Below are 144,179 nucleotides of genomic sequence, written 5' to 3' on the forward strand. Positions count from 1 at the left end.
TTAATCTGAGCTTTAATGTGACAGTTCAGTGTGAATCAGCAGCAGAGAAACGTTTCATGGTGAGAACAGCTCAATGTTCATGTTATTACAAAGTGATGATTCCTGATGAAAATATTGTGTAATATGAGAACCAGAGAAGAAAAAGACGGACTGACTGAAGGAAAAGTGATGAAAGTTACAGCATCATGTTCCTCTGAGCTTCCTGTTGTTGTTCTCAGCCGGACGATGGATCAAACTCACTCAGCTGTTTGTTCTCGCTGCTGCAACAACAAACTCCTCATCCCCTCACTTTGTGCCTCATTTAGTCACAATACGCTTTAATGGCTTTTAATGTTTTCTGTATTTAGTATTTGAAACCTTCTATTGATTCATTTAGTGAATAGTAGAGGTTCATAATCATGTAAAGATGACTATGCTTCTGTTTTGTACATCATGCCGCTGTACAAAACTGGAGACAAACACCACGTCACAGATTACAGGCCTGTATCTCTGCTGCCTCAATTTTCCAAATCTGATAAAAACTCTTTGTTGACAGACGGAACAAATTCATCAAGAAATACGATTTACTAACTGACAGTCGATACGGATTCAGATCCAACAGATCAACATCTTCAGCAGCCACTGAACTTATTGAAGAAATCACAAGCTGCTTAGACCAAAAGAAATATGCAGCTGGGTATTTATTGATCTGAAGAAAGCATCGGATACAATCAATCATGACAGATGGATCAATAAAGTGGAGCGGTGTGGTATCAGAGGGGTTGTTCTGAACTGGCTGAGAAGCTCTCTAGATAACAGCAACAGTTTGTGAAGATGGTGAGGACGTGTGGTCATGTTGGGACATTGCTTGTGGAGTCCACCAGGGGTCAGTGTTGGGGCCACTTCTCTTCATACTCAAACATCAACATTAGCAAAGTTTGTGTTATTTGCAGATGACACAAACATGTTTTGTTCTGGAGAGGATTTGCAGCAGATTGTGAAGTTGATCACATCTGAAATGAGCAAATTAAAAAGCTGCTGTGACAGAAATCAATTATCATGACATTTAAGCACAACAGAGATCATGTTGTTTGGAAACTGTGGATCAATTAATCAAGTACAGGTGAAGATAGATGGTATTAGAGGCCGTCTCTCCTCAGTTCTTACAGCACTTTGAGATAACACACATTAACTGTAGCCAACATGATGCAAATGATTTCACTCAAGCTGTTATTGACCTTTCAAACAAGGAAAACAAAACTGTGTGACCACCCCCCTCCCGATTTAACACTTGGTTGCGCCCGTAAACGCCGGCTTCGTTTGAAAAACCGCTCAGTCCGACTGTCACTGGTGGTCATGGGCATATAAACAAATGTAGGGAGGACAAAGCAGGACCAACAGGCGGACATTCGCCTTTTTTTCAGACAGTAAGCAACTAGACGCCTAAAAAGTAGTGCTATGGTCAAAATGAGCACGCTAATTTCTGAATGAATGCAAAACAATTATCGCGTTTAAATGGCTCAGTATTAAAGCTAGAATGAAGATACAGATATCATAGAAACTAGAATATATAAGGCATCCATTGGTACCAACCATGGCATGATAGCTTGTCGGAAAATAGGCTGAATAATGCTCCAAAGTTAGGCTAAATTCATCCGTGTGTGTGTGTGTGTGTGTGTGTCTTAAACAGGCTTGGTAAGGTTAAAGCAAATAACACTAGCAGCAATAAAAGCAGAATATTCAATGCATCAAATTAAAATGATCATTAGGGTCAGTCATTGTTCCTCTGGTACAATAATGGTATGTGGTCACAATGCAGGCAGCACAGAGAGACAGAGAGAGGGACAGTCACAGGCATGATGGAGGGAGAGGACACACAGAGACCATCGATATGAAACTTCACTATCGTGATAGACTTTTCAGCCATATCACCCAGGCCTAACTCAGGCTGCTCTTGTTTATGTGTTTTGTTGCCTGATATACAATTAAAACCAAGATTTAACATTTAATTCTAATTTCATCTATGATTTCATTCACATTAAACTTTTCAGTATAAATTTGCAGACATTTATTTTGAGACAAATCAACAAAATGTAAATTCACTTTGACTTACTTAAAAGTCCATAGCACATTTTCATTGTTTCAATCACAATATTTACACCAACATGCTTTAGGTATGTAATTCTTCCTCATTGAAAGCCATCCTATTTGCTGCTGTGTCAGAGAAATCGCAGACTATTCTTTAAATGTGAATTCAAATGGTCAATGAATTCCTCAAAACTATGTTCTACATGAGCAAATCTTCATATATTAATATATGAAGATTGTGAATTGTGGGAAATGTACTTAAAAAAATAATATCCAGGGAAGGGCTCAAGTTTGGACCCTCCAATATCTATACCATGGTTATTCCCTTGCTTGTAAATGACCGTAAATAGGCATTGATTTGTGCTTTTCTGATAGTAGATTGTTTAAACACACACGCACACACACACACACACACACACACACACAGACACACACACACACACACACACACACATTACACAGTTTTCTGCATTGACGACTAAATCAAAATGACTCCATACTGTGGATGTCCCTGCGTGGTTTTCGGTAGTTTTAAACTTCCCAGATGACAGATGTTGTTTGGCATCCTCCATGTTTTATCTAGGCTAGTAACGTAACGTTAAGTTACAACTACTAAAGTCTGCCAGAAAAGTACCGGCGGGACCCCCACCTCAAAGTTCAGGCAGAACAGCCAATGTGTGTGTGTGTGTGTGTGTGTGTGTGTGTGAGAGAGAGAGAGAGCACACTGATATATCTGGTACTACACTGCCACCTTGAGGACAGGAGGTGTCACAGTATTATCAGCTTCCTGTAGTTAAAGTATCAACAGTAAAAGTACACAAGTAGAATCAGCTTTAAGCAGTAAAAGTGTCAGTAGTTAAAACACAGTAGTACAGTCAGCTTCATGCAGTGAAAGTACGTTATGCAGTAAAAGTACACATTATGCAGTATAGTGTGTGTCTGTGACTGATTCTATGTGACATCCTCAGATCGTTCAGACTGAAGCATCGCTGTCGGAGCAGTACGTACATATATTTCCTATAGAAACATCAGTGCAGTAGAACGTCCTTGTTATTAGAAATGTACTCTGTGTGCTTCTTCATTAAAAGTGTGTATTGATGAAGGTAATCAGCTGTTTGGATCTTAATGAGGAGAACGTGTAACTGATTGTGTGTGATGTGGTTCTGCATCTCAATCAGTGAAAAAATGACTTGAGTTTGGTGTGTCAGGTTGCTTCATAAGCCCAACACTCAGAGGTAAATGGACTCTGCAGAGACATTATATAGTCTCTGTGTGAGTTAAGATCATTTTCAATATCATTTACAGTCACACATCACTTTCATAAGTTACAACCTTCTCCTGCTTGGCTCATCAGCCAAGGAACCACCAGCACCTTTTCTTCAAAGAATGGTAACGTTGAAGTAGATGGCATACAGCATAGCATAGCATAGCACGGCTAAGCACAGGACTGTTTAACTCTGGTTGGTGTAATGCACATGTGTTCAATCTGCATGTTTGTTCACTGTTTGTGAATGATTATCAATCATTAATTATCATTGATAGCCAAATTTCATCCAAATTCCCTATTAATGTTGCATGAAGCACTACACATGGTGCCCCGTGCGAGGCAACGCACTGTTGGCAATCAATCATAATTGTGCAATTTTAATTTCAGCTTAATTTGGCCAGTTGTGAAATTTAAGATTCACATCTTGAATTCTTTAGCCAAAAGTCTTACTACATCTACAAAAGTGCTTACTACTAACGTACATTTAACTCCACTAGTCTACTACAGGTGTAGACGTTGGTTTGTAATTACAAATAGTTGCAGTGTGGTGAGCATTGATTTATCAATCAAATTTGTAACCCATTTGATTAACCAAAATCTTTTAGGTTATTAACTGCCACTTTGACCCATTTGCTATTGCTGCTATCGATTCAAGTTGAAAGTGCTCTGTGGAAATTGTATAATGTATAATGCAGTGACAGAAGGAGCTGTTCAGTAAATATAGAAATAAAACTGTATTTAATGAGTTTAAAGGTTCATTGATGACACTAGAAATATAGTTTTCTGTCAAACATTTTTTACAAAAAAAAATGCATATCAAAAATATTTATCAGTTTCAGGTCTCTGTTTTCTTTCTTATAATTCAGCAATTTATTTTGTCCAGTTTTTTGTTGTTGTTTACGAACATTATTACAAAAAGCAAAAAAAATGTTTTTTATGATTTATTGATATGACACCAAACTTACCCCCTTGTGTATGAACCAACATGTTTAAAAGGTCAAATGTTGTTATGTTAACCTCTGAGGTCTCTGCTGTGTTGCCAGGTTTGTGTGTTTTCAGTAAAAAGTGGACTAGTTTAAGTTCAGTAGAGACAGCAGAGTCCCTTCAGTAATGCAGTGTTGGCTCCCTCTGGTGGTCACTACAGAAAGCATCTCTAATGAAACCTCAGTTATAACGATGCTGTGTGAATCTGTGTCAGACTCAAAGTGTTTCAGTAACAAAGACAAACAGACGTTTACTGAAGAAAGTTCAGCAGAAGATTCACCAGAGTGAAAAAGCTGCTGATGATCCAGTGAAGACACTCTGAACAAACTGATTTCATCAAGCACAGATTTTATTAATGATTCACTGAACACTGCATCAGTCAGGACATGACTTCTTGTGGAATAACACAATATATTACAATCACTAAAAATATGGATCAACATGTTTCCACGTGGACTGTGTCATCTGACAGATTTTACAAGCATGAAGACACATGAAGGAACCAGAGAACCAATCAAATCAAAGTACAGTAGATCACATGACTCAAAGTTGGATTCATGTCCAAAACTGCAGAATCTTTCCTCTGTACAAAGTGATTAACATGAGAAAACAACGTCATGTTTAAATGCTTTATGTGTGTATTATATATGTAACGTATGCGTCAGTGAGACCTGTCACCATCAGAGTAACATCAGAATAAATCACAGCCTTAAAACACGTGAGAAAATCCTTAAAAACATTAAATTAAACATTAATTAATTTAATTTAATTTTAATTTTTTAATTAATTTTTTACATTAATTAAACATTTAAACATTAAATCAGGATCTGACTGAGTTCAGTTTGTGATACAGGACAGGGAGGGTGCTGTCATACCCAACATTAACCACCAGGGGGCGTCCTCAGTCCATTTACAAACAGCTGTTGGACACTAAGAACTGTTCTCAGCACTAAAACATGATGACTCAGCTGTCACTGATGGTCATCTGTACAGTGAAGTAACTATTGGTGATGAAACATCAAACTACAAGAACAAACAGTGCTTACAGACCACAGAGGGCGCTGTCTCCATGAATTACACATTTAACAAGTGATGACATGCTAATTTGCTCGTGTAGCGATTACATCGACATTATAGAAACAGACTGACAAAAATGTATGTGATGTTTAAACTTGTTATCAGCAGTGTACAGCTGGTTTTCTACACAGCTGTCTGCTCTCAGTCGTGTTGTTCACTCAATTCCACACTTTAACTGCTTTACCAACTGCTGCTGTGATTTTACCAAACCTGTATCGCAACAGTGCAGCAAGTCTTCCATCTTTATCTGCCCGACTCTTCATCTCTTTCAGTTTCTGGATCTTCTCTGTGTCTCCTTTATCCTTCATCTTCTCAATCAGGAAGTCCAAGTGGACCACAGTGGACAGAGAAATAACATTCAGGGCGATCTGCTCCAGTTTGACAACAAGCTGGAAGGACTCCTCCAGCATCTGATCTCTCTCTTTCTGAAGACCTACAATTTCCCTCTGTAGATTTTCCAAAAGGCTTGTTTTCTTGTCACAGTCTGATTTCTCCTTTTCATACTTCTCTTTCACATCTTGTTGGGTCTTTTTAACTTTTCTTGTTTTGGGCACATAGATTTTCTTTTCCTTCACGTGATCTGACGCAGGACACTTCCCGGTACATGAAGTGCAGCGGCCACCTTTCATGACCTCACAGTGCTCTGGATACCAGGCCATTGTGCATCCAGGATAGTGACAGTTCTCCTTACAGACTTTACAGCAGACAGCTCCTTCATAAAACAACAATGCCCACCACCCAGCACTGATACCTTCTTTCTCTTTGTAGACCTCATCAACTTCTACAGTGAACTTCTCATTGTTCTTCATCTCTTCTTCATGTTTCTTCAGACCATCATGAGTCTGTTGGATTTCTGTCTGTTTCAGTTCAGTCAACTCGATCCTCTCTTGCAGGTTTTGGATGCAGGCTGTCAGTCTGATACGTGAATTCAACACTGCAACAGTTGTCATCAGCTTCTGAGGGGGATTTCTTTCCAGGAAGTCAGTGAACTGGCCCATTTCGTCTGTTGTTAAGTCCCATGCATATTTTAAAGCCCTCTGAATCCTTTGTGTTTTCTGTGTGCTCTGGCAGTTATTGAACAGAAAATAAACAGGATGATCCTCCTTATCTTTGGCACATTTAATGTTTGCAGCCTCGAGAGCTTTCAGAGCGTTTTCAGGTGTCAGACCATCAGAGTGTGTGATGAGGGCGACGATGTTCTGCTCCATGTTTTTTCCAAACAGAGACACCACTGAATCAAAGATGTACATCAGACGATCACTCACACGATTTTCACTGGCTTTCACCACCAGACCCACTGCATTCAACTCATGAACTCCATCATCTGAGCGGAACAAGTCTAATAATTGTTGACTGATCAAGACATCTTTTTCAATCCCACCGGTTGCTCCGTATCCAGGAGTATCAATGATGGTCAGAGAGTAGGGCAGAGTTTTACCTTCAAATTCAAAGATCTGGTACACGATCACATCTGATGTCTGACTCTCTGATTGATCTAACTCCTTGTTCTCTTCTGACTTCTGACTCTCTGATTGGTTTCTCTCCTCGTCCTTTAACTTCTGAAACCGGTCATCACCCTCCCACTCTACCCCCATGGTGTAGTTGACCAGAGCGTTGATCAGAGTAGATTTTCCTGCTCCTGTTTCTCCCACAAGTAAGATGGTTCTGTTTGTCTTGTTCAGATCTTTTTCACCAAGAGTCATTCTTCTTAGAGATCCAATATCCTCTGTCTTTAGTCTCAACTGATCAACAGGAGGAGTTTCTGATTGGATGGGACTGGTGTTTCTGTAGAAAAATAAAGACATAAGTTCAAAAACTTCTGAATATAGAATTAAATAAAGAAAATCCCTCTACATGGTGAGGTCTTTTATTAAATCTTTTAACCCCCCACTTTCACCTTACAGTGAAGCGAAGTGAAGAAGACTATACAGTAACTGAGACATTTTGTAGCGCTGTCTGATGTTTCGTGAGATTTATTATACTCTACATAGTTGACTCAAAGTGTCCCACAATGCATCGTGAACAGTGGTGTCCAACCGATGATCACTGACTCAGCATTACAAACCATCATGTGAGTGGTGTTAAAAAGTGTTTTTCATGTGACAGATGAGCTCACTGTATAGACTCACTATATAGACTCACTGTATAGACTCACTGTATAGACTCACTGTATAGACCTGGTAGTGAGCAGGGAGCAGTGAATGAGTGATTTCAGACACAACCCCAGTGAAACAGTCTCTTCACTGCTCTATATTAATAGCTGAAGGACTCAATGAGCTGAGCTGACTAGTTTATCTCTTGTTACTAAGTCGTTGCCAGGGTTCATCCTATTGTGTTGCCAGGGAAAAATTGTATATTTTGATAGCCAAACACATACAAATATTAGTTAGTAGTGTTAGCCTGAGTGTACAGGAAGAACCCTGCCTGCCCCAGCTGAGTTTCAAATCCAGGACCTTCTTGTTTCTGAGGCTACAGTGCTAACAACTGAGCCACCATGCTGCAAACTGACTCCAAATACTGACAATGTATACACATATATGTGTATATATATACATATATGTGTATATTTAGACATATATGTGTATATATGCATGTATGTGTGTATATATACACATATGTGTAAATATATACATATATGTGTGTAAATATATACACATATATGTATATATGTGTATATATATAGACACATATATGTGTATGTATATGTGTGTATATACACATGACAGCACGTTATGTTGACGCTCTTGTTTCAGGCACATTTGCTGAATGTAAAGTGTTTTGCTGCTGATGCAGAAATGTTTCAGGTCTGACAGTCACATTGTTGTTGTGACTTTTACATAAAGTGACTCGAGTGTTGGTTCAGACATGAGAGCAACATGTTACATTTCTATCACACTAACATGAAGGAGTGCATGTGTGTCTGTTTCTCTGCAGCCATCATGTTGACATCAGTGTAGTTGTGTTCAACCTTTCTTCCACTTCTTCAACATTTACAAACTTTATTTAACTACAAGAAAACAACAGAACAGAATAATTACTGTTCAGGCTGAAAACACTGAGACCTCCATCAACATGTGCTGCTGTTAAAGTGATGCACATGTCACTGTGTTGTGCTCTGTATAGACTGCTGTGTGTATATGTGTCTACAGCTGCACTTTACTGCAGCTGTTTGAATCTAGTTTTAAAGGTTAGTTGTGTCACTCACCCTGTTGCCATGGTGACGCCTGATGTTGGTGTCTGAAGAAACAAAATCAAACCATAACTACATTTAATTCATCTGTAATGAAGAAAACTAACACAATGACACGATTCAACAAATAACAATCAGATCCACAACAGTGTTTAAAAAGCTCTTTCCTGACACCAGACTGAACCATCACCCTGCTTCATTATGTAAATGAGCTGATGACAGATGATATTTTACTTTATTTATGACAAACTGAGACTTTCTTGACTTGAAAAATATCTTTTAAAGGAACAAACAGGATCAATAAATAACGTGTCTCTCTTCATTCACTACCACACAAAGTCTTTGTGAAATCAGCTCCCATGAGGGAAACTGAAGGGCCGTGACTTCAGCTCTCTACAGTCAGTTCACCATTTTGTGTTCTGATCCAGATCAGAGTAGCTGCGACACTGAGGCTGTCGCTGGTGCTGCTGTTTTATTTGTCCTCATAGTCCTGGACTACTGTGCTGCGATTGGCTTTGACTGGCAGCACCCTCATTTACATAATGAAGCAGAAATACATAAAGAAAAGTAAAAAGGAAATCCAGAAATAAACTTCATGGAAAACAAATAAATGCATTCAAAATTAAATAAATAATAAATTAAATAGCAATTAAATGTGAAGGTATATAAACTTAAGTTAATACAAAGGTGAATAAATACAGAAGAAACTAATTAATTAATTAAAACATAAATATAATTTTGTCACATTTTGTAAATTAGTTAATTTCTGCATTTAGTTCTAATATAAATTTTGCATTTAACGACGTTTTATTTATTTATGTATTTGGGATATTAACAGTTTCATGGACAACAAACACACAAAATGTATCAATCAGGAGGTTCAGTTCAGATCCATTAAAACTAAACTGGTTTTGACTGAAGTTGGTTTCTTACCTCTGTTGTAGATTCAGGAGGTGGATCAGTAAATAAAGGTGGATGTTCCTTGCTGTTCCTTTTTGGTTCCGTTGATTCCATTTTCAGGAAGGTTTCCTCAAACTAAATGTTTGTTCTGTTTTTCTGTGCAGTCTGAGGAACAAGCTGTACAGTCTATAGTCCATCAGGGAGTTTCTGTGGAGACATTTATAATTTATTTTTGATTATTGTTGATCTGCTCTGGTCGACTGTCTTTCTCAGCCCTTCATGCGTTGTGTACATGAGGGCATGTTTTGGCAGTTTCCTCTCGGCGAGCACTTCTCATGGGACTGAAAAAGTGCCGTCTTTGCATCTGGTATCTAGTTCTGCTATAAAACTACATGTGAGAGCCGAGGTCTTCTTCATGTGTGAAGAACTTTAAATCCAAAAGAGAGAGAATCTAAATTTGTCTCCTCTTCACATAAAAACATTCACTCAACAGACTTTTTCTTCACTTTTAAAACTTTTCTGCCATCAGTGGTTATTTGTTCATATGTTAATATAAGTTATGTCGAGTGACTCTGTTTCATTTGAAGCGTTTGAGTTGTCTAAAATCCTGCACATTTACAAGTATTTAATTGTTTCTACCTAAACTTGTTTAACTTGTACTTATTAAATTGTTCCTACCTGCTGTAGGCTTCACAAAGCTGTCTGATAATCAGGAAGCAGCGAGAGCAGACAGCAGTCTTTATACCAGCATGAAGGGCGGGTGCTCTGTGGTCACGTGATTTCACAGAAACAGCCTCAGATACAAGAAACTTCCTGTGCAGAGACTGTAGTGAGTTATGTTTCTCTGTGCTGTGTGACTACATGAACGTCACCTTTTCTTTAACATGATTATATTACAACCTGTAATTCCAGCTCAAGTGATTCACGATGCAGCTCAGTGTATGAAAACCTCAATTTTCTATGTTACTGCACACGACTGCTTTTTCATCATTTAATAAAAGCAGTAGATAAATCTAATCTCCCTTTTTATTTAGAAAGTCCTTTGAAAAATCAGACTTCAACAGTTGTTAACATGAGAATGTTTGATACCAGTATCTGTGTGACCTCCTCAGTGCAAACCCCGAGAGGAAGCAAGCCAAGAAGAAAATCTGGGTGTACAGCAGCAGTGAACCAGACACCTCAGATCTGTCAGTTGGTGACTTTGTCATCGTAAATTCTGCGACCAAATGCAAAAGCTACAATTACATTGGCTTGGTTGAGGGCGATGATGTGAATGCAAGATGTCTCAGAAGAATCCGAGGGAGCAATGGCAAAGAGAGACCCACCTTTGCATTCGAGGAGAGCGATGTGGGATATTTCCCACTGCATGATGTGCTGAAGAAGCTTCCCTGAAGCTCAAAAGGTTGGAGGAACTGCAAAGGTGGAGCAACACCTCATATTTCCCTGCAACCTGAGAGGTGAAACGTCAAATAATTGTTTTCATTGTGCAGTGGTCTTGAAGCTCAAACTGTTTTCACAAGTTCACAACTGTGACACTGTTTAATAAAATTACAACTGAAACTACAGGAGGGAATCATTCTGCCAAATACCATTAATCTAAAAAAAAATTATTATTGGGATATGCGACTGGATGGTGTCATCATCATCATCATTTTGTTTTTTGCTCCTCAAAATTATGCTGGCAGTTCATCTAATTTGGATAAGCTCCCTCACTTAAGTAAAAGCTTCTTCTTTACTGTCAGTATCAGTGTTTATAATGTTAGTATGTAGAACAGGCCCGCCATGCAGCTAAACTGAAACACAGTTCATCCAGTTGGAAACAACTTACAGTTATTTTTATTTCTTTTCTTGTTTTATATGCAGTACTTTAAATATTTATCATGCTTTTCTATTCATCTGTCCTTTGCTGATATAATCACTGAGTTTCCTCTTTGGGAGCTCAGTTAAGGCTTATCTTCTGACAAACACATTAAACTCAGTCAACTCCCTTCCTTCCTTCCTGCCTTCCTTCGTTCCTTCACTTTCGGTTTTACTGATGGTTTGAAGTCACACCATTTCTTTGAAATCACATGACAACAAAATCTTCACAATCCAAAGCAGCTTTCAAATCAAATCAACTTTTATTTGTATGGCACTTTTCATACATAGAGTAGCACAAAGTGCCTCACAGAGGATAAAACAACAAAGAATAACCACACGCTCACACTCACACACCTACACAAGCTGAGCTGTCACTGAGGAGACATGGCAGGGCACCGAGATCTGAGGTGAGGAAGAAGCTACCTTTGGGGGCCGCGCACACCGAGAGAAATCATGGTCCATGACCGCAGGGGGCGCCACCACAGGGATTGCCCCAGCCCAGGCAGACAGGAGGCTCCACACCAAGGTGCAGAACCCTCTAGCCACCCAGGCCAGACCCGTCCACGGGACAGCACCCCCATCGGTAGACCAGAAACAACTCCCGGTGTGGTAGGCCCCCATTAGGGAAACACTGGGAAACCGAGGGACTAAAACAGTAAAATAAAAGATAAAAGTATAAAGCTAACGACTAAAACATTTAAATTAAACAATAAAACATTATGATAGGGTAAAAGGTAAAAATGCTAAAGCTGATGGATTTAAGAAAGTAAAAGCTAAATTAAATAATATAAAATAGAATAATAAAAAATGTAAGAATAGTGGTATGAGCATAAAACCTCTGTTTTGTCCTGGTTGAGCTGCAGGAAGTTTGCTGCCATCCATGACTTAATGTCTAAAATCCAGTTAAAAAGGGCATCAATTGGCCCTGTGTCATCAGGAGACACAGCGATGTACAGTTGCGTATCGTCAGCGTAACTATGGAAGCTGATGCCGTGCCTCCTGATGACGTCCCCAAGGGGAAGCATGTAAAGATTAAAAAGAGTTGGACCTAAAATTGACCCTTGGGGAACTCCACACTTTGTCTCGTGGATTCTCGAGGAACACGTATCCATACTTACAAAGAAACTTCGATCAGTAAGGTAGGATGTGAACCAGTTAAGAACAGTAACAGAGAGGCCGACCAGGTTCCTCAGTCTGTTTAATAAAATGTAATGGTCTACTGTATCGAAGGCGGTGGTTAGATCCAGTAGTACCAAGACTATGAGTTTATGATTATCTAAATTGCTCCTGATGTCATTTAAAATCTTTAAAAGGGCTGTCTCTGTACTGTGGTTCATCCTAAAACCAGACTGATGGCTCTCTAAAATATGTTTTGAGTTTAAGAGATCATTCACTTGATTAAAAACAAGAGAGCAGTTCACCATATATAACAGTTGTTCCTCAAAGAATCCATAGAGTGTTATAAAAAAACGGTGTGGGAATTGGATCTAAAAGGCAGGTTGTGGGCTTTACTTGGGAGAAAACTCTACCAAGTGTCCTCGCATCAACCAGGGCAAAACTTTCCACAGGTTAGTTTTTGGAAGTGGGAGATTCTTGCCTGTTTGACTGTGTTATTGTAAGTTTTGAGGTGTTCACGTAATATTTCATAATGAACTGTTAACTTTGATTTCCTCCATCTCCTTTCAGCACTCCTGCATTCCCTTTTGAGTTTTTTAATTTCCTCAGTTCTCCACGGGGGTGTAGGTCTTGTTTTAATTGTTTTAATTAAAAGTGGAGCCACTGAGTCCAGTGTTGACTTTATTTTATTATTAAAGCTGTCAGTGATAAAATCACAGGGTGCTGGTAAAATTTCGGCAGGAGTGCTCTGTAAAATCTGCATAAAATTTGCAGCCACTGCAGAAGTTAGGTAGCGTTTCCTCACTGTTCTCACAGGGGCCTCCCGCTGATTAAAACTGGTGATTGTAAAAAACACACAGAAGTGGTCAAATACAGCCAAGTCCACAACAGAGGGTGCACCAATCGACAGGCCATAAGATAAAACCAGGTCTGAGGTGCCCCCCCTGCTGTGGGTCGGCTGCATGACATGTTGCTTAAAATCAAGGCAGTGTAAAAGCTTTAAAAATTCTCTAGACAATGAATCTGAAGAGATGTCCACATGTAGATTAAAATCACCGGTTATTACAATTCTGTTAAAAGTGGTATGAATCATTGATAAAAGTTCTGAAAACTCTCCAATAAAAGAAGTGGAGTACTGGGGTGGTCGGTAGACTGTCATACAGAGGTGGGCTGCTAAAAATGAAGGCATGACACTTGAATGATGAGTAGCTGTTAAAAAAGACTTCGTTGGAGTGCATGGTGTTCTTTGTAATTGAAGCAGTACCGCCCCCTCTTTTGCACCCCCTAGTTGAAAATAAAAAGTTAAAACTTGGTGGGGAAGCCTCAGTGAGAACAACAGGTGCATCAGTGTCAAGCCATGTCTCTGTAAGGAGAATGCTGTCCAGGTTATTATCTAAAATAATGTCATTTATGATCAAAGATTTGTTTTAAAGAGAGCGCACGTTCAGCACGGCCATTTTAACGTCTGCGCTGAACGTGCGCTCATCACGTTTTTGCAGAGGAATGTTAAAAACAGTGTTTGATCTAAAAACAGTCCTGGGTCTCATTTGTCTGTGTGAAGTTATAGTTTTGATTGTGTGAATATTGTCCTGTGCCACTGGGGCTACTGAGGGGGGGCTGTGTATGGTGTAGGTAGGGGGGGTGAAGGCGAGTGTGAGCGAGGTGCAGAGGGTCTGTGTGTAGGTGTAGTGAGTCAGGAGGTGGCTGTGGTGCAGGACCGGACTGTCAGGTCAATGTTAAAACTGATAAAAGCCTCGATCCCTCCTGGTTTGGGTGCAGGCCGTGCTGTTTAAAAAGGTGGGGTCTGTTTAAAAAAGCCATAAAATTGTCCACAAACTTTTTCCCAGGCAGTACTCCTTCAGCCACATGTGCAGCTGGCGAAGGCGGCACAATAACGAGGTGGGGGAAGCGGGCCGGAGATGATTAGCTGCTTCCCCGTGTCCAGCAGGCGGTCCTGTTATCCAGTGGTAGATCCAGAGGCGGAGGAGGGGGAGATGGACGAGCCCCAGCGCCCCTGTTCACCACCGACCAGGGTTCCCTCGGCTTGAGTGGAGTTGAGCTCACCGGAGCCGGAGCCACTACTCCATTCTCCCTGATGGAGCACTGCGACTCCGCGGGGCGAAGGCAGGAGGTGGAGAGTGCCGATGTCTTGGGCTTGGCTCCCTGGCGGTGCCAGTAGGACGCGGTGAGTACTGGTGCCGGAGTTCCGGTGGTGATAGAGCCGGTCCACGGCAGAGTGGGGTTGTTCGTGGCCATCATGCTCCGGTCACCAGCGCCGGATGCCTTTAGATGGGCGATAAGCTTCGCCTGGGTTGTGGCGACGGTGGAGAAATCCATAAGGATCTTGTCCCTCTCCTTGAGGTCAGCCTGCAGGTCAGAGACGCTCTCCCTCAGTTTTGAGAGGGTGGGGAGGCAGGACTCACACACCGCCATCGTACCTGCAGCCTGTGCAGGAGACCTGTCACCCCGGAACACAGTGTCAACACACAGAGGTGAGTTACAATTTTGCTTCAGCTTTGGTGCCGAAAATGTCCAGGGGGACCTTCCCCACTCTTCGGCGGATAGCTCACTTTACTAGTGGGTTGTAGATCCCACACAGTTAAAAGGTTTTTTAAAAATTGGCGCCTAGCTAATGTGGTTCGGCGTTGTGTGGTTCGGCGTACGACTTCCTGCTTCCCGCTTGTTTCATCAACAAGACCATTTTAAGTGCTTAACCTGAGACAGGACATCATTTAAAAAACATTTAAAGGAAATGCAAGATCATATAAAAAGGGACCACAGTTTTTGCCATATGTGGCTGAAATTTGGCAAGAAGGTGAAGTGTTGTGAGGTTGTGTTGGTGTGAATGCATGTGGGTACCTGGTTTGGTTGTAGCTATTGAGAATTCACTCTTGTTTATTACTGGAAGAAGTTTCTTTAGTCTGCACTTCATTCACTAAGTTACTGTTTGAGTTGCTGTGGCATTGTGGGTATCAGGAGGCAGTTCAGAGTAGATCATCACAAACCAGGGATGTCATAAGTCTTCCTCCCAATGATTTAGTTATTTTGGGAAATCCTTCTAAATGTGTTGTAAAAATAACAGCTGAGCAGGAAGCAGTGCTGAATGCAGCCTGTGAGGAGGACCTGCAGACATTACTCAGGGCTGAAAGACCCACGACTCCTCTGCTTTTTTATGTAGCTGTTTTTATGTAGCGGGCCGAACACAGGAATACATGAAGAAACTCAATTCTTTCATAAACACTGTGATGGTTTAATGGAAAGGCTTTTTGTGCCTGTGTTTGAGTGCAGAGACACACACAGACCCAATGACCTCCGACCTTAAGGAGGAAGGAGTCAAGAAAGACCAGGAACAGACCTGAGAAGACCAACCAGGACTTTGCATCCTCATCCTGATGTCTTCATCCTATTAAGAGTCATAAATACACCACATTCATCACTAAGTGGGTTTCTCTCTCTTTCTTCTCTTCTGCTCACCCTCAGTGACGGAAATGGTCAGAACCATCTACTTGAATGTGTAAATATATATATGTTGTGTTTCAGAACATGAAATCATTTTGATATTATGAAACTCTGACTCTGATTCAACATCTGCTCATTTAGATTCCACTCTGCTGTCTGATGAGTTTTAGTAATAACTTTTAGATGTGCTTCACTGTTATATAATCCTAAACTACAGATAACAACATGTTTATTTGTTATGTTACTTGTTATTGTATTAATTCATCTCATGAGCTCTCAGTGCTTCCATTGGTTCTTATGATATGTTGCATATATTGATGACAGAACAAGTGAATGTCCAATTTGCCAACTCGTATAATTCAAATATTGATTAATCAAATCGATCAAATGATTCCCTTTTAAGTAGAGGACAGTTCTCTTTCCACACAAAGGAATTAATTAGTAATCATTAAAAAAGTGCCAAGTATCCTTTTTCTTCCAAAGCACACCCCTAGAAGAGAAAACTTTACAACACATGCCGTCTTACAACCTATTGTTGTGTACTTTGCACCTCATGTAAATACTGTTAATATCTTATTTAGTTTATTTAGTCCATTTATTGTATCTGACTTGTTTTGTGTCTGCGTACAACTACTCCACGTGTATATATATACATATATATATATATATATATATATTTACTACCTGTACATAATTGAACAACATAAATCCTCACTGTAAATAATATCATATATATATACTTAAATACATATTTATAATAGACCGGACTTCTGAACACTTTTTAACTTACTGTTCTTTGTTGTTCTTGTTCCTTCTAGTTGAATGTTGTTATGTTTGTTTATGTTCATGCTTACGTCTATGTACATCGTGTGCGAAGAAAAACCAAGTCGAATTCCTTGTTTGTGTTTCACATACTTGGCCAATAAAGCTGATTCTGATTCTGATTCTGCTGAGTTGCCAGCTGCATTTCCAGCAGGCCCAAAGAACTTCTCCTCACAGCAGCGACGCAAGGTCCTGCTAATATTCAATCTTAGTGCCAGCAGCTGCGACGCAAAGCTTACCAGCCAACCACACAATCCAAGGAACATGAAGTAAGTTAGCACCGTGCTGCTTTCCTGCAAAGGAAAGGAGCGACCAGTTTCCTCCACCTGCTGTCTTTCATCAGACCTTACACAGCAAGAACAACATAGTTCAACATTGAAATAACAACCTTCTCCTGCTTGGCTCATCAGCCAAGGATCCACCAGCACCTTTTCTTCAAAGGATGGTAATGTTGAACTGGGCCTAGATAGCACACAGCATAGCACAGCACGGCTAAGCACAAGACTTCAACTCTGGTTGATGTAATGCACGTGTTCAATCCATGTGTGTGTCTCACTGTTTGGGTGTTATTGTGATCTCTGTGATCTCAACACTCAGTCAGTGTTGTAACCATTGCTGTTGTTCAAATCCTGCGCGTTCGTTCACGTGACTACCTTTGGGCGATGTATTCACATCTGCCATTTTTTAATTCAAGGTACATGATTCAGTAAAATCACTATCATCATTATTTACCAACAAGTTCCCTAGAAAGACATTTTTCGCATTTTATCTGTGGTGCACGTCCTTAGACGTCCAAGAGGGGTCCAAACTAGATGTTCAGATACCAAACCTGTTTTGAACGTAAAGAGATGTCCAAAAGGGGTCCCAGTCAGACGTTTGAAGATTGAATCTGTGTAGACGTCCACAGACATCAAAGACAGGTCTCAATTAGAAATTCAGATACCAAACCTATTTTGAACGTCCACAGACGTCCAAATGGGGGCCTTGTCAGATGTCCATGTCATGATCCTGGTTTTGTTACTCTATTATTTCCTGTTTTATTTTGAAATTGCAACCTCACGTGTCATGCATTGCTTTTCAGTTCCTCCCACTGTGTGATTTCCCTCCTTCCAGTGTTTATCTTTCCTTTCCCTCACCTGTCTCTTCATCCCCTCATTAGTGTGTGTGTGTGTGTGTGTGAGTGTGTGTGTGTGTGTGTGTGTGTGTGTGTGTGTGTGTGTGTGTGTGTGTGTGTGTGTGTGTGTGCATATATGTATTATAGTCTTTGGGCTCACTCTTGTCTTTGTCAGACCTTTCCATGTTTCCCACGTGTGTTAATGCTTTTTTGTTGCAACTCTGAGTTTTTGGCCTTTTGCTCATTTTTGATTTTCGTGGATTCTTGTATTTATATATTTATTTATATTTATTTGGATCATTCAGCTTTTAATAGAGCTCACCTTTAGTTCCATCCTGTCTGCCTCCCATGTGTTTCTGCATTTGAGTCCTAACCTTTTCTCAAAAACCGTGACAGTCCAAATATTGAACCTGTTCTGAACGTCCATGAGACGTACAAAAGTGGGCCTGGACTGATGGACGTTAAAAAGACATGATCTGAGCGTCTCCCTGATGTCACATGTTTGCTGGGTTGCATCAGAGTAAAAACCTTTTTTACTGTCAGCATCAGTGCACAGTGTTTATAATGTTAGTATGTAGAACGGGCCCACCATGCAGCTAAACTTAAACACAGTTCATCCAGTCAGAAACAACTTAGTTATTTTTATTGCTTTTCTTGTTTGAAATGCAGTACTTTAAATTATTTATCATGCTCTTCTGTTCATCTGTCCTTTGCTGGCAGAACAACTGAACTCAGTTAAGGCTTATCTTCTTACAAACACATTAAACTCGGTCAACTCCCTTCGTTCCTTCACTTTCGGTTCTACTGATGGTTTGAAGTCACACCATTTCTTTGAAATCATGTGACAACAAAATCTTCACAATCCAAAGCAGCTTTCAACAACGAGACAATTTTAAGTGCTTAACCTGAGACAGAGCATCATTTAAAAAACATTTAAAGAAATGTAAGATCATATAAAAAGGGACCACAGTTTTTTCCATATGTGGCTGAAATTTGGCATGAAGGTGAAGTGTTGTGAGGTTGTGTTGGTGTGAATGCATGTGGGTAACTGGTTTGGTTGTAGCTATTGAGAATTCACTCTTGTTTATTACTGGAAGAAGTTTCTTTAGTCTGCACTTCATTCACTAAGTTACTGTTTGAGTTGCTGTGGCATTGTGGGTATCAGGAGGCAGTTCAGAGTAGATCATCACAAACCAGGGATGTCATAAGTCTTCCTCCCAATGATTTAGTTATTTTGGGAAATCCTTCTAAATGTGTTGTAAAAATAACAGCTGAGCAGGAAGCAGTGCTGAATGCAGCCTGTGAGGAGGACCTGCAGACATTACTCAGGGCTGAAAGACCCACGACTCCTCTGCTTTTTTATGTAGCTGTTTTTATGTAGCGGGCCGAACACAGGAATACATGAAGAAACTCAATTTTTTCATAAACACTGTGATGGTTTAATGGAAAGGCTTGTTGTGCCTGTGTTTGAGTGCAGAGACACACACAGACCCAATGACCTCCGACCTTAAGGAGGAAGGAGTCAAGAAAGACCAGGAACAGACCTGAGAAGACCAACCAGGACTTTGCATCCTCATCCTGATGTCTTCATCCTATTAAGAGTCATAAATACACCACATTCATCACTAAGTGGGTTTCTCTCTCTTTCTTCTCTTCTGCTCATCCTCAGTGACTGAAATGGTCAGAACCATCTACTTGAATGTGTAAATATGTATATGTTGTGTTTCAGAACATGAAATCATTTTGATATTATGAAACTCTGACTCTGATTAAACATCTGCTCATTTACAGGATTCCACTCTGCTGTCTGATGAGTTTTAGTAATAACTTTTAGATGTGCTTATATAATCCTAAACTACAGATAACAACATGTTACTTGTTATTTGATTAATTCATCTCATGAGCTCTCAGTGCTTCCATTGGTTCTTATGATATGTTGCATACAGTGCCAGCCAAAGCCTTTTGGGGGCCCTAAGCAGAATTTGATTTGGGGCCCCCCTCCCACCACCGCGGAGTCACCTGTGCTTGACAATTATTGACACAAATAATTCGGCACCAGAGGGATACGTCCTTTTTTGTGACGTGGCTTAACATTACCGTCTCTTCCAACTGACTCTAATAAGACGATTGAACTTGACGCAGTGTCTATGCACGCGAGGTGTCTAGTTTATGCGCATGACTCAAATGCTGGCAGACACAGCAGTTGTAGGAAGGTATATTGATCATGAAATCAGAATCATCTTGTCTTGGATTATTCATTCATTCATTCATTTATGTCACTTGTTTAATTTATTTAATATGTAAATTGCCGATTGCCACCAGGGGGCCCCAAGCAGCCGCTTAGTTCGCTTATGCCTCAGGCCGGCCCTGGTTGCATATATTAAAATATCAAGTTTTAATTAATCTAATCAATCAAATTACTCTCCTTTAAGTAGAGGCCAGTTCTCTTTCCACACAAATGAATTAATTAGTAAGTATAAACAGAGCGCCAAGGATCCTCTTTCTTCCAAAACACGGTGAAAACTTTACAACACATGTCGTTGTACCGCCTCTTGTATCTCTTCAGTTCAGTCTGAGAGTTGATGCAGAGCTGATTCTTAAATCAGTTTTGCTTTATTGGTCTTAGTGAAGTATTCTCCCTTTTTACGTTTCTGAATCACTTTTGATAACATTCATTCTGTCTGCATTAGTTTAATGGCTAAATTGATAATTCATCCATTGTACTTGTACATATGTACATATGTATATATATTAAGTGGTCTGTATTCATCATCCATCCCTTATTATTCATTCAAAAACTTATATTAAGTTGTTGTATCTGTTTCCCTTCATGAAAGAGATGGAGAACAATGTAATCAATATGTTCAGCTTTAAGATATCAGACTGATTCATTTGAGGTGATTAATTTTTCTGCTAATTAATCGATTGATTAATTACCCATTGGAGGTGGTGCCCCTTCTAATGAGTGCTTCATAATATTTCATATATGTTGTGAGAACGTTACATTTACACATAAAAATGATGCTCAAGCTGATCATCAGTCACAGATGATGCAGGAACAGACAGAGCTGCTTGAAATAAAACTTTATTAAGTTTAAAGGTTCATTGTTGACACTGGAAATATAGTTTGAATTTTCTGTCAAACATCTTTTGTATAAGATATCAGCAACATTTATCACATCAGGTCTCTGATACGTGACTGTTGGGTTAGTTTTTTATAATTCAGCAATTTATTCTGTCCAGTTATTTTGTTTACTAACATTATAATGAAAAGCATCATAACTAATTTAATCATAATTTATGATTTATTTATATGACACCAGGTGAACCTGTGGGGCCTCTGCTGTGTTGCCAGGTTTGTGTGTTTTCAGTAAAAAGTGGACTGGTTTAGTTCAGTAGAGTCTCGTCAGTCCACACAGCAGAGTCCCTTCAGTGATGCAGTGTTGGCTCCCTCTAGTGGTCGCTACAGAAAGCATCTCTAATGAAACCTCAGTTATAACGGTGCTGTGTGAATCTGTGTCAGACTCAAAGTGTTTCAGTAACAAAGACAAACAGACGTTTACTGAAGAAAGTTCAGCAGAAGATTCACCAGAGTGAAAAAGCTGCTGATGATCCAGTGAAGACACTCTGAACAAACTGATTTCATCAAGCACAGATTTTATTAATGATTCACTGAACACTGCATCAGTCAGGACATGACTTCATGTGGAATAACACAATATATTACAATCACTAAAAATATGGATCAACATGTTGTTCATCATGTTTAACTGCTTTATATGAGCATAAGTATGTCAGTGATGTGTTACTGAGACTTGTGTCAACATCCGAGTCGCATCAGAATAAATCACATAAAAACACATTAGATAAACCTTCAAAACATTCAGTTCACACAAAGAAACTAAAGACAATGTTGTGAGAAAGAAATAATCAGTTCTTATAGTACAGATGGATCAATATTCAGATTCTCAGTTCATCTTTATTATCTTATTACAAACCAGAGCCTCCATCAGCATCACAGAGATATGAGTGAGGAGAGGCCGTCTCTCCTCAGTTCTTACAGCACTTTGAGATAACACACATTAACTGCAGCCAACAACAGGATGCAAATGACTTCACTCAAGCTGTTATTGACCTTTCTCTACTTGGTCGTTACATGTTCTCGTCTAAAGACACTTTGTTCTTCTCTCATCCAAATGTCACAAAGTGTCAAACATCCACCAGCTGCACCTTGACCTCCTCCACACATACATCCTGCTATTATTAACAGTCACAACACACAGGAAGAGGTTTAACCCCTCCAGGCTGAACTCCTTTATAATGAGTTTACTTCTATTTAGTTTCACAACAACTTCAACATTATAATATCATGGTGGATATATGAGACACATCTATTCATACCAGCAAGAGCATAAACATGTGAGCAAGAGAGATTATATTGGAGAAAAACATGATTATAACAGCAATGTCCAGCACAAATAATGTATTTTTCTCCAACAGGATGTGACTTGGTGTTAAATGAGTGATATAGAGGAGGGAGCTGTTGTATTCAACATGAAACACCAGGGGGCGTCCTCACTCCATTTAATGCAGAGCTGTTAGCTGTGGTGATCACATTTCAATGTTGTGATGTAGTTATCACATCAACACTTTATAGAAACACACTGAACAACATTTTGTGATGTTTCAACATTTGTATCAACAGTGTGAAGCTGTTTTCTACACTGTCTGCTCTCTGTCATGGTCTTCACTCACCTGATTGCTCCTGTAACTGCTTTAGTAAATGATGTTAGTTTATTAAAGCCGTATCGCAGCGCTGCTCTAAATCTTGTATCCCCCTCCATTCGACGTTTCATCTCTTCCAGTTTCTGCATCTTCTCTGTGTCTCCTTTCTCCATCATCTTCTCAATCAGGAAGTCCAAGTGGACATGAGTGGACAGTGAATCTACTTTCAGGGCGATCTTCTCCAGATTGACAACATGCTGGAAGGACTCCTCCAACAACTGATCTCTCTCTTTCTGATGTTCTTTCATTTCCTTCTCAAGAATCTCCAAAAGGCTCAACTTGTTCTCATGTTCCTCCTTGTTCTTTTCGTATTTCTCTTTCACATCTTTTAGAGTCTTAGAAACTCTTCTTGTCTTGGTCACATAGATCCAGTCTTCTTTCACATGAGCTGACACAAGACACTTCCCAGTACATGAAGTGCAGCGGCCACCTTTCATGACCTCACAGCTTTGTGGATTCCGGGCCAGTGTGCATCCAGGATAGTGACAGTTTTCCTCACAGACTTCACAGCAGGTAGCTCCCATATAAAACCACCCGAAAAACCACCACCACCCAGCACTGATAGTTTCTTTCTCTTTGTAGACCTCATTAACTTCTACAGTGAACTTGTCATCTTTCTTCATCTCTCGTTCATGTTTCTTCAGAGCTTCCTGGGTCTGTTGGATTTCTGTCTGTTTTAGTTCAGTCCAGTGAATCCTCTCTTTCAGGTTTTGGATGCAGGCTTTCAGTCTGATTCGCTCTTTCAGAACTTCCACAGTTGTCTTCAGCTGTTGTGGTTTAGTTTTTTCCAGAAAGTCTGTGAACTTCTTCAGTCCTTTAGTTGTTTTTGTAGATGCATATTCAAGCTCGTCTTCTGTGTCCTCTGTCCTGTCTTCTTGCTGGCTGTTATCAAACAGGAAGTGAACAGGCTGATTATTTCCATCTTTGGCACATTTAATGTTTGCATCCTTGAGGGCTGTCAGAGCGTTTTTATATGTCAGACCACTCGAGTGTGTGATGAGGGCAACGATGTTCTTCTCCATGTTTTTTCCAAACAGAGACACCACTGAATCAAAGATGTACATCAGTCGGTCAGTCAGTCGATTCTCAGTTGCTTTCAGCACCAGACCCACTGCATTAATCTCATGAACTCCATCTGCTGAGCGGAACCAGTCTAATAATCTTTCACTGATGATGACATCATGTTCAATCCCGCTGGTTGCTCCGTATCCAGGACTATCGATGATGGTCAGAGAGTAGGGCAGAGTTTTACCTTCAAATCCAAAGATCTGGTACACGATCACATCTGATGTCTGACTCTCTGATTGGTTTCTCTTCTCGTCCTCTACAATCTGAAACCAGACCTCGTCCTCCCACTTCACTCCCATGGTGTAGTTGACCAGAGCGTTGATCAGAGTAGATTTTCCTGTTCCTGTTTCTCCCACAAGTAAGATGGTTCTGTTTGACTGGTTCAGATCTTTTTCACCAAGAGTCATTCTTCTTAGAGATCCAATCTCCTCTGTCTTTGGTTTCAGCTGGTAGACAGCAGGAGATCCTGAGCGGACAAGAAGACTCTTGGAGATGATGTCCTCGTATTTCATTGAGCCTTTTGTTTTCCTGTAGAAGAAGGAGATCATTGAAACATTTAATTTCATGTACAGACTTCAGCCTCCCCTCCTTCTACGTCTCAACATGTTATTTTATATCAATTGTGAAAAAGCTGAATCAAATGAATCAGAATAAAACTAAATAAAACTTCTATTTACTGATTGGACCAGAACAAAATGTACCAGCTGTGTATTTAAAGTGTTCTGGTGTTGTAATGGACCTCTTCTGATTTTGAGAAGGTATTAAAACCACTCTGAAGTCAAACACATGTAATTCAAAGTGATTTACAGAATGTATTAAACAATAAACAGGGTTTACATCTTTAAACACTTAAATCAAATCAAACATTAGAAACTATTTGAAAATGGCTTCAGGTGAAAGTTGGTTCAAGTTTTAAAGGCAGAACTTTGCTTTAAGTTTCCACATTTAGCTTCATTAACAATAGAAACATGTAATAAATGGTTTTCTAGCATTCTGTGATGTAGCTGTTAGCACAGACGGATCAGTGGACCCGCCCATCTACAATACATGAAGTCTACCACTGTGCATTAACATCTGATGACTTCACTCAAGCTGTTATTGACCTTTCTCTACTTGGTCGTTACAGGTTCTCGTCTAAAGACACTTTGTTCTTCTCTCATCCAAATGTCACAAAGTGTCAAACATCCACCAGCTGCACCTTGACCTCCTCCACACATACATCCTGCTGTTATTAACACTGTCACAACACACAGGAAGAGGTTTAACCCTCCAGGCTGAACTCCTTTATAATGACTTTACTTCTATTTAGTTTCACAACAACTTCAACATTATAATATCATGGTGGATATATAAGACACATCTATTCATACCAGCAAGAGCATAAACATGTGAGCAAGAGAGATTATATTGGAGAAAAACATGATTATAACAGCAATGTCCAGCACAAATAATGTATTTTTCTCCGACAGGATGTGACTTTGTGTTAAATGAGTGATATAGAGGAGGGAGCTGTTGTATTCAATATGAAACACCAGGGGGCGTCCTTACTCCATTTAATGCAGAGCTGTTAGCTGTGGTGATCACATTTCAATGTTGTGATGTAGTTATCACATCAACACTTTATAGAAACACACTCAACAACATTTTGTGATGTTTCAACATTTGTATCAACAGTGTGAAGCTGTTTTCTACACTGTCTGCTCTCTGTCATGGTCTTCGCTCACTTCTTTGTTGCTCCTTTACCAGCTGATGTTAGTTTATTAAAGCCTTACCTCAGTGCTGCTCTAAATCCTGTATCCTCCTTCACTCGACTCTTCATCTCCTTCAGTTTCTGGACCTTCTCTGTGTCTCCTTTCTCCTTCATCTTCTCAATCAGGGAGTCCAAGTGGACATGAGTGGACAGTGAATCAACTTTCAGGGCAATCTTCTCCAGATTGACAACATGCTGGAAGGACTCCTCCAACATCTGATCTCTCTCTTTCTCAAGTTTTTCCATTTTCTTCCCAAGAATTTCCAAAAGGCTCAACTTGTTCTCATGTTCCTCCTTGTTCTCTTCATACTTCTCTTTCACATCTTGCAGGGTCATTTCATCTCTTGTTGTAATGTACACACATTTCTTGTTTTCTTTCTTATGAGCTGACACACGACACTTCTTGGGACATACAGTGCAGCGACCATCTTTCATGACCTCACACTTATCAAGACTCTTACAATTGCATGGACAGTGACAGTTCTTCTCACAGACTGTACAGCGAACAACGCTGTATTTGGTAATTTCTTGTTCTTTGCAGATCACAGTAACTACTACAGTGAAATTCTCATCAGTCTTCATCTCTTGTTCATGTTCCTTCAGAGCTTCCTGGGTCTCTTGGATTTCTCTCTGTTTTAGTTCAGTCAACTCAATCCTCTCTTTCAGGTTTTGGATGCAGGTTGTCAGTCTGATTCGCTCTTTCAGATCATCAACAGTTGTCTTCATCTGTTGTGGTCTAGTTTTTGTCAGAAAGTCTGTGAACTGACTGATTCCATCTGTTGTCACATCCCATGCACTTTTTAAAGCAGCTTTAGTTTTCTTTGTTTTCTCGTCGCTCTGGCAGTTATTGAACATAAAATGAAGAAGCTCATCGTCCTCGTCTTTGGCACATTTGATGTTTGCATCTTCTAGAGCCTTCAGAGCATTTTCAGGTGTCAGACCATCTGAGTGTGTGATGAGGGCAACGATGTTCTTCTCCAAGTTTTTACCAAACAGAGACACCACTGAATCAAAGATGTACATCAGTCGGTCACTCAGTCGATTCTCAGTTGCTTTCAGCACCAGACCCACTGCATTAATCTCAATGACTCCATCTTCTGAGCGGAACCAGTCTAATAATCTTTCACTGACTGCAGCATCATGTTCAATCCCTCTGGTGTCTCCGTATCCAGGAGTCTCGATGATGGTCAGAGAGTAGGGCAGAGTTTTACCTTCAAATCCAAAGATCTGGTACACGATCACATCTGATGTCTGACTCTCTGATTGGTTTCTCTTCTCGTCCTCTACAATCTGAAACCAGACCTCGTCCTCCCACTTCACTCCCATGGCGTAGTTGACCAGAGTGTTGATCAGAGTAGATTTTCCTGTTCCTGTTTCTCCCACAAGTAAGATGGTTCTGTTTGACTGGTCCAGATCTTTTTCACCAAGAGTCATTCTTCTTAGAGATCCAATCTCCTCTGTCTTTGGTCTCAGCTCATAGACAGCAGGAGATCCTGAACGGACAAGATGACTCTTGGAGATGATGTCCTCGTATTTCATTGAGCCTTTTGTTTTCCTGTAGAAGAAGAAGATCATTGAAACATTTAATTTCATGTACAGACTTCAGCCTCCCCTCCTTCTACGTCTCAACATGTTATTTTATATTAATTGTGAAAAAGCTAAATCAAATGAATCAGAATAAAACTAAATAAAACTTCTATTTACTGATTGGACCAGAACAAAATGTACCAGCTGTGTATTTAAACAGCTGCTGTTAGCACAGACGGATCAGTGGACCCACCCATCTACAATACATATTGACAGATCTGGATCTTCATACCCTGGGCTCCCATGGATCATTGCTGTCTTCTGTTTTACCATCTCTTTATATCTGTACGTTTGTAAAATCTAAATCTTCATACATTCTGGTATTTTTAGCTAATTATCTTGTGTGTCCTCCTCCAGGTCACCACGGTGGAGAGGAGGTCGTGTGACTCGGGCTCCACCTGGCGATGCCTCCACCTGCTCAGTCGTCCTCTCGGATCCACACTCTTTACATAGATTTTATATAATTTACTTGAATCTGAATTCTGTCAATGAAATCTGTGAATGTGATTGTGTTGTTCTGTTCTGTACATGTCACATCTATTGCACCCTGGGAGAGAGATCCTCCTCTGTGGCTCCTCCTGAGGTTTCTTCCATCTGTTTTCCTGTTAAAAGGGTTTTTCCTCACCTGAATCGAGGGTCTAAGGACAAAGGATGTTGATCACTGTACAGACTGTAAAGTCCACTGAGGTGATGTGATTGTGACTTTGGGCTGTATAAATAAAACTGATTTGATTTGATGACAGACAGACTAAAGCGTTCAAAATGTGCATCTACCGAGGTCCAGCTGTGGTTCCAGTCAGTCTGAGTTGTTTTTACTGGATCTTTTAACTGGATAAAGGATTAGACACTGGACTTGGATCTTAGCCGGACTATAACTGTGGAGACTGCACCTTGCTTGGCTTACTCTTGTTTAGTAAGGTCTGTTTTTAGCCAGTTGCTAACAGGCCCTTTAGACACTTTGATCGAGGCTGTTTGTCATTTCTGCCAGCCGGCTTACTTACAGTCACAGAAGCACATTAGATGGTTGAAACAGGATCTAAGAAGCACGGACAACTTAATTATGGGCTTTTTGTCTGTAGCCACTGCTCAATCCATCCTCTCCATATTAAACACTGTGCTTGGTGAAGCCATTCTTCCCAGATCAGCTACGACTGGAGGTCAACAACCTTTTCAACTGATGCCATGGCCCTGAATGATGACATCCAGTCCTTGGGGCCGGATGGGGGAGGCATCTCCTGAGAAACGTGCATTTTTCAGAGATTCTGCTTTTGGTTCAGATTATTTGGCCTGTTTATTTTACTTTTAATCTCAATTATGACTTTTTATTGTTTTAATTGTGTGAAGCTGGGATTGGCTCCAGATTGGTCGAACAGTTGAATTGATTTTTTTGTATTTGGAAACCTGAGCCTCTAATTCCTGCTTCCTTTTCTCTCTGAGCTTTTCAGCTCCTCCTTTACTTTCTGACATTTTCATCTGATCTCACTGTTGCTGATGCACGTCTCTAGGTTGTTAGAGCAACAGGGGGCAAGCATGGCCATTGGTCAAACAAATTTCCCAGCAAGCCTTTCTTTGTAACTTTTGGGAAGAAAACAATAACACTAGCCTAAGCCTATATATCATTTTTGTTTCTTTGTAATAAAACTGTTTTCGTACATTCCCATAGCTGCTAGCTTGACAATAATGCCAGAGATTGATTCAAATGGGACATTTTAACCCGGCTAGTTGATGATAATGATCAGTAGAAAGGGGGAAAGTCAGGCTGGTGGGAGTGAAAGTGTCCGACTGGCCCAACAATGCAGATAGCCAGCACACTGTATTGTGTATTTGCATTACTGAATACTTTATCTGCAACATAATTGGCGTCACAACAAGATTATGAGTTTAAAGATAAAAGAGCAAAAGTTGCTCTTTCTATGAGTAAAAAAAAAAAAAAGAAAAGAGTAAGGTTACTCTTTGTATGAGTTTAAAGACATACGAGTCTATGAGAAGCCCTAACCCGGGGGTAAAGAGTAGGTCTTGAGATAAGACCAGACTGCAATCCAAAAATGTGACTTTGAATTTGAGTGTCAGAAGTGGAGCCAGAGCATTAAAAAGTAGCCTGTAATAACCCCAAACCAACAAATAAGAACACTATAATTAGCAATAATAAACTATAAATTAGAAAAGCGATAAATACATATAATTAGTTCAAATTATCACTTTAAATTCCAATTAAAGGCTGACGTCACAGTGTTCCTTCTGGTGATATGATCAACGAATTATTAATGTGTTACATATTGCCATGCCAAGTACTATAATATGATTGCATTGTGACTGTTTTATAATGTTTTGTGCTGTTTAAGTCATTGTCGATAAAACTGCTGCCATTTTGCTAAAAAGTTCAAGTTTTTGTTGATGATGTTGCTAGTGCTGTGGTAAAGAGTTGAGCTTGTGATGATAATATCGCTGTCACTTTGTCAAAAAAAGTAATTTGGTCTGCATAGTGTATTGTTGGAGGATATCACTAATTCCATCTAAATTGCTGTGTTGAGAGGAGACGGGGTCGAGCTGCTGGTCAGAAGATAACTGAGACTCAAAGAGCTGCTCAGAGAAGGACGCGACGTGTCTTGTTACACAGAACTTCCTGCCTGCACATAGAAGCACAGAGTCAGGCAGACTTCTTTCTCATCCTCCCATCTAATTTTTTATCATTATATTTATCACTGTTTTGCAACTATAAGCATTTGTATATATTATCAGTTGTGTAGCTAAAAAGGATTGCTGTGGTGATTTTGATTAACATTGCCTCTACTTTAGTATTGTATTGAGAGAATTTGCATACTGTATGAGCGACTGTCAGTGTTGCTGGGATGCTAAGTTCAAAACTGGGATATAAAGAAGTGAATTATATCTCAACATAATTACAAATATTGGCACTCGGCCCAGGGTGTCCGATCTCCCCTCACTCTTGTCCAGTGGACTACCAGGGCTACGAAAATCTCTGTCAGCATAACTGACATGTTATTTATTCCTGACTGTATGTTCAGTGGCTGTCTGATATTGATGGGCTGTGCTTGTGTTTTTCTCACGGTTGGTTTGATTAGAAGAAGAGTTCCTCCATCGTCGACCACAGCAGTGGCCTACCATGCCTGCAGCTGACCCACAACCTGAGGAATTGAGCTCAAGAAGTCTTCCTTTATTGGGAACAACTCCTTCGACCACAGCTCACTGATGTTACCAAGTTCTTGTACCCTTATATAAGCTACAGAGCAGTCCCTACATGGGGTGGCCGACCCTGGCACCCAAACTTCCTGTGAAAGTGCCATTACATCAGTGCAGAGAAGCTCCTTTTGATGCAGATGTAGCCAAGTCAAATTTTCTTATTATGTTTTGTTATTTTATTTTCCCTAAAATCTTTCTTTTGTGTTGTGAACTTCCCCAAAATGATTTTTTCCTCCTGTAAAAGAAGAAAAAGAAAGGTTCCTACGGTGATTTTCAATCGTATGCCCTTTGTTCCCCTGGGGTGTTGTTTTGGCGTTGCACCACCTAGCGTCATAGAGCTGTGTGTGCTTGGAGCTGGTGAGTAACTTTATGAGGCGCTCTCTCCATTGTCTTATTTATTATATCTTTTTCCCATTCAAAACCACAATATGTTGATATCTGCTGTAATGTAACATGCTAATGAAACTTTTGGTCAAGCCTCCATTGATTAACAACTTGTAAATTGAATCTCAAACTGAGTTATTCATGCAGAGTTAGTTAACTTAGCCTTTTTTCCTCTGTTTCTCTCTTTTTCATGCTAATGTCATGAGGTTGTGCTCTGCATGCTATGGCTGTGTAATAACTATATTATTTAATATGTTATGTGATGTTTTATTGTGGTTATGTGAATTTGAATTTACATTTTTCCTTGTAGAGTGGTGGAGAGTTGCAGTGTGGCTCGGTGTGTGTGACGCCTGTTTTTTTCTTTATTCTGAAGGTATGCTAGTTGTCTAATTCAGTTCATTTTTTGATATTTTTGCACTATAAAAAATGAGCTAATGTGGGTGAATTCATTTAATTCTTTTAGACTGTGGAAGACGTGTGGGAAAGATTTAATGCATTTCCATTGCACTTTGAATCCTGGTTTTACGAATGTTGGGTTTTGTTTTACATGGTGCACTGTATCTCCACATTCATTTTAATACAGTATGAGCTATGCTGTATATTTTGTGTAATATACAAAGTGATAGAGCTGTGTGTGCTCGGAGCCGAGTGGTGGGGAGTTGCAGTGTGGCTCGGTGTGTGTGACGCCTGTTTTTTATTCTTTATTCTGAAGATTAAACTCCCATAGATGCTCAACCCCAGTGTGTGGCTCACTTCCTAACTACATAACACAACGCAGAAAAACAGCTGCTACACATGTGTGTCTGTTTCTCTGCAGTCATCATGTTGACATCAGTGTAGTTGTGTTCAACCTTTCTTCCACTTCTTCAACATTTACAAACTTTATTTAACTACAAGAAAACACCAGAACAGAATAATTACTTTTCAGGCTGAAAACACTGAGACCTCCATCAACATGTGCTGCTGTTAAAGTGATGCACATGTCACTGTGTTGTGCTCTGTATAGACTGCTGTGTGTATATGTGTCTATAGCTGCACTTTACTGCAGCTGTTTGAATCTAGTTTTAAAGGTTAGTTGTGTTACTCACCCTGTTGCCATGGTGACGTCTGGTAGAGAGACCACACGGTGAGGGTGAACGATGGAAACAGGTTTCGGTGTCTGAAGAAACAAAATCAAACCATAACTACATTTAATTCATCTGTAATGAAGAAAACTAACACAATGACACGATTCAACAAAATAACAATCAGATCCACAACAGTGTTTAAAAAGCTCTTTCCTGACACCAGACTGAACCATCACCCTGCTTCATTATGTAAATGAGCTGATAACAGATGATATTTTACTTTATTTATGACAAACTGAGACTTTCTTGACTTGAAAATATCTTTTAAATGAACAAACAGGATCAATAAATAACGTGTCTCTCTTCATTCACTACCACACAAAGTCTTTGTGAAATCAGCTGCCATGAGGGAAACTGAAGGGCCGTGACTTCAGCTCTCTACAGTCAGTTCACCATTTTGTGTTCTGATCCAGATCAGAGTAGCTGCGACACTGAGGCTGTCGCTGGTGCTGCTGTTTTATTTGTCCTCATAGTCCTGGACTACTGTGCTGTGATTGGCTTTGACTGGCAGCACCCTCATTTACATAATGAAGCAGAAATGCATAAAGAAAAGTAAAAAGGAAATCCAGAAATCAAGTTCATGGAAAACAAATAAATGCATTTAAAATTAAATAAATAATAAATAAAATAGAAATTAAATGTGAAAGTATAAAAAACAGGGAATTCTTAGTGCTGTATCGTGACAGAACCTTCATCACCATATAAACAGAGAAGTTAATACAAAGGTGAATAAATACAGAAGCAAATTAAAACTTAAGGATCAATTTCTGTCACATTTTGTAAATTAGTTAATGCCTGCATTTAGTCTTAATATTAATTTAGCATTTTAATGATGTTTTTATTTATTTATTGAGGCATCTATTTATGTATTTGGGATATTAACAGTTTTATGGACAACAAACACACAAAATGTATCAATCAGGAGGTTCAGTTCAGATCCATTAAAACTTAATTGGTTTTGACTGAAGTTGGTCCACCCGTGTGTCGTGTACATGAGGGCATGTTTTGGCGGTTTCCTCTCGGCGAGCACTTCTCATGGGACTGAAAAGGCGCCGTCTTTGCATCCGGTATCTAGTTCTGCTATAAAACTACATGTGAGAGCCAAGGTCTTCTTCATGTTTGTCTCCTCTTCACATAAAAACATTCACTCAACAGACTTTTTCTTCACTTTTAAAACTTTTCTGCCATCAGTGGTTATTTGTTCATATGTTAATATAAGTTATGTCGAGTGACTCTGTTTCATTTGAAGCGTTTGAGTTGTCTAAAATCCTGCACATTTACAAGTATTTAATTGTTTCTACCTAAACTTGTTTAACCTTATTAAATTGTTCTTACCTGCTGTAGGCTTCACAAAGCTGTCTGATGGAAAAGGAAGCTGAGGAAGCAGCGAGAGCAGACAGCAGTCTTTATACCAGCATGAAGGGCGGGTGCTCTGTGGTCACGTGATTTCACAGAAACAGCCTCAGATACAAGAAACTTCCTGTGCAGAGACTGTAGTGAGTTATGTTTCTCTGTGCTGTGTGACTACATGAACGTCACCTTTTCTTTAACATGATTATATTACAACCTGTAAATCCAGCTCAAGTGATTCACGATGCAGCTCAGTGGATGAAATCCTCAATTTTCTATGTTACTGCACCCGACTGCTTTTTCATCATTTAATAAAAGCAGTAGATAAATCTAATCTCCCTTTTTATTTAGAAAGTCCTTTTAAAAAGACTTCAACAGTTGTTAACATGAGAATGTTTGATACCAGTATCTGTGTGACCTCCTCAGTGCGTAAACGTTACAGGAACAAACAGACATGGTTTCCACACAGCTGCTCTGGGACAGGGCACTTCCTCAATGTGGCAAACACCACAGACATGCCTCTGCTGCACACACCTCTCAGAGCTGCACGGCAAAGTTGCAATTTCTGATTTATGTCACTAATTAATCCCATAGAGGACATTAGTCAGCAGCCACTGCTTCTCAGTGGACATCAGAAGCAGAAGATGGACGCATAATACGTGTTGGAAACTGATTAGAGACAGAAAACATGTTGTTAGGTTTTTAAAGGTTGCTGAGAGTTGAGGTCTTTCTGCATCTTTGTGGTTTTCAGGCCAGGTTACAAGTCAGTTCAGTGTCACGGGTCCTGATGAGGTCCTATTGTGTTGCAGTGAGTCTCATGTCTGTAAGTCAGAAACATGTTATATATGAGTGGATCCAAGTGGACTTTCTATCAGCTCTGACCATCCATCCATTTTCTACATCTGTCAACATGAAGGAGGGGAAAGCCCACCCAAACCCAACATAACATCCTGAGAATCCTGTCAGAGCTCCTAACTGAGCCTAAAAACTTCTAAAAGTCTGAGCTGAGGAGTGATTTAGGAAACTTCTTAGAGCAACTCTGAGCAGGAAGAGACAGAAACCTTAGTGAGGAGGTGTGGTCGACCTGCTGATAGGTGTGACACATTCTTTTAAAAGCTTTTGTCCAATCAGGTAAAAGAAATGAAAATGCACTCTTAGTGATAATGGGCAGAGAACTGACAGTGAAACTGGACCAATCACAGAATTTGGTCTTTATTAAAACATGTTGAGATCATGAATATTATTTTATGTAACAAACATCTCTGTTGAATAAAGTGTAATCCATCGGCCTACTTTTTTTATTCACATGCTCATAGTTGCTATTTTCAGATTCAGCATTCAGATATTTACTTGTAAACGCAGGTTTTGCCACTTGGTTTTTGCTGTCTTGTCATCTGGAGCGATGTGTTAATTAGCAGTTTATGTAGATGTTTACAGGCACATTGGTTTAAATTAACAGTGTAGAAAAATACAGAGTTACAGAGAAACAGATCAGGAGTGAAACTGTAGATGAGCGGGGTTATTTCTAATTTTGTGAATGTAACATTGAGAGATTGTTGGTAATGAATACTCATCTCTGTGACTGACAGTCGGTCAGTGTGAACGATTCATACAGATACAAACAACTCACCCAACAACCAGGAAGAAGTCTTTTATGGTTTATGTTGTTTTTCCTCAGGATTATGAGGTGGTGTTGTTTATAGAAACATGATAATAACCTGAACATTGGTCACTTTTTAGGTTCACACTTTACATTCACATGGTGCGTTTATAAATGTGTTACACTAAACTTTCCAGCATCATAAAGTAGTTTGACTGTATTTCCAGCTGAAGCAGCATTAACATTAAAATGTATCAAAATGTACTTTACAGGTTAACACATGACAAAACTCACTGCCACAAGAAACTACCCTCAAACTAAGTAAAACACAAAACCCCAGTTCAGTAGTTTTCCAGTCTTTGTGATTTCTGTCATATTTCCATCAAATATAAAGTCAGCAGCTTCTGTGCTTTGTAGTGACCCTTATTAAAAATATCCTGTGATTTACACAGACACACAAATGTTGAAACACTGCGGTCCCTCGTTAGAAATGTGCTGGTCTGGGCAGCAACAGAGCAGCTGACATAATGCTAGACTAGCATTAGTAGTGCTATTGGTCCGTTGTACAAAAACTCTCAAGCGTTTCCAAAGTATAATTGAAAGGAGTCTCAACATTACGTGAGATGGAGGCCAAAGTCGCACATGTTTTCTGACTGAGGAAGCTCAAAAAAAGGGAAGTTCTTGTTTCACAGTTTGTGGGTTGGCAGGGACTCAAAATACCCAAATGTACGTACACAAGCACTAAAAAAATAATAAGTGTATTCCAATACAGTTGTTGGGACGTCCACATGGTTCTGACATCGGATCGGCCCGTGTGCAGCTCAATGCTTCAATGCGGCTTCCTTGCATTGACAAAGCCTTATAAACAAAGGAAAGTGCACCGACCCTAATGTCCAGTAGGTGGCGCCTGCGTCAGTTTCCGCTACAGCCGGAGTAGATAAATACAGCGGCAGATCATTTTCAACAGTCCCAGAGTTTCATGTTGCTGGAAGCATCGGCTTTCGCCTACGCAATTATTACTCTAAGGGAGCATACAGATATTTTTCCCGCCTAGGCCGCAGTCTTTCATCTCGCCGGACGAGCCAAAACTGTGCCGTGTTCACCAAACACGCTCCGGATCCTGAAAAGATGCTGTGCAACCAGCCTCTCTTTACAGTCCGTGCATGAAGTATAAATGAATCTCCATTGTTTACGTTGTATAATGAAACATCCCATTTGTGGGTATTTCCTATTTCATTGTCGTAACGCAGCTTGTTTCTTTATCCGACTTGTACAATGAACATTGAAAAAGGAAGTCGAGTGGTGGAAACAGCCTTCAAAGTAAAAGTTGGGCGTTTTGAAGCGTGTTGGCCGCAGCTGTCAGTTTAAGGAGAGCGAAATAAAATAAATACAACCTAACAACAAATAGCCTAAATAATTTAGCTAATTCATAACTGTTATACAGTGATATTCCCGCCACTTTCCCACAACTGAGAGAGATAATCACCGGGATTTTCAAAGTAAACACACCGTGTTGAGAGGAGACTGAGCCGCTGGACTGCAGTCATCATGAAGTACCGGTAAGTCAAACTTGTTTTTTGTTCACCTTATCCACCAAACGTCTCCAACCAAACACTGTTTAAATCTGTTGACCTGCCAGGAACGTAGTTAGCTGTTAACTTCCGAACATAGCCAATGCTAACAATGCTATTTTGTTTGCAGGTAAAGTTGCTAACTGTTGTAGCTAAACAGCTGTTGTAACGTTATGCTAACATTACTTGTTTGTTATTATCAGCTGTTTTGCACGTCATTTTAATATTTGTCCATCTAAGTCTGTGTGAAATGCCTACAATTATGCTAGAAGTGAGTTAACTGGACCCTGCTCAGTCATATAAGTAAGGCTGAGGGGTGTTTTGATATTAATTTTGATGTATTAAACTGTAGTGTGGTCTGTGTTCAAAAATGTTACCAGCAGTGTTTGTGCATGCAGACAGACTGCAAAGTAAAGAAATATTCTAAATAATATAATTCATGTCATGTATCCCTATAATTAGTGAGTAAAAACTAAAGCTACAATTAATACACTGTTCATCTGTGGATGTACAGTTGACACCATTAAAATAAAGAGGAAAGATGAACCTCGGCCATATATTTTCTTTATGCAGTCTTTTAGTTTATTTAATCATTTTTTATAATTTATTTATATGGCACCAAACAAAAGTTCAGCAGAGTCTGGTCAGTCCACACAGCAGAGTCCCTTCAGTAATGCAGTGTTGGCTCCCTCAGGTGGTCACTACAGAAAGCATCTCTAATGAAACCTCAGTTATAACGGTGCTGTGTGAATCTGTGTCAGACTCAAAGTGTTTCAGTAACAAAGACAAACAGACGTTTACTGAAGAAAGTTCAGCAGAAGATTCACCAGAGTCAAAAATCTGCTGATGATCCAGTGAAGACACTCTGAACAAACTGATTTCATCAAGCACAGATTTTATTAATGATTCACTGAACACTGCATCAGTCAGGACATGACTTCATGTGGAATAACACAATATATCACAATCACTAAAAATATGGATCAACATGTTTCCACGTGGACTGTGTCATCTGACAGATTTTACAAGCATGAAGACACATGAAGGAGCCAGAGAACCAATCAGATCAAACTACAGTAGATCACATGACTCAAAGTTGGATTCATGTCCAAAACTGCAGAATCTTTCCTCTGTACAAAGTGATTAACATGAGAAAACAACGTCATGTTTAAATGCTTTATGTGTGTATTATATATGTAACGTATGCGTCAGTGAGACCTGTCAACATCAGAGTAACATCAGAATAAATCACAGCCTTAAAACACGTGAGAAAATCCTTAAAAACATTAAATTAAACATTAATTAATTTAATTTAATTTTAATTCTTTTATTAATTTTTTACATTAATTAAACATTTAAACATTAAATCAGGATCTGACTGAGTTCAGTTTGTGATACAGGACAGGGAGGGTGCTGTCATACCCAACATTAACCACCAGGGGGCGTCCTCAGTCCATTTACAAACAGCTGTTGGACACTAAGAACTGTTCTCAGCACTAAAACATGATGACTCAGCTGTCACTGATGGTCATCTGTACAGTGAAGTAACTATTGGTGATGAAACATCAAACTACAAGAACAAACAGTGCTTACAGACCACAGAGGGCGCTGTCTCCATGAATTACACATTTAACAAGTGATGACATGCTAATTTGCTCATGTAGCGATTACATCGACATTATAGAAACAGACTGACAAAAATGTATGTGATGTTTAAACTTGTTATCAGCAGTGTACAGCTGGTTTTCTACACAGCTGTACACTGCTCTCAGTCGTGTTGTTCACTCAATTCCACACTTTAACTGCTTTACCAACTGCTGCTGTGATTTTACCAAACTTGTATCGCAACACTGCAGCAAGTCTTCCATCTTTATCTGCCCGACTCTTCATCTCTTTCAGTTTCTGGACCTTGTCTTTGTCTCCTTTCTCCATCATCTTCTCAATCAGGAAGTCCAAGTGGACCACAGTGGACAGCGAAATAACATTCAGGGCGATCTCCTCCAGTTTGACAACAAGCTGGAAGGACTCCTCCAGCATCTGATCTTTTTCTTTCTGAAGACCTACAATTTCCCACTGTAGATCTTCCAAAAGGCTTGTTTTCTTGTCACAGTCTGATTTCTCCTTTTCATACTTCTCTTTCACATCTTGTTGGGTCTTTTTAACTTTTCTTGTTTTGGGCACATAGATTTTCTTTTCCTTCACGTGATCTGACGCAGGACACTTCCTGGTACATGAAGTGCAGCGGCCACCTTTCATGACCTCACAGTGCTCTGGATACCAGGCCAGTGTGCACGGATAGTGACAGTTCTCCTCACAGACTGTACAGCAGACAGCTCCTCCATAATTTAACCACAACGCCCACCACCTCCCAGCACTGATACCTTCTTTCTCTTTGTAGACCTCATCAACTTCTACAGTGAACTTCTCATTGTTCTTCATCTCCTCTTCATGTTTCTTCAGACCATCATGAGTCTGTTGGATTTCTCTCTGTTTCAGTTCAGTCAACTTGATCCTCTCTTGCAGGTTTTGGATGCAGGCCGTCAGTCTGATACGTGAATTCAACACTGCAACAGTTGTCATCAGCTTCTGAGGGGGATTTCTTTCCAGGAAGTCAGTGAACTGGCCCATTTCCTCTGTTGTTAAGTCCCATGCATATTTTAAAGCCCTCTGAATCCTTTGTGTTTTCTGTGTGCTCTGGCAGTTATTGAACAGAAAATAAACAGGATGACCGTCCTCATCTTTGGCACATTTAATGTTTGCAGCCTCGAGAGCTTTCAGAGCGTTTTCAGGTGTCAGACCATCTGAGTGTGTGATGAGGGCGACGATGCTCTGCTCCATGTTTTTTCCAAACAGAGACACCACTGAATCAAAGATGTACATCAGACGATCACTCACACGATTTTCACTGGCTTTCACCACCAGACCCACTGCATTCAACTCATGAACTCCATCATCTGAGCGGAACAAGTCTAATAATTGTTGACTGATGAATTCATCTTTTTCAATCCCACCGGTTGCTCCGTATCCAGGAGTATCGATGATGGTCAGAGAGTAGGGCAGAGTTTTACCTTCAAATTCAAAGATCTGGTACACGATCACATCTGATGTCTGACTCTCTGATTGATCTAACTCCTTGTTCTCTTCTGACTTCTGACTCTCTGATTGTCTTCTCTCCTCGTCCTTTAACTTCTGAAACCGGTCATCACCCTCCCACTCTACCCCCATGGCGTAGTTGACCAGAGCGTTGATCAGAGTAGATTTTCCTGCTCCTGTTTCTCCCACAAGTAAGATGGTTCTGTTTGTCTTGTTCAGATCTTTTTCACCAAGAGTCATTCTTCTTAGAGATCCAATATCCTCTGTCTTTAGTCTCAACTGATCAACAGGAGGAGTTTCTGATTGGATGGGACTGGTGTTTCTGTAGAAAAATAAAGACATAAGTTCAAAAACTTCTGAATATAGAATTAAATAAAGAAAATCCCTCTACATGGTGAGGTCTTTTATTAAATCTTTTAACCCCCCACTTTCACCTTACAGTGAAGCGAAGTGAAGAAGACTATACAGTAACTGAGACATTTTGTAGTGCTGTCTGATGTTTCGTGAGATTTATTATACTCTACATAGTTGACTCAAAGTGTCCCACAATGCATCGTGAACAGTGGTGTCCAACCGATGATCGCTGACTCAGCATTACAAACCATCATGTGAGTGGTGTTAAAAAGTGTTTTTCATGTGACAGATGAGCTCACTGTATAGACTCACTGTATAGACCTGGTAGTGAGCAGGGAGCAGTGAATGAGTGATTTCAGACACAACCCCAGTGAAACAGTCTCTTCACTGCTCTATATTAATAGCTGAAGGACTCAATGAGCTGAGCTGACTAGTTTATCTCTTGGTACTAAGTCGTTGCCAGGGTTCATTCTATTGTGTTGCCAGGGAAAAATTGTATATTTTGATAGCCAAACACATACAAATATTAGTTAGTAGTGTTAGCCTGAGTGTACAGGAAGAACCCTGCCTGCCCCAGCTGAGTTTCAAATCCAGGACCTTCTTGTTTCTGAGGCTACAGTGCTAACAACTGAACCGCCATGCTGCAAACTGACTCCAAATACTGACAACCATCAACATGATATGTATACACATATATGTGTATATATGTGTATATATATACATATATGTGTATATTTAGACATATATGTGTATATATGCATGTATGTGTGTATATATACACATATGTGTAAATATATACATATATGTGTCTATATATATACACATATATGTGTATATGTGTATATATATAGACACATATATGTGTATGTATATGTGTGTATATACACATGATGGCACGTTATGTTGACGCTCTTGTTTCAGGCACATTTGCTGAATGTAAAGTGTTTTGCTGCTGATGCAGAAATGTTTCAGGTCTGACAGTCACATTGTTGTTGTGACTTTTACATAAAGTGACTCGAGTGTTGGTTCAGACATGAGAGCAACATGTTACATTTCTATCACACTAACATGAAGGAGTGCATGTGTGTCTGTTTCTCTGCAGCCATCATGTTGACATCAGTGTAGTTGTGTTCAACCTTTCTTCCACTTCTTCAACATTTACAAACTTTATTTAACTAAAAGAAAACAACAGAACAGAATAATTACTGTTCAGGCTGAAAACACTGAGACCTCCATCAACATGTGCTGCTGTTAAAGTGATGCACATGTCACTGTGTTGTGCTCTGTATAGACTGCTGTGTGTATATGTGTCTGCAGCTGCACTTTACTGCAGCTGTTTGAATCTAGTTTTAAAGGTTAGTTGTGTCACTCACCCTGTTGCCATGGTGACGTCTGGTGTTGGTGTCTGAAGAAACAAAATCAAACCATAACTACATTTAATTCATCTGTAATGAAGAAAACTAACACAATGACACGATTCAACAAAATAACAATCAAATCCACAACAGTGTTTAAAAAGCTCTTTCCTGACACCAGACTGAACCATCACCCTGCTTCATTATGTAAATGAGCTGATGACAGATGATATTTTACTTTATTTATGACAAACTGAGACTTTCTTGACTTGAAAAATATCTTTTAAATAAACAAACAGGATCAATAAATAATGTGTCTCTCTTCATTCACTACCACACAAAGTCTTTGTGAAATCCGCTCCCATGAGGGAAACTGAAGGGCCGTGACTTCAGCTCTCTACAGTCAGTTCACCATTTTGTGTTCTGATCCAGATCAGAGTAGCTGCGACACTGAGGCTGTCGCTGGTGCTGCTGTTTTATTTGTCCTCATAGTCCTGGACTACTGTGCTGTGATTGGCTTTGACTGGCAGCCCCCTCATTTACATAATGAAGCAGAAATACATAAAGAAAAGTAAAAAGGAAATCCAGAAATAAAGTTCATGGAAAACAAATAAATGCATTTAAAATTGAATACATTAATAAATAAAATAGAAATTAAATGTGAAAGTATAAAAACAGGGAATTCTTAGTGCTGTATCGTGACAGAACCTTCATCACCATATAAACAGAGAAGTTAATACAAAGGTGAATAAATACAGAAGCAAATTAAAACATAAATATAATTTTTTGTCATATTTTGTCAATGAATTAATGCCTGTATTCAGTTTTATATTAATTATTATTTATCTATTTATTTATTTTGGATTTTAGCAGTTTCATGTACAACAATCACACAGAATGTGTCAATCAGGAGGTTCAGTTCAGATCCATTAAAACTAAATTGTTTTTTTTTTACTAAAGTTGGTTTCTCACCTCTGTTGTAGATTCAGGAGGTGGATCAGTAAATGAAGGTTCCTTCAGACTCAATGTTTCTCTCTGTTCTCCTCTGCAGAGTCAGCTGGTGCACAGCAGGAGATTCTGATTGGACCAGAACACTTTCTGTGATGATGTCCCCTTATCTCAGTGAGACGTTAGTGTTCCTGTAGAAGAAGATCATTTAAACATTTAATTTCATTTTAGTCCTCTCTCCTACTTTCTGTTTAAACAAAGCTATTTCAAATGAATTAAAATTAAACTAAATACATGTCTTTGTACTGATCAAGTGTTTTGGTCCAAACTCTTGCAGCTGCATATTAAAAGTGGACGAGTGATGTAATGGAGTTCTAAAAGTATTGGAGCGCCCCGAACTGAACCGCAGCTGCTCAGAACAGGGCCGAGCCTACAGTTCTTACTTCTAAGTATATCATGGTGGTGGAGGAGAACCCAAGCAAATAAATGAATGAGATATATCTGTGACATGTTGGGTATTTATTTATTTTACCAAGCGTTATAATTCATGACCTGGTTTGTTGGTCGGTCAGTGGGTCAGTAGTTCAGGCAGGTATAGGTCGCTGGTTTGTATGAGTAAGTACAATCTAATGTTCATACATGGATGTTCAGAACAGGTTTAATATTTGGATGTCCTGGTAGAACCCTTTTGGACTTTCAAAGCAGGTTTGGTATCTGAACATCTGACTGGGCCATTTCCTGGGCCACGTCACGGATGCACTCAAAACAAGTTTAGACCTTGGCGGAGTTATGCGCTCTTTTAAATGCCATTCTAGTATTATCTTCATCTTACTCCGTCCTATTTTTTCTTTCTCCAATATCTTCTCTGACATGTAAATGGTTACATAGATTTGACTACAAGGAAACAATTCATAGAGATAATTATGTGAAGAAACGTTTTGGACGAAAACACTGAAACCTCCAACATGTGTTACTGTAAACATGTCAGTTTGTTATAGTGTGTATAACCTACTATGTAAATGTGTGTCTGTGTCTGTGTCTGTGTGTGTGTGTGTGTGTGTGTGTGTGTGTGTGTGTGTGTGCAATTTTAAACTTGCAATTTAAATATATGAAGGTGATTAAATGATGAGTGATGGATGCTCACAATAATAGCAGAAATATTCATATTTGATCGTTCTTGTTAATATCTTTATATATATAATTTATATGAGATTAACCACATGTGTTTCTGCTGTAGAGGCAGAAATGCAGCAGTCAGCAGATCATGATTTTCTTATTGGCCGCAACTTAAATTTGTCAATAGAAACAATATTGCAGTGGGAACACGTCAACAATCGTTACAAAGGCCGTGAATGTCAGGAGTGTAACACCTGAAGTATTCTAGATCTGTGAAGAACTTTAAATTAGAGCTTTAAAAAGGGGAAATTATCATTTTTCTCTTCTTGTGATAAAACATCACTCAATAGACTTTTTCTTGATTTCTGAAACTCTTCTGCCATCAGTTGTTGTTTGTGCATCTATAAATATAAGTTATGATGTCAAGTGAATCTTTGCTCCATTTTAAGAGTTGAATATTCTAAAATCCTGCAAATATTAAAGTATTTCATCCTTCAAAGTGTTCTTACCTGCTGATGACACGACGCTGTTCGATCCTGAAGAGGCAAATAGAGCAAACAGCAGTTCTGCAGCAGGGAGGGGGAACGATCTGTGGTCACATGATTTCACAGAAACGCTGTGACCTCAAACCAGCTATAAAACAAGTGGTGAAGGGAGAGGTGAGAGTGAACTTTGATATGATAAGACACATCTTTATTGATCTCTGAGGGGTCATTCAGACACTGCAGCAGCAAACAGTTTCAAACAGAGTCCGTTAGCTTAGTTAATATTTCCACACAGGTAAACTTCACAGTGCAGACTGATGGCCTTGTTTCTCACATGTCACCTCTCACAAATATCACTCACAAGTTGTCTTCCTCTAAATATATAAATCATAGAATGAATGTAATTATCATCCTCCACTGGCTGTGATTAAGTGCTCCACAAAGCTCCTGATGAAATCCTAAAAAACTAAATATCTCAGGTAATCTCAGTGTATTCACACACCGTCACACACACAGGCCACCAATACTTCTACTGATAATATGAGTTATCATGTTATAATTAATACACAGACTGACCTGCAGCACCAACAAGAGTCTCAGATGTGGTTTTATAAATACCAGATTACTTTGTACCAAAGTCTGACTGATAAATGATACGATCCTGCTGCATAGTGTGGATATGATTGTTACTGTACAACATGGATTAAACCAAATGTTTCGGACTTTACCAACTCACATGTTGCCACCGATGTGCTGCATTGATCTATTTTTAATTTAATAACTTCCAGACTTGATATTAAATCAACTTAGTTCAGGCTCTGATATTAAATCCATCTCCTTCAACTGTGAGATGGTTTGTCCAGAACAGACTCAGGTTCCTCCACCTCCATCTGAGTTTGTCTCAGACGTTGTTACTGATTCCAGTGAGATTTTAATTATTGGTGGTATAAATATTCACCTGAATACACTGACATGTATTCAAACCCAAACTCTCCTCAACACTGTTCTGACAGCTTGTGAACTCAGTATTTGTGGCTGTAGACTCTGCAGATGTTATCATGTGGGTGTGTTTCTTCAGAGCTGATGGATTGGACTGCACCTGATGTTAACTTTATACTTGTTATACAACTGCAGGTCAGATTGGTTTTATAGGAGTGTGAAAAGGGACTATAAGGAAGTTACAGCAGTATTTGCCCAGTGACCTTCATGATATCATGAAGTGATTATCTGAGTTCTTACGTCTGTTTTTGATGTTGCAACATTATTGTTACAATTTACAGTTTAACAAGGTGAGGGCCCAAATGCAGACACACATGGGAGGCAGGAAATAGGGGAACAAAAAGCAAGCTTCATTTAACAAAAGCTGAATATACAAAAACCCAAGGAATCCAAGAAAACCAAAAACGAGTCACAATGAACAAAAGACAAAGTAACAGCCCAAAGGGCAGATGCAAAGTGCAAATAAAACCAAAGTACAAATTAAAGAAAACTCAAGGAACCAAAATCAGAACATACCAACGGGGATTCACAGGAGGAGACACTGGAGCAGAATACAGGGTGGCATCATGGGGGAACATGGGACGAACTGACAACGACATTAGGAAGAACAAAGATTATATACACAGACACACTAACCAGGGGATCAGGTACAGGTGGAGTGAGGTGAGAAAAGGACAGGTGAGGGAAGGAATGGAAAAACACTGGAAGGAGGAAAAAACACACAGGGAGGAACTAGACGCGACACATGAGGGCAACATTTTCAACATAAAACAGGAAACAAGAGAACAGCAAACTGGGATCACAGCAATTATTAAATGATACTCACCAGCTGTGATGATTTCAGCTAAAAGGACCAAAGACTGGAAGTTGAAAAACAAAGCAGAATGCTGACGTCCAAAGACAAAGACAGGCCACAGAAGACAGAAATCAAGAGCAGAAGACTAAACTAAGTAGAAACCAGGACGACACAAGAAACAGAAGCAGCGATGCAGCTGAGACACAAAGAACAAAACAGGGGAAACGCTGGCCTCAATATACAAAGACTGATAAAGTATTGAATATTGATTTATATAATATATATAATATAATATGAATATTAGTCTTAATTTTTCAATTATTATTATATAAACACCTCTTAATATGATGCAGTCCAGTTCCACACCACTGTAAACTACAGCCTCAGTAATAAACACAGGGTCTCATGGTTTGTTCAGACCGAACACACAGTGAATATTCACCTTGTGTTACCTGCTCGGTTCCTCCTCTGCAGCAAGAAGAAGAGCAGAGGAGCAGAATTTAACGTTTGATGACTTTTACATAGTTTGACTGTTTTGACTAAAATGTCTTACTTTGTCAGTCCGACAGTAAAAACCTTTGGTGACGACATGATCCTGTCATGTGATCTGCTGCTTCAGTGCATGTTAACAATACGTATTACTGTGAACACAACAAAGAATTACACATGAGCATTTAACATCCCAACATGTAAATCATGAACTCTGACACTGACACCTCAGTAATGTATTGGACACATGTTTGCACCTTGAGCAGACAGATGTAGGTTTTGACTTCGTCCTGTTTATCAACCAATCACAGCGTTTAAAACTAGCAGCTGATTTCCTGAATCACTGTTAAACTCGGACTCCTTGCTACAGAGTTTTAGACTAAGTTAGGAGCTCTGAGAGGATTCAGAGTGTTAGTGAGCACAGCCCAGGGCCCTGATGACTGGCAGGTTACAGGTTCACCTGAATAACCCCTCTGACCTTTATGGAAAACCTTTCTTCCTCCTCAGCAGAGAGGACAGAGATCACTCTTTTATCAGGTATTTATATGGTGCCACAGTTCAATAACATGTATCTGATAACATTTTTATATAGAGCAGCTGTGGACCTCTCTGTCAGCAGAGACGAGGACGCTCTGTGGTCACATGATTTCACAGAAACAGCCTCAGATACAGAAAGGTGCCACTCCACAGACTGTAGTTACTGAGAATGATGTGTGCTGCTCTTCAGTGCTGTATCATGAGTGAATGAACATGCATCTAAAGTGATGAGGATTCAAAATAACACATTTGTCTTCATGTAAAAACATAATTTCCTGTCAGAAGCTTCCACTGTCAGCATCAGTGCTCAGTCACAGTGTCTGTTCACATCCGCCCACATACAGTTTAATATTCATGTTTGATTTTCTTATATCTCATTAATAACAACACTGACTAACGTTACCATGGAGACCTAATGTACCTGTTGGGCCACAGACTCAAGGGAAGGACAATAGTCACAATGGACAGATGGGCCACCATGTTTTACTATATACATCTTTGACTGTTACAGTAACAGTTGACAATGACAACAGAAGTTAACTGGAGACCATCTTTTGATGGGATCACATCACCACAAGGCTGCTACCCAGGAGACCACAGCTCGAGTCGCCTTCCCACGTTGTTAGTGTGAAACCAGACCCACACTTTCAGGGAGACCTTTACACATTTCTAGTGGCGACCAAAAGTGGCAATTTTCTTAAGTCTGAAGTCTTCTCCATCCATAACCGTGGCGACCAAAACAGGTATTTTAATCCAGAATGTAGCAGCATGGATGTGTCATCCAGGTTTGTGTTTGTTTGTCACCACTGGGGGGCAGTACTACAGTAGGCAGTATAAAAGTGGTCGGCCTTCGCCGCCTCCTTCTTTTGCGCTCTCGTCACTGTGCGTCACTTCCGGGCCGAAGGTCATCTGGTCCGACAGGTATGGCTGCACGCTGCTTCACCCCGCTGGTCGCTCGTTTCTCATTGTGTGCTGACGGCGTTTGTATTGTCTTGTAGGGCGACTGCTTGTGTGCTGCTCCGGGTTTCCCGTATGAGCTGTGGCATAGTTTTTGCTTGGTAAGTGTTCTCTCCTCTGGCAAGGTAGTAGATGCTGTCTGATGGCAGGTGGACGCTGACGGCGGCCGGAGTTCTCCTCCCTCCCTCCTCGAGTGCGTGTGTGTGTGTTCCCAGTTTGGTCGTAAACAGGTATGTGTGTGTTCCCAGTTTGGTCGTAAACAGGTATGTGTGTTAGCTTAGCAAGCAACCGCAGCATTTCGTAGTATGTAGCAACACTAACAGCATTTTCTCGTAAACAGGACTAACTGCAATCAGCTTATTGGGGTTGCTGCTGCTTTGTCTGCCGATGTTTGTCTCCACGCTGCTTCGCCTCGCTGCTGCTCTGCGCTACTGCTGCGTGCTTCATCTGCTTTGCTCTGCGACCTGTAGTGTCCGCTGCCGCCGGTTTCTCCTGGCGTGGACTGTCTGAGCGTGCACTGTTTGAGTGGCTCTATCAGCCTGTGTGTTTTAATCGGGGCTTAGCCCCCCTGATGAGTGAGTGAATGTGTGTGTGAAAGTGTGGTGAGCATTTGAGTAATTTTGTAATTGTTCAACATTTATAATTTTGTATTTTCAATCTATTGTTCAATTGTGTTATTTGTTTGTTGATTTGTTTATTTCTCTTTTCAGTTGCTGGAGACCGGTGGTGGCGTGCTGGTGTCCTGGTGGTGGTGTCCCCCCTTGTCTCGTCTGCTGTGCCCTGGGAGCGGGTTTCCTTCATTGTGTGTGCGTGTGCCACATGTTGGGTGATTTTGTTTGATTCTTTTATTTTGGTGGAACCCCCCGTGCACTCGTCATTGCTCACTCACTCGGCTCCAGCCCCTTTTTGTTTTTCTTTACTTTATTTAATTTTGTGTGAATGCTAAAACAAACTTGTTCTTAAACCAAAAGAGAGAATTATTCAATAAAAATTGTATTTTTCTATACCGGTAAAACCACGTCTCATGCCTGTTTGAGTGAACTTACCTGTGTGCCTTGCACTTAAAATCAATTCCCTGGGTGAAATTCCCAGGGTGGCGTTTTCTTTTTTTCCTTTATCTTATTTTTGGTTAGATTATTTAGTTTAACTTTTTTAAATCGTCCTCGTTGCCACAAACTCATGATGTTTTTCTAACCCTCACCAAGTGGTTTTTGTGCCTAAACCTAACCAGAGTCTGAACACAGCGACATGACGAGAGAGAAATAGAAAATTCAACCTAAACAAACGTAAAGCTGCACAAAAAAGAAACTTTCAGTTTGAACTTGTCAGTGTTTTTGCAGAAACATACTGAGCTGAAAGTTATTGTGGTGGTTGGGTTGTTCATCCCTGATCTCATCTTGTCAGAGAGAGAAATCTGGTGCCGTCAGGCCGAACAAGAGCTGGTTTGTCTTTCTTCCTCATCATCAGTGAGGTTGGTGTTGGAGAATATTCTTGGTTTGGGTGGAGGCAGTGACCAGATGGTGAGTTTAAAGCCGACGTTAACCATCACTTACATTTAATCAGTGAGTCAAAAAGAGGTGAGGCAGAGGAGAGTGAAGGGAGGAGAAATGAGAAGACTGATCTATGAGCTGCTTGTCAACATGCAGACATCGAGGCTGTGATCTTTTCTTTGGAGTAACATTGCATAAGCTTATCAAAATGATGCCACAGTGAATGTGTGCTGTAATCAGAGCTAAAGGCGATCTGACCAAGACTTCAGATATGAGAGTGTGTGACTGTTGCTTTGCCCGGTGTTTGATGCCTGCAGGAACAAAACAACTTGTTTAACTTGAGAACTTTGGTTTATTCACCATATAGCTGAGGAAACAATGTTACACACACGGCTGCTTCTGAGGAAACTCGGTGCAGATACGAGTTATCCGACAACACACCTACGTAAGCTTTCACTTCTGGTGAGTACGGTGTCTCATACAGGTCGTCACAGTGGCTGATCTACAGCTGGGCAGTGTGTTGTTGAGATGCTACATGTTGCTATCGGATCCCAACTTCCATTAACTGACTGGTTTCCTGTCTGGTGTCACTCCGCCCACAAGAAAACCTGATAGCGGGCCAGCTTCGGGCCCCGTGCCCCACTTTGGGCAGCCCTGCTCTGAATGAAGCTCTGCAGGATTCCTCTTCAGTGCGTCTATGATGAGGGACCGAGCTTTGTTTCTGCACATGTGGCCCATAATTCAGCAGGAAACCATGGACCAGATCTATTTCTCACTTCTCGCTCACATTCTTACTTCACTTATATTTCAGTGCAGGACATGTGAAGGAGTTTACAGTGTGGTATTAGTACTTTTACTGCAGTAAAACATCTGAATACTTCCTAAACTTTGCACTTGACTCAGTTTTGACTGAATCGCGTATTTTAAGTTATAATTTTGAAGCTTTTTTCAAATCTAATCAGCTCGTTTCTTTGCTAACATCTACTGTCTGCAGATGAAGTGTGCACATACACCGCCTGAGCACCACTGTGTGGACATCAGCACCGTGTTTTCCGAGGAGCACTGTAACGCACCACGGATCTCCGCCGCTCCTGATCGCAGTGAACGTCACACATTTATTTCATCGTTACAAAGTGACGTGTTTGTCACATCTCACACACTGTGAACACAAACACGTGTTGAACAGGACGAACATCACTTTTACATCTGCTTTGTGTTTGAATGACGATTTCCTGCTGATGTTTTCACTTCTTCTCTGCTTCCGGAAGCAGAAACACTCGCTGCTGCTGCTGCTGCTGTAAAATAATGTGTCGCCCTCTGGTGGTGCAAAGAAACATGACAACAGGAAACAACAAGGCAGGTCTCATTAAAACAGTTCATTTCTTTAATAAGCTGCTTTTTTAACAACACATCAGCTCATTTCAACAGAAAGAGACAAACATGATGAGTTCCTGAAATGAAGAAGACAAATAGATTAAAACAGTTTATCAAAATTAAATCAGTCAATTAAACTGAATTTATACTTTTCATACAAATCAAAATGAAATTCAAAGTGTTTTACAGCTGATCAATAAAATGGATTCAGACACTAATGCTCACCAAGACAGTTATAAAATATGGATAGTTAACATGATAAAAGATAAAGAAGAAAAGTGAATATGAGCAATAAAAATAATCATGAAATTATAAAACACTTAAAACGTTGTTAAGATTGTTAATAAAATAAAATATAAAGAGTAAACGTGGCTAAAACAGAATAAATCATTATATAAATAGATAAATATAAAATAAGTATAAAAACTAAAACTATAGAAATTATAAGACACTGCATCCAGCTCCTCTCAGAATAAAAGATAAAATACAAAACAAAGATCAAATAAAAGCGAAATAATTGATTGTTAAAAATAAGTTTAAGCTGTTTCATTGTTTCCTAATAAAATGTCTTTTTCCTACAATTGTTAAATCTTTTGCCAGAAAAATCACGTTTACAAAATAAAGATTCAAAATAATTTTACTATAAAGAAAATATACATCAAATAAAAAGTGTTTCAAGCGTCATAATTTAATCTGAGCTTTAATGTGACAGTTCAGTGTGAATCAGCAGCAGAGAAACGTTTCATGGTGAGAACAGCTCAATGTTCATGTTATTACAAAGTGATGATTCCTGATGAAAATATTGTGTAATATGAGAACCAGAGAAGAAAAAGACGGACTGACTGAAGGAAAAGTGATGAAAGTTACAGCATCATGTTCCTCTGAGCTTCCTGTTGTTGTTCTCAGCCGGACGATGGATCAAACTCACTCAGCTGTTTGTTCTCGCTGCTGCAACAACAAACTCCTCATCCCCTCACTTTGTGCCTCATTTAGTCACAATACTCGCTTTAATGGCTTTTAATGTTCTCTGTATTTAGTATTTGAAACCTTCTATTGATTCATTTAGTGAATAGTAGAGGTTCATAATCATGTAAAGATGACTATGCTTCTGTTTTGTACATCATGCTGCTGTACAAAACTGGAGACAAACACCACGTCACAGATTACAGGCCTGTTTCTCTGCTGCCTCAATTTTCCAAATCTGATAAAAACTCTTTGTTGACAGACGGAACAAATTCATCAAGAAATACGATTTACTAACTGACAGTCGATACGGATTCAGATCCAACAGATCAACATCTTCAGCAGCCACTGAACTTATTGAAGAAATCACAAGCTGCTTAGACCAAAAGAAATATGCAGCTGGGTATTTGTTGATCTGAAGAAAGCATCGGATACAATCAATCATGACAGATGGATCAATAAAGTGGAGCGGTGTGGTATCAGAGGGGTTGTTCTGAACTGGCTGAGAAGCTCTCTAGATAACAGCAACAGTTTGTGAAGATGGTGAGGACGTGTGGTCATGTTGGGACATTGCTTGTGGAGTCCACCAGGGGTCAGTGTTGGGGCCACTTCTCTTCATACTCAAACATCAACATTAGCAAAGTTTGTGTTATTTGCAGATGACACAAACATGTTTTGTTCTGGAGAGGATTTACAGCAGATTGTGAAGTTGATCACATCTGAAATGAGCAAATTAAAAAGCTGCTGTGACAGAAATCAATTATCATGACATTTAAGCACAACAGAGATCATGTTGTTTGGAAACTGTGGATCAATTAATCAAGTACAGGTGAAGATAGATGGTATTAGAGGCCGTCTCTCCTCAGTTCTTACAGCAGTTTGAGATAACACACATTAACTGTAGCCAACATGATGCAAATGATTTCACTCAAGCTGTTATTGACCTTTCAAACAAGGAAAACAAAACTGTGTGACCACCCCCCTCCCGATTGTACACTTGGTTGCGCCCGTAAACGCCAGCTTCGTTTGAAAAACCGCTCAGTCCGACTGTCACTGGTGGTCATGGGCATATAAACAAATGGAGGGAGGACAAAGCAGGACCAACAGGCGGACATTCGCCTTTTTTTCAGACAGTAAGCAACTAGACGCCTAAAAAGTAGTGCTATGGTCAAAATGAGCGCGCTAATTTCTGAATGAATGCGAAACAATTATCGCGTTTAAATGGCTCAGTATTAAAGCTAGAATGAAGATACAGATATCATAGAAACTAGAATATATAAGGCATCCATTGGTACCAACCATGGCATGATAGCTTGTCGGAAAATGGGCTGAATAAAGCTCCAAAGTTAGGCTAAATTCATCCGCGTGTGTGTGTGTGTGTGTGTGTCTTAAACAGGCTTGGTAAGGTTAAAGCAAATAACACTAGCAGCAATAAAAGCAGAATATTCAATGCATCAAATTAAAATGATCATTAGGGTAAGTCATTGTTCCTCTGGTACAATAATGGTATGTGGTCACAATGCAGGCAGCACAGAGAGACAGAGAGAGGGACAGTCACAGGCATGATGGAGGGAGAGGACACACAGAGACCATCGATATGAAACTTCACTATCGTGATAGACTTTTCAGCCATATCACCCAGGCCTAACTCAGGCTGCTCTTGTTTATGTGTTTTGTTGCCTGATATACAATTAAAACCAAGATTTAACATTTAATTCTAATTTCATCTATGATTTCATTCACATTAAACTTTTCAGTATAAATTTGCAGACATTTATTTTGAGACAAATCAACAAAATGTAAATTCACTTTGACTTACTTAAAAGTCCATAGCACATTTTTATTGTTTCAATCACAATATTTACACCAACATGCTTTAGGTATGTAATTTTTCCTCATTGAAAGCCATCCTATTTGCTGCTGTGTCAGAGAAATCGCAGACTATTCTTTAAATGTGAATTCAAATGGTCAATGAATTCCTCAAAACTATGTTCTACATGAGCAAATTTTCATATATTAATATATGAAGATTGTGAATTGTGGGAAATGTACTTAAAAAAATAATATCCAGGGAAGGGCTCAAGTTTGGACCCTCCAATATCTATACCATGGTTATTCCCTTGCTTGTAAATGACCGTAAATAGGCATTGATTTGTGCTTTTCTGATAGTAGATTGTTTAAACACACACGCACACACACACACACACACACACACACACACACAGACACACACACACACACACACACACACATTACGCAGTTTTCTGCATTGACGACTAAATCAAAATGCCTCCATACTGTGGATGTCCCTGCGTGGTTTTCGGTAGTTTTAAACTTCCCAGATGACAGATGTTGTTTGGCATCCTCCATGTTTTATCTAGGCTAGTAACGTAACGTTAAGTTACAACTACTAAAGTCTGCCAGAAAAGTACCGGCGGGACCCCCACCTCAAAGTTCAGGCAGAACAGCCAATGTGTGTGTGTGTGTGTGTCTGTGTGTGTGTGAGTGAGTGAAGAGAGAGACACACACACACAGAAAGACAGCACACTGATATATCTGGTACTACACTGCCACCTTGAGGACAGGAGGTGTCACAGTATTATCAGCTTCCTGTAGTTAAAGTATCAACAGTAAAAGTACACAAGTAGAATCAGTAGAAAAGTGTCAGTAGTTAAAACACAGTAGTTATGCAGTAAAAGTACACATTATGCAGTATAGTGTGTGTCTGTGACTGATTCTATGTGACATCCTCAGATCGTTCAGACTGAAGCGTCGCTGTCGGAGCAGTACGTACGTATATTTCCTATAGAAACATCAGTGCAGTAGAACGTCCTTGTTATTAGAAATGTACTCTGTGTGCTTCTTCATTAAAAGTGTGTATTGATAATCAGCTGTTTGGATCTTAATGAGGAGAACGTGTATCTGATTGTGTGTGATGTGGTTCTGCATCTCAATCAGTGAAAAAATGACTTGAGTTTGGTGTGTCAGGTTGCTTCATAAGCCCAACACTCAGAAGTAAATGGACTCTGCAGAGACATTATATAGTCTCTGTGTGAGTTAAGATCATTTTCAATATAATTTACAGTCACACATCACTTTCATAAGTTACAACCTTCTCCTGCTTGGCTCATCAGCCAAGGAACCGCCAGCACCTTTTCTTCAAAGAATGGTAACGTTGAAGTAGATGGCATACATCATAGCATAGCACGGCTAAGCACAGGACTGTTTAACTCTGGTTGGTGTAATGCACATGTTCAATCTGCTTGTTTGTTCACTGTTTGCGAATGATTATCAATCATTAATTATCATTGATAGCCAAATTTCATCCAAATTCCCAATTAATGTTGCATGAAGCACTACACATGGTGCCCCGTGCGAGGCAATGTACTGTTGGCAATCATTCATAATTGTGCAATTTTAATTTCAGCTTAATTTGGCCAGTTGTGAAATTTAAGATTCACATCTTGAACTCTTTAGCCAAAAGTCTTACTACATCTACAAAAGTGCTTACTACTAACGTACATTTAACTCCACTAGTCTACTACAGGTGTGGACGTTGGTTTGTAATTACAAATAGTTGCAGTGTGGTGAGCATTGATTTATCAATCAAATGTGTAACCCATTTGATTAACCAAAATCTTTTAGGTTATTAACTGCCACTTTGACCCATTTGCTATTGCTGCTATCGATTCAAGTTGAAAGTGCTCTGTGGAAATTGTATAATGTATAATGCAGTGACAGAAGGAGCTGTTCAGTAAATATAGAAATAAAACTGTATTTAATGAGTTTAAAGGTTCATTGCTGACACTGGAAATATAGTTTTCTGTCAAACATATTTTACAAAAAAATACATATCAAAAATATTTATCAGTATCAGGTCTCTGTTTTCTTTCTTATAATTCAGCAATTTATACTGTCCAGGTTTTTTTTGTTGTTTACAAACATTATTACAAAAAGCAAAAAAAACGTTTTTTATGATTTATTGATGTGACACCAAACTTACCCCCTTGTGTATGAACCAACATGTTTAAAAGGTCAAATGTTGTTATGTTAACCACTGTTAACCTGTCTCTGCTGTGTTGCCAGGTTTGTGTGTTTTTCAGTAAAAAGTGGACTAGTTTAGTTCAGTAGAGTCTGGTCAGTCCACACAGCAGAGTCCCTTCAGTAATGCAGTGTTGGCTCCCTCTAGTGGTCACTACAGAAAGCATCTCTAATGAAACCTCAGTTATAACGGTGCTGTGTGAATCTGTGTCAGACTCAAAGTGTTTCAGTAACAAAGACAAACAGACGTTTACTGAAGAAAGTTCAGCAGAAGATTCACCAGAGTCAAAAAGCTGCTGATGATCCAGTGAAGACACTCTGAACAAACTGATTTCATCGAGCACAGATTTTATTAATGATTCACTGAACACTGCGTCAGTCAGGACATGACTTCATGTGGAATAACACAATATATTACAATCACTAAAAATATGGATCAACATGTTTCCGCGTGGACTGTGTCATCTGACAGATTTTACAAGCATGAAGACACATGAAGGAACCAGAGAACCAATCAAATCAAAGTACAGTAGATCACATGACTCTTCAAAAACACTCAGGACTCAGAGTCCTCTGTACAGTGATGAACATGACAAACATCATGTTTAACTGCTTTATATGAGCATAAATATGTCAGTGATGTGTTACTGAGACTTGTGTCAACATCAGAGTCACATCAGAATAAATCACATAAAAACACATTAGATAAACCTTCAAAACATTCAGTTCACACAAAGAAACTAAAGACAATGTTGTGAGAAAGAAATAATCAGTTCTTATAGTACAGATAGATCAATATTCAGATTCTCAGTTCATCTTTATTATCTTATTACAAACCAGAGCCTCCATCAGCATCACAGAGATATGAGTGAGGAGAGGCCGTCTCTCCTCAGTTCTTACAACACTTTGAGATAACACACATTAACTGCAACCAACAACAGGTTGCAAATGACTTCACTCAAGCTGTTATTGACCTTTCTCTACTTGGTCGTTACATGTTCTCGTCTAAAGACACTTTGTTCTTCTCTCATCCAAATGTCACAAAGTGTCAAACATCCACCAGCTGCACCTTGACCTCCTCCACACATACATCCTGCTGTTATTAACACTGTCACAACACACAGGAAGAGGTTTAACCCCTCCAGGCTGAACTCCTTTATAATGACTTTACTTCTATTTAGTTTCACAACAACTTCAACATTATAATATCATGGTGGATATATAAGACACATCTATTCATACCAGCAAGAGCATAAACATGTGAGCAAGAGCCTGATTATATTGGAGAAAAACATGATTATAACAGTAATGTCCAGCACAAATAATGTATTTTTCTCCAACAGGGTGTGACTTTGTGTTAAATGAGTGATATAGAGGAGGGAGCTGTTGTATTCAATATGAAACACCAGGGGGCGTCCTCACTCCATTTAATGCAGAGCTGTTAGCTGTGGTGATCACATTTCAATGTTGTGATGTAGTTATCACATCAACACTTTATAGAAACACACTGAACAACATTTTGTGATGTTTCAACATTTGTATCAACAGTGTGAAGCTGTTTTCTACACTGTCTGCTCTCTGTCATGGTCTTCACTCACTTCTTTGTTGCTGTAACTGCTGATGTTAGTTTATTAAAGCTGTACTGCAGCGCTGCTCTAAATCCTGTATCCTCCTCCACTCGACGTTTCATCTCTTCCAGTTTCTGGATCTTCTCTGTGTCTCCTTTCTCCTCCATCTTCTCAATCAGGAAGTCCAAGTGGACCAGAGTGGACAGTGAATCAACATTCAGGGCGATCTGCTCCAGATTGACAACATGCTGGAAGGACTCCTCCAACATCTGATCTCTCTCTTTCTCAAGTTTTTCCATTTCCCTCTGTAGATTTTCCAAAAGGCTCAACTTGTTCTCATGTTCCTCCTTGTTCTTTTCATACTTCTCTTTCATATCTTTTAGGATTTGTTCAACTTTTCTTGTCTTGGTCACATAGATCCAGTCTTCTTTCACATGAGCTGACACAAGACACTTCTTGGTACATATAGTGCAGCGGCCATCTTCCATAACCTCACAGCTTTCCGGTCTATTGACCAGTTTGCATCCAGGATAGTGACAGTTCTCCTCACAGACTGTACAGCAGACAGCTCCTTCATAATTTAACCACAATGCCCACCACCTCCCCCCAGCACTGATAGTTTTTTTCTCTTTGTAGACCTCATCAACTTCTACAGTGAACTTCTCATTATTCTTCATCTCTTCTTCATGTTTCTTCAGAGCTTCCTGGGTCTGTTGGATTTCTGTCTGTTTTAGTTCAGTCAACTGAATCCTCTCTTTCAGGTTTTGGATGCAGGCTGTCAGTCTGATTCGGGACTTCAGAACATCTTCGGTTGTCTTCAGCCTTTGTGGTCCAGTTTTTTCCAGGAAGTCTGTGAACTTCTTCAGACCTTTAATTGTATTTGTAAATCCATCTTGAAGCTCCTCTTCTGTGTCCTCTGTCCTGTCTTCTTGCTGGCAGTTATCAAACAGGAAGTGAACAGGCTGATTCTTTTCATCTTTGGCACATTTAATGTTTGCAGCCTCGAGAGCTTTCAGAGCCTTTTTATATGCCGTACCATCAGAGTGTGTGATGAGGGCAACGATGTTCTTCTCCATGTTTTTTCCAAACAGAGACACCACTGAATCAAAGACGTACATCAGTCGATCACTCAGACGATTCTCACTCGCTTTCAGCACCAGACCCACTGCATTAAACTCATGAACTCCATCTTCTGAGCAGAACCAGTCTAATAATCTTTGGCTGATGATGTCATCATGTTTAATCCCTCTGGTGTCTCCGTATCCAGGAGTATCGATGATGGTCAGAGAGTAGGGCAGAGTTTTACCTTCAAATCCAAAGATCTGGTACACGATCACATCTGATGTCTGACTCTGTATTTCACTTCTCTTCTCGTCCTCTACAATCTGAAACCAGACCTCGTCCTCCCACTTCACTCCCATGGCGTAGTTGACCAGAGCGTTGACCAGAGTAGATTTTCCTGTTCCTGTTTCTCCCACAAGTAAGATGGTTCTGTTTGTCTGGTTCAGATCTTTTTCACCAAGAGTCATTCTTCTTAGAGATCCAATCTTCTCTGTCTTTGGTCTCAGCTCATAGACAGCAGGAGATCCTGAATGGACAAGAAGACTCTTGGAGATGATGTCCTCGTATTTCATTGAGCCTTTTGTTTTCCTGTAGAAGAAGGAGATCATTGAAACATTTAATTTCATGTACAGACTTCAGCCTCCCCTCCTTCTACGTCTCAACATGTTATTTTATATTAATTGTGAAAAAGCTAAATCAAATGAATCAGAATAAAACTAAATAAAACTTCTATTTACTGATTGGACCAGAACAAAATGTACCAACTGTGTATTTAAAGTGTTCTGGTGTTGTAATGGACCTCTTCTGATTTTGAGAAGGTATTAAAACCACTCTGAAGTCAAACACATGTAATTCAAAGTGATTTACAGAATGTATTAAACAATAAACAGGGTTTACATCTTTAAACACTTAAATCAAATCAAACATTAGAAACTATTTGAAAATGGTTTCAGGTGAAAGTTGGTTCAAGTTTTAAAGGCAGAACTTTGCGTTAAGTTTCCACATTTAGCTTCATTAACAATAGAAACATGTAATAAATGGTTTTCTAGCATTCTGTGATGTAGCTGTTAGCACAGACGGATCAGTGGACCCGCCCATCTACAATACATGAAGTCTACCACTGTGCATTAACATCTGATGATTTCACTCAAGCTGTTATTGACCTTTCTCTACTTGGTCGTTACATGTTCTCGTCTAAAGACACTTTCTTCTTCTCTCATCCAAATGTCACAAAGTGTCAAACATCCACCAGCTGCACCTTGACCTCCTCCACACATACATCCTGCTGTTACTAACACTGTCACAACACACAGGAAGAGGTTTAACCCCTCCAGGCTGAACTCCTTTATAATGACTTTACTTCTATTTAGTTTCACAACAACTTCAACATTATAATATCATGGTGGATATATAAGACACATCTATTCATACCAGCAAGAGCATAAACATGTGAGCAAGAGCCTGATTATATTGGAGAAAAACATGATTATAACAGCAATGTCCAGCACAAATAATGTATTTTTCTCCAACAGGATGTGACTTTGTGTTAAATGAGTGATATAGAGGAGGGAGCTGTTGTATTCAACATGAAACACCAGGGGGCGTCCTCACTCCATTTAATGCAGAGCTGTTAGCTGTGGTGATCACATTTCAATGTTGTGATGTAGTTATCACATCAACACTTTATGGAAACACACTGAACAACATTTTGTGATGTTTCAACATTTGTATCAACAGTGTGAAGCTGTTTTCTACACTGTCTGCTCTCTGTCATGGTCTTCGCTCACTTCTTTGTTGCTCCTTTACCAGCTGATGTTAGTTTATTAAAGCCTTACCTCAGTGCTGCTCTAAATCCTGTATCCTCCTTCACTCGACTCTTCATCTCCTTCAGTTTCTGGACCTTCTCTGTGTCTCCTTTCTCCTTCATCTTCTCAATCAGGGAGTCCAAGTGGACATGAGTGGACAGTGAATCAACTTTCAGGGCAATCTTCTCCAGATTGACAACATGCTGGAAGGACTCCTCCAACATCTGATCTCTCTCTTTCTCAAGTTTTTCCATTTTCTTCCCAAGAATTTCCAAAAGGCTCAACTTGTTCTCATGTTCCTCCTTGTTCTCTTCATACTTCTCTTTCACATCTTGCAGGGTCATTTCATCTCTTGTTGTAATGTACACACATTTCTTGTTTTCTTTCTTATGAGCTGACACACGACACTTCTTGGGACATACAGTGCAGCGACCATCTTTCATGACCTCACACTTATCAAGACTCTTACAATTGCATGGACAGTGACAGTTCTTCTCACAGACTGTACAGCGAACAACGCTGTATTTGGTAATTTCTTGTTCTTTGCAGATCACAGTAACTACTACAGTGAAATTCTCATCAGTCTTCATCTCTTGTTCATGTTTCGTCAGAGCTTCCTGGGTCTGTTGGATTTCTGTCTGTTTTAGTTCAGTCAATTCAATCCTCTCTTTCAGGTTTTGGATGCAGGCTGTCAGTCTGATTCGCTCTTTCAGATCATCAACAGTTGTCTTCATCTGTTGTGGTCTAGTTTTTGTCAGAAAGTCTGTGAACTGACTGATTCCATCTGTTGTCACATCCCATGCACTTTTTAAAGCAACCTTAGTTTTCTTTGTTTTTTCTCTGCTCTGGCGGTTATTGAACATGAAATGAAGAAGCTCATCGTCCTCGTCTTTGGCACATTTAATGTTTGCTTCTTCTAGAGCCTTCAGAGCATTTTCAGGTGTCAGACCATCAGAGTGTGTGATGAGGGCAACGATGTTCTCCTCCAAGTTTTTACCAAACAGAGACACCACTGAATCAAAGATGTACATCAGTCGGTCATCCAGACGATTCTCAGTTGCTTTCAGCACCAGACCCACTGCATTAATCTCATAAACTCCATCTGCTGAGCGGAACCAGTCTAATAATCTTTGACTGACTGCAGCATCTAGTTCAATCCCTCTGGTGTCTCCGTATCCAGGAGTCTCGATGATGGTCAGAGAGTAGGGCAGAGTTTTACCTTCAAATCCAAAGATCTGGTACACGATCACATCTGATGTCTGACAGATAGATAGATTTCTCTTGTCCTCCTCTACAATCTGAAACCAGACCTCGTCCTCCCACTTCACTCCCATGGTGTAGTTGACCAGAGCGTTGACCAGAGCAGATTTTCCTGCTCCTGTTTCTCCCACAAGTAAGATGGTTCTGTTTGACTGGTCCAGATCTTTTTCACCAAGAGTCATTCTTCTTAGAGATCCAATCTTCTCTGTCTTTGGTCTCAGCTGGTAGACAGCAGGAGATCCTGATTGGACAAGAAGACTCTTGGAGATGATGTCCTCGTATTTCATTGAGCCTTTTGTTTTCCTGTAGAAGAAGGAGATCATTGAAACATTTAATTTCATGTACAGACTTCAGCCTCCCCTCCTTCTACGTCTCAACATGTTATTTTATATTAATTGTGAAAAAGCTAAATCAAATGAATCAGAATAAAACTAAATAAAACTTCTATTTACTGATTGGACCAGAACAAAATGTACCAGCTGTGTATTTAAACAGCTGCTGTTAGCACAGACGGATCAGTGGACCCACCCATCTACAATACATATTGACAGATCTGGATCGTCATACCCTGGGCTCCCATGGATCATTGCCGTCTTCTGTTTTACAACCTCTTTATATCTGTACATTTGTAAAATCTAAATCTTCATACATTCTGGTGTTTTTAGCTAATTATCTTGTGTGTCCTCCTCCAGGTCACCACGGTGGAGAGGAGGTCGTGTGACTCGGGCTCCACCTGGCGATGCCTCCACCTGCTCAGTCGTCCTCTTGGATCCACACTCTTTACATAGATTTTATATAATTTACTTGAATCTGAATTCTGTCAATGAAATCTGTGAATGTGATTGTGTTGTTCTGTTCTGTACATGTCACATCTATTGCACCCTGGGAGAGAGATCCTCCTCTGTGGCTCCTCCTGAGGTTTTTCCTGTTAAAAGGGTTTTTCCTCACCTGAATCGAGGGTCTAAGGACAAAGGATGTTGATCAATGTACAGACTGTAAAGTCCACTGAGGTGATGTGATTGTGACTTTGGGCTGTATAAATAAAACTGATTTGATTTGATGACAGACAGACTAAAGCGTTCAAAATGTGCATCTACCGAGGTCCAGCTGTGGTTCCAGTCAGTCTGAGTTGTTTTTACTGGATCTTTTAACTGGATAAAGGATTAGACACTGGACTTGGATCTTAGCCGGACTATAACTGTGGAGACTGCACCTTGCTTGTGTAGCAGTATGAAGTTGTGTGGTGGATTTTAGCTGGGTGGCTCTTCCCAGCCAATGGCAGTGAGAGAGCACCTTATAAAAGGCAGGCAGAAGGCACCTGGTTGTCCTCTTGCCTGACGGATCCTGGGTCACGTCACTTCCTGACGCCCTCCACTTCCGCATTCATTTGGTGGCAGAGGCTCGCGTGGGTGTTGCCGCATCTTAATGTGTGTGTGTGTGTGTGTGTGTGTGCGTTTTGTGTGTTAGTTATTTTATTTTCTGTATGATTAGTTGCTCTTTATGGCATTTTCTGTTTCTTTTGTAATCATTGCTTTCACTGCAACCTGTAATTGTGACTCTTATGTTGGCTTTACGGTTATTTTGGTTGCAGGTAAATTTCATTGGTGCTAATATAGATTATGTTAATTCTATTTGATTTGCTATTGTGTTATTAGAGATCTTGTATAGTTAATTTCTTGATTTCTTATGTGCGTTTGGTGATGAGTTGTATCTAATTTCTTTTGTTTCTCACTTGCTGTCCCCCCCCTTCAGGTGCTGAGTCTAGGGTGGCGGATTGGTGTCCTGGTGGCGGTGTCCCTCCTTGTGTTAGCACTTTTTTTGGGTTGATTTTGTTTCACTTTCATTTACTTCACGTGTGGTGTTCCTGGGATCCCCCTTTGTTTTGGACCCATCTGCCCAGTAAGTCTCAGCCCTGATGGGCTCCTTAATTATGGGCTTTTTGTCTGTAGCCACTGCTCAATCCATCCTCTCCATATTAAACACTGTGCTTGGTGAAGCCATTCTTCCCAGATCAGCTACGACTGGAGGTCAACAACCTTTTCAACTGATGCCATGGCCCTGAATGATGACATCCAGTCCTTGGGGCCGGATGGGGGAGGCATCTCCTGAGAAACGTGCATTTTTCAGAGATTCTGCTTTTCGTTCAGATTATTTGGCCTGTTTATTTTACTTTTAATCTCAATTATGACTTTTTACTGTTTTAATTGCGTGAACCTGGGATTGGCTCCAGATTGGCCGAACAGTTGAATTGATTTTTTTGTATTTGGAAACCTGAGCCTCTAATTCCTGCTTCCTTTTCTCTCTGAGCTTTTCCTCCTTTACTTTCTGACATTTTCATCTGATCTCACTGTTGCTGATGCACGTCTCTAGGTTGTTAGAGCAACAGGGGGCAAGCATGGCCATTGGTCAAACAAATTTCCCAGCAAGCCTTTCTTTGTAACTTTTGGGAAGAAAACAATAACAATAGCCTAAGCCTATACATCATTTTTGTTTATTTGTAATAAAACTGTTTTCATACATTCCCATAGCTGCTAGCTTGACAATAATGCCAGAGATTGATTCAAATGGGACATTTTAACCCGACTAGTTGATGATAATGATCAGTAGAAAGGGGGAAAGTCAGGCTGGTGGGAGTGAAAGTGTCCAACTGGCCCAACAATGCAGATAGCCAGCACACTGTATTGTGTATTTGCATTACTGAATACTTTATCTGCAACATAATTGGCGTCACAACAAGATTATGAGTTTAAAGATAAAAGAGCAAAAGTTGCTCTTTCTATGAGTAAAAAAAAAAAAAGAAAAGAGTAAGGTTACTCTTTGTATGAGTTTAAAGACATATGAGTCTATGAGAAGCCCTAACCCGGGGGTAAAGAGTAGGTCTTGAGATAAGACCAGACTGCAATCCAAAAATGTGACTTTGAATTTGAGTGTCAGAAGTGGAGCCAGAGCATTAAAAAATAGCCTGTAATAACCCCAAACCAACAAATAAGAACACTATAATTAGCAATAATAAACTATAAATTAGAAAAGCGAAAAATACATATAATTAGTTCAAATTATCACTTTAAATTCCAATTAAAGGCTGACGTCACAGTGTTCCTTCTGGTGATATGATCAACGAATTATTAATGTGTTACATATTGCCATGCCAAGTACTATAATATGATTGCATTGTGACTGTTTTATAATGTTTTGTGCTGTTTAAGTCATTGTCGATAAAACTGCTGCCATTTTGCTAAAAAGTTCAAGTTTTTGTCGATGATGTTGCTAGTGCTGTGGTAAAGAGTTGAGCTTGTGATGATAATATCGCTGTCACTTTGTCAAAAAAAGTAATTTGGTCTGCATAGTGTATTGTTGGAGGATATCACTAATTCCATCTAAATTGCTGTGTTGAGAGGAGATGGGGTCGAGCTGCTGGTCAGAAGATAACTGAGACTCAAAGAGCTGCTCAGAGAAGGACGCGACGTGTCTTGTTACACAGAACTTCCTGCCTGCACATAGAAGCACAGAGTCAGGCAGACTTCTTTCTCATCCTCCCATCAAAATTTTTATCATTATATTTATCACTGTTTTGCAACTATAAGCATTTGTATATATTATCAGTTGTGTAGCTAAAAAGGATTGCTGTGGTGATTTTGATTAACATTGCCTCTACTTTAGTATTGTATTGAGAGAATTTGCATACTGTATGAGCGACTGTCAGTGTTGCTGGGATGCTAAGTTCAAAACTGGGATATAAAGAAGTGAATTATCTCAACATAATTACAAATATTGGCACTCGGCCCAGGGTGTCCGATCTCCCCTCACTCTTGTCCAGTGGACTACCAGGGCTACGAAAATCTCTGTCAGCATAACTGACATGTTATTTATTCCTGACTGTATGTTCAGTGGCTGTCTGATATTGATGGGCTGTGCTTGTGTTTTTCTCACGGATGGTTTGAAAAGAAGAAGAGTTCCTCCATCGTCGACCACAGCAGTGGCCTACCATGCCTGCAGCTGACCCACAACCTGAGGAATTGAGCTCAAGAAGTCTTCCTTTATTGGGAACAACTCCTTCGACCACAGCTCACTGATGTTACCAAGTTCTTGTACCCTTATATAAGCTACAGAGCAGTCCCTACATGGGGTGGCCGACCCTGGCACCCAAACTTCCTGTGAAAGTGCCATTACATCAGTGCAGAGAAGCTCCTTTTGATGCAGATGTAGCCAAGTCAAATTTTCTTATTATGTTTTGTTATTTTATTTTCCCTAAAATCTTTCTTTTGTGTTGTGAACTTCCCCAAAATGATTTTTTCCTCCTGTAAAAGAAGAAAAAGAAAGGTTCCTATGGTGATTTTCAATCGTATGCCCTTTGTTCCCCTGGGGTGTTGTTTTGGCGTTGCACCACCTAGCGTCATAGAGCTGTGTGTGCTCGGAGCTGGTGAGTAACTTTATGAGGCGCTCTCTCCATTGTCTTATTTATTATATCTTTTTCCCATTCAAAACCACAATATGTTGATATCTGCTGTAATGTAACATGCTAATGAAACTTTTGGTCAAGCCTCCATTGATTAACAACTTGTAAATTGAATCTCAAACTGAGTTATTAATGCAGAGTTAGTTAACTTAGCCTTTTTTCCTCTGTTTCTCTCTTTTTAATGCTAATGTCATGAGGTTGTGCTCTGCATGCTATGGCTGTGTAATAACTATATTATTTAATATGTTATGTGATGTTTTATTGTGGTTATGTGAATTTGAATTTACATTTTTCCTTGTAGAGTGGTGGAGAGTTGCAGTGTGGCTCGGTGTGTGTGACGCCTGTTTTTTTCTTTATTCTGAAGGTATGCTAGTTGTCTAATTCAGTTCATTTTTTGATATTTTTGCACTATAAAAAATGAGCTAATGTGGGTGAATTCATTTAATTCTTTTAGACTGTGGAAGACGTGTGGGAAAGATTTAATGCATTTCCATTGCACTTTGAATCCTGGTTTTACGAATGTTGGGTTTTGTTTTACATGGTGCACTGTATCTCCACATTCATTTTAATACAGTATGAGCTATGCTGTATATTTTGTGTAATATACAAAGTGATAGAGCTGTGTGTGCTCGGAGCCGAGTGGTGGGGAGTTGCAGTGTGGCTCGGTGTGTGTGACGCCTGTTTTTTATTCTTTATTCTGAAGATTAAACTCCCATAGATGCTCAACCCCAGTGTGCGGCCCACTTCCTAACTACATAACACAATGCAGAAAAACAGCTGCTACACATGTGTGTCTGTTTCTCTGCAGCCATCATGTTAACATCAGTGTAGTTGTGTTCAACCTTTCTTCCACTTCTTCAACATTTACAAACTTTATTTAACTACAAGAAAACAACAGAACAGAATAATTACTGTTCAGGCTGAAAACTCTAAGACCTCCATCAACATGTGCTGCTGTTAAAGTGATGCACATGTCACTGTGTTGTGCTCTGGATAGACTGCTGTGTGTATATGTGTCTGCAGCTGCACTTTACTGCAGCTGTTTGAATCTAGTTTTAAAGGTTAGTTGTGTTACTCACCCTGTTGCCATGGTGACGTCTGGTGTTGGTGTCTGAAGAAACAAAATCAAACCATAACTACATTTAATTCATCTGTAATGAAGAAAACTAACACAATGACACGATTCAACAAAATAACAATCAGATCCACAACAGTGTTTAAAAAGCTCTTTCCTGACACCAGACTGAACCATCACCCTGCTTCATTATGTAAATGAGCTGATGACAGATGATACTTTACTTTATTTATGACAAACTGAGACTTTCTTGACTTGAAAAATATCTTTTAAAGGAACAAACAGGATCAATAAATGACGTGTCTCTCTTCATTCACTACCACACAAAGTCTTTGTGAAATCAGCTCCCATGAGGGAAACTGAAGGGCCGTGACTTCAGCTCTCTACAGTCAGTTCACCATTTTGTGTTCTGATCCAGATCAGAGTAGCTGCGACACTGAGGCTGTCGCTGGTGCTGCTGTTTTATTTGTCCTCATAGTCCTGGACTACTGTGCTGTGATTGGCTTTGACTGGCAGCACCCTCATTTACATAATGAAGCAGAAATACATAAAGAAAAGTAAAAAGGAAATCCAGAAATAAAGTTCATGGAAAACAAATAAATGCATTCAAAATTAAATAAATAATAAATAAAATAGAAATTAAATGTGAAAGTATAAAAAACAGGGAATTCTTAGTGCTGTATCGTGACAGAACCTTCATCACCATATAAACAGAGAAGTTAATACAAAGGTGAATAAATACAGAAGCAAATTAAAACTTAAGGATCAATTTCTGTCACATTTTGTAAATTAGTTAATGCCTGCATTTAGTCTTAATATTAATTTAGCATTTTAATGATGTTTTTATTTATTTATTGAGGCATCTATTTATGTATTTGGGATATTAACAGTTTTATGGACAACAAACACACAAAATGTATCAATCAGGAGGTTCAGTTCAGATCCATTAAAACTTAATTGGTTTTGACTAAAGTTGGTCCACCCGTGTGTCGTGTACATGAGGGCATGTTTTGGCGGTTTCCTCTCGGCGAGCACTTCTCATGGGACTGAAAAAGTGCCGTCTTTGCATCGGGTATCTAGTTCTGCTATAAAACTACATGTGAGAGCCGAGGTCTTCTTCATGTTTGTCTCCTCTTCACATAAAAACATTCACTCAACAGACTTTTTCTTCACTTTTAAAACTTTTCTGCCATCAGTGGTTATTTGTTCATATGTTAATATAAGTTATGTCGAGTGACTCTGTTTCATTTGAAGCGTTTGAGTTGTCTAAAATCCTGCACATTTACAAGTATTTAATTGTTTCTACCTAAACTTGTTTAACCTTATTAAATTGTTCTTACCTGCTGTAGGCTTCACAAAGCTGTCTGATGGAAAAGGAAGCTGAGGAAGCAGCGAGAGCAGACAGCAGTCTTTATACCAGCATGAAGGGCGGGTGCTCTGTGGTCACGTGATTTCACAGAAACAGCCTCAGATACAAGAAACTTCCTGTGCAGAGACTGTAGTGAGTTATGTTTCTCTGTGCTGTGTGACTACATGAACGTCACCTTTTCTTTAACATGATTATATTACAACCTGTAAATCCAGCTCAAGTGATTCACGATGCAGCTCAGTGGATGAAATCCTCAATTTTCTATGTTACTGCACCCGACTGCTTTTTCATCATTTAATAAAAGCAGTAGATAAATCTAATCTCCCTTTTTATTTAGAAAGTCCTTTTAAAAAGACTTCAACAGTTGTTAACATGAGAATGTTTGATACCAGTATCTGTGTGACCTCCTCAGTGCGTAAACGTTACAGGAACAAACAGACATGGTTTCCACACAGCTGCTCTGGGACAGGGCACTTCCTCAATGTGGCAAACACCACAGACATGCCTCTGCTGCACACACCTCTCAGAGCTGCACGGCAAAGTTGCAATTTCTGATTTATGTCACTAATTAATCCCATAGAGGACATTAGTCAGCAGCCACTGCTTCTCAGTGGACATCAGAAGCAGAAGATGGACGCATAATACGTGTTGGAAACTGATTAGAGACAGAAAATATGTTGTTAGGTTTTTAAAGGTTGCTGAGAGTTGAGGTCTTTCTGCATCTTTGTGGTTTTCAGGCCAGGTTACAAGTCAGTTCAGTGTCACGGGTCCTGATGAGGTCCTATTGTGTTGCAGTGAGTCTCATGTCTGTAAGTCAGAAACATGTTATATATGAGTGGATCCAAGTGGACTTTCTATCAGCTCTGACCATCCATCCATTTTCTACATCTGTCAACATGAAGGAGGGGAAAGCCCACCCAAACCCAACATAACATCCTGAGAATCCTGTCAGAGCTCCTAACTGAGCCTAAAAACTTCTAAAAGTCTGAGCTGAGGAGTGATTTAGGAAACTTCTTAGAGCAACTCTGAGCAGGAAGAGACAGAAACCTTAGTGAGGAGGTGTGGTCGACCTGCTGATAGGTGTGACACGTCCTTTTAAAAGCTTTTGTCCAATCAGGTAAAAGAAATGAAAATGCACTCTTAGTGATAATGGGCAGAGAACTGACAGTGAAACTGGACCAATCACAGAATTTGGTCTTTATTAAAACATGTTGAGATCATGAATATTATTTTATGTAACAAACATCTCTGTTGAATAAAGTGTAATCCATCGGCCTACTTTTTTTATTCACATGCTCATAGTTGCTATTTTCAGATTCAGCATTCAGATATTTACTTGTAAACGCAGGTTTTGCCACTTTATTTTTGCTGTCTTGTCATCTGGAGCGATGTGTTAATTAGCAGTTTATGTAGATGTTTACAGGCACATTGGTTTAAATTAACAGTGTAGAAAAATACAGAGTTACAGAGAAACAGATCAGGAGTGAAACTGTAGATGAGCGGGGTTATTTCTAATTTTGTGAATGTAACATTGAGAGATTGTTGGTAATGCATACTCATCTCTGTGACTGACAGTCGGTCAGTGTGAACGATTCATACAGATACAAACAACTCACCCAACAACCAGGAAGAAGTCTTTTATGGTTTATGTTGTTTTTCCACAGGATTATGAGGTGGTGTTGTTTATAGAAACATGATAATAACCTGAACATTGGTCACTTTTTAGGTTCACACTTTACATTCACATGGTACGTTTATAAATGTGTTACACTAAACTTTCCAGCATCATAAAGTAGTTTGACTGTATTTCCAGCTGAAGCAGCATTAACATTAAAATGTATCAAAATGTACTTTACAGGTTAACACATGACAAAACTCACTGCCACAAGAAACTACCCTCAAACTAAGTAAAACACAAAACCCCAGTTCAGTTGTTTTCCAGTCATTATGATTTCTGTCATATTTCCATCAAATATAAAGTCAGCAGCTTCTGTGCTTTGTAGTGACCCTTATTAAAAATATCCTGTGATTCACACTTACAAATGTTGAAACACTGCGGTCCCTCGTTAGAAATGTGCTGGTCTGTGCAGCAACAGAGCAGCTGACATAATGCTAGACTAGCATTAGTAGTGCTATTGGTCCGTTGTACAAAAACTCTCAAGCGTTTCCAAAGTATAATTGAAAGGAGTCTCAACATTACGTGAGATGGAGGCCAAAGTCGCACATGTTTTCTGACTGAGGAAGCTCAAAAAAAGGGAAGTTCTTGTTTCACAGTTTGTGGGTTGGCAGGGACTCAAAATACCCAAATGTACGTACACAAGCACTGAAAAAATAATAAGTGTATTCCAATACAGTTGTTGGGACGTCCACATGGTTCTGACATCGGATCGGCCCGTGTGCAGCTCAATGCTTCAATGCGGCTTCCTTGCATTGACAAAGCCTTATAAACAAAGGAAAGTGCACCGACCCTAATGTCCAGTAGGTGGCGCCTGCGTCAGTTTCCGCTACAGCCGGAGTAGATAAATACAGCGGCAGATCATTTTCAACAGTCCCAGAGTTTCATGTTGCTGGAAGCATCGGCTTTCGCCTACGCAATTATTACTCTAAGGGAGCATACAGATATTTTTCCCGCCTAGGCCGCAGTCTTTCATCTCGCCGGACGAGCCAAAACTGTGCCGTGTTCACCAAACACGCTCCGGATCCTGAAAAGATGCTGTGCAACCAGCCTCTCTTTACAGTCCGTGCATGAAGTATAAATGAATCTCCATTGTTTACGTTGTATAATGAAACATCCCATTTGTGGGTATTTCCTATTTCATTGTCGTAACGCAGCTTGTTTCTTTATCCAACTTGTACAATGAACATTGAAAAAGGAAGTCGAGTGGTGGAAACAGCCTTCAAAGTAAAAGTTGGGCGTTTTGAAGCGTGTTGGCCGCAGTTGTCATTTTAAGGAGAGCGAAATAAAATAAATACAACCTAACAACAAATAGCCTAAATAATTTAGATAAATCATAACTGTTATACAGTGATATTCCCGCCACTTTCCCACAACTGAGAGAGATAATCACCGGGATTTTCAAAGTAAACACACCGTGTTGAGACGGAGACTGAGCCGCTGGACTGCTGTCGTCATGAAGTATCGGTAAGTCAAACTTGTTTTTTGTTCACCTTATCCACCAAACGTCTCCAACCAAACACTGTTTAAATCTGTTGACCTGCCAGGAATGTAGTTAGCTGTTAACTTCCGAACATAGCCAATGCTAACAATGCTATTTTGTTTGCAGGTAAAGTTGCTAGCTGTTGTAGCTAAACAGCTGTTGTAACGTTATGCTAACATTACTTGTTTGTTATTATCAGCTGTTTAGCACGTCATTTTAATATTTGTCCATCTAAGTCTGTGTGAAATGCCTACAATTATGCTAGAAGTGAGTTAACTGGACCCTGCCCAGTCATATAAGTAAGGCTGAGGGGTGTTTTGATTAATTTTGATGTATTAAACTGTAGTGTGGTCTGTGTTCAAAAATGTTACCAGCAGTGTTTGTGCATGCAGACAGACTGCAAAGTAAAGAAATATTCTAAATAATATAATTAATGTCATGTATCCCTATAATTAGTGAGTAAAAACTAAAGCTACAAATACTGATGAACGCAGCTGCCGCTAATGCTAACGTAGCTGCCGCTAATGCTAACGCAGCTCCTCAGGGACTGAAGCCGTTGTTTTCTAACTTTGACAGTCTAACATGTGGCAGCACATCAGCCCAGAGTTAAAGGGCTGTGACTGTTGGTAGCTGTGGTTGATTTTGTTCAAATACGCCGAATTGTGATATTATGGGTTATTATTGTTCAGATGATTTAGCTAAGCTAGCTAACAGATGCTAACGTCAGCGGTCTCTTGTTGCCATAGCAACAGTGAACATTCACGTGGACTGATGAGCTGTAAACAGAGATGCAAAACACAAGTAAACCTGTAGCAAATAATAAGTTTGGTTTGCAATATTTACCATTGAATTTATTGTAATCTTTTAATTCATTTATTGTTTACTGAGGTGAAAACTATTTAATAGGTATAATTTGTGTGTAACTTTAATTTGTGCGTAAATGTGTTACTTTTACTGTAGTTTTCAAATGGCTGTGTATAGTGTTGTCTTGAGCATTTTCAGGTCACAAAGATGTGGCTGTTTTGCATTGGGAAACACTAGTAAAGTGTCCTAATGAAAACACAACAAAGCCATTTGACTATCTTGTTCATAAATGATGGTGTCAGGACTGTTTTTTTTATGACACACACACTTTCATTGATATGAATACTTGGTTTTGAGGAATGACCTCTATTTTGAGCATGTGACATGCTTTTGCAGGTCATCAACAAGGTTTTGCAGTTTGTACTAAAGGTGTCACCACATCACAAAAAGGCTACTTGGCTACATATACTTGTCAGTACACAGATGCTGAGTACACGTTCTGTTTGCTGTTTCTTGCAGGTCACGAATTTGTTGAGGAGTGGAGCTGGCTGGCTGCGGACGAGGAAGTAGGGCAATACATGTGCACATACACGTATATGAGAATGCATTTCTATTCAGACCTGTAATTCTTAGACTTTTTCACACAGCTATAGATAATTTTTTTTTTTTTCAATTCTCTATTTATGGTTTCATAATGACTGAGTCACCGTTAATACAAATGAGTTCCAGCTCTAATGCTGCTACTGTCTGTAATATGTTTCTATTTAGATTATTTGTCAGGATATTTTGTTATTATTGTCCCTGTTTGTCCTTTTCTCCCTGTCTCTGTCTCTTTGTCTCTCTCGCTCTTTCTCCCCCCTCCACCCAACTGGTAGAGGTAGCGCCCACCCCGAGTCTGGTTTTGGGTTCTTCCTGTTAGTCTCAACCAACCGCTTGTCATGACATAGCTACGTGCTTTATTTGTTAACTGCTATCAAGGAATATGACTCTCCATTGTAGTATGTGTGAGAAAGGACGCCGCGAGATTTGTGGACTTCTACGTGGTGTCGCTGATAATGTAGTGGGCTGGTCTGGACAGAAAATGCCAGAGCTGAATTTTTGTCCCAGTCCACCCCTGGTCTCTTGTCTACATTGTGTGTCTCTTGTCTACAGTGTGTGGCTCTTGTCTACAGTGTGTGTCTCCTGTCTACATTGTGTGTCTCCTGTCTACATTGTGTGTCTCTTGTCTACATTGTGTGTCTCTTGTCTACATTGTGTGGCTCTTGTCTACATTGTGTGTCTCTTGTCTACAGTGTGTGTCTCCTGTCTACATTGTGTGGCTCTTGTCTACATTGTGTGGCTCTTGTCTACATTGTGTGTCTCCTGTCTACATTGTGTGTCTCTACACAGCTGCAGCAGTTCAGTGTGTTTGTTCTTCTTCTCTGTTTTTATTGGCTGCTGGCAAAACAACTGTAAAGGTGCATACCTCCACCTGCTGTGTGGAGATGCTGCAGCTGTTAAGTCAACAAAAGCAATCCGGCTTTTTATTATCAGCTTTAATTTCTTTATCTCCTGATAAACAATAATGTACATTTTCCATTATCAGGCCGATCATTCATCTGTCTGATATCGTGCATCCTTAAACTACAGTGAGCAATAATATGAGCCCATCTGATGAGAGATATCTCCACTTCACATGAAGCTTCTCTCTGATCTTTTGCTCACTCTTTCATTACTCCGTCACGTCACTGATGTGGATCAAAAGTTATTTACTTCACTAATTTGGACCCAAATTCATCAACAAAGCTGTTAAACGTTCATGAAACATTCATCCTTTTATTATTGTGATTATTATAAGTGTGTGTTGTGGATTTATAAGTGTTAAGAGCAAGGGCGTAGAATTGGGTAGGGACGCTAGGGACACATCCCTACCAATATTCAGCCGCTACTGTGTAATCACTATCAATACAACCGCTGTCCGTAGTGTTTAGTCAATGATTATGGCACACAAAGGGTTAAATGTCGGTCTCTGCTAGAAGTCCCGCCTCTAACCTAAATACCGCTCCCTGATCGGCTGCCGGTTTCTCGCTAACTTACATGTGATTGGCTGTCCCCACTGTCACTCCTTCTGCTTGTAAAAACTACCTGCAACCTGCTGGTTGGACCGGACGAGAGGCAGTGCATGTTATCTGCAACTGCGAGTGTAAGGGCGCATTCACACCAACAGCAGTTGGTGCGCTCTAAACAGTCCATTCGAACCAACGGCTCTTAGTTCGATTCGTTTTCATCGGTGTGAAAGCATCAATCACACTAAATCAAGCGGACCAAGACCTCCAGAAAGGGGTGGTCTCGGTCCGCTTGATTCCGCACCAAATGCCAACCTTTGGTGCGGTCCCTCTGGTGAGAACGCGAACCTGGACCTACTCAGGTATAAACGAAATGTAAAAACAGCATAACAGATTCTACAGCCTAGAAATCTAGACCCCAGCGGTCTGGCTTGTCAGGCTATAGCTTTTAGACCTTGTGGGTCTTTGGAAAGGTGCTTGTCTCATCATCACCATGACAGCACTTGTGAAAATAGCGCGTCTCCTCTCCCTGAAATGACGCGCTATACGTCTTCGGCGAATCCAGTACATCCGCAGATTGTTCTCCAGCCGCAGCCGCGACTCATTCTGAAATTGGATATTTTGCCAGAAATGGCTGATATTGACAATATAAAAAGCAAGGACCAGCGCAAGTAACAGTGTACAAACTTGTCGCTCCATTGTGAAAGTCCAAATTGGCGCTTATTTCTACCGGAAGATGACGAAATGTCATTCAGACCAATTTTGGTCCGTTTGCATGTGTGAACGCGGACCACACCGCAGTCTGTATGCTACAATGTACCAATTTTACTGCCTGGTGCGGACCAAATAATCGAACTAGCGGTGTGAAAGCGCCCTAAGTTGTCAACATGTTCGGCATTTGTTCTTCCTGGGTCGGAAGATTGATTGATATCAGTGATATCACTGATTTAATATCAGTGGTGTCATTTACATTTGTGTTTGTGTCTGTTTGCGTGCGTGTCAAAGAAAAGAAAACTGGATATAAGAGACTTCTTTAGGAGTCAAAGTGTAAGTTACTTCAAGGGTGTATAGGTAGAGGCTCAACAATACAGATATTGAATAAAAGAGAATATTTAATGCCAAAGAGATTCACTTTTTTAAAGTTATTTTTAATTCTTATTTTCATGTATTTGTGTAGAAGAGAGCAACGGTTTAAAAACACAAATAAAGAAAATTTGTGTGGAAATACAATAAAACCTCAGATTCTAGATGATCATGTGATTTTATAATTATAAAATATAATTAATTAATATTAAGTAATCTTAATATTTAGTAAAAGCCTTTTTTGCTCAGGCAATAACTGTACCATCAAGCTCTATGACCATTGTATCCCTAATGTATCTGTTCATGTCATGCATCAACATATTTTTGTGAGGTGACAGACAGCAGAGAGGCTGGAGGAGATGGAGGAGGAGAGGTAGGAGGAGATGGAGGAGGAGAGGCAGGAGGAGATGGAGGAGGAGAGGCAGGAGGAGGTAGAGGAAGAGAGGCAGGAGGAGGTAGAGAAGGAGAGGCTGGAGCAGATGAAGGAAGAGGCAGGAGGAGGTAGAGGAAGAGAGGCTGGAGGAGATGGAGGAGGAGAGGCTGGAGGAGGTAGAGAAGGAGAGGCTGGAGGAGATGGAGGAGGAGAGGCTGGAGGGGGTAGAGAAGGAGAGGCTGGAGGAGATAGAGGAGTTGAAGCTGGAGGAGATAGAGAAGGAGAGGCTGGAGGAGGTAGAGGAAGAGAGGCTGGAGGAGATAAAGGAAGAGAAGCAGGAGGGGATAGAGAAGGAGAGGCTGGAGGAGATAGAGGAGGAGATGCAGGAGGAGGTAGAGAAGGAGAGGCTGGAGGGGGTAGAGAAGGAGAGGCTGGAGGAGATAGAGGAGTTGAAGCTGGAGGAGATAGAGAAGGAGAGGCTGGAGGGGATGGAGGAGGAGAAGCTGGAGGAGATGAAGGAAGAGAGGCTGGAGGAGATAGAGGAAGAGAGGCAGGAGGAGGTAGAGAAGGAGAGGCTGGAGCAGATGAAGGAAGAGGCAGGAGGGGGTAGAGAAGGAGAGGCTGGAGGAGATGGAGGAGGAGAAGCAGGAGGAGGTAGAGAAGGAGAGGCTGGAGGAGATGGAGGAGGAGAAGCTGGAGGAGATAGAGAAGGAGAGGCTGGAAGGGGGTAGATTTTTTGATTTTTAAAACCAAACTTTAATTATCAGTCCATACTATGTCACACAACTCTATCAAATTCAATCACACAATTGCAACAGAGAAAAACAGGACATAATCAACTGAGCAACAGAAAAAGACTCAGAAACTCAGGACTAGTGAGTCCTCCTGGACTGAACACAAAACACCATTTACAGCCCAGGTCTTTACAAAACCCTCTATCTGGTCAGTCAGCCTGTAGAAGCTGAACTCCACCCTCAGCCGAGCTGCCAGCATCCCCGTTACCATAGCCACCACCTCCTGTGACCCCTGACCCCTCACCCTGTTCTTACGTGTTTTCCACGTGACTAGCTTTGATAACCCTGAGATGTAGTTGATGAGTGTGTGTGTTGCCTTCTTCTTTGCGGAATAGCGTGGCCCATAGATGTATAAACAGGAAGTGAAGTGCTCCCCTAACCCCTGAACCCAGCCCTGCAGCAGCCTGAACAGAGGCTCCAGTCTGGGACACTGGACAAAGAGATGTTGTAATGTCTCAGTGTCAGAGCAGAAGGAGCAGCTGACCCCCGTGCTAGGATCAAGGTGTGCCAGATACCTGTTTGTAGCTATGGCCCCATGTACAATCCTCCACTGGAGGTCGCCCGTCCGTTTTTCAACGGGGGATTTGTACAGGGACCGCCAACAACCTCCTGGAGAAGAGCCCCTGCCAAAAAACTCAGTCCACCTCGACACCTTCAACTCGGCCAGAGAGCGCAGGCCTGCCACCTTCAGGACGATGTTATACGCCTCCTTTCTCCCCAGAGACTCCAGGTCTCCCAGCTGTGGGGTCCTCAGAGAAAGCAGGAGGTCCTCCTCCTCACGCCACTGGCCAACCGCAGGAGAAACCATCAGGGCAGGAAACACATATTCATGCTGCTCATCCCACTGGTCCAGAACAGTCCGGTCCTTCACGAACCCCCTAAGAACCTCCGGCAGGGACCCACAGACCTCTGCCACCAGCCTGTGCAGCACTCTGCTGGACCTAATGCTGAGTCGCTCTGCCAGGTGGGGGATGGAGGTCCCCAGGAGGTGCCCCAGCTTCAGGCAGCCGGCCTCCCTCAGTCTGACCCTGAGGCTGTCGGAGGACAGGACCCCCGAGGTGATAAAACTGTTCCATAGAAGAGGTTCTTCAAAGAGCCACATCCCAGGTGTTACTGCATCCTTCCGCTGGAAAATGAAGACCTGCGCCGCCTCGAGCACCGACTGGTAAAAAGATGTCAAACCAGATAAGTCCACTGAGCTGAGCTCAAGCAGAAACAGATGTTTATCGTACCCGAGACGACCGGCCTTCCTCAGCAGCAAGCAGGCTGTGTCCATCCACGGCAGACCAAAACTGTACAGAAGCCTCTGGGCCGTCTGCAGCCTGAAAGCCGCGACCCGCGCCGCGATGTTGACCAGGCCCTGTCCACCCTCATGTACCGGCAGGTGCAGCACCGCTGATCTCAGCCAGTGGTGTCCCGACCAGAAGAACTCCACCGTCTTCCTCTGGATGGCTTCAACCAGGCCCCTCGGTGGCTGCAAGACCCTCAGCTTGTGCCAAAGGGTCGAGGCAACCAAGTTATTGACAATCAGGACTCTTCCCCTGTAGGAGAGCTGAGGGAGCAACCATTTCCACTTAGACAGTCTGACACACACTTTCTCCATCACACCCTCCCAGTTCCTCTTCTGAAACTCCTCACTCCCCAGAAACACCCCCAGCACCTTCATGCCCTGCCTTCCCCAGCTCAGGTTCCCCGGTAACACCGGTGCCCCTGTTTCCCCCCACGACCCCAACTGCAAAGCCTCACTTTTCCCCCAATTTACCCTTGCTGAAGCAGCTTTGCTGAAAAGATCCAAGGCATGTGTTAGAAAAGACACGTCTCCCTGATTCCGAACAAAAACATTAACATCATCAGCATAGGCCGAAACCACCAGTGGGGGGCGATGAAGCAACCCCGGCAAACTGATCCCAGGAGGGGGTAGAGGAGGAGAAGCTGAAAGAGAGGCTGGAAATTCACAGTGAGGTTAAATAATGATGGATATGTTAGTCATGAGATTCAGCACTGTGACAAATGTTAGTGTGATGATGATCTGAAAAGCAACGCTTCACCCACGTGGCTTTAAAATCAGAGCTTTATATCAAGTCTGGTGTTCTAAGAGGCCTCATCATGTATTACCAGTGTGTATGTGTTTACAGTAGTTGCTATACAGTTGTCAAATTTATATTGTGGTTTATTCCTAAGGAAACTGATCCACCTGGAGAGAGCAGCAGGGAGAGCAGCAAATTATGATTGCTAATGCCAAAAAAACGTCAACTTTCAGGAGTGCTGCCTTGGAGCACTTTTGTGTCCCCACCAATCTCAAAATCAAACCTACTCCCCTGGTTCAATCTATGTGTTTGTTCACTGTTTGGGTGTTGTTGTGATCTCAGGTCAGGTTATTGGTAGTTTGCTTTGCTACACAGCTCATTTGACGTTCGTTGAATTATTCTTCACACAGACTCAGGCTCCTTCTGCCTGAAACATATCACACCCACATGTGATATCAGTGAGCACATGATGTGAGCACCACCTTTGTTCTTTGTTCTCTCCTATCAATGAAACAAGTGGTGATCCACCAACTTGGACCTGAGTCCGATCCTTCGATCAGCCATCTTGTAGTCCCTATTGATCAGCCTTTTTGTCTGTAGTCTTCCTTTGTCCATGTCATGCTTTTGGTCTTCCAGACACACACACACACACACACACACACACACACACACACACACACACACACACCTGTATATAGTACATGTTAGTTAGTGTGTTTTCAACTTTGTGTTAAATAAAAGACTTTTGAACATTCATGCTGTCTATTGTCTAATATTGTACAAGAGTGAATGTCACCAACCTCTAATTAATTAATTATTATTAATTATTTATCAGTTACAAACTGTTTAGTACCTTTTTATGAGACTGTTTAATCTAATCCAATCTAACTGCATCCTGTTATTTATCATAATTAATAATCATTCCTGATAATCATTAATCATTATTGATAGCCAAATTTAACCCCAAATTCCCTATTAAAGTGCATGTAAAGCAGCAAAAAAATTGTGTTACGAGTTTGTCACACCACAGTAACATGTATCATTGACCACTGAGCCAAATTTGAAAGATTAAAAAAATCGTAAGTATATGAAATTAGGTCTCAAAATCATGGAAAAACAAGCACTTCTCTCTGCTGTGAAACGCTGGTGGCGTGTCGGTTAGAGGCGCTGGAAACACGCCCACGCGCGGGAGAGGAGCCGCCTCCGTCTACTGCACAAGGACGTAGCCTACTGAGCTGACATCACGAGTAGACCTTTTATAGATACGTGGTTCTCACAGAACAGAAAGGCGCCAAACATATATCATCTTCTAAAATACGATGCATTACTATTGATTTAACTATACAAAAGCATGTTGTTGTTAAAAATGAGCAGATTTGTGCAACAGTGACAGTAATCCAAAACACCATCTATATAATATTGAAACGCTAACATTTTACAGCAATGAGTACTCTTACTTTCCATACTTTGTTCATACAGTTACTTTTCTGATAGTTATTTTCATCAGTTGTGAGGGATAATACCAGCTGTGGAGTAGCTTTAGTTTTGAAATAACTGAATCATATATGCTGCATGCGCACAGAAAATGATAACTCACATATTGACTCCGTCTAAACTAGCTGCTCCTGTCCGTGAAAAAAAAAACGCGCTCAGGGCGCTCATTTTAGGTGTCCCTTGGTCCATGTTTTACAATACACACAAATGTAAAACGCCAGTCTACATATAATTCCTTGTCATAGCTATATTGGTGCACATAAAATATTACCTGTGGATTATCACGGATCATGGATATCATGATCATGGATTATTGTGCTGTCAGATGGACTCCACTCGGGGAATAAGGCCAAATCATGTCATGATTACATGCAATAACATTTGCTAACATTACATGGGCATGACAGGATGCACGATGTAAAATCACTTTCAGGATTTGCACCTTCAGCAAAATGCATTTAATTAAATGAATACAATATTTATAACATAAGCACACACTTACAATCTCTGACGGGCACGTAATTCTGGTGGCGGAGATGAGAGCACCTGCTGTCGGCAGGACGGAGGGGGTCGTGGCGGCCACATAATGCCGGTGGCCGTGATGGTGGCAGCCGCTGTCGGCGGGACGGAGAGGGTCGGTGGTGGCCACATAATGCCGGTGGCCGTAATGGTGGCACTTGGTGTCGGCGGGACGGGAGGATGCAAGCCGGGGACAGAGAGGATCAGTTCGGCCCCACTGACCAGCATCAACGGACTCTTCAGAAATCCAGACTTTACCTGGTGATAGTTGCTGTAACTATCGGGGGTAAAGTAGACATTGCAGAGACGGGTGTTGGTGGCGATTTTGAACTCTCCACAGTAGCTCCTCTTGACAAAATCGATCCACCGTTTCCTTACGTTGTCGTCGCTGGAAAACTTAAATAAGCTAACTGAGCCGTTAACCTGCACACTGTGGCATCCAGGAAAGATGCATGAGCGGCGTGGAGGAGACATGACTGGTTAGCTGACTGGTTCACTGGTTAGCTAGCTGCAAACTATCGTAAGCGATGCTAATGCACTGAACGTATTTATACCGCTTCTGCAGCAGGGCGGGGTTTATGCTAATAACGCGGCTATGATTTCTGACCCGCCCATTAAATCCTGAACACAGAAATTTTGAAACACAGTTTGGAAGCCTAGCTCCACAATTAAATTCTAAATGGTTGAATGCAGTGGCGGCTGGTGGAATTTTCTCCAGGGGGGGCTATAACTCCAAAATAGACATATACAGTACCAAAAAGCAAGCAAACCTGTACTAAGGTATTGAATTGAATTTATTTTCGAACGTGTGTGAAATGAAAAGAATCTATCTATCTATCTACCTACCTACCTACCTATCTATCTATCTCTATATATCTATATCTGTCTAATATATATCTATATATATCTAATATATATATATATAGATATATACACACATAAATACAACTCTCTAGTGTTCTACTTTTTGTACATAAATTTTGCCCTTCTATCCTTGAGAGAGGCAAATTTCTCAATGACTCTGTGGTTAAATACAATGGATGGTTTTGACAAGTTTCTTCTCCATAGAGAGCATGGCCAATGCATTGAGATGATCCTGTGACATTGTGTTCCTGAGGAAGGTCTTGATTCTCTTCAGTGTTGAGAAGCACCTCTCAGATTCAGCTGTGGTCATAGGAGTTGTGATGATGATCTTCAGCAGAGCCACAGTCTCTGAGAAGGTGTCCTGAAGATTGTTCCCCATGAAGAGATGGTAAAGAGCCACAGCACCACTGCAGCTCTTGAACTCATCATTGCTGTAGATGAGAGCCAGTTCAGTTTTCAGCTTGTTCTTGTTCAGCAGTGGGTAAGCCTCCATGGTGGTGTTCAGTGCTGCTTCAGGGAACTGGCTGTGGTACTGCTGGAATCTGTCTGCCTGCAGCAGTGTAGCACTGATCAGATGCTTTGTGAAGGCAAATCTGTGTTCTGCATGGCCCAAGATGGTGTCACAAACCTAAAAAAATGAATGCATCCATTTAATACAATATGGAGATGGCTATAAGTCAGCTTTTTAATATATGATTTAATATATAAAAACAATTTATTTTATGAATATATGTGTTCATTTAATAGCAACAATGCAAATTAACATTGCACCTCTATAAAAGTAGACTATTATATAGGACGTATTCTAAGGTGTGTTCCCCACTTCCTCACAATATAGCACTACTATGATTAAAAACACTGTAAAAGACCTACACCACACATTTAGCTTCAATCTCACCTCTGTAGCTACCCTCTGAAGATCACCTGGGCCCAGTATGCGACGTTTCTTGGCCAGCTGAGATACACTGCCACTGTGTTCTCCACAGAGAGTAGGGAGGGAATCTCTGAACAGAACCAGAAGAGAAAAGTTCATCTTTAGTTGCCAGGTAAAATAACAAGAAATGTAAAAGCATAATAGAGATTAACACTATATCAGTTATATTAAACAGCACAAGATACACATTAATTTACCTGATCTTTTGTATGTTGTCTGTGAACTGCTGCATGATTCCCTGAACAAAGACTGAGTCGATGGTCCGCTTCTGGAGCTGGCTGTAGAGAATGTCCACATGAGGCATGATGAGATGGAACAGTTTCAGGAAGAAGCTGAAATGATCATCCTCCAGCAGCCTCACAAACCCTCCAGCTTCTCTCACAGTGGTAGGATCAAACTCTCCTGAGTCCCTGATGGTTTCAAAACACTGGAGCAGGTCTTCTTTGTGCTCAAAAACAGTGTTCACAGCTCGGCTATGAAAGTTCCACCTCACTGTGCTTGCTCTTGGTAGTCTGTGGGCCACCACTCTATCGAGCACGCTGGTTCTCTTAGGAGATCTTGAAAAAAAGCCAGAGAATCCAGCCAGGTCTGAGAAGAAATTACTCACTTTTGGGATATGGGAAGTCACCTGCTGCATGATAAGGTTAAGTTGGTGAGCATAGCAGTGGACGTAGTGTGCATTCACATAGACGTCTTGGACCTTCTTCTGCACACCACCTGTGGCTCCTCTCATGACACTTGCACCATCGTATGCTTGGGAAATGAGCTTGCTCTTCTGGTCATCAGGGAGAATGGAGCTCAACCTATCCAGAAGTGCTGTGGCGATGGAATCAGCTGTGGCCCTTTGGAGAGGTATGAACTCAAAAAACCTCTCTTGGATCATGGGCCTTGTCAATGTAGCGGGTCACAAGCACCAGCTGACACTGAGTGGATGGAGACAAAGTCTGCACTCCTGATTTCTCCAACGATGCACTCTCTCAAAACTGACAGCATGCAGTCAAGGAGTTCATTCTGTACAGTCTTAGATGTCCCCTTAAACACAGTGGCAGTCTGCAGGTGCTCATGTAGAACTGTATCCAGTGATGCTACAAAATCCACCAATCCTCTAAAAACACCAGGATTTTCTGAGCCTTCACTTTCATCATGGCCACGCAGGGCAAGTTCAAATGCACCACAGAACTTGACACAGTCTATTATTTTAGATAGGATGTGCCTGTTTTTGTCAACCTCCTCATTATGCTTATGGATCCCTATCCTGTAGCCTTCATCAAGCTGAGATGAAATGTTTATTTTGCCAAACATGGCTAGTCGCAGTGCATTTTCCATGTGGATCCCAGTTTGTTCATGCTTCTTTGCCTTTTCTGAAAAGTGCTTTAAATCAGTCATACCTGTCTTAATCCATGCTGGGTCAGATCCTGACGTTTGAAAAAGGAGGCAGGGAAAGCAGAATAAAGCATTAGCCTCGCCACATGCAGCTAGCCAAGCCTTGTTGCTAAACCAGATCCTGGAAAAAGACCGGGTGTATTGTCTCCCTCTATCCTTGGACTGCTGATTAATTTTGATGTTCGGCTGATCAGGTCCGTGCTCTTTCACGTTGTGCTTCTCCTGATATGTTCTCCTCTCAAAAGGTGTTGTCTGAAGTGACTTCACTGAATTATCTAGTTTCTCTTTCTCCATTTTGCTCTCTGTCCGATCGTCTCCAACTCCCGCGGCTCGACCTGTCAATCAGCCGCACTTTATGACGGACGGCTGTGACGTCGGCCCCATGGCGGGAGGGCAGTGGTATGTAAATCCAGCTGCATTCAGCTCTGGGCGCAGGTGAGGTGCGCCCCAACATGGTCCTATCTCTTGCATTGAAGAGGAGCTACTGCGCATGTACAACTTTTACCGAGAGTCTATGGGCAAAGATTTTTGCGCCCCGGGGCGGAAACACATCACCAATCAGACAGCGCAGATGAACGAAACAACTTTACTCATCATATTAACTATATATTTATCTTTCTCATCAAAAAAAAATATAAGCTTCATGTATTTTGAAATATTTTAATTTTATTATTTAATTTTTATTAAAAAAAATTATGTCTTATTCAAGGTAATGTGGGGAGTGGTGAGTGGTGGGGCGGCGCCCTAGCGCCCTCAATTGGCCAGCCGCCACTGGTTGAATGGCTTTTTACATGTTTTAAGAAAATACATTTATGACCTATTTAATGTGTTTAGAAGAAAATGGCTTTACACGGACTTTAATGTTGCATGAAACACTACACATGGTGCCCCGTGTGAGGTAGTGTGCTGTTGGCAATTATTCATAATTGTGCAGTGTGGTAAAAATTGATTTATCAATTAAATTTGTAACCGGTTTGATTAACCAAAATCTTTCAGGTTAAAAACTGCCAGGTTGAGCCATTTGATATTGCTGCTATCGACTCAAGTTGAAAGTGCTCTGTGGATGTTGTATAACCTGTAATGAGGTGACGGAAGGAGCTGTTAAATAAATGTAGAAATAAAAGTTTATTTAATGAGTTTAAAGGTTCAGTGTTGGCCCTGAAATGTAGTTTGAATTTTCTGTCAACATTTTAAAAAAAACAAATACATGTAAAAAATATTCATCAGTTAGTTTTTACATCAGCAATTTATACCGTGCAGTTTTTTTTTTGGTTTTTTTTTTTTGGTTTACTTACATTATTATAAAAAGCATGACTAATTTAATCATTTTTTATAATTTATTTATATGGCACCAAACAAAAGTTCAGTAGAGTCTGGTCAGTTCACACAGCAGAATCCCTTCAGTAATGCAGTGTTGGCTCCCTCTAGTGGTCACTACAGAAAGCATCTCTAATGAAACCTCAGTTATAACGCTGCTGGGTGAATCTGTGTCAGACTCAAAGTGTTTCAGTAACAAAGACAAACAGACGTTTACTGAAGAAAGTTCAGCAGAAGATTCAACAGAGTGAAAAAGCTGATGATGATCCAGTGAAGACACTGAACAAACTGATTTCATCAAGCATAGATTTTTTTAATGATTCACTGAACACTGCATCAGTCAGTCAGACTTCATGTGGAATAACACAATATATTACAATCACTCAAAATATGGATCAACATGTTTCCACGTGGACTGTGTCATCTGACAGATTTTACAAGCATGAAGACACATGAAGGAACCAGAGAACCAATCAAATCAAAGTACAGTAGATCACATGACTCAAAGTTGGATTCATGTCCAAAACTGCAGAATCTTTCCTCTGTACAAAGTGATTAACATGAGAAAACAACGTCATGTTTAAATGCTTTATATGTGTATTATATATGTAACGTATGCGTCAGTGAGACCTGTCACCATCAGAGTAACATCAGAATAAATCACAGCCTTAAAACACGTGAGAAAATCCTTAAAAACATTAAATCAGGATCTGACTGAGGTCAGTTTGTGATACAGGACAGGGAGGGTGCTGTCCTACCCAACATTAACCACCAGGGGGCGTCCTCAGTCCATTTACAAACAGCTGTTGGACACTAAGAACTGTTCTCAGCACTAAAACATGATGACTCAGCTGTCACTGATGGTCATCTGTACAGTGAAGTAACTATTGGTGATGAAACATCAAACTACAAGAACAAACAGTGCTTACAGACCACAGAGGGCGCTGTCTCCATGAATTACACATTTAACAAGTGATGACATGCTAATTTCCTCATGTAGCGATTACATCGACATTATAGAAACAGACTGACAAAAATGTATGTGATGTTTAAACTTGTTATCAGCAGTGTACAGCTGGTTTTCTACACAGCTGTCTGCTCTCAGTCATGTTGTTCACTCAATTCCACACTTTAACTGCTTTACCAACTGCTGCTGTGATTTTACCAAACTTGTATCGCAACACTGCAGCAAGTCTTCCATCTTTATCTGCCCGACTCTTCATCTCTTTCAGTTTCTGGATCTTCTTTGTGTCTCCTTTCTCCTTCATCTTCTCAATCAGGAAGTCCAAGTGGACCACAGTAGACAGCGAAATAACATTCAGGGCGATCTGCTCCAGTTTGACAACAAGCTGGAAGGACTCCTCCAACATCTGATCTTTTTCTTTCTGAAGACCTACAATTTCCCACTGTAGATCTTCCAAAAGGCTTGTTTTCTTGTCACAGTCTGATTTCTCCTTTTCATACTTCTCTTTCACATCTTGTTGGGTCTTTTTAACTTTTCTTGTCTTGTTCACATAGATTTTCTTTTCCTTCACGTGATCTGACGCAGGACACTTCCCGGTACATGAAGTGCAGCGGCCACCTTTCATGACCTCACAGTGCTCTGGATACCAGGCCAGTGTGCATCCAGGATAGTGACAGTTCTCCTCACAGACTTCACAGCAGACAGCTCCTCCATAATTTAACCAAAACGCCCACCACCTCCCAGCACTGATACCTTCTTTCTCTTTGTAGACCTCATGAACTTCTACAGTGAACTTCTCATTGTTCTTCATCTCCTCTTCATGTTTCTTCAGACCATCATGAGTCTGTTGGATTTCTCTCTGTTTCAGTTCAGTCAACTCGATCCTCTCTTGCAGGTTTTGGATGCAGGCTGTCAGTCTGATACGTGAATTCAACACTGCAACAGTTGTCATCAGCTTCTGAGGGGGATTTCTTTCCAGGAAGACAGTGAACCGGCCCATTTCGTCTGTTGTTAAGTCCCATGCATATTTTAAAGCCCTCTGAATCCTTTGTGTTTTCTGTGTGCTCTGGCAGTTATTGAACAGAAAATAAACAGGATGACCCTCCTTATCTTTGGCACAGTTAATGTTTGCAGCCTCGAGAGCGTTCAGAGCGTTTTCAGGTGTCAGACCATCAGAGTGTGTGATGAGGGCGACGATGTTCTGCTCCATGTTTTTTCCAAACAGAGACACCACTGAATCAAAGATGTACATCAGACGATCACTCACACGATTTTCACTGGCTTTCACCACCAGACCCACTGCATTCAACTCATGAACTCCATCATCTGAGCGGAACAAGTCTAATAATTGTTGACTGATCAAGATATCTTTTTCAATCCCACCGGTTGCTCCGTATCCAGGAGTATCGATGATGGTCAGAGAGTAGGGCAGAGTTTTACCTTCAAATTCAAAGATCTGGTAAACGATCACATCTGATGTCTGACTCTCTGTTTGATCTAACTCCTTGTTCTCTTCTGACTTCTGACTCTCTGATTGTCTTCTCTCCTCGTCCTTTAACTTCTGAAACCGGTCATCACCCTCCCACTTCACCCCCATGGTGTAGTTGACCAGAGCGTTGATCAGAGTAGATTTTCCTGATCCTGTTTCTCCCACAAGTAAGATGGTTCTGTTTGTCTTGTTCAGATCTTTTTCACCAAGAGTCATTCTTCTTAGAGATCCAATATCCTCTGTCTTTAGTCTCAACTGATCAACAGGAGGAGTTTCTGATTGGATGGGACTGGTGTTTCTGTAGAAATATAAAGACATGAGTTCAAAAACTACTGAGTATAGAATTAAACAAAGAAAATCCTTCTACATGGTGAGGTCTTTTATTAAATCTTTTAACCCCCCACTTTCACCTTACAGTGAAGCAGTTCATCGTCTTTACACCACAGTCTGGGTGAGTACTGGATTCTGATTGGTTGCATTTATTCCTAATAAATGGACACCGGCTGTCTGCAATCCATAACTACTCACTATGTAGTGGACTATACAGTAAGTGAGACATTTTGTAGTGCTGTCTGATGTTTCGTGAGATTTATTATACTCTGCATAGATGACTCAAAGTGTCCTACAATGCATCGTGAAAAGTGGTGTCCAACCGATGATCGCTGACTCAGCATTACAAACCATCATGTGAGTGGTTTGAAAAAGTGTTTTTTCATGTGACAGATGAGCTCACTATATAGACAATAGATGAATGAAGTCTACCACTGTGCATTAACATGTGATGATTTCACTCAAGCTGTTATTGACCTTTCTCTACTTGGTCGTTACAGGTTCTCGTCTAAAGACACTTTGTTCTTCTCTCATCCAAATGTCACAAAGTGTCAAACATCCACCAGCTGCACCTTGACCTCCTCCACACATACATCCTGCTGTTATTAACACTGTCACAACACACAGGAAGAGGTTTAACCCCTCCAGGCTGAACTCCTTTATAATGACTTTACTTCTATTTAGTTTCACAACAACTTCAACATTATAATATCATGGTGGATATATAAGACGCATCTATTCATACCAGCAAGAGCATAAACATGTGAGCAAGAGCCTGATTATATTGGAGAAAAACATGATTATAACAGCAATGTCCAGCACAAATAATGTGTTTTTCTCCAACAGGATGTGACTTTGTGTTAAATGAGTGATATAGAGGAGGGAGCTGTTGTATTCAACATGAAACACCAGGGGGCGTCCTAACTCCATTTAATGCAGAGCTGTTAGCTGTGGTGATCACATTTCAATGTTCTGATGTAGTTATCACATCAACACTTTATAGAAACACACTGAACAACATTTTGTGATGTTTCAACATTTGTATCAACAGTGTGAAGCTGTTTTCTACACTGTCTGCTCTCTGTCATGGTCTTCACTCACTTCTTTGTTGCTCCTTTAACTGCTGATGTTAGTTTATTAAAGCTGTACTGCAGCGCTGCTACAAATCCTGCATCCTCCTCCATTCGACTCTTCATCTCTTCCAGTTTCTGGATCTTCTCTTTGTCTCCTTTCTCCTTCATCTTCTCAATCAGGAAGTCCAAGTGGACATGAGTGGACAGTGAATCAACTTTCAGGGCGATCTTCTCCAGATTGACAACATGCTGGAAGGACTCCTCCAACAACTGATCTCTCTCTTTCTCAAGTTTTTCCATTTTCTTCTCAAGAATTTCCAAAAGGCTCAACTTGTTCTCATGTTCCTCCTTGTTCTCTTCATACTTCTCTTTCATATCTTGCAGGGTCATTTTAACTCCTGTTGTCTTGTTCACACAGATCTTGTTTCCTTTCACATGAGCTGACACACGGCACTTCTTGGGACATACAGTGCAGTGACCATCTTTCATGACCTTACACTTATCAAGACTCTTACAATTGCATGGATAGTGACAGTTCTTGTCACAGACTGTACAACGAACAGCGCTGTTATTACGCTTTCCATCGAGTGTTTCAGTATCTGTGCAGATCACAGGAACTACTACAGTGAAATTCTCATCAGTCTTCATCTCTTGTTCATGTTTCTTCAGAGCTTCCTGGGTCTGTTGGATTTCTGTCTGTTTTAGTTCAGTCAACTCAATCCTCTCTTTCAGCTTTTGGATGCAGGCCGTCAGTCTGATTCGCTCTTTCAGATCATCAACAGTTGTCTTCATCTGTTCTGGTCTAGTTTTTGTCAGAAAGTCTGCGAACTGACTGATTCCATCTGTTGTCACATCCCATGCACTTTTTAAAGCAGCTTTAGTTTTCTTTGTTTTCTCGTTGCTCTGGCGGTTATTGAACATGAAATGAAGAAGCTCATCGTCCTCGTCTTTGGCACATTTAATGTTTGCTTCTTCTAGAGCCTTCAGAGCATTTTCAGGTGTCAGACCATCTGAGTGTGTGATGAGGGCAACGATGTTCTCCTCCAAGTCTTTTCCAAACAGAGACACCACTGAATTAAAGACGTACATCAGTCGGTCACTCAGTCGATTCTCAGTTGCTTTCAGCACCAGACCCACTGCATTAATCTCATAAACTCCATCATCTGAGCGGAACCAGTCTAATAATCTTTCACTGATTGCAGCATCAAGTTCAGTCCCGCTGGTGTCTCCGTATCCAGGAGTATCGATGATGGTCAGAGAGTAGGGCAGAGTTTTACCTTCAAATCCAAAGATCTGGTACACGATCACATCTGATGTCTGACAGATAGATAGATTTCTCTTGTCCTCCTCTACAATCTGAAACCAGACATCGTCCTCCCACTTCACTCCCATGCTGTAGTTGACCAGAGCGTTGATCAGAGTAGATTTTCCTGATCCTGTTTCTCCCACAAGTAAGATGGTTCTGTTTGACTGGTCCAGATCTTTTTCACCAAGAGTCATTCTTCTTAGAGATCCAATCTCCTCTGTCTTTGGTCTCAGCTGGTAGACAGCAGGAGATCCTGGACGGACAAGACGACTCTTGGAGATGATGTCCTCGTGTTTCATTGAGCCTTTTATTTTCCTGTAGAAGAAGAAGATCATTGAAACATTTAATTTCATGTACAGACGTCAGCCTCCCCTCCTTCTACATCTCAACATGTTATTTTATATTAATTGTGAAAAAGCTGAATCAAATGAATCAGAATAAAACTAAATAAAACTTCTATTTACTGATTGGACCAGAACAAAATGTTACAGCTGTGTATTTAAATAGCTGCTGTTAGCACAGACGGATCAGTGGACCCACCCATCTACAATACATATTGACAGATCTGGATCTTCATACCCTGGGCTCCCATGGATCATTGCTGTCTTCTGTTTTACCATCTCTTTATATCTGTACGTTTGTAAAATCTAAATCTTCATACATTCTGGTGTTTTTAGCTAATTATCTTGTGTGTCCTCCTCCAGGTCACCACGGTGGAGAGGAGGTCGTGTGACTCGGGCACCACCTGGCGATGCCTCCACCTGCTCAGTCGTCCTCTCGGATCCACACTCTTTACATAGATTTTATATAATTTACTTGAATCTGAATTCTGTCAATGAAATCTGTGAATGTGATTGGGTTGTTCTGTTCTGTACATGTCACATCTATTGCACCCTGGGAGAGAGATCCTCCTCTGTGGCTCCTCCTGAGGTTTTTCTTGTTAAAAGGGTTTTTCCTCACCTGAATCGAGGGTCTAAGGACAAAGGATGTTGATCAATGTACAGACTGTAAAGTCCACTGAGGTGATGTGATTGTGACTTTGGGCTGTATAAATAAAACTGATTTGATTTGATGACAGACAGACTAAAGCGTTCAAAATGTGCATCTACCGAGGTCCAGCTGTGGTTCCAGTCAGTCTGAGTTGTTTTTACTGGATCTTTTAACTGGATAAAGGATTAGACACTGGACTTGGATCTTAGCCGGACTATAACTGTGGAGACTGCACCTTGCTTGTGTAGCAGTATGAAGTTGTGTGGTGGATTTTAGCTGGGTGGCTCTTCCCAGCCAATGGCAGTGAGAGAGCACCTTATAAAAGGCAGGCAGAAGGCACCTGGTTGTCCTCTTGCCTGACGGATCCTGGGTCACGTCACTTCCTGACGCCCTCCACTTCCGCATTCATTTGGTGGCAGAGGCTCGCTTGGGTGTTGCTGCAGGCTGCAGGCTGCTCGCTGTTTGCTGCGCATTGCTGCTGCTTGGCTTCGCTGTGCTTCGTCTCCTTGTTATTACGGCGCTGCCCACTGCTCCTACAGACTATTATCTGTAAGCTATTCCAGCGCTGTCTGCCTGGCTCCCGGCTGCTCACTACAGCGGCTCCTTTGTCCAGGTCGTGTTACGTTTTATTTTCGGACCTGCCGCATCTTTGTGTGTGTGTGTGTGTGTGTGTGTGTGTGTGTGTGTGTGTGTGTGTGTGTGTGTGTGTGTGTGTGTGTGTGTGTGTGTGTGCGTGTGTGTTAGTTATTTTATTTTCTGTATGATTAGTTGCTCTTTATTTTCTGTTTCTTTTGTAATCATTGCTTTCACTGCAACCTGTAATTGTGACTCTTATGTTGGCTTTACGGTTATTTTGGTTGCAGGTAAATTTCATTGGTGCTAATATAGATTATGTTAATTCTATTTGATTTGCTATCGTGTTATTAGAGATCTTGTATAGTTAATTTCTTGATTTCTTATGTGCGTTTGGTGATGAGTTGTATCTAATTTCTTTTGTTTCTCACTTGCTGTCCCCCCCCCCTTCAGGTGCTGAGTCTAGGGTGGCGGATTGGTGTCCTGGTGGCGGTGTCCCTCCTTGTGTTAGCACTTTTTTTGGGTTGATTTTGTTTCACTTTCATTTACTTCACGTGTGGTGTTCCTGGGATCCCCCTTTGTTTTGGACCCATCTGCCCAGTAAGTCTCAGCCCTGATGGGCTCCCCTTTTTGCCCCAGTGAGTGACTTTTTAACATTTGAGTTTTAAAAATGTTGAATAACAATTAATAAATATTTGTTTTGTAATCAGAAATGCTGTCTGTCTCAATTGTAAAACGGACCTGAGTGCCTTCTTTGGTTTAAAAATAGTCCTTTAAAAAAGGGGTCCCTGGGTGAAACCCCCAGGGTGGCGTTGTTTGGCGTGAAAATTCATTCTTAATCAAAGTGCTGCCCAAAGCACAACCCTCTCACTCGCCACAATCGGCTTACTCTTGTTTAGTAAGGTCTGTTTTTAGCCAGTTGCTAACAGGCCCTTTAGACACTTTGATCGAGGCTGTTTGTCATTTCTGCCAGCCGACTTACTTACAGTCACAGAAGCACATTAGATGGTTGAAACAGGATCTAAGAAGCACGGACAACTTAATTATGGGCTTTTTGTCTGTAGCCACTGCTCAATCCATCCTCTCCATATTAAACACTGTGCTTGGTGAAGCCATTCTTCCCAGATCAGCTACGACTGGAGGTCAACAACCTTTTCAACTGATGCCATGGCCCTGAATGATGACATCCAGTCCTTGGGGCCGGATGGGGGAGGCATCTCCTGAGAAACGTGCATTTTTCAGAGATTCTGCTTTTGGTTCAGATTATTTGGCTTGTTTATTTTACTTTTAATCTCAATTATGACTTTTTACTGTTTTTATTGTGTGAAGCTGGGATTGGCTCCAGATTGGCCGAACAGTTGAATTGATTTTTTTGTATTTGGAAACCTGAGCCTCTAATTCCTGCTTCCTTTTCTCTCTGAGCTTTTCCTCTTTTACTTTCTGACATTTTCATCTGATCTCACTGTTGCTGATGCACATCTCTAGATTGTTAGAGCAACAGGGGGCAAGCATGGCCATTTTTCAAACAAATTTCCCAGCAAGCCTTTCTTTGTAACTTTTGGGAAGAAAACAATAACAATAGCCTAAGCCTATACATCATTTTTGTTTATTTGTCATAAAACTGTTTTCGTACATTCCCATAGCTGCTAGCTTGACAATAATGCCAGAGATTGATTCAAATGGGACATTTTAACCCGGCTAGTTGATGATAACGATCAGTAGAAAGGGGGAAAGTTGGGCTGGTGGGAGCGAAAGCATCTAGGTGGTTTTAATGTTGTGGCTGATGGTTGTTTACCTCCAGTAGTTTCTTTTACTCAGTTTAAGAGTTACTTGTGTTACTCACTCTGTTGCCATGATGATGCCTGGTTGAGAGGGCTCCACACAGTGAAGGTGACCCTGGTTTTGGTGTCTGGAAGAAAGAAATAAAAAGAGATGACCTTAACTGCATTTTAACGTAGCATGAGCATTTTTCCACATCTAGTCATGAATACATTAACATGAAAAGGGGAGGTATCTGCAGCAAATGACCAATCACAGACATAGAGCAGAGCAGAGTATTTTATAAAGAAGAGCATATTCTGATATTAGAGGAAAAGAAGAAGTTAAACACATAATCCAGAGTGAAACACAGTTACAGCTGACAAGAAATCATCGACTGTGTCAATGTGTAAATTAAGAGGCTTATTATATCCCTGCACCATCATGAGGACATGAGCAGATCTGACTGTGATCACATCTGTGTAATCCCTTACATTAGCAGCAAATGAACAATAAATATAATTTAACTTAAATTGTTACTTTCATATTATAGCAGGTCCAAGGCTTTAATGCTGTCATCACTGTGTAGGATGATGTCAGCATTCTTTCAATAAAGCAAAATAAAGTCTTCGTCAAGTGGCTCTTTGCTCCATTTCAAGCTTTCTGAAATCATCTACAATCCTGCACATTTTTAAAGTATCTCATCGTTCCTGCTGGAAGTGTTCTTACCTGCTGTCGGCTTCACGGAGCTGTGATGCTGAGGAGGAGCAGGGAGCAGTATTTATGTGAGCTGGGAGGGAGGATGCTCTGTGGTCACATGATTTCACAGAAACAGCCTCAGTTAGAAGAAGCTGCCTCTGCAGAGAGACTGCAGAGACTTAATGTGAGTTAACTTTCACTTTCACTTTCTGTTTCACAAACTTTCCCTGAAGTCAAGAGACAACACGGTCCTCAAACGCACCTTTCAATAACACTTCACAGTGCTTTACATTAAAGGCACTGCAAGAACATGAAGAGGATTTAGGAAGGATTTTTTTAAAGGCAAACAAATGACAATAGAGGATAAAATACATCGAATATAATATTGAACAGTTGAATAAAAAGTGCAAGATATGAATTAAAAGGCCCACTTTTAAAGGAACAGTTCACCCAGAAAGCAAAATTCAGTCTTTATCTAAAACATCTTGAATGATCATGATCGGAGATCACTTAAAGGGGACATATTATGCAAAACTCAGTTTTTCCTTGCTTTAGTATGTATATTTGCGTATCCGGAGTGCCTCCCCACCCCTTAAGCATGATTTTTCGACAACTAAGTCAATATTTCGTAAATTACTGGAGTCAGGGATTGGGTCTCTAAACGAGCCGTTTGGATTTCGACCGGATTGTGACGTCACAATCCGGTCTTTTGCATACTCCAGTCCTGGCGCTGGCTATCTCCTCCCACACATCGCCAGCTACCTGGACGAGGATCCGCCATTTTTCTCGTTCTCGCTTAACTTGTACGCGACAGCCTGACCGCTACCATGTACAACCCGAAAGCCGAGCACTGCTGCTCTGTCGTCGGATGCACGGATCCTCCTGTTTCGCTACATGGCCTCCCTACCAAAGAGGATATCAGAGTGAAGTGGCTACATTTTATTTATCAGGGAAACGTCCCAGCTTCAGTGAGTAAAAGTGTTACGTCTGTGCCAGTCACTTCACGTCGGACTGCTTCAGCAACCAGGGTCAGGACTGGACGCTGGACTGGCAACAAGATTGTTCCTAAAAGATGGATCCATACCCACTGTCAATGATGGAACTGTAAGTATTTAAAAAACAGTGTAGTTTGTGTTACTTTGGCCGTTTAGCACATGAGCTAACGCTAATGCTAACGCTAACCGTCGATGTAAATATGAGGCTAACGTGAAGTTATCAACGTTGGGCTTACTGGCCGTAGGATTCACGATTTGTCATATCAGCACTCTTTTAAAACATGACAGTGAATTGAGAAAATGAATTAGGATATTGAGATTTTATCGCTTCTAACCGGCAGGTGAACCACTGCTCGGCCGTGAACAAGCAGAGGAGACGGGGTGAATGTCTCAGTTGTTCGCGGATGGTGAGCTACGTTAATTCATTAGCATGTTGTGCTAAAGGACAGTGACCTGCACGTTACCTGCAGTAAAGCGATCACTACTTTGTTATGGAGCCGGAGACAGGGGTCAGCTGCTACATGTCTGCTGTGCTACTATCAGTTATATGCAGGCATGGACACAGAAAAGTTGCTTCGCAAATGTGTATAGCTCGTTGCCATGGTCACGCGATGCCGTCCTCACGTCTTCCGCCCGGCAGGAAGAGGTGGGCAGCGCACGCAGTAGCTCATTAGCATGAAAGGGAAAGGCACTCAAACCAGCCGCTTAAAACAGGGCTGTGAAACTGGTGTGTAAACATCCCTGCTGTGCTCAATCCTTCGGTTTTTTCGACCAAAGCATGTTACTGTCATTCCATTTAGACATCAAGGAACCATGTCAACAAGCAGAAATGAGCATAATATGTCACCTTTAAACCTTTGGTGACATCAGCTGATAATAAATCAGCAGTAATCAGAGCTAAAGGCGATCTGACCAAGACTTCAGATATGAGAGTGTGTGACTGTTGCTTTGCCCGGTGTTTGATTCCTGCAGGAACAAAACAACTTGTTTAACTTGAGAGCTTTGGTTTATTCACCATATAGCTGAGGATACAATGTTACACACACGGCTGCTTCTGAGGAAACTCGGTGCAGATACGAGTTATTCGACAACACACCTACGTAAGCTTTCACTTCTGGTGAGTACGGTGTCTCATACAGGTCGTCACAGTGGCTGATCTACAGCTGGGCAGTGTGTTGTTGAGATGCTACATGTTGCTATCGGATCCCAACTTCCATTAGCTGACTGGTTTCCTGTCTGGTGTCACTCCGCCCACAAGAAAACCTGATAGCGGGCCAGCTTCGGGCCCGTGCCCCACTTTGGGCAGCCCTGCTCTGAATGAAGCTCTGCAGGATTCCTCTTCAGTGCGTCTATGATGAGGGACCGAGCTTTGTTTCTGCACATGTGGCCCATAATTCAGCAGGAAACCATGGACCAGATCTATTTCTCACTTCTCGCTCACATTCTTACTTCACTTATATTTCAGTGCAGGACATGTGAAGGAGTTTACAGTGTGGTATTAGTACTTTTACTGCAGTAAAACATCTGAATACTTCCTAAACTTTGCACTTGACTCAGTTTTGATTGAATCACGTATTTTAAGTTATAATTTTGAAGCTTTTTTCAAATCTAATCAGCTCGTTTCTTTGCTAACATCTACTGTCTGCAGATGAAGTGTGCACATACACCGCCTGAGCACCACTGTGTGGACATCAGCACCGTGTTTTCCGAGGAGCACTGTAACGCACCACGGATCTCCGCCGCTCCTGATCGCAGTGAACGTCACACATTTATTTCATCGTTATAAAGTGACGTTTGTCACATCTCACACACTGTGAACACAAACACGTGTTGAACAGGACGAACATCACTTTTACATCTGCTTTGTGTTTGAATGACGACTTCCTGCTGATGTTTTCACTTCTTCTCTGCTTCCGGAAGCAGAAACACTCGCTGCTGCTGCTGCTGCTGTAAAATAATGTGTCACCCTCTGGTGGTGCAAAGAAACATGACAACAGGAAACAACAAGGCAGGTCTCATTAAAACAGTTCATTTCTTTAATAAGCTGCTTTTTTAACAACACATCAGCTCATTTCAACAGAAAGAGACAAACATGATGAGTTCCTGAAATGAAGAAGACAAATAGATTAAAACAGTTTATCAAAGTTAAAACAGTCAATTAAACTGAATTTATACTTTTCATACAAATCAAAGTGAAATTCAAAGTGTTTTACAGCTGATCAATAAAATGGGTTCAGACACTAATGCTCACCAAGACAGTTATAAAATATGGATAGTTAACATGATAAAAGATGAAGAAGAAAAGTGAATATAAGCAATAATAAATATAATAAAAATGAAATTATAAAACACTTGAAACGTTGTTAAGAATGTTGATGAAATAAAATAAATAAAACTTAATAATGATATAGTCAACGTGGATAAAACAGAATAAATCGTTATATAAATAGATAAATATAAAATAAGTATAAAAACTAAAACTATAAAAATTATAAGACACTGCATCCAGCTCCTCTCAGAGCCTCTCAGAATAAAAGATAAAATACAAAACAAAATATGAAATAAAAGTGAAATAATTGATTGTTAAAAATAAGTTTAAGCTGTTTCATTGTTTCCTAATAAAATGTCTTTTTCCTACAATTGTTAAATCTTTTGCCAGAAAAATCACGTTTACAAAATAAAGATTCAAAATAATTTTACTATAAAGAAAATATACATCAAATAAAAAGTGTTTCAAGCGTCATAATTTAATCTGAGCTTTAATGTGACAGTTCAGTGTGAATCAGCAGCAGAGAAACGTTTCATGGTGAGAACAGCTCAATGTTCATGTTATTACAAAGTGATGATTCCTGATGAAAATATTGTGTAATATGAGAACCAGAGAAGAAAAAGACGGACTGACTGAAGGAAAAGTGATGAAAGTTACAGCATTATGTTCCTCTGAGCTTCCTGTTGTTGTTCTCAGCCGGACGATGGATCAAACTCACTCAGCTGTTTGTTCTCGCTGCTGCAACAACAAACTCCTCATCCCCTCACTTTGTGCCTCATTTAGTCACAATACTCGCTTTAATGGCTTTTAATGTTTTCTGTATTTAGTATTTGAAACCTTCTATTGATTCATTTAGTGAATAGTAGATGTTCATAATCATGTAAAGATGACTATGCTTCTGTTTTGTACATCATGCCGCTGTACAAAACTGGAGACAAACACCACGTCACAGATTACAGGCCTGTTTCTCTGCTGCCTCAATTTTCCAAATCTGATAAAAACTCTTTGTTGACAGACGGAACAAGTTCATCAAGAAATACGATTTACTAACTGACAGTCGATACGGATTCAGATCCAACAGATCAACATCTTCAGCAGCCACTGAACTTATTGAAGAAATCACAAGCTGCTTAGACCAAAAGAAATATGCAGCTGGGTATTTGTTGATCTGAAGAAAGCATCGGATACAATCAATCATGACAGATGGATCAATAAAGTGGAGCGGTGTGGTATCAGAGGGGTTGTTCTGAACTGGCTGAGAAGCTCTCTAGATAACAGCAACAGTTTGTGAAGATGGTGAGGACGTGTGGTCATGTTGGGACATTGCTTGTGGAGTCCACCAGGGGTCAGTGTTGGGGCCACTTCTCTTCATACTCAAACATCAACATTAGCAAAGTTTGTGTTATTTGCAGACGACACAAACATGTTTTGTTCTGGAGAGGATTTACAGCAGATTGTGAAGTTGATCACATCTGAAATGAGCAAATTAAAAAGCTGCTGTGACAGAAATCAATTATCATGACATTTAAGCACAACAGAGATCATGTTGTTTGGAAACTGTGGATCAATTAATCAAGTACAGGTGAAGATAGATGGTATTAGAGGCCGTCTCTCCTCAGTTCTTACAGCACTTTGAGATAACACACATTAACTGTAGCCAACATGATGCAAATGATTTCACTCAAGCTGTTATTGACCTTTCAAACAAGGAAAACAAAACTGTGTGACCACCCCCCTCCCGATTGTACACTTGGTTGCGCCCGTAAACGCCAGCTTCGTTTGAAAAACCGCTCAGTCCGACTGTCACTGGTGGTCATGGGCATATAAACAAATGGAGGGAGGACAAAGCAGGACCAACAGGCGGACATTCGCCTTTTTTTCAGACAGTAAGCAACTAGACGCCTAAAAAGTAGTGCTATGGTCAAAATGAGCGCGCTAATTTCTGAATGAATGCGAAACAATTATCGCGTTTAAATGGCTCAGTATTAAAGCTAGAATGAAGATACAGATATCATAGAAACTAGAATATATAAGGCATCCATTGGTACCAACCATGGCATGATAGCTTGTCGGAAAATGGGCTGAATAAAGCTCCAAAGTTAGGCTAAATTCATCCGCGTGTGTGTGTGTGTGTGTGTGTCTTAAACAGGCTTGGTAAGGTTAAAGCAAATAACACTAGCAGCAATAAAAGCAGAATATTCAATGCATCAAATTAAAATGATCATTAGGGTCAGTCATTGTTCCTCTGGTACAATAATGGTATGTGGTCACAATGCAGGCAGCACAGAGAGACAGAGAGAGGGACAGTCACAGGCAGATGGAGGGAGAGGACACACAGAGACCATCGATATGAAACTTCACTATCGTGATAGACTTTTCAGCCATATCACCCAGGCCTAACTCAGGCTGCTCTTGTTTATGTGTTTTGTTGCCTGATATACAATTAAAACCAAGATTTAACATTTAATTCTAATTTCATCTATGATTTCATTCACATTAAACTTTTCAGTATAAATTTGCAGACATTTATTTTGAGACAAATCAACAAAATGTAAATTCACTTTGACTTACTTAAAAGTCCATAGCACATTTTTATTGTTTCAATCACAATATTTACACCAACATGCTTTAGGTATGTAATTTTTCCTGATTGAAAGCCATCCTATTTGCTGCTGTGTCAGAGAAATCGCAGACTATTCTTTAAATGTGAATTCAAATGGTCAATGAATTCCTCAAAACTATGTTCTACATGAGCAAATTTTCATATATTAATATATGAAGATTGTGAATTGTGGGAAATGTACTTAAAAAAATAATATCCAGGGAAGGGCTCAAGTTTGGACCCTCCAATATCTATACCATGGTTATTCCCTTGCTTGTAAATGACCGTAAATAGGCATTGATTTGTGCTTTTCTGATAGTAGATTGTTTAAACACACACGCACACACACACACACACACACACACACACACACACACATTACGCAGTTTTCTGCATTGACGACTAAATCAAAATGCCTCCATACTGTGGATGTCCCTGCGTGGTTTTCGGTAGTTTTAAACTTCCCAGATGACAGATGTTGTTTGGCATCCTCCATGTTTTATCTAGGCTAGTAACGTAACGTTAAGTTACAACTACTAAAGTCTGCCAGAAAAGTACCGGCGGGACCCCCACCTCAAAGTTCAGGCAGAACAGCCAATGTGTGTGTGTGTGTGTGTCTGTGTGTGTGTGAGTGAGTGAAGAGAGAGACACACACACACAGAAAGACAGCACACTGATATATCTGGTACTACACTGCCACCTTGAGGACAGGAGGTGTCACAGTATTATCAGCTTCCTGTAGTTAAAGTATCAACAGTAAAAGTACACAAGTAGAATCAGTAGAAAAGTGTCAGTAGTTAAAACACAGTAGTTATGCAGTAAAAGTACACATTATACAGTACAGTGTGTGTCTGTGACTGATTCTATGTGACATCCTCAGATCGTTCAGACTGAAGCGTCGCTGTCGGAGCAGTACGTACGTATATTTCCTATAGAAACATCAGTGCAGTAGAACGTCCTTGTTATTAGAAATGTACTCTGTGTGCTTCTTCATTAAAAGTGTGTATTGATAATCAGCTGTTTGGATCTTAATGAGGAGAACGTGTATCTGATTGTGTGTGATGTGGTTCTGCATCTCAATCAGTGAAAAAATGACTTGAGTTTGGTGTGTCAGGTTGCTTCATAAGCCCAACACTCAGAGGTAAATGGACTCTGCAGAGACATTATATAGTCTCTGTGTGAGTTAAGATCATTTTCAATATAATTTACAGTCACACATCACTTTCATAAGTTACAACCTTCTCCTGCTTGGCTCATCAGCCAAGGAACCGCCAGCACCTTTTCTTCAAAGAATGGTAACGTTGAAGTAGATGGCACACAGCATAGCATAGCATAGCACGGCTAAGCACAGGACTGTTTAACTCTGGTTGGTGTAATGCACATGTTCAATCTGCTTGTTTGTTCACTGTTTGCGAATGATTATCAATCATTAATTATCATTGATAGCCAAATTTCATCCAAATTCCCAATTAATGTTGCATGAAGCACTACACATGGTGCCCCGTGCGAGGCAATGTACTGTTGGCAATCATTCATAATTGTGCAATTTTAATTTCAGCTTAATTTGGCCAGTTGTGAAATTTAAGATTCACATCTTGAACTCTTTAGCCAAAAGTCTTACTACATCTACAAAAGTGCTTACTACTAACGTACATTTAACTCCACTAGTCTACTACAGGTGTGGACGTTGGTTTGTAATTACAAATAGTTGCAGTGTGGTGAGCATTGATTTATCAATCAAATGTGTAACCCATTTGATTAACCAAAATCTTTTAGGTTATTAACTGCCACTTTGACCCATTTGCTATTGCTGCTATCGATTCAAGTTGAAAGTGCTCTGTGGAAATTGTATAATGTATAATGCAGTGACAGAAGGAGCTGTTCAGTAAATATAGAAATAAAACTGTATTTAATGAGTTTAAAGGTTCATTGCTGACACTGGAAATATAGTTTTCTGTCAAACATATTTTACAAAAAAATACATATCAAAAATATTTATCAGTATCAGGTCTCTGTTTTCTTTCTTATAATTCAGCAATTTATACTGTCCAGGTTTTTTTTGTTGTTTACAAACATTATTACAAAAAGCAAAAAAAACGTTTTTTATGATTTATTGATGTGACACCAAACTTACCCCCTTGTGTATGAACCAACATGTTTAAAAGGTCAAATGTTGTTATGTTAACCACTGTTAACCTGTCTCTGCTGTGTTGCCAGGTTTGTGTGTTTTTCAGTAAAAAGTGGACTAGTTTAGTTCAGTAGAGTCTGGTCAGTCCACACAGCAGAGTCCCTTCAGTAATGCAGTGTTGGCTCCCTCTAGTGGTCACTACAGAAAGCATCTCTGATGAAACCTCAGTTATAACGGTGCTGTGTGAATCTGTGTCAGACTCAAAGTGTTTCAGTAACAAAGACAAACAGACGTTTACTGAAGAAAGTTCAGCAGAAGATTCACCAGAGTCAAAAAGCTGCTGATGATCCAGTGAAGACACTCTGAACAAACTGATTTCATCGAGCACAGATTTTATTAATGATTCACTGAACACTGCGTCAGTCAGGACATGACTTCATGTGGAATAACACAATATATTACAATCACTAAAAATATGGATCAACATGTTTCCACGTGGACTGTGTCATCTGACAGATTTTACAAGCATGAAGACACATGAAGGAACCAGAGAACCAATCAAATCAAAGTACAGTAGATCACATGACTCTTCAAAAACACTCAGGACTCAGAGTCCTCTGTACAGTGATGAACATGACAAACATCATGTTTAACTGCTTTTTATGAGCATAAATATGTCAGTGATGTGTTACTGAGACTTGTGTCAACATCAGTCACATCAGAATAAATCACATAAAAACACATTAGATAAACCTTCAAAACATTCAGTTCACATAAAGAAACTAAAGACAATGTTGTGAGAAAGAAATAATCAGTTCTTATAGTACAGATAGATCAATATTCAGATTCTCAGTTCATCTTTATTATCTTATTACAAACCAGAGCCTCCATCAGCATCACAGAGATATGAGTGAGGAGAGGCCGTCTCTCCTCAGTTCTTACAGCACTTTGAGATAACACACATTAACTGCAGCCAACAACAGGATGCAAATGATTTCACTCAAGCTGTTATTGACCTTTCTCTACTTGGTCGTTACAGGTTCTCGTCTAAAGACACTTTGTTCTTCTCTCATCCAAATGTCACAAAGTGTCAAACATCCACCAGCTGCACCTTGACCTCCTCCACACATACATCCTGCTCTTATTAACACTGTCACAACACACAGGAAGAGGTTTAACCCCTCCAGGCTGAACTCCTTTATAATGACTTTACTTCTATTTAGTTTCACAACAACTTCAACATTATAATATCATGGTGGATATATAAGACACATCTATTCATACCAGCAAGAGCATAAACATGTGAGCAAGAGCCTGATTATATTGGAGAAAAACATGATTGTAACAGCAATGTCCAGCACAAATAATGTGTTTTTCTCCAACAGGATGTGACTTTGTGTTAAATGAGTGATATAGAGGAGGGAGCTGTTGTATTCAACATGAAACACCAGGGGGCGTCCTCACTCCATTTAATGCAGAGCTGTTAGCTGTGGTGATCACATTTCAATGTTGTGATGTAGTTATCACATCGACACTTTATAGAAACACACTGAACAACATTTTGTGATGTTTCAACATTTGTATCAACAGTGTGAAGTGTTTTCTACACTGTCTGCTCTCTGTCATGGTCTTCACTCACTTCTTTGCTTTTTCAACAGTTGCTGTTTGTTTGTACCGCACCGCTGCTCTGGTTCCTTCATCCATTCGACTCTTCATCTCCTTCAGTTTCTGGATCTTCTCTGTGTCTCCTTTCTCCTTCATCATCTCAATCAGGAAGTCCAAGTGGACCAGAGTGGACAGTGAATCCACTTTCAGGGCGATCTTCTCCAGTTTGACAACATGCTGGAAGGACTCCTCCAACATCTGATCTCTCTCTTTCTCAAGTTTTTCCATTTCCCTCTGTAGATTTTCCAAAAGGCTTGTTTTCTTGTCACAGTCTGATTTCTCCTTTTCATACTTCTCTTTCACATCTTTTAGGGTCTTTTCAACTTTTCTTGTCTTGGTCACATAGATCCAGTTTTCTTTCACATGATCTGACACAGGACACTTCCCGGTACATGAAGTGCAGCGGCCATCTTTCATGACCTCACAGTGCTTTGGATACCAGGCCACTGTGCATCCAGGATGGTGACAGTTCTCCTCACAGACTGTACAGCAGACAGCTCCTTCATAAAACCATAAATTCCAATATCCCTTATTAATAGATATTTTATCTTTGTAGACCCCATCAACTTCTACAGTGAACTTTTCATCATTCTCCATCTCTTCTTCATGTTTCTTCAGAGCTTCCTGGGTCTGTTGGATTTCTTTCTGTTTTAGTTCAGTCAAGTGAATCTTCTCTTTCAGGTTTTGGATGCAGGCTTTCAGTCTGATTCGTGAATTCAGAACATCTTCGGTTGTCTTCAGCCTTTGTGGTCTAGTTTTTTCCAGAAAGTCTGTGAACTTCTTCAGACCTTTAGTTGTTTTTGTAAATGCTAATTCAAGCTCTTCTTCTGGGTCCTCTGTCCTGTCTTCTTGCTGGCAGTTATCAAACAGGAAGTGAACAGGCTGATTCTTTCCATCTTTGACACATTTAATGTTTGCAGCCTCGAGAGCTTTCAGAGCCTTTTTATCCCTCTATGGTACAGCGTTGCCACATGGCAACAACCCCATTTTAAGCCTTCTACACACAGACAATACATCCCCAGTTATGATGCAATGCATTAAAAAAGAGGTGGGTTTCTAAGTAAACCAATAGCAGTGTTTAAATTTGTCACATGACTTTCTGGAGGCCACTTTGAAACCCTTTTCTGCAGACATCATCGAAGGGAGGAGCCTCACCATTTGACTCCTCAAAAATCACCAAAAAAAGTGTTTTATTGACATTTTTCAATGGGAAAAAAAATATACACTCAATAATAGGTGAGTTAAGTTCATTATTCTGTAGTTTATTGCACTGTACTTGATCATTAAATAATAGAAAATGTTAAAAATGTGTACGTTGCCATATGGCAACACCGTACCATTATGGATTACTAGCCTGGCATGTTGATAACATTTTGTATTTAGTTATAGGCCTACTTTGCAATTGCATTGGTGTACACTGATCTTCTATAGTCTATAAACTATAATAATGCACTTTGTGAGTCCTTTCCACATTGCATATGATGATATTTGACACATCTTTCTTCCATTTACAGAATGAATGCAACATTTTTTTTATGGTTCATCACGGAAGAAAGCTGAACTAGCCCTCCCACTAGATGATAGTGAAGATGACATAGGATTCAGTGACGAAGAAAATGAGCAGCTGGCAACACAGCAGTTAAAGGACAGGAAACACCTTGTTTGCAATCAAATAGATCCAAATTCAACCAGTTCAGGCTAGGAAACTTGGTTGAAAAACCTCTTTTCAGTGAAATTCAGCTTATGCTACTGCACAGTGCAAAAAGAGGCTTGTCTCGCTCTGAAACGCTCAAAATTGACATAAGTCAAAGTTTTACTTTCACATGAGATGTATTATTAACTGTTCAGGTTACTGGGGATTGTTTATACTATAACATGAGTTTTTAAATAAATGTTATATACAATTTTAAACAAAACTCTCTTGTTTTCATTACTTTCCACTATGGTACGGTGTTGCCATATGGCAACGAACCCTAAAAACTACTAAAAAAATATTATTTTTTGAAAATGTCTCTTGATTATGTTTACTTGGTCTATTTTAAGGCAAAAAAACACCCAAAACATTTTTTTACCAACTGGGATCATAGTGCGGACCATAGAGGGTTATATGTCATACCACTCGAATGTGTGAAGAGGGCAATGATGTTCTTCTCCATGTCTTTTCCAAACAGAGACACCACTGAATCAAAGATGTATATCATTCGATCATCCAGACGATTCTCAGTTGCTTTCAGCACCAGACCCACTGCATTAATCTCATGAACTCCATCATCTGAGCGGAACCAGTCTAATAATCTTTGAGTGATGATGACATCATGTTCAATCCCGCTGGTTGCTCCGTATCCAGGAGTATCGATGATGGTCAGAGAGTAGGGCAGAGTTTTACCTTCAAATCCAAAGATCTGGTACACGATCACATCTGATGTCTGACTCTGTATTTCACTTCTCTTCTCGTCCTCTACAATCTGAAACCAGACTTCGTCCTCCCACTTCACTCCCATGCTGTAGTTGACCAGAGCGTTGATCAGAGTAGATTTTCCTGATCCTGTTTCTCCCACAAGTAAGATGGTTCTGTTTGACTGGTTCATATCTTTTTCACCAAGAGTCATTCTTCTTAGAGATCCAATCTCCTCTGTCTTTGGTTTCAGCTGGTAGACAGCAGGAGATCCTGATTGGACAAGAAGACTCTTGGAGATGATGTCCTCGTGTTTCATTGAGCCTTTTGTTTTCCTGTAGAAGAAGGAGATCATTGAAACATTTAATTTCATGTACAGACTTCAGCCTCCCCTCCTTCTACGTCTCAAACATGTTATTTTATATTAATTGTGAAAAAGTTAAATCAAATGAATCAGAATAAAACTAAATAAAACTTCTATTTACTGATTGGACCAGAACAAAATGTACCAGCTGTGTATTTAAAGTGTTCTGGTGTTGGACCTCTTCTGATTTTAAGAAGGTATTAAAACCACTCTGAAGTCAAACACATGTAATTCAAAGTGATTTACAGAATGTATTAAACAATAAACAGGGTTTACATCTTTAAACACTTAAATCAAATCAAACATTAGAAACTATTTGAAAATGGTTTCAGGTGAAAGTTGGTTCAAGTTTTAAAGGCAGAACTTTGCTTTAAGTTTCCACATTTAGCTTCATTAACAATAGAAACATGTAATAAATGGTTTTCTAGCATTCTGTGATGTAGCTGTTAGCACAGACGGATCAGTGGACCCGCCCATCTACAATACATGAAGTCTACCACTGTGCATTAACATCTTCAAGAGCTGAGCTGCTGAAACCTAAAGCCACATCTGAAGAACACAAAGAATAATCTTTACAACTGAATTCAATCACTGTCACCAGAAACTCCGGGACATCATCAACAGACGCTGACACATCCTAAGTGCAGAACCACCACAGGGTGAGATCACCACAGTCCCCCATCCTATCACTGCAACAAGCACCAACAACCAGAGACACACTTTTCTACACCTAAAACCTGATTACACTTGTCTTCATCTACAAGGAAACTTCAGCCACTGCAAAACACAAGGGACACACAACTCTTCACCCATCCACACACTGGTGACACGTTTCCTATGAAACAATTCAAGAACTGCAACACAACATCAGTCATTACATGCTGTCAGAGAGAGAGAGCACTGAAACAACACATCTGTCAACACAAGCAGCCGTTAGTACAGGAAACATGGCAGATACCAGAACCAAACACTGTTCTGACACTTAGCAGGGCTCTGCAGACACTTTGCACTTCATTAGGCTTGAACATGTAACTCTTCCAGCCAGAGAGGAAACCTACTGAAACTCCTCTCACAGAGAAATGTCCTGGATTTAAAGACTTGTTTTTGTAATACCCTGGGCTCCCATGGATCATTGCTGTCTTCTGTTTTACCATCTCTTTATATCTGTACATTTGTAAAATCGAAATCTTTTACATCTGATTTTTTTTTGATAATTATCTTGTGTGTCGTCCTCCAGGTCACCACGGTGGAGGGGAGGTCGTGTGACTCGGGCTCCACCTGGCGATGCCTCCACCTGCTCAGTCGTCCTCTTGGATCCACACTCTTTACATAGATTTTATATAATTTACTTGAATCTGAATTCTGTCAATGAAATCTGTGAATGTGATTGTGTTGTTCTGTTCTGTACATGTCACATCTATTGCACCCTGGGAGAGAGATCCTCCTCTGTGGCTCCTCCTGAGGTTTTTCTTGTTAAAAGGGTTTTTCCTCACCTGAATCGAGGGTCTAAGGACAAAGGATGTTGATCAATGTACAGACTGTAAAGTCCACTGAGGTGATGTGATTGTGACTTTGGGCTGTATAAATAAAACTGATTTGATTTGATGACAGACAGACTAAAGCGTTCAAAATGTGCATCTACCGAGGTCCAGCTGTGGTTCCAGTCAGTCTGAGTTGTTTTTACTGGATCTTTTAACTGGATAAAGGATTAGACACTGGACTTGGATCTTAGCCGGACTATAACTGTGGAGACTGCACCTTGCTTGTGTAGCAGTATGAAGTTGTGTGGTGGATTTTAGCTGGGTGGCTCTTCCCAGCCAATGGCAGTGAGAGAGCACCTTATAAAAGGCAGGCAGAAGGCACCTGGTTGTCCTCTTGCCTGACGGATCCTGGGTCACGTCACTTCCTGACGCCCTCCACTTCCGCATTCATTTGGTGGCAGAGGCTCGCTTGGGTGTTGCTGCTGGCTGCAGGCTGCTCGCTGTTTGCTGCGCATTGCTGCTGCTTGGCTTCGCTGTGCTTTGTCTCCTTGTTATTACGGCGCTGCCCACTGCTCCTACAGACTATTATCTGTAAGCTATTCCAGCGCTGTCTGCCTGGCTCCCGGCTGCTCACTACAGCGGCTCCTTTGTCCAGGTCGTGTTACGGTTTATTTTCGGACCTGCCGCATCTTTGTGTGTGTGTGTGTGTGTGTGTGTGTGTGTGTGTGTGTGTGTGTGTGTGTGGTATGATTAGTTGCTCTTTATGGTATTTTCTGTTTCTTTTGTAATCATTGCTTTCACTGCAACCTGTAATAGTGACTCTTATGTTGGCTTTACGGTTATTTTGGTTGCAGGTAAATTTCATTGGTGCTAATATAGATTATGTTAATTCTATTTGATTTGCTATTGTGTTATTAGAGATCTTGTATAGTTAATTTCTTGATTTCTTATGTGCGTTTGGTGATGAGTTGTATCTAATTTCTTTTGTTTCTCACTTGCTGTCCCCCCCCCCTTCAGGTGCTGAGTCTAGGGTGGCGGATTGGTGTCCTGGTGGCGGTGTCCCTCCTTGTGTTAGCACTTTTTTTGGGTTGATTTTGTTTCACTTTCATTTACTTCACGTGTGGTGTTCCTGGGATCCCCCTTTGTTTTGGACCCATCTGCCCAGTAAGTCTCAGCCCTGATGGGCTCCCCTTTTTGCCCCAGTGAGTGACTTTTTAACATTTGAGTTTTAAAAATGTTGAATAACAATTAATAAATATTTGTTTTGTAATCAGAAATGCTGTCTGTCTCAATTGTAAAACGGACCTGAGTGCCTTCTTTGGTTTAAAAATAGTCCTTTAAAAAAGGGGTCCCTGGGTGAAACCCCCAGGGTGGCGTTGTTTGGCGTGAAAATTCATTCTTAATCAAAGTGCTGCCCAAAGCACAACCCTCTCACTCGCCACAATCGGCTTACTCTTGTTTAGTAAGGTCTGTTTTTAGCCAGTTGCTAACAGGCCCTTTAGACACTTTGATCGAGGCTGTTTGTCATTTCTGCCAGCCGGCTTACTTACAGTCACAGAAGCACATTAGATGGTTGAAACAGGATCTAAGAAGCACGGACAACTTAATTATGGGCTTTTTGTCTGTAGCCACTGCTCAATCCATCCTCTCCATATTAAACACTGTGCTTGGTGAAGCCATTCTTCCCAGATCAGCTACGACTGGAGGTCAACAACCTTTTCAACTGATGCCATGGCCCTGAATGATGACATCCAGTCCTTGGGGCCGGATGGGGGAGGCATCTCCTGAGAAACGTGCATTTTTCAGAGATTCTGCTTTTCGTTCAGATTATTTGGCTTGTTTATTTTACTTTTAATCTCAATTATGACTTTTTACTGTTTTTATTGTGTGAAGCTGGGATTGGCTCCAGATTGGCCGAACAGTTGAATTGATTTTTTTGTATTTGGAAACCTGAGCCTCTAATTCCTGCTTCCTTTTCTCTCTGAGCTTTTCCTCCTTTACTTTCTGACATTTTCATCTGATCTCACTGTTGCTGATGCACGTCTCTAGGTTGTTAGAGCAACAGGGGGCAAGCATGGCCATTGGTCAAACAAATTTCCCAGCAAGCCTTTCTTTGTAACTTTTGGGAAGAAAACAATAACAATAGCCTAAGCCTATACATCATTTTTGTTTATTTGTAATAAAACTGTTTTCGTACATTCCCATAGCTGCTAGCTTGACAATAATGCCAGAGATTGATTCAAATAGGACATTTTAACCCGGCTAGTTGATGATAACGATCAGTAGAAAGGGGGAAAGTTGGGCTGGTGGGAGCGAAAGCATCTAGGTGGTTTTAATGTTGTGGCTGATGGTTGTTTACCTCCAGTAGTTTCTTTTACTTCAGTTTAAGAGTTACTTGTGTTACTCACTCTGTTGCCATGATGATGCCTGGTTGAGAGGGCTCCACACAGTGAAGGTGACCCTGGTTTTGGTGTCTGGAAGAAAGAAATAAAAAGAGATGACCTTAACTGCATTTTAACGTAGCATTAGCATTTTTCCACATCTAGTCATGAATACATTAACATGAAAAGGGGAGGTATCTGCAGCAAATGACCAATCACAGACATAGAGCAGAGCAGAGTATTTTATAAAGAAGAGCATATTCTGATATTAGAGGAAAAGAAGAAGTTAAACACATAATCCAGAGTGAAACACAGTTACAGCTGACAAGAAATCATCGACTGGGTCAATGTGTAAATTAAGAGGCTTATTATATCCCTGCACCATCATGAGGACATGAGCAGATCTGACTGTGATCACATCTGTGTAATCCCTTACATTAGCAGCAAATGAACAATTAATATAATTTAACTTAAATTGTTACTTTCATATTATAGCAGGTTCAAGGCTTTAATGCTGTCATCACTGTGTAGGATGATGTCAGCATTCTTTCAATAAAGCAAAATAAAGTCTTCGTCAAGTGGCTCTTTGCTCCATTTCAAGCTTTCTGAAATCATCTACAATCCTGCACATTTTTAAAGTATCTCATCGTTCCTGCTGGAAGTGTTCTTACCTGCTGTCGGCTTCACAGAGCTGTGATGCTGAGGAGGAGCAGGGAGCAGTATTTATGTGAGCTGGGAGGGAGGTGCTCTGTGGTCACATGATTTCACAGAAACAGCCTCAGTTAGAAGAAGCTGCCTCTGCAGAGAGACTGCAGAGACTTAATGTGAGTTCACTTTCACTTTCACTTTCTGTTTCACAAACTTTCCCTGAAGTCAAGAGACAACACAGTCCCCAAATGCACCTTTCAATAACACTTCACAGTGCTTTACATCAAAGGCACTGCAAGAACATGAAGAGGATTTAGGAAGGATTTTTTTAAAGGCGAACAAATGACAATAGAGGATAAAATACATCGAATATAATATTGAACAGTTGAATAAAAAGTGCAAGATATGAATGAAAAGTCCCACTTTTAAAGGAACAGTTCACCCAGAAAGCAAAATTCAGTCTTTATCTAAAACATCTTGAATGATCATGATCGGAGATCACTTAAACCTTTGGTGACATCAGCTGATAATAAATCAGCAGTAATCAGAGCTAAAGGCGATCTGACCAAGACTTCAGATATGAGAGTGTGTGACTGTTGCTTTGCCCGGTGTTTGATTCCTGCAGGAACAAAACAACTTGTTTAACTTGAGAGCTTTGGTTTATTCACCATATAGCTGAGGATACAATGTCACACACACGGCTGCTTCTGAGGAAACTCGGTGCAGATACGAGTTATCCGACAACACACCTACGTAAGCTTTCACTTCTGGTGAGTACGGTGTCTCATACAGGTCGTCACAGTGGCTGATCTACAGCTGGGCAGTGTGTTGTTGAGATGCTACATGTTGCTATCGGATCCCAACTTCCATTAACTGACTGGTTTCCTGTCTGGTGTCACTCCGCCCACAAGAAAACCTGATAGCGGGCCAGCTTCGGGCCCCGTGCCCCACTTTGGGCAGCCCTGCTCTGAATGAAGCTCTGCAGGATTCCTCTTCAGTGCGTCTATGATGAGGGACCGAGCTTTGTTTCTGCACATGTGGCCCATAATTCAGCAGGAAACCATGGACCAGATCTATTTCTCACTTCTCGCTCACATTCTTACTTCACTTATATTTCAGTGCAGGACATGTGAAGGAGTTTACAGTGTGGTATTAGTACTTTTACTGCAGTAAAACATCTGAATACTTCCTAAACTTTGCACTTGACTCAGTTTTGATTGAATCACGTATTTTAAGTTATAATTATGAAGCTTTTTTCAAATCTAATCAGCTCGTTTCTTTGCTAACATCTACTGTCTGCAGATGAAGTGTGCACATACACCGCCTGAGCACCACTGTGTGGACATCAGCACCGTGTTTTCCGAGGAGCACTGTAACGCACCACGGATCTCCGCCGCTCCTGATCGCAGTGAACGTCACACATTTATTTCATCGTTACAAAGTGACGTGTTTGTCACATCTCACACACTGTGAACACAAACACGTGTTGAACAGGACGAACATCACTTTTACATCTGCTTTGTGTTTGAATGACGACTTCCTGCTGATGTTTTCACTTCTTCTCTGCTTCCGGAAGCAGAAACACTCGCTGCTGCTGCTGCTGCTGTAAAATAATGTGTCGCCCTCTGGTGGTGCAAAGAAACATGACAACAGGAAACAACAAGGCAGGTCTCGTTAAAACAGTTCATTTCTTTAATAAGCTGCTTTTTTAACAACACATCAGCTCATTTCAACAGAAAGAGACAAACATGATGAGTTCCTGAAATGAAGAAGACAAATAGATTAAAACATTTTATCAAAGTTAAAACAGTCAATTAAACTGAATTTATACTTTTCATACAAATCAAAATGAAATTCAAAGTGTTTTACAGCTGATCAATAAAATGGATTCAGACACTGATGCTCACCAAGACAGTTATAAAATATGGATAGTTAACATGATAAAAGATAAAGAAGAAAAGTGAATATAAGCAATAAAAATAATAATGAAATTATTAAACACTTGAAACTTTAAGAATGTTGGAAAAAATAAAATAAAACTTTACAGAATAAATAAATACATTAAAATAGGCATAAACACTAAAATTATGAAATAAAAGAAACTACATCCAGCTCCTCTCAGAATAAAGGATAAAATACAAAACAAACTATCAAATAAAAGTGAGAAAATGGATCGTTAAAAATGTTCATTCCTTCGTACTAAAATGTCTTTTTCCTACAATTATTAAATCTTTTGGCAGAAAAATCACGTTTTAATAAAAATAATAATAATTTTACTATAAAGAAAATATACGTCAAATAAAAAGTGTTTCAAGCGTCATAATTTAATCTGAGCGTTAATGTGACAGTTCAGTGTGAATCAGCAGCAGAGAAACGTGTCATGGTGAGAACAGCTCAATGTTCATGTTATTACAAAGTGATGATTCCTGATGAAAATATTGTGTAATATGAGAACCAGAGAAGAAAAAGACGGACTGACTGAAGGAAAAGTGATGAAAGTTACAGCATCATGTTCCTCTGAGCTTCCTGTTGTTGTTCTCAGCCGGACGATGGATCAAACTCACTCAGCTGTTTGTTCTCGCTGCTGCAACAACAAACTCCTCATCCCCTCACTGTGCCTCATTTAGTCACAATACGCTTTAATGGCTTTTAATGTTTCTGTATTTAGTATTTGAAACCTTTTATTGATTCATTTAGTGAATAGTAGAGGTTCATAATCATGTAAAGATGACTGTGCTTCTGTTTTGTACATCTTCTGCTGTGACATCAATAAAAGTCTCTTCTCATTTTGTTTGATTAATTGATAGCGAATCAACAGAAGGTCGATTGCCAAGTAGTTGGATAAGCGATTAATAATGTTGCTAATCTTAATTCTTTTGTTTCAGCTTTTCAGATGCCGTCTGACCTGGCGGTGGGAAATTAAAGGTGCAATATGTGAGAATTTTAGTTTAAAAGATTAAAGTTTGATTAAAATGATCAACAGAAAGTGAAGAAGTAACAGTTCTGACATTACGGTGACGACAGTAAACAGCACCGACGTTCCCCCGGTGCTCCGAGCTAATGCTAATGTGACCGCTAGCTGCATGGCTAACTGAGCTTACGAGCTAACAGCAGCTACGGTTAGCAGCAATAAGTGCTGATCTGTCTGGAGTATAAACTCGACGATTCTGTGGACAATTCTTACATATTGCACCTTTAAAGTGGGAATTTTCCCAATATTAAAAAAAAACACTCAGCAGATTAATTGATAATTAAAATAGTTATAGAAATAACATTAACAGAAAATACTAAATAACAACAAAACTATTTACAACTCGGCGGACCGTCCGCACAGAGGGACGAGTGCAGTTTAAACAAATACACATAAAAGTAATAAAATCAATAAATAAAGAATTAGTAACCTGAAAATAAGAAAGTGTAACTCTTTGGTCACATTAACTCAGTATTACGTCACAATCTACATCACAGTGGTTATTTAGATATAAACTGCGGAGACACCGTGTGGATTTTTTCAGCTGATATAACCGATAATTACTGAGTCTCAAGGCCGAAACTGAAAAAACAACTGCTCATAGAAACAAACATGTTGATGCTTATTGCTGAGTGTCAGAGAGGCTCAGACGCTGTGAGCAGACTTTCCCCTCGCGTTGTGTTCACACACGTGGCTCCTGTCTACATTGTGTCTCTTGTCTACAGTGTGTGTCTCCTGTCTACAGTGTGTCTCCTGTCTACAGTGTGTGTCTTTTTCTACAGTGTGTCTCCTGTCTACAGTGTGTGTCTCTTGTCTACAGTGTGTGTCTCTTGTCTACATTGTGTGTCTCCTGTCTACAGTGTGTGTCTCACTTTAATGGCTTTCATCATCACACACACACATCACACACACATCATCACACACACACACATCATCACACACACACACAGATCACACACACAGATCACACACACACACATCATCACACACACACAGATCACTCACACACACACACATCATCACACACACACATACACACACACAGATCACACACACACACACACACACACACACACACACACACACACACACACACACATTACTCCGTCATGTCACTGATGTGGATCAAAAGTTACTTACTTCACTAATTTGGACCCAAATTCATCAACAAAGCTGTTGAACGTTCATGAAACATTCATCCTTTTATTATTGTGACTATTATAAGCGTGTGTTGTGGATCTTTCAGTGTGAGGAGTGTGTTTGTCAGCAGTGTGTGTGTGAGGAGTTGTGTTGTTGTGTTGTTGTGTTGTTGTGTTGTTGTGTTGTTGTGTTGTTGTGGTGTTGTGTTGTTGTGTTGTTGTGGTGTTGTGTTGTTGTGTTGTTGTGGTGTTGTGTTGTTGTGTTGTGTTGTTGTGTTGTTGTGTTGTTGTGTTGCTGTGTTGTTGTGTTGTTGTGTTGTTGTGGTGTTGTGTTGTTGTGTTGTTGTGGTGTTGTGTTGTTGTGTTGTTGTGGTGTTGTGTTGTGGTGTTGTGTTGTTGTGTTGTTGTGTTGCTGTGGTGTTGTGGTGTTGTGTTGCTGTGTTGTTGTGTTGTTGTGTTGTTGTGTTGCTGTGGTGTTGTGTTGTTGTGGTGTTGTGTTGTTGTGGTGTTGTGTTGTTGTGTTGTTGTGGTGTTGTGTTGCTGTGTTGTTGTGGTGTTGTGTTGTTGTGTTGTTGTTGTGTTGCTGTGTTGTTGTGTTGTTGTGTTGTTGTGTCTGCAGGTGAGTGACTGAGGCTCCCTGCAGCTGCGAGGAGCCGCCGCCAGGGGCGCTGTTGTCACTTTCCATACCCATAAGCGGGGGAGTGTGAGGTGCATGAAATGGAGAAAAATGGCGGATCATGTGCAGGTAAGCAGAGGTTTCATGTTTTTGTATCCGACAATTCATCCACGGGCGCGGAAATGAGTGTGAATGCGGATTCGGGCGCTGCGTCCCCGGCAGGCAGGCTGAGTGCGGCGGCCGCGTGCAGCGGGCGGCGGTGCTCCGGCCGCCGGCGGTGAAAGAAAGGATGTGGCCGCCTCTGTTGACTTGTGGCCTGCTGTCACTGCTCGGGCTGGACGGTGGCTGTTAGCTTGTGTTAGCTAAGAGGAGGATTTCAGGGCTCGAACACGCGAACAGAAGGCGCCGATCCTCCGGGTCGTGCCCCGCACAGTCCCCCGCTGTCGGTGTCGGTTGAACGCACATCGTCCCGCTGACAACGGCGCGTTTAACCGGCGCGTTTCAGCGAAGTAAACAATAAACCGGGAGCGGGTCGCCGCTGTCAGGCTAACGCGAGCTGCTCACCTGTCAGTTTGGCGCCAGGGAGACTCAGGCTGTGGACATTACCGATGTTATGAGCTCGCACTTTGAGCGTTTCTCCTCCTCCTCGTGTCCAAGAGTAGAAATGTGTATTTGTGGTGATGTTGTGCTGCAGCTAGCTGACCCTGTAGCGAGCTATGCTAACGTTAGCTTCAGCCCAGACGTCAACTTCTCCCGCCCGAGCCCGTTTGAAAACATGGTTCGGTTGGATTAACTGTTTGTCTGTAAAACCGGCTTCGTGTCCGTGTCCGCTGTCGCCGTGTTGGATATGAACCACGTTAAACCGAGAACAGCGGGGGATTCACTCCCGTGTTGTTTATGTGCGTAACTAAGCAGAGCTGTTTTGTTTAGCTAGCCTGCTGTAAGCTAGCCTGCTGTAAGCTAGCTGCTGTAAGCTAGCTGCTTCGTGGTCTGGGCTGGACACATGTGTGGGAATAGCTGCCACACAGGGAGGACAGGGCACACTGGTTGAAGTTTAACCGAAAGATCTGTTGTGCTGCCTACATTTGCCCCAGTGACCCGGCTGGTCCCCCGCACCGTCCCGAGAAAGACCTCCCCGCTTCAGTGTGAAAGCTAACTCCGTGCACCGTGTTATTGTTGTGCCGGTAACGTTAGCGTGTGCTGTTGTGTAGCTTTGAATGCGAGTGATGACGAAGACAGGTGAGCTTTATTTCAGCAGCTATAGCGGCTCACATCGAGCAGATGCATGTACCGGCCAGCGGACACCAGTGGCGGTGAACATGTGCAGCGTTAGCCTCGATGCTAACAGCGGAGAGCAGCCGCACTGAGCTGAGCAGCGTGGAGGAGCCGCAGCACCGTCATTGACACTGACTGGACCTGGATCCGATCCAAACAGCCTGTTTCATATCGGTCTGTCACATGAGCTCCAGAGACGAGGATCGTGATCTGATTGTAAAAGATATACTTGGACAGGGACATCATGTTAATCCTCTTCTTATTATATATTACAGTGTTTTACTCCGTTCAAAGTACATCAGAGCAAAGAAGGGAGACACACTTGTGTCTGTCTACAGCAGCGTTGTGTCGTGTTTTACATTTACAATATTAATGAGGTAATAATACAAACTCAGAAATATGTTGTTTTCCCATCAGTGAATAAACAAGCTGCTCTCAGAGGAAAATAAGGTCCCAGAACACAGTTTGAAGCCAGACAGGTGGCAGGGTCCGCCACATATAAACACAGTAAAACAGTATAAATTGTGTCCTTTAAGGTCAGTTTGTTTATTTAGTTTAAGTCAGTGAAGATGTTTCTCTGCTCATTGAAATCATCCCCCAAAACTGAAAAGTGCTGCAGCCAATGATTTATTTATTTTATTTATCAGTTAATCTGCAGATTATTTTCCGTTAGTCGATGTTAGAAAACTTGAATATTACGTTTTCTTCATAAACTTTTAGAATAACTTTAGAATAACTTTTCAGAGATGCAGTTTGTTTTCCAGCCGATACCCAGAAGAAAAGCTATAATGTAACATTTATAAAGAAGTTCCTAACAAGTAGTTTAGGAAACCAGCACGTTTGTCTTTTATTGATATTAATAAGTGGCTCAAACTCGGCCGGTACAGACACGAGTAGAAGTTATAATCAGGGAGATCAATAATCAATATGATCCGTCAACATTTATAACAACCAGTGATGAAACGTAACCAAGTACAACTTACTGAACCACATCTGGCTGATGATGTGTGCAGGACATCGACTGAGACCACACACAGACACACACACACGGACAGACAGAGACACACACAGACACACACACACGGACACACACACAGACAGACAGACACACACACAGACACACACACACACACACAGACACACACACACAGATAATCAGGTAAATGTTATAATAAACCTCTTTGATTGAAAAGATTAAAAATGTTTAGCTGCAGAGAAAAACCCCTTGTTCCAGAACCAGAATCACAGATTCTTCTGATGCCTCCTAAAACGCTGGAATAAGTGTCTGTGCACCGATCCAGCACCACACGATCCGGGTTCCCACGCGTCCTGGAGAACAGCTGACCTGTTTTCCAGTCATGTAAAACACATAGTGACGTGGTGTTATAATAACGTGGATGTTTCTCAAAGGAAACCAGGGAGTTGTTTTGTTTTTAGAGTCTCGTCTTATTTGTTCTTTTATTTAACGTTGATCCTGATGAACGCAGCTCTTGGTCTCTGGTGTTCAGGCTCAGTGCAGCTGGGATTATAAGTTGATTAATTACGGAGCACATTAGTGTCTGAGCGCTCCATCGTCACTGAGCGAGTCCTGGAAAATGATCTCTAGAAAAAGGTGTGAAACCTGATAATTAATTTATTAGAAACGAGACCCGTCCACCTGTGAGCAGCTTAGCAACAAGCATGCTAACGACAACAATAACTGTTTTCAACACGGATCGTTGGTAAAGTCTCCAAGAAGACGTCCAGCGACAGATTCAATAGTTTTGTTTTTAAAATGTCAGGAAATAATGTAAACGTCTTGTTACAGACTCACAAGATATCTCAAAATGTCTCAGTGTCCGAATCCAAAGAAATGAATTTTAACATCATGAAAATCTTAAAGATTCAGAAGCTGAACGTTTAAAAACCGTCAGATTAAATATCAGATGAGCTCAGTAACTCTCCAGAACATCAGGAAGTCACCACAGTTTTACACCTTGTCCAACAAAAGTGGACTGATTTTTATTAATATTTTATTTTGTTATCAGAGTCACTAATATATCTGTTTTATTAACAATCCTCTGATACACAGTTTGCTTTGATAACTACGATAACTTCTCAGCAGCAGAAAGAAAACTGAATGTAATCCTTCATTGAACTTTACCACTAAAATATGTAAATGCAACATGTCTGCTGTCAGGCTGCACTCGTACAAATAAACAATACAAGTGTTTCCATCTGAAGTCAGAGAGCAGAAACCATCTGTTCAGTCCTGTGAGCAGGACGTCTTTAAACAACTGTCCTGGTCTCAGCTCAGGACCTCCTGGAGACACACTGTGTTTTATTCAGATGATTTATTATTAACAGATCTGATAACTGATCATTTCTCATTTCTATCGTAGTTATATGTTAAATATCACATATAATATTTCACAGCTCTAATAAGATTTGTTGTTTTAAAACTTGCTCCTCTCAGAAACCTGCACAACTCTTCTACTTCTTCTTCTTCTTCTTCTTCTTCTTCTTCTGCCTTTTTGATATTTATGTTTTTATATCAGAGATCAAACTGAATGACTGGAAATAAAAATTTTCAATCCAGAGTCACAGTTTGGACCACATGTTAACCCGTCTCATCACCAGCCGTCTGTCCTGCCGTCATGTCTCACTGTCCTCGTGTCTCACTGTCCTCGTGTCTCACTGTCCTCGTGTCTCACCGTCCTCGTGTCTCACTGTCCTCATGTCTCACTGTCCTCACGTCTCACTGTCCTCATGTCTCACTGTCCTCGTGTCTCGCTGTCCTCATGTCTCACCGTCCTCGTGTCTCACTGTCCTCGTGTCTCGCTGCTCGGGCTGCGTGCAGGTTGATAACTCGATGAAGTTCTGTGGAGTTGGTCTTCATCTGGAGGAGCAGATGGTGGATGTGCAGGCAGCGCCTGGTACTGAGCTCTTATCTGAGGCCAGCAGAGCTCCACAGTGAACACGTGATGTGACACTGACTCTGTCTCACCTGCTGCACCGCTCACCTGTTCACCTGCACACGGCACCGTCAGAACATGTACCACAGAAAGACGGATGGACCAGACCTCCATGTCTCCCACCTTCAGTCCTGTCCTTGAACCAGGCGGCACAGCCGTCGTGACGGGCGTGTGACTGTGACTGTGCATGACTCAGCACTCCTGAATAAACTTTATCATGAAACGTGCGGAAGTGAACGTCTCTGCTGCAGCCGCTTGAGATTAAACAAGGTTCAGTAGATGTAGAGCCTCGTTTATTTTAACTATCAATTAAACTGATTATTAATCACTTAGTTTATTAAAAGGGGGAGATATTTAGTTTCCAGTGAAGTCAGAGTGAAGTTCTCACACGGGAGAAGCAGACAATGAGAAGGTGGTTCAGCATAAAGGAGCAGTTCACCCAAACTATGATCCAGTCATCATCTTCATACTGAACCTTCTGGACTTCTCGTACGTGTTAGTCTTTGTTTTTCAGTTATTTATTTTTTTAGATTTAATGATTAGAAACTGTTTCCTGCACATTGAGAACAAACTTAACTGGAGTCAAACTCCTTGTCTGTGAACACGTATATTGGATCAGGCTCGATTGAATCAAGAAGGACTGTTGGGCCGTAGTGGAGGTATGCACTCTACTGAGGCTAAACACTGAATCTATCAATCAGAGTTTGTCACTTGACGTCCTCAATGTTTTGTTTTTGTCCAAAACTTTTAAGATGGAGCAAGAAAAGCAGCTGTGTCTGTCACTGGAGAAGATGAATCTGTGATCGTAACAGTTGTGATTGTTGTGCTGATTGTTTCTGAGTTCTGCTTCATGTTAAACACCTCTGAAGTCTCAACCTGCAGACGAGACGTTTGCAGAAGTTGTGTGATGTTAGAGCATCTTGTCAGGAATGTGTTGAGCTCTCTGTTCTTGGTTGTTCGTCTTCTCTTCGTCACGTTCATAAAGTTTTTTCATTTCGTGTTAGCGGTCAGTCTGTGCAGCCTGTCGGTCACTGATAAGCCTCGTATCTTCCACCTCTCTGTGTTTAATCCAGGGCCTTGCCCAGCTGGAGATCCTGTGTAAGCAGCTGTACGAGACTACCGACACCGCCGTCCGACACCAGGCAGAGAAAGCTCTGGTGGAGTTCACCAACAGCCCCGACTGTCTCAGCAAATGTCAGCTGCTGCTGGAGCGAGGCAGCGTGAGTTCACAGTGATGCACATCAACACGCTGCTGAGGCTGAAGCAGCAGCAGCACGTTGTAACACACACTCAGGAGTCAGTACTGGACTTAGACAGAAGGACAGGAGTGTGTTAGCCAACTGTAACTGTAGTGGTACTTACTTATTATTATTATTATTATTATTATTATTGGTAGTAGTAGTAGTAGTAGTATTACTGAGGCATCACTGTGTTTAAAGGAACAATCTATAAAATACGGCCAGAATTGAATGAAATCATCATCACTGTGTGAAGAAACAACAGTGTTGACGTCTGTTCTGTGTTACATGTCTGCTGAAGTTAGCATGCTAACCAGCTCCTAGCAGCACTCTGTAGCTCAGAGGTGACAGTCTGACAGCCTGTAGTTTTAAAAGCAGTCAGTTCACTACTGAGTCTAATAAGTCAACAAAATAAACTCACTAAATGTGAAGAAAATAAATATTCTGACACACATTTTCCTTCTAAACACAAAAATACAACCGTCTGAACTCAAGTTTCTCTCTGACTGAACTGAGACGAGCTTCATCGCCTCGTTAACTCATCGTCAAACACACTTCACTCAGACTGGACACAAACTGAACCACAGTCACCAGAACAGTGTTGGTTTGTCTCCAGTCTCCTCTGGTTCGGTCCAAATCAATCCTCAGTTCACAGTAACATGTGAAGATATTCTGGCCCTTTACGCCGTTTTCACACTTTTGGTGCAACATATTTTAGAAACTGATCAAATGTGGAGTTTTTTGCAGAATCTTATTCTGCAGACTAAAAAACAACACAAATATTGACACTAAAATGTTTTGAAGATGAATTTGTTTGTTTCAGATGTAAAAGTTTTGATTGTGTGATTTAATTTGTGTCTATTCAAGATGTTTCTTTTTCTTTTCTGTCTGTTGTCAAGAAACTAAAATGATTAATTAATAATAAAATGTTTTCGTAGCTAACAGAATATTTTTCCTCTCATCACAGTCGTCATATTCTCAGCTGCTTGCGGCCACCTGTTTGTCTAAACTGGTGTCTCGAACCAGCAACCCTCTACCCCTCGAACAACGCATCGACATCCGTGAGTAAATCAGGCTGATCTCCGCAAAACTACGACAGCTCGAGTCAGACCTGGTGTCAACATCCGTCCTGAGTGATCGGACCGTCCAACCACTGAACCAGTAACCACAACACCACCAGGCTCCCTTAACAAATGTAGTGATTTTAAGAGTTGTTTCATGAGGAGAAACTTAACAAACTCTGTGAAACTCTGTCTCTGACTAATTCTTCATTATTTGTTCCTTCTGGTAAATTCGACAAATGTTCTACGTGAACTTCTTTCTGTCTTTGAGTAAAAACATGGTGTCAGGTGTGAAGTGACAGACTGAGAGCTGTCCACTTGTGATTGGATCACTCAGGACGGATGATGATACCGAGTGTGTGCAGCCTCTGAATCTCCAGGCTCTTTTCTTTAACGACATCCTCGTGCAGCCTGGTTGAACTGCAGACTGACGACCTTTGATTTCTTTCTTCTTGATTTATTAAATTCTGTGTTTATTTACGTTTTACACTTGCTCAGTATTCTGGTTGTACGCAGGAACTTTGAGTCTTTCTGGTGTGTTGTTCTTCCTCATGAGGTTGTTGTTGTTTGTTTGTGGCGTTCAGGGAACTATGTGTTGAATTATCTGGCCACGCGGCCGAAGTTAGCAGCGTTTGTGACCCAGGCGTTGATCCAGCTGTACGCCAGGATCACCAAACTTGGCTGGTTCGACTGTCAGAAAGATGACTACGTCTTCAGAAACGTCATCGCGGACGTCACACGCTTTCTACAGGTGTGTGTTCAGTCACGTGGTCCACACTGTTTGTGTAACGATGTGTGTCACTCTAGCTGATGTGTATGTGGTGTGTTTACAGGATAGCGTTGAACACTGCATCATAGGGGTCACCATCCTGTCACAGCTGACCAATGAGATCAATCAGGTAGGTTTGCCGTCGTCTCTTCATCCTCCATGTTGTTCTCTTTGTGTTGAGTTGTTAAACATGGTCTGTTTCCTCCTGCCAGGCTGACACGACGCATCCCCTGACCAAACATAGGAAGATAGCATCATCGTTCAGAGATTCCTCCCTCTTCGACATTTTCACTCTTTCCTGCAACCTCCTCAAACAGGTACGTCTGTTCACACAGACAACATGAAACCATGAGAGGAAGATAAAACCACGTCTGTTAGTTCAGGTATCAACCAAGTTAGAGATCATCAACCAAGACTTTTAATCACATTTCAGATTAACTGTCTTATTAGGTTGTTTCTTGCAGGGAACAGTTGATCCCTGGAGGCACTGAGCTGCTTTCACTTTGAGAATAATTCCCCTCTTCAGATGTTTTAACAACCTGATGAAGGCCCTTTATGACACAGATGGAGCGAAATAAAGAGCAGATCAGATTTTAATGGGACTTTAAAAACACTGAACTTAACAACAGAGTTTAATCAGACAGCTGACAGGAGAGCGTAGCTGCTGCAGTTCGACTGAAGCCGAGTGTTTGTTTGTGTTTGTTTTCAGGCTTCGGGGAAGAACCTGAACCTGAACGATGAATCTCAGCACGGTCTGCTCATGCAGCTGCTCAAACTCAGCTACAATTGCCTCAACTACGACTTTATAGGAACTTCCACAGACGAGTCGTCGGACGACCTGTGCACCGTACAGATCCCCACATCATGGAGATCAGGTAGCTGCAGTGACTAAGTGTTGTATCGTTTAAAGGGGCTCTGCGTAACAATTTGAAGTGAAAACGAGACCTTCACCGTGTGTCGGCTGCTTCTACCAGCCTGTGGACGACTCGTTTGAGTGGCTGGACTGTGGATTTCTCTTTCTGTACAACAATCGTTCTGATCTTCCATCCTGCATCTGAGTTCGATTGTTGAAGTTGAATTGTTTCACCTCGTAATCACTCAATTAATTTATTGATAACTTTTTGTAATTACAGTTGGTAGTGAAAAGACAACATGATGAGCTTATAAACAAAAGTCTTTGCGTGCTTATCAACACATGTGTGTATTATTAACACACGATCAATATTTCAGTTTTTAATCTAACAGTTATCGTGATTATCACAATATCTCGACACTCTCAACTGTAAACTGAATATTTTGGGGGTTTTGGGCTGTTGGTCCAATAAAAGTTGTTTAAAAGCTGCTTTCCCGTCTAAAGTAACCAGAACTTTTCAACTAACTTCCAGCTTCCTTCAGCTTCTTGTTGTTTGTCACCGCGGTCTAAAGACGAGCAAAGATTTGTCAAATTAGATCGGTGACGTATGAAAAAGTAGCAGCTGTTTTTACACATCATTGTGCACAACTAAACAACGAGGCCTGGGTTCGGCCCGTCTGTCGTTTGTTTTCTTCTGTAACTCAGTGTTGGTGTGTCAAAGCACAATGAACAATCTGGTTTTGCAGCTGCAGATTTTAAAAAAATGGTCACTGAAATATAAAATGCTGCGAGTACTCGACTGACGTCCTCTGTTTTATTTCTATCTTGCAGCGTTTCTTGATTCCTCCACCCTGCAGCTCTTTTTCAATTTATATCATTCCATCCCTCCGTCCCTTTCCCCGTTGGTAAGTGACATCATGATGAACCATCCAGGACAACAGGTGTAGCCTCCTGTCTGAGACCTAACGTTGTGTTTGTGTGTGCAGGTGTTGTCATGTCTAGTTCAGATAGCCTCCGTCAGAAGGTCTCTCTTCAACAACGCAGAACGAGCAAAGTTTCTTTCACACTTGGTCGACGGAGTAAAAAGGATACTAGCTAACCCCCAGGTCTGTAACACACCTGCTCCACACACACACCTGTTTCTCCTGCTGCGTTTCTTTTGTTGTCAGCTGGTCGCGTGACGATGTGGCGTGTTTGTGTTTCAGTGTTTGCCGGATCCTAACAACTACCACGAGTTCTGTCGTCTGCTGGCCCGACTGAAGAGTAACTACCAGCTGGGGGAGCTGGTCAAAGTAGAAAACTACCCTGAAGTTATTCGTCTCATAGCCAACTTCACCGTCACCAGTCTGCAGGTGGGTGTTGGAGGTGTTGCTCACCTGCTGCTCATTTGTTCCTCTCCTGTTGTTCACCTGTTCCTCTCCTGTTGCTCACCTGTTCCTCACCTTCTGCTCACCTGTTCCTCTCCTCCTGTGTGTCAGCACTGGGAGTTTGCCCCCAACAGTGTTCACTACCTGCTGAGTCTGTGGCAGCGTCTGGCAGCGTCCGTTCCCTACGTTAAAGCCACCGAGCCTCATCTGCTGGAGACCTACACTCCAGAGGTCACTAAAGCCTACATCACCTCACGGCTAGAGTCGGTCCACGTCATCCTCAGGTGAGATCTGCTCTGAAATACCATCAGCTTTGTATCGTGGTACCAAGATGTTCAGTCAAAATGAGATGCTCAACACTAGTAGCTCATAAACATACGTAGATCTACAAATTTCAGATTTTATGGAAATGTTTTAAATGTTTGTTATAACTCAAGATCACACAAAGTGACTAAACTGTGTGTCCGTGTGTGTGTTTACTCCACAGAGATGGTTTAGAAGACCCTCTGGATGACGCTGGTCTGGTTCAGCAGCAGTTAGACCAGTTGTCCACCATTGGGAGGTGTGAGTACGAGAAGACTTGTGCTCTGCTGGTCCAACTGTTCGACCAGGCAGCTCAGACCTACCAGGAGCTGCTACAGTCCACCAACTCGAGCGCCGCAGACATCACTGTGCAGGAGGGTAAATACATGCTAAATTAATTTATTTCCAAAATGTTTCTAATTGTGTTTGACTCCGTAGTGATAAATACCATCTGAGCTTTTGTAGCACGTACTTTTACTAGTCTGTTTAAATGATACAGGCATAATACACTCAGTTACTCTACACGTCAGCTGCTTCAGCTTTAAGTAAAAATGACAATGTGGCTACTTAAATGAATTGAAACTGTGCATGTTATCTTGCTTTCAGGATGTAAAGGTCTTACTAACGAGTGCCTCTCTGCAGGTCGGTTGACATGGTTGGTTTATATAATCGGGGCAGTGATCGGGGGACGGGTGTCGTTTGCGAGTACAGATGAGCAGGACGCCATGGACGGAGAGTTAGTCTGTCGGTAAGAATTCATACAAGAGGATTAAAATCTCCTAAATATCAAAACACATAAAGAATATTTCACTTATTTTGCAGTGTACCTATTTAGTTCAGAAAATGTTTTTATACTTTAGTTTGATGTCAAAAAACAAGGAAACAGTAAATTGCTTCGTTAAAAGCAGCAACAGCAATCTGACGAGATCGGCCTTCATACTTCATGGTCATCAAAGGATGGACATCAAAGGTGTCACCTTGGGCTTTTGTTTACCCAGGTTTTAATTTTTCAATTAGTTCTAACTATATGAAGGGTTTAGGTTCAACTTACTGTCTTCACTGTTCTCAATCCTATAGCACAGCAAAATGGAGTCATCAGCATAGAAAGGTACATTTTCAGCAGAAGCATGTCGAAGTTATTCAGATGTAATAGAAACGGTAAAGGACCCAAAACACGTCCCTGTGGTACTCCACATGTTCGAGTTCGACTGAGATGACCCACAAAACCTGAATGAAACTTAGACAACAGATTTAGATGATTCATATAGAGATAGAAATGTGTTTACAAAGGTTCACTGTAATTAAAGAACTGACTACATACGTGTCTGTTTAAACGCCTCAGGGTGCTCCAGCTGATGAATCTGACGGACTCTCGGCTAGCTCAGGCGGGTAACGAGAGACTGGAGCTGGCCATGCTCAGCTTCTTTGAACAGTTCAGAAAGATCTACATCGGCGACCAGGTGCAGAAATCATCAAAGGTAAATACAACTGTCCTGTTAGAGAGTCGCAGTCTGTGGCATGTGTCCGCTGTGTTACTTAACCCTGTTCAGACCTGGAATCAAAGTCACCAGACTCCCTTAACAAATGTCTCAGTTTAGTGAGTTGTTGAGTTAGAAACTTTATAAACTTTGTGAAACGCCGTCTCTGACAAAGTCTTCATTATTTGGGCCTTCTTGTAAATTCAGCAAATGTTCTACACAGTATTGTAATAAACTGACATTATGATTTTTTGGTTTTCTGTGATAAATATTGAATATTCTAAAAAAACACAGGAAGACGACTTAAATAACTATGATTTGGAAATAATCAATCATTGTAGTGATTAAATAGGGGATAACATTTTATCGAACATCCAGTGTAGAATCTTCTTTGTTTGATAAATTGATCAAGAACGATTGTGATTGGTGGTTCGCTGTGCGCGTCACTAGTTAGTTAGTCATTAGTCACATCGAGCAGCAGAAAGTTGCAGCAGCATGTGTCTGAGTTGAGTTGACTCTGCCAGTCCTGCGACGTGACGATTGCTCACATTGTGATATGAAACGCTGAGACGATACATTGTGCAGCACTTTTCTACAGGAACTTATTTCTTTGTGTGAAAATGATCGTGTCTGTTTGTCGCAGTGATGTTTATTTGCATATAAAGTGAAGAAGCGAGATCTGTGCTCACTCGTGTTAATGTCAGTTGTGAACTGACGGCCTGAGAGCTGAACACTGTGATCAGATCACTCAGGACGGATGTTGAAACCAGGTCTGAACAGGACTGTTAACCCCGGCCTGGCTTCACACCCTGCTGCCCCTCCCCCCCTCAGTAACCCTCTACTGTCCACTGTTAACGGGGGGCCAAGTTGTTGGGGATGAGCAGGTCTTTTGTCCTGAGCACCGTGGTGTCTGCTAGTGCTGACCACAGCAGTTTCTATAGAAACACACCATCTCAGTCTGATGCTACTCGTGTCGAACTATTGTGTAGTTTGTGTATTGTACACCGCTTCATGCTGACTGACGGAGTGTTTCTCTTTGTCCGGGGCAGAAACTACAAAATGTGAACGTCCCAGATAAGTGGTCGAATGTAGAAACTGTAGACGCACACGTGCTCTTCGTGTCTGGTGTTTGCTCTCCCTCCCATCAAGTAGCATCAGATCAGCAGATATCCCCAAAACCTCAGTCACTACCAACAGCAAACCATTTAATGTACCAAGTACTGCACTTAAAGCTTCCTCGAGAAACTTCAGCTTTTGTTGAATTTGACGCCCTGTGAACTTGTTGTGTGGTTTTATTCCACCAATTACTGATGTTTACCTGCCTCTTGCAACTGATGGAAAATGATCATTTTTCGTTTAAATTTTTGTATTTTAAAAAGTGCCGAACCTAGTTCATGAACACCTGAGGGGTTAAAGAGATGTGGTGAGTAAAGGTGATTAATATTCTCAAGCTGTGACCGTCTGACACAGAAACATGTTTCTGTATTATAAAACAATAAGAGGATTTCAGACTGTTTCTGTAATGAGGCTGCAGAAGATGATCGACTGTAATGTTCGATTAAGAGTCGATTTCACATCCTGCAGCAGAACAGATCTTATGAACAGAGACCACATCCTGCAGGACAGGTAGGGAGAGGATACCTGGGCTCTGAATGTGCCGTCAGCCGAAGAAATCCTCGATCTACGACCACGAAACAGAGCCGGTCATCGAGTGCAAAGAAAAATCTGTGATTTTCTCAGTAACTGCTTTGACCTTTGGGTTAACTTTAGAAAACTTCTTGCAGCGTTCAGCTGAATGTTGAGTAGTGTAGGCGGTGGAGCACTCGTCTGTTTCGGTGTGAAAAAGCTGCTGCTGCTTTATATTCCTTCAACACACTTGATTCCGACTTTTTAAGTGACTTATAAGATTTTTTTTTCCTCCTGTGAAACTTTAGAAAATGTCCATATGGGCGACGACATCTTTGAACAGCAGCGTGTTGTGCTCGCTGTCATCCCGCTCCCTCTTCTCTTCCTCTACATCTTCTCCGTGTTAGTGATGGATAGCAAACCAACTTTTAAGCAGCGTAGCGCCGCCTACTGTAGCGGGGGAGTTATCGGCTCTATGAATGTCCTCTTTTCCCGCCGATAAATGATTGGCTCGTTAATTATCGTGCATCCCTACTTTAATTTGACTACTTTGGCTGCTCTTTACACCACTGAAAACCGCTGAGCTCCATGTTACAGGTTGTTAAGTGTCTTTACTGAGTCGAGTCACCGGAAACCGTTAGAATCGGCACAATAAGCAGCATTAGAGGAGCTGTTGGATGTAGTTTGATGTGGGACCGGCCCCCCGTTTCCTGTTAGTTTAACCCTGTAGAGTGAGGCCCCGTCTGTTCATGCTTCATTTGTCCGCCCTGCTGAGCCGACACTGAGCTTCAGAGAGTTGTGACGGTTCAGCTCTTCTGGATCCCGTCCATCACTTCTCTCAAATCCAGCTGACGTAGTCTTAAAAACTACGATGATGAGAAAACCACGGCTTCACACACCATCTAAATATAACACAGTGTTTAAAAGTGGCAAACAGTGGCCAGAACGAAGGAATCGGCACAGAAAACAACATAATGAGAAGAAAAACTATGTTCCAAGTTTTCTGTAACGAAGTACATTTTACTCAAATACTGCACTTGTGTTCACTTTTCAGCTACTTTGCTTCAGTTTTCTGCTTCTTAATACTTTCACTCCACTTCATCTATTTGATAACTTTAGTTACTAGTTACTTTGTGTAGTTACTAAGTTACTTTGCAGGTTCAGACTATTCAGTGTTATCAGCTGTTACTCATGACATCAGATAGTGATACACAGATACCGATAATCAGAAAAATGATAAATATCAGCCCCGATAATCAATCAAACCCTAATCATGACCAAGCCAACACATTTCTGAAGCTCAGTGTCCTCTGATCACTTTAACTGTGTGTGTGTGTGTGTGTGTGTGTGTGTGTGTGTGTGTGTGTGTGTGTGTGTGTGTGTGTGTGTGTGTGTGTGTTGATCGTATTGATTGAACTGTGTGTGTTTTTATTTCGCAGCTTTATCGACGACTATCAGAGGTTCTGGGGTTGAATGACGAGACGATGGTGCTGAGTGTCTTTATAGGGAAAATGTGAGTAATAAAGTGATCAGACCGATCGGTCCTGATCGGGTTATTGATGAGTCATTGTGTGTTTGTATAAGGTAATTACAGCACTATTGAAGCATGTCGGTGTCATTTTAAACCTTCAACTCTCTTCATTAGTTACAGTTTCTCTTTTCTCTCTTTCAGCATCACAAACTTGAAGTACTGGGGCCAGTGTGAACCAATCACCTCCAAGACACTCCAACTACTGAATGACCTCTCTTTAGGATATCCTTTATGAAGAGTGTGTGTGTGTGTGTGTGTGTGTGTGTGTGTGTGTGTGTGTGTGTGTGTGTGTGTGTGTGTTCAAAGTTGCAGATATATTCACGTATCTATGACTCAAAGTACAGAGATAATAATATCACCAGTCTGGGGCTCATTTATTTTATTTTTTAGCTGTAAAATGTCCCGACTATCACATGTCTCGGTTTAACAAACAAACATAAGGAACTTTTTATTATACGTTTCTCCATCTGCGTGTTTTCTCCTTGACCTCCTGTTTGTTCACGTACAGCAGTGTGAGGAAGCTGGTGAAGCTCAGCGCTGTCCAGTTCATGTTGAATAACCACACAGTGAGTACATCACCCACACGTCACATTAAGCACCAGGGTTTAAGAGATCTGTCTTATAACCCAGCTGCATTATGAACTCACCACACGCGCAGGTTCATGTTGTAAATATAATATTAATCAGACGCTCTGTTGCTAACATCCTGTGTTTTCTTCAGAGCGAGCACTTCTCCTTCCTGGGAGTGAACAACCAGTCCAATCTGAGCGACATGAGATGTCGGACCACCTTCTACACAGCACTGGGACGCCTGCTAATGGTTGATCTAGGTAAAGACACACACACACACACACACACACACACACGTATTTCTGTGTTGTGATAGTTGTTGTTTCTATAACGTCATGAAGACGTTTGTTAACTGAGCGTCCTGTGTTGGTGTGCAGGCGAGGACGAGGACCAGTTCGAACAGTTCATGCTGCCTCTGACGGCCGCGTTTGAAGCCGTGGCTCAGATGCTGAGTACAAACACCTTCAACGAGCAGGAAGCCAAGGTGACACACACACACACACACACACACACACACACACACACACACTGCTTGTTTATGTTTATCTAACCCTAAGAAGTGCTAAGTTTTGTCTGGTTCTGGTTTCTGCTTAGTGATGATTTGTTTTCTCATCTTCATCTCGAGCAGTAAGAAGTCGTGACGATATTTTCTACGATGTTCTGACATTTTGTGGACCAAACAGTTAATCGATTATTTAAGAAAATAATAGGCAGATTAATTGATGAGGAAAAAGCTGTTAGTCGCAGCTCTACATTAAAGAGGGACGTCGTTTAAAGCAGTCGCTTTTTAATCCAACAGTTTTCTTCTTCTCTTGTTTCCTGTAGAGGACACTGGTGGGTTTGGTTCGAGACCTTCGAGGCATCGCGTTCGCCTTCAACGCCAAGACGAGCTTCATGATGCTCTTTGACTGGATGTATCCTTACAGCTGCCATGACGATGTTAAACTTTTAACTGCACACTGAACTGAAATAATATTTATTATTCATCAGTCTGTCTGAGAACTGTCCTGAACGCAGACCCGCAGATATCCAGCCTACATGCCCATTCTGCAGCGAGCCATCGAGCTTTGGTACCACGACCCAGCATGCACCACACCCGTCCTCAAACTTATGGCTGAGCTCGTTCACAACAGGTAAATTATGAATCCATAATGTTTCCTGCAGAGGTCGGTCTGTCAGGAGAGGATCTGCTGCATCATGATCCCTCAGCAGCTTCAGACACATTCAAAGATGTGAACAGGTTCAAATCTGAGCTGTCGAGTCGTCACGGGGATTTATAATAATAATAATAATAATAATATCAGATTTTATTCATAGAACATTTTTCAGGAGCTTTAATAACTAATGTTCACACTGTGTCACATGACTGACATGTCACTCATTCATCCTGTCTTAATGCTTCTCTTTGTGTTTATCTTCTCTGGTGTCACAAAGAGCTCATGAAGAATTAAAAACATTTTCTAAATTAAAACAGGAAATGACAAAGTAAAACTAAATGTAAACCTTTATTTGTTGTTTGTGTTTTAGATCTTAAGATTTCATTAAAGTCTTTTTTTCCCCTAAAATGATCCAAAATGAGAATAATGAAACAAAATGTAATTGGATTACTTTAAACCAGGAGTCCTCAAACGTAACGTTGGGCCACGGTTCTCTTAATTCACTGACTTCCTGTGGAAAGTGTCGCCTTCATTTAGTTTCTCTTCATCAGAAACATCCCGCTGCCTGAATCTAACGTTCTGCTGCTGATAACTCTAAAGATGAAATCAGGTTCAGTGATTCGAACATTGTTACTGAGTCGGTGCTGATGTGAAGAAGGAAGCATGAAGTGCTCGTTGGATGGAGGGAAAACAAAACTGAATCCAAAGGTTTTACTGAGAAGATACGAGCTCAACGTGGTGCAGCGGTCTGATTAATGAGAGAAATCACTGAACTCGTCTTCTTCCTGATCAGCTGGTGGATTTGTTATTAGATTGTCTGAATCACCACAAACAAACTGAACCAGAATCAGCTCGAGTTAATGGACAACTTTCACACCAAAACAAACCAAGCTTCACAGACAAATTTCTGTCCTGACACTGATTATTGAATTTTAACCTTAATGTTTGTTTGTTTGTTTGTTTGTTTGTTTGTTTGTTTGTTTGTTTGTAGATCTCAGCGGCTGCAGTTCGATGTGTCGTCACCAAACGGTATCCTGCTGTTCAGAGAAACCAGCAAGATGATCACGACCTACGGTACTTTGACCCAAAGCCTCCTGTCATGTTGTTAATGTTCAGCCTGGTGGAGGCTCAACGTGTGAAACGACTTCAAATAAAGATGTTAAATAATCACTGGAACAAATGCAGTAAAAATGTGTAACACATTGATTATAATTTCTGAGGTTTATATCAAAAATAAGAGAATTAGTTTATTAAATATTAATCCAACCTGTGAGCGCCCTCTGGTGTTCAAAGCCTGTAACTGTTTCTAAATATCCCTTAAACTGACTTTATGTTTGACATTTACTGTCACTGATCAGCTGATGAACACAGATACAAACTGTGATGAGCTGCTTCCTCTAAAAGTGATGAAATTAATCATGATGAAAAATAATCGATACATTTTTAAAACATGTTGCTGCAGCTCATTTCTGTTTAACAGTGTTTAAATCATCAGGATATCAACTCTGTGTGAAAGGAGATTATTCAACTTTGTTTCAGTTCTCGCTGGAATATTTATATTAATACATATATATAAACAAATACATATATACATATATTAATAATTGACTTGAATAAAACACTTCAAGAATGAAGAAAACACAAGTATTAGGATCATAAAACTTTATTGAACAGTTTATATAATACACACATTCTTGAAAGGAGAATAAAACATCTGAAATACAGTTTAAAGATGGACATTTTCTCTGTTTTCTGACATTTTATTTAAAACTTTCCAGATGAACGTGTAATAAAATAATTATAAGTTGCAGCTTTATCGTCACTAAACGTTTGGTCCTCCCTCCTGCAGGGAATCGCATCCTGACGTTGGGAGAAGTCCCGAAGGACCAGGTGTACGGCGTGAAGCTGAAGGGGGTCAGCGTCTGTTTCGCCATGCTGAAGGCGGTGCTCAGCGGGAACTACGTCAACTTCGGGGTCTTCCGTCTGTACGGCGACGACGCGCTCGACAACGCCTTACAGACCTTCATCAAACTACTGCTGTCCATCCCTCACAGCGACCTACTGGTACCGTCATCTGTGCTTTGGTTCTGACTGTGAAATACTCTGAATCCACTTTGTCATCAGGAATTACTACAAACCTGACAAACATCCAGTGTGTGTCGGCCCAGTGTGTGTCGGCCCAGTGTGTGTCGGTCCAGTGTGTTGGCTCAGTGTGTGTCGGTCCAGTGTGTGTCGGCTCAGTGTGTGATGGTCCAGTGTGTGTCGGCCCAGTGTGTGTTGGTCCAGTGTGTTGGCTGAGTGTGTGTCGGCTCAGTGTGTGATGGTCCAGTGTGTGTCGGCTCAGTGTGTGTCGGCTCAGTGTGTGATGGTCCAGTGTGTGTCGGCTCAGTGTGTGATGGTCCAGTGTGTGTCGGTCCAGTGTGTGTCGGCTCAGTGTGTGATGGTCCAGTGTGTGATGGTCCAGTGTGTGTCGGTCCAGTGTGTGTCGGCCCAGTGTGTGTCGGCCCAGTGTGTGTCGGCCCAGTGTGTGTCGGCCCAGTGTGTGTCGGCTCAGTGTGTGTCGGCTCAGTGTGTGTCGGCCCAGTGTGTGTCGGCTCAGTGTGTGTCGGCCCAGTGTGTGTCGGCTCAGTGTGTGTCGGCCCAGTGTGTGTCGGCCCAGTGTGTGTCGGCCCAGTGTGTGTCGGCCCAGTGTGTGTCGGCTCAGTGTGTGATGGTCCAGTGTGTGTCGGCTCAGTGTGTGATGGTCCAGTGTGTGTCGGCTCAGTGTGTGATGGTCCAGTGTGTGTCGGCTCAGTGTGTGATGGTCCAGTGTGTGTCGGCCCAGTGTGTGTCGGTTCAGTCCAGTACAGTGACTCTGGTCCGTGTCGTCCCTGCAGGACTACCCGAAGCTCAGCCAGTCGTTCTACTCGCTGCTCGAGGTTCTCACACAGGACCACATGAACTTCATCGCCAGCCTGGAGCCTCACGTCGTCATGTACATCCTGTCGTCGATATCAGAAGGCCTCACCGCGCTCGGTAACACATTCACAGGTCAAAGGTCGAGCCGGAGGAGTGTGCACGTTACAGTGGAAGTAACATCCGTGTGTGTGTGTGTGTGTGTGTTTCAGATACGATGGTGTGCACGGGCTGCTGCTCCAGTCTGGACCACATAGTGACCTACCTGTTCAAGCAGCTGTCACGCTCCACCAAGAAGCGTCCCACTCCCATGGCAACGGACGACCGCTTCCTGCACATCATGCAGCAGCACCCAGAGATGATCCAGCAGGTCTGAGATCAGCACACACACACACACACACACACACACACACACACACACACACAATATTAAATGTAGATCTGTCACATGACTGATTTACAGATCACTGCATCCTTACATGGTGCATTCAGGAGCATGTTACAGACAGGAACATGCTGCGTTCAGGGACAGGAGAAAACTCAGGGAAACATTGCATTCAGGCAAATGTTGCGTTCAGGGACAAAAGATATTCAGAAACATGTTACTTTCAGGGACATGTTACATTAAGGACCATGTTGAGTTCAGGGGCATGTGACACTGAGGGAAATGTTGGATTCAGGGACCTGTTACTCCTAGGGGCACGTTGCGTTCAGGGACAAAATAAATTTAGGAACATGTTGCATTCAGGGACGAGTTAATCTCAGAATGGACGACTGACGACTGATCCTGTTTGTTTGTTTGCAGATGTTGTCCACTGTGTTGAACATCATCATCTTCGAGGACTGTAGGAACCAGTGGTCGATGTCTCGACCTCTGTTAGGCCTCATCCTGCTCAACGAGAAGGTAGCCATGACGCACTGTGTGAGTGTATGTGTTTGTGTGTGTTTGTGTGTGTGTGTGTGTGTGTGTGTGTGTGTGTGTGTGAGAGAGAGTGTGTATTAACAGTTGTGTGTGTGTGTGTGTTGTGCAGTATTTCGCTGACCTGAGGAACAGCATCGTGAACAGCCAGCCTCCAGAGAAGCAGCAGGCCATGCACTTATGTTTTGAGAACTTGATGGAGGGAATCGAGAGAAACCTCCTAACAAAGAATCGAGACAGGTGAGTCACAGATTTACCTGCGTCAGTCAGGACGCACCTGAAGAACTCACACTTTACCTTTTTAATCCATTTAATCAGAACGAGAAAGAAAATATGAACAAAATGAACTCTGCCAAAGATTGTGTAGGAGGCAGGATGCTCCACTCTGTTTCTGTCTCACCTGTCTCTCCTCACACACCTGTCTGTCTGTCTGTCTCTGTGTGTGTGTGCAGGTTTACTCAGAACCTGTCTGTGTTCAGGAGGGAGGTCAACGACAGCATGAAGAACTCGACATACGGCGTCAACAGCAACGACATGATGAGCTGACATTCCACACAGACGAGTCTTATCCCGCTGCAGACAGAGCTCACCCCCCCCTCGCTCCTCCACAGCCTCCCTCCCTCCCCCCTCCCTGCATCAGCCTCCCCCCTCCTCCCTCCCTGGGCCCGGATGCCTGGGGATCATCTCCACCCCCCGACGCGATGTACGGGATCCCCCTCCCTCCCTCCTTTTTGATATAAACATATATAAATATATACAGATCTATTTTAAAGCGATGGTCTGACTCGTCCGATCAGTGGAGGGGTCAGGAGGTCAGAGGGAGGGAGGGGGAGGGGGGGTCGCATGTGGAAGCACTCACCGAGGGAGGAGGGAGTGCTGCGGAGGTGACGGAGGGGAGGTGGGGGTGAGGAAGGGGACGAACGCCGGTAAACGTAGTAATCCGCTTCTGCCTGCCTTGTATAGAAAAACACACAAAAAACCAAGTGTACATTTTCTTTCGTAACATTTTGAACAATGTTTATAATGATCGAATTTAAAACACAAAGAAGAGTTGAGGAAAACAAAACCTACAAAAAAAAGAAAAAAAAAACGGTGTGATTGAGCTTTTTACAGTGTAGTGAGTTAGTGCAACTGTCTGTCTGCGTGGGGAGCGAGCTCTCCATACGAGGAGGAGGACGGGTGAGGAGGACGGGTGAGGAGGAGGCGAGTAAACTGAGCTGCAGGGTGGCCACAGGAGCTGGACGGGATGAACGGGTGCACACACTAACAGAAAGGGAGAGTCAGAGCGTCCATGTTGTACATTTACTCAAGTCTCTGGTTGGACTCATTCAAACGACCTGACGGGCCTTAAAGGGACAGTCTGCTGTTTTTCTCCTCTCTGTGTCCTCAGTGACTGGGAGACCAACAACAACAACAACAACAACAACAACAACAACAACAACAACAACACCACAACGTGTGTGTGTGAAGTAGAGCTGCAGCCATTAAAGGAACAGTTCACCCAAATTGACGTAGTCCACCAAACTGCTCCAGACGTTTTGTTCTCCGTCACAGTGACTTTAATAATAATCTAAAGAAAAGTTCATCGCTGTGTGATAATCTGAATCAGTTCAGTCACCATGTAGCTTCCTGATTCTGAGGTGTCGCTGCTTTTCTGTCGAAATTTTTATGACGATTTTTCTGAATTTTCTGTCGGATGAATCAATAATGCAGATCAATGACGTTTTCTGCAGCCGTCATGTGACAAAGACGAGCAGCGAACCTTCACATTCAAGAAGCAGGAATCACAGAGTGTTCTTACACTTCAGTTTAAATGATTATTGAATAACTTTCTGTCCATCGTTGAATCATTTGATCCGTCACAAGTTTTGTTTTTCAGTTTCTGTTGTAAAAATCAAACCTGTGAATATAAATCGTGTTCCTGAGTCTCATCAGACGCCACGAGGCTGAAAAACATCAGAATGTCCCTTTACGTGGTCCCGTCTGGTCGGCGAGGCGGCGGCGGCGTCCTGTCGGTCTCGTGCGCACACACCTGCTTGTTTCCTCGACGTGTAAACATCATGGTCACATGTTCCCCTCTGGTAGGCCGGCTGCAGTTTCCACCATCTTGTTTACACTCTGGACTCCTCGGACCAGGTTTAGGACTGCCCCCCTTTAGGTCCTGCAGCGGAGTCCTTTTGGTGTGTTTGTGTGTGTGTTGTCTGTGTGTGCGCGTGTGTGTGTGTGTGGTGTGGCTCTCTGTTGCCTGGTGTGTGTGTGTGTGTGTGTGTGTGTGTGTGTGTGTGTGTGTGTGTGTGTGTGTGTGTGTGTGTGTGTGTGTGTGTGTGTGTGTGTGTGGCGTCTCATGGTGCTGCGAGGCTGCGATGGTGTGTGCCACCGTACGGGAGGAAGCGTTCTCGACACATCGGAGCTCCTGAAGGAACCAGTCTAGTTCTGAGAAGAACCGACCTGTAGGAGTCAGAGCGTGTACAAAGAGACGGCCGAGCGAGCGAGCGAGTCTATTAGCAACTTGTGTTACTCTCTACGATGTTGCTGCTAACTGTTTGTGACAACTAGCTCATTTCTAACCATGTCAGCACTCATGGATGTTTATTGAGTTTCTAATTTTTGGTTTGTGTCCCTGATGTGAATGTGTTGGGTCCATAGAGTGAGTAGCTGTTTGAGTTGTTTGGATGTCTGCTACATATAGTGTAAGCTTTGTGACTGCAAATAAACCTCATTGATTTTTACCTGGCTGCTTCTGTCTGTTCACTGTGACCCACCTGAAGACAAGACCTCCGTCCCAAAGTGGAGTCCCTTTGCTCAGGGCTCGATTGGTCCAGGCGAGGTGATCTACAGTGTCTGGACACCTGGAGGCAGTTAACAAAACTATATTCTGAATATTCAGACACTACAAAGCATAAACTACACGTCAGCTCACGTTTTGTGCTCAGGACTCGGCTTTAGTTTGACGTCTGGTGTCTTTGTTTTTAAAATCAGACTTGAATGTCTCATAAATCTGCAAAGTTATTTTTGAGAAACTTCAGTGGAAATAAAAGAAAGACGAGATAACTTTAAATATTAAACTGAATGTATTTGATAGTCGAGGTCCTGGATCCGGTCCCAGCAGGATCAAACTAAGCCCGGAGTCATTGAGCCTCAGATAAACAATGTTGGACGAGTAACTTCAAAAATGTAATCTATTACATGGTCACTCTTGCCAACCCTCCAGATCTGATTTCTGATAAGTTTTCACGTGTCAGTGTGTTCAGTGAGTCGTCACCTCAGACAGAATATTTAAGTTTGTGAAGGAAAGTGGCTGTAAAATCTGCCACGTCAGCTGTTCTGTCGCATTGATGAACAGAGAAGTAGAAACAGAAAATACTTGAGTAAACTACAAGTCCCTCAAAATTATACCTGAGTGAAGTCCTCAGCAGAGTAGTTTAGCTCTACTGATGGATGGTTCAGTTTATCAACCTTAAATTAAAAAAACACGTCATCAAAACCATTTTTTCAGACGAAGCGACACCACAAAGATTATTGTCATGAGAATGTGACGACTTATAACGAGATGTGACAGAAGTTTTAAAACAGAATAATTTGGTTTCTAAGAATAAAATGAAAATGTCAATAAAACAAACTTAAAGAAATCCAGATGTTTGAGTCGTGATCGATCCTTCTGACTGATGATTAAAACACTCTGCAGTTAAATGTCGTTAACTTTTTATTTATCGTTTCCTCGGTTACAGGCAAACAAATGAAACCTGGCTGTTCTTACAAAACAAACAACCTTTATGATTGGCACAATAAAACTTTACAGTAAATACAAAATGTGTTGAAGTGATGCTGTCGAACAGAAACTGAAAATAACTCATGATGTTTTCAGAAAACACGACTCAGAAATACAAAGCTGCGTCCTCGTCACTGATTCCTGGAGGGACGTCCTGATTGGATGGGATCGGTACTGGATCAGTACCGGTTCTTTACTGGTGTATTTGGAGGCTAACTCTTTGAACTTTTGGACATGAACACTGTGTTGTTGAAACCTTCTCTGTTTCGAGCGATTTCAACCGCAAAGAACTGAACTCTGGTGGCTGCAAACAAGAAACAAAGAAACCGTTTAGTTTTCTGATTATTATTATTATTATTATTATTATTATTATTAAGTGTTTTCCACGGTGAGATGTAAACGTACCAAAGATGGTGTTGTCCTCTGTGTAATCCTTCTCACAGTCCAGACGCAGCAGAGTGCCGTAGTTAAAATCTTCGATGAGGCCTTCGAACTCGTTACAAAATGGACGCCACGTCTGCAACAAACACAAACACATGAACTCACATAAGTTTCACATTAACATCCATCAGCTCCGTTCAGTTTCTCTGGAGAGACTTTTAGGAGAAATCCTCCAGTTTCATCGTTTATCCTGATAATGATGTTAATATTTGAGGGTTTAGAAATTATTTGTTTAAAAAGAATCTATCAGCTGATCCTGATGATATAAAGTCAGGCTCAGTCATCATCTCCTCCTGATGATATAAAGTCAGGCTCAGTCATCATCTCCTCCTGATGATAAAGTCAGGCTCAGTCATCATCTCCTCCTGATGATATAAAGTCAGGCTCAGCCATCATCTCCTCCTGATGATATAAAGTCAGGCTCAGCCATCATCTCCTCCTGATGATATAAAGTCAGGCTCAGCCATCATCTCCTCCTGATGATATAAAGTCAGGCTCAGCCATCATCTCCTCCTGATGATATAAAGTCAGGCTCAGCCATCATCTCCTCCTGATGATATAAAGTCAGGTGAAGTCTCGTAGTCCACAGAACATTTCTGGAGCTTCACAGTAAAACAGAGTTGCAGCGTTCTGCTGAACAGCTGAAGCAGCTGGAGATGATTTAAACATCAGGTGTCTCCATGCAGCTCGTCTGCTGCGATCACAGAGATCAACCTGATCTGAGGAGATGTTATTTAACCCTCGACGTGCGGTCGAGCTCGTTCACTCACTTCAGACTGTTAGCTCAGCAGCTACAGTGAAGACTTCATCTTAATAAAAGGGTTAAATAACGTCTCAGATCAGGTTGATCTCTGTGATCACAGCAGACGAGCTGCATGAGACATCTGATGTTTAAATCATCTCCAGCTGCTTCAGCTGTTCAGCAGATCGGCTGAACTTGTGGTTTTGGGTGAATTGTTCCTTTAAGAACTGTTCAACACTTCTTGTTTCTCTGGACATCAGTCGTCTCCTGCCGGCACACTGACCTCTTTGGCCTCGTCAGATTTCAGGTCGTCTGCTTTCAGCAGCTTAATGTTGAGATCTTTGAACGTTTCTCTGAACGACGAGTAGATTTTATCGTCCAGTTTCGTCAACTTCAGGAACTTGGGGTCGACGGATGAAATGAGCTGAAGACAGAAGAGGTTGACATCATTAATCAGCGATATCTCACGAGTAGAAAGACGTGTATTAGTACTTTCACTGCTAAACTTTACTGCAGACAAAGAAATGAGTGTTGAGCTGATGGAGGCTCTTACATTGAAGTAAACCTCTGCGTGGTTGTAGGCCTTCATCGCCCACATCACCTCAAGACGGGGCTGAAAGAAAGAGAGTTGCACAAAGGTCAAAAGGTTCATCTGGACTCTGAGCCCAGTGCATGCTGGGATTTCTCCCTCCTTCTTCATACCATTCCAGCCCGACTCGTTTCCAACCTGTCAGTCTTGTTTAAACAAAGGGAGTCGTAATAACGACCCAAACTAACCTGTCAGGGTCTTAATTCATGCATCAGTACACACGTCAGTGAAACCAGCTTTTATAAGACGGAGGTGAAGTCATGATGAACAAATGTGCACTTACATCATTTCCATAAGCATCTGCAGGAAGAGACAGAGCATGTGCAGCTGCTGACGCTCCATCCGGCCCCTGTGGACCCAAACACACACACACACACACACACACACACACACACACACACACACACACACACACACACAGGAAGTACAGTCTCAGTGTTACACAGAAATACAGTCTGTCATCATGTTAACACACGAGTTATTACACTATGAGCCACATGAGGAAGGTAAACAAGAGCTAACATCACCGCTCACACTCAGTGAGACAGCTCTGACATCCTGACGTGATGTGAGACACTTGAACGCATCTCTTTGTTAATGTGTTTATCGCCACACGTGTTTTCTTCTGTCAGCTAGCATTAGCATAGTTAGCTCACTCTCCGGCTCCCGTAAGCTCGTCTACAGTTTCATTAATGTCTCAGACTCGCTACAGACTCTTTGATCAGACAGCTCGCAGTTAAAACGATGAACGAGGGCGAAGACAAACACACGAGTTCACAGTTTGAGTCCCACCAGAGACGCGAGTCCATCATCCGACGCCATGTCTCCCAACCAAAGATCGTCTACAGGTGGAGATGAGCGACTTGGCTTTGACTGCACGCATGCGCGCTGTCGTCCTGTGTCGCCTGCCAAAGACGAAAGTAATAAAGTATTTTTATCTTTACATTAAACAACGATTAATCCTCCTGATTACGACATTAATCACTTTGAAATGTTATCGATTCAAATGTAAAATACATTGTAAGTGAGTCAGGACGTGACGTTTTGTACCCGGAAGTAAAGAAGGGATTGTTTCTATGAACGCAGAGAAACTGGAACACAAATATAAACATTTATAAAGAAAGCTGAAGATTTAAGAAACACAACATGTGAAATATGAATCAATACAACGGAGAAATGTGAATTATGCAAGTCTTAAATCATGCTAGGTTTGAAAAATCTTACGAAGCTCTTAAAATAAATCACAACAGCGTCACTTTAGATTTTTTTATTAACTTGTTAAATTAACTCGTTTGTAATTTGCTCCTCACGAACATCTGGAGACATTTTGAGTGATTATCAGCAGTTAATCAGTTTAAAACCACTTTAGGCAGAAGTGCGTCGGAGTGAACCATCCTGTTTTTTTTCTTACTCTCTGTGCTCATCTTTGACACCGTGGTGACGTCAGGATTTAAAGGGCCAGCGCCATTAAAAAACAAGTTTCTATTGTTTCTGTTTGGTGAAATGTTCATAAAAACAATGTAGAAATAAAAATCCAAAATGATTGTTTCACAAAGATTTACACACAAAATCTGATGGTTTTATAAAATATGGTGTTTTGTGTTTAATTAAGCTACTTAGTGGTTTATTATTCTCGAAATTATACATTTAATCTTCCAGATAATTTAGATTTTTTATCTCATAATTTTTACTTTTTGTGTAAATTATGACTTTATATCTCATAAATAGGACTTTTCATCGCATAATTTAGATTTTTTTGATATATTACTTTTTTCAATTTTAGATCATAATTTTCTCTTTTTGTCAATTTTGACTTTTTATCTCATCATTTTAATTTTGGTATGACATAATTAAGATCATTATTTCTACTTCTAATCTAAATTTTGAGCTTTAATCTTATAATTCAATTTTTTTATTTCTGACTTTTTTCATAATTTACATGGGATTTTTTTTTAAATCAAGGTTACGTTTTCTTTCTTTAAAGGTGCACTATGTATGAATTTTAGTTGGAAACATTAAAATGATTAAAATGAACTAAAGTGATCAACAGAATGTGAAGAAATAAACATAAACATAAACAGCAGCCCGTCCTGGTCCATCGTCCCTGTGCTGGTGCTGTAAACACCAACAGTCCTCTGGTGCAATCAGGAGTATCTGAGCCCACTAGCTAACAGCAGCTACAGTTAGCAGCAGTGAGCAGCAGTTAGCAGCAGTGAGCAGCAGTGAGCAGCAGTTAGCAGCAGTTAGCAGCAGTTAGCGGCAGTTAGCGGCAGTGAGCAGCAGTTAGCAGCAGTTAGCAGCAGTGAGCGGCAGTGAGCAGCAGTTAGCAGCAGTTAGCAGCAGTTAGCGGTTGACCTGCTGCCGGTTTGTGCTGAGCATGAATTCACAGCTCACCTTCCTCATGTTTCTGCAGGCGTCACATTAATGTTGCATAAAATCAAAGTTTGGCTTCAAGTAAAGTAACAAAGTAAAGTACTCAGTTACTTTGGTAATATTACTGAGCTCTGTGTGTGTGTGTGTGTGTGTGTGCGTGCGTGCGTGCGTGCGTGCGTGTGTGTGTGCGCGCTGTAGCTGCAGCAGCTTCATCATGTTTCTTGAACATGAAGTGAAGTCTGAACACAGAGCTGATTGTTCAGTGGACCGGACCGACCCGCCGGAGCAACAGGAAGACTCCTCCTCCTCCTCCTCCTCCTCCTCGGGTCACAGCAGCTCCCTGCCCGCCTTTAAACGCAGGCTACATCACACCTCCTCCTCTTCATCCTCCTCCTCCTCCCTCTTCCTCCTCTTCCTCCTCCTCCCCTCAGTCTTCCTCCTCCCCTCAGTCTTCCTCCTCCCCTCAGTCTTCCTCCTCCCTCCTCCTCCCTCCTCCTCCTCCTCCTCCTCCTCCCTCCGTCCTGCTCGGCTCTGACGGCGGAGCAGCGTCACGGTCGCTCCCCTGGATGCTCCTCTGATCTCCGGCTGCACATTTGGATTATTCCGCTGTTCGGAGGTAAGAGCCGCTTCTCTTCTTAAGTTAGTATTAACGGGATATAAAGGAGCAGGTCCCGGGTCTGTGCCGGGTCTGACCCGGGTTACACCGCCTGTGTTTTTATCGCGCTGCTGCAGACGCACTTGTCTCCTGTCCGCCGCTCTTCATCCTC

The 144,179-nt window shown here is 41.1% G+C and overlaps 9 protein-coding genes across 10 annotated transcripts in view; 2 read left to right on the forward strand and 7 right to left on the reverse strand.

Annotated features, from left to right (window-relative positions):
- Positions 1-4,649: 4,649 nt before the first annotated feature.
- Positions 4,650-10,226, reverse strand: LOC141006176 (uncharacterized). Its single transcript, XM_073478316.1, has 4 exons — positions 10,164-10,226; positions 9,519-9,692; positions 8,601-8,632; positions 4,650-7,180 (listed from the first exon to the last, which is right to left on the reverse strand). The coding sequence occupies exons 2-4, from the start codon at positions 9,597-9,599 to the stop codon at positions 5,554-5,556; spliced, it is 1,740 nt and encodes a 579-aa protein (XP_073334417.1). The 5' UTR covers positions 9,600-9,692; positions 10,164-10,226; the 3' UTR covers positions 4,650-5,553.
- Positions 10,227-21,496: 11,270 nt separating this feature from the next.
- On the reverse strand, positions 21,497-33,099 carry LOC141006173 (uncharacterized). Its single transcript, XM_073478314.1, has 4 exons — positions 33,094-33,099; positions 31,720-31,790; positions 25,482-27,014; positions 21,497-24,237 (listed from the first exon to the last, which is right to left on the reverse strand). The coding sequence occupies exons 2-4, from the start codon at positions 31,728-31,730 to the stop codon at positions 22,608-22,610; spliced, it is 3,174 nt and encodes a 1,057-aa protein (XP_073334415.1). The 5' UTR covers positions 31,731-31,790; positions 33,094-33,099; the 3' UTR covers positions 21,497-22,607.
- A 4,962-nt stretch (positions 33,100-38,061) lies between these two features.
- Positions 38,062-42,087, reverse strand: LOC141006434 (uncharacterized). The gene is made up of 3 exons (XM_073478645.1): positions 42,054-42,087; positions 41,100-41,131; positions 38,062-39,694 (listed from the first exon to the last, which is right to left on the reverse strand). Exons 2-3 carry the CDS (start codon positions 41,108-41,110, stop codon positions 38,065-38,067), a joined length of 1,641 nt encoding a protein of 546 aa, XP_073334746.1. The 5' UTR covers positions 41,111-41,131; positions 42,054-42,087; the 3' UTR covers positions 38,062-38,064.
- A 13,520-nt stretch (positions 42,088-55,607) lies between these two features.
- On the reverse strand, positions 55,608-67,852 carry LOC141006433 (uncharacterized). Of its 2 annotated transcripts, XM_073478644.1 has the most exons (4): positions 67,843-67,852; positions 66,507-66,538; positions 59,742-61,274; positions 55,608-58,494 (listed from the first exon to the last, which is right to left on the reverse strand). In XM_073478644.1, the coding sequence occupies exons 2-4, from the start codon at positions 66,515-66,517 to the stop codon at positions 56,871-56,873; spliced, it is 3,168 nt and encodes a 1,055-aa protein (XP_073334745.1). In that variant the 5' UTR covers positions 66,518-66,538; positions 67,843-67,852; the 3' UTR covers positions 55,608-56,870. The 2 variants fall into 2 exon arrangements, with proteins under 2 accessions (XP_073334745.1, XP_073334744.1); XM_073478643.1 differs by lacking the exons at positions 66,507-66,538; positions 67,843-67,852 and having other exon boundaries at positions 59,742-61,389.
- A 17,168-nt stretch (positions 67,853-85,020) lies between these two features.
- On the reverse strand, positions 85,021-87,399 carry LOC141006157 (uncharacterized). The gene has a single exon (XM_073478293.1). It carries the CDS (start codon positions 87,333-87,335, stop codon positions 85,785-85,787), a length of 1,551 nt encoding a protein of 516 aa, XP_073334394.1. The 5' UTR covers positions 87,336-87,399; the 3' UTR covers positions 85,021-85,784.
- A 1,147-nt stretch (positions 87,400-88,546) lies between these two features.
- On the reverse strand, positions 88,547-90,137 carry LOC141005657 (uncharacterized). Its single transcript, XM_073477579.1, has one exon. The coding sequence runs from the start codon at positions 90,125-90,127 to the stop codon at positions 88,547-88,549; it is 1,581 nt and encodes a 526-aa protein (XP_073333680.1). The 5' UTR covers positions 90,128-90,137.
- A 25,428-nt stretch (positions 90,138-115,565) lies between these two features.
- Positions 115,566-136,567, forward strand: xpo7 (exportin 7). Its single transcript, XM_073477826.1, has 28 exons — positions 115,566-115,631; positions 120,805-120,951; positions 121,937-122,030; positions 122,615-122,781; positions 122,864-122,929; positions 123,012-123,116; positions 123,509-123,674; positions 124,484-124,557; positions 124,639-124,758; positions 124,858-125,004; positions 125,131-125,303; positions 125,507-125,700; positions 125,965-126,070; positions 126,665-126,800; positions 129,866-129,939; positions 130,099-130,179; positions 130,460-130,523; positions 130,679-130,787; positions 130,905-131,011; positions 131,353-131,441; positions 131,553-131,660; positions 132,676-132,758; positions 133,534-133,748; positions 134,561-134,699; positions 134,792-134,949; positions 135,385-135,483; positions 135,611-135,738; positions 135,951-136,567. Exons 1-28 carry the CDS (start codon positions 115,599-115,601, stop codon positions 136,042-136,044), a joined length of 3,276 nt encoding a protein of 1,091 aa, XP_073333927.1. The 5' UTR covers positions 115,566-115,598; the 3' UTR covers positions 136,045-136,567.
- A 2,621-nt stretch (positions 136,568-139,188) lies between these two features.
- On the reverse strand, positions 139,189-141,894 carry pbdc1 (polysaccharide biosynthesis domain containing 1). The gene is made up of 6 exons (XM_073477855.1): positions 141,832-141,894; positions 141,323-141,388; positions 141,004-141,063; positions 140,734-140,874; positions 139,673-139,784; positions 139,189-139,571 (listed from the first exon to the last, which is right to left on the reverse strand). Exons 1-6 carry the CDS (start codon positions 141,859-141,861, stop codon positions 139,480-139,482), a joined length of 501 nt encoding a protein of 166 aa, XP_073333956.1. The 5' UTR covers positions 141,862-141,894; the 3' UTR covers positions 139,189-139,479.
- Positions 141,895-143,973: 2,079 nt separating this feature from the next.
- The window catches only part of dmtn (dematin actin binding protein), a 31,711-nt gene continuing 31,505 nt past the window's right edge, over positions 143,974-144,179 (forward strand). The window contains exon 1 of the mRNA XM_073477997.1: positions 143,974-144,028. The gene's annotated coding sequence lies outside the window, so the exon portion shown is untranslated. The remainder of the gene's footprint in view (positions 144,029-144,179) is intronic.

This window comes from Pagrus major, chromosome 12 (assembly GCF_040436345.1).
Source record: "Pagrus major chromosome 12, Pma_NU_1.0".
NCBI classification, from domain to species: Eukaryota; Metazoa; Chordata; class Actinopteri; order Spariformes; family Sparidae; genus Pagrus; species Pagrus major.

Bases quoted from the DNA above. Each gene is read 5' to 3' on its own strand.
- LOC141006176 (XM_073478316.1), bottom strand. From the start codon at position 9,599: ATGGAATCAACGGAACCAAAAAGGAACAGCAAGGAACATCCACCTTTA. The intron at 8,633-9,518 runs GTAAGAAACCAA...TTGTTTCTTCAG, and splicing joins CTCCTGAATCTACAACAGAG to ACACCAACATCAGGCGTCAC. The intron at 7,181-8,600 runs GTGAGTGACACA...ATTTTTCTACAG, and splicing joins GGCGTCACCATGGCAACAGG to AAACACCAGTCCCATCCAAT.
- LOC141006173 (XM_073478314.1), bottom strand. The intron at 24,238-25,481 runs GTAAGGCTTTAA...CTTCTTCTACAG, and splicing joins GGATTTAGAGCAGCACTGAG to GAAAACAAAAGGCTCAATGA.
- LOC141006433 (XM_073478643.1), bottom strand. From the start codon at position 61,312: ATGAAATTAAATGTTTCAATGATCTCCTTCTTCTACAGGAAAACAAAA. The intron at 58,495-59,741 runs GTAAGGCTTTAA...CTTCTTCTACAG, and splicing joins GGATTTAGAGCAGCACTGAG to GAAAACAAAAGGCTCAATGA.
- LOC141006157 (XM_073478293.1), bottom strand. From the start codon at position 87,335: ATGACTCTTGGTGAAAAAGATCTGAACAAGACAAACAGAACCATCTTA.
- LOC141005657 (XM_073477579.1), bottom strand. From the start codon at position 90,127: ATGAAACACGAGGACATCATCTCCAAGAGTCGTCTTGTCCGTCCAGGA.
- xpo7 (XM_073477826.1), top strand. From the start codon at position 115,599: ATGAAATGGAGAAAAATGGCGGATCATGTGCAG. The intron at 125,005-125,130 runs GTGGGTGTTGGA...CCTGTGTGTCAG, and splicing joins TCACCGTCACCAGTCTGCAG to CACTGGGAGTTTGCCCCCAA. The intron at 125,701-125,964 runs GTAAATACATGC...GCCTCTCTGCAG, and splicing joins AGACATCACTGTGCAGGAGG to GTCGGTTGACATGGTTGGTT.
- pbdc1 (XM_073477855.1), bottom strand. From the start codon at position 141,861: ATGGCGTCGGATGATGGACTCGCGTCTCTG. The intron at 141,389-141,831 runs GTGGGACTCAAA...TTGGGTCCACAG, and splicing joins ATGATGGACTCGCGTCTCTG to GGGCCGGATGGAGCGTCAGC. The intron at 139,785-140,733 runs GTCAGTGTGCCG...TGTTTGTTGCAG, and splicing joins AATCTGACGAGGCCAAAGAG to ACGTGGCGTCCATTTTGTAA.